At 48.0% G+C, this 129,689-nt stretch overlaps 1 protein-coding gene across 6 annotated transcripts; it reads left to right on the plus strand.

Annotated features, from left to right (window-relative positions):
• The first annotated feature begins 32,331 nt into the window (after window positions 1–32,331).
• Window positions 32,332–106,492, plus strand: smpd4 (sphingomyelin phosphodiesterase 4). 6 transcript variants are annotated; one of them, XM_085962074.1, is made up of 19 exons: window positions 32,332–32,495; window positions 35,404–35,490; window positions 35,953–36,095; window positions 40,248–40,323; window positions 44,324–44,432; window positions 48,898–48,950; window positions 52,737–52,909; window positions 53,551–53,683; window positions 75,964–76,035; window positions 79,878–79,889; window positions 86,305–86,456; window positions 90,262–90,352; window positions 91,745–91,845; window positions 93,254–93,417; window positions 94,492–94,697; window positions 96,960–97,196; window positions 100,347–100,478; window positions 103,932–104,060; window positions 104,906–106,492. In XM_085962074.1, the coding sequence occupies exons 1-19, from the start codon at window positions 32,457–32,459 to the stop codon at window positions 105,236–105,238; spliced, it is 2,442 nt and encodes an 813-aa protein (XP_085818200.1). In that variant the 5' UTR covers window positions 32,332–32,456; the 3' UTR covers window positions 105,239–106,492. The 6 variants fall into 6 exon arrangements, with proteins under 6 accessions (XP_085818200.1, XP_085818198.1, XP_085818199.1 ...); XM_085962072.1 differs by lacking the exon at window positions 79,878–79,889 and adding an exon at window positions 82,184–82,276; XM_085962073.1 differs by lacking the exon at window positions 79,878–79,889 and adding an exon at window positions 82,184–82,276 and having other exon boundaries at window positions 52,758–52,909.
• Window positions 106,493–129,689: the final 23,197 nt, after the last annotated feature.

The raw sequence follows: 129,689 nt of genomic DNA on the forward strand, positions 1-129,689 counted from the left end.
GTTATAATCTGACCACTTTCCAGGGATGGTACCAGCCTAATTACAATCGCACCAGACCACCCCCGTTCTTGGTTCTCACTAACACCTCGGGAGCTGGAAGACCACGGGGGGGGGCGATATGTTTAAGTAGAAATGAAACAGGAGGACAAGCAGTGGGACATAGTAATTGTACCCTGTCTTTTAGTGTTACGAAGATTAATAGGACACAGAACTGGGGGCAGGGTTTCTTTGAACTAACAAATGTTCTAAACAAAACAAGTGGAAAGGATATGGAAGGGATCAGATGGAGAGTCCGTGAGTCAGTAGTTCAAAATCTCACCTCCTATAATGGTACTTACTTTATCTGTGGTCACAAAGCATACCCATGGTTGCCACCGACCTGGATCGAGTCTTGCTACCTAGGCTACGTAGTCCCCTATACTAGGTTTGTGGTCCAGCTCTCACAAGTACAGGGAAATCATGTACACAAAAGAGACCCGACTGCGTCTCAACGATTCTTTGGTGTCCTGCTAGCCCCGTTGGGGGGTAGGACTGACCATGGGCGAGATGAGAAAGGCTGGAGAAGGTATTAAAAACCACAGCCAATGATACGGCCGAGGCTATCAGTGACATTAGTGCAGAAATGGTGGCACTCCGTACAGTGGCCTTACAGAACAGAATGGCCTTAGATTATTTATTAGCCAAAGAAGGGGGCACGTGTGCGCTAATAGGGACTGAATGTTGCACATATATCCCAGACAAATCGGAGAAAATTAAGAACTTGGCCGAACACATCAGAAAGGAAGTGGAGAAACTCAAACAACCACTTACCTCGACCCTGTGGAATTGGGCGACTGGTTGGTTGGGATCGCTTGGGACCTCACTGGTACAGGGACTGATATTGTTCTTTGTAATAGTAATTGTGATATATTGTATGTTTTTATTGTTGAAATGTTGCTGTGCCCAGATGGCCAAACATGTTGCTCCTGCAGCCCCAGTTGTAAAAGTTTATCAAGGACGAACTGACTTGTTCATCTAAAAGATTCCGAATACAACCAGAAAAGAACGATCGATAAAAGCAATGGGATACAAGGACTAATCATATCAGAATGGTTCCCCGGACCAATTGGGTTTGGCCAGGGACCAACAGGAGGGACTGTAAGAAGTGACATTATAAATAAGGGACATGAACCAAGACAAAATGGCTCCGCCGATCTGAGTGCGACAAGTAATGTCACGTGCAGAACAACAGGAAGTCCACCAAGGAAGACAAAACAAACTCAGCTTAAGACAAAACAAACTCAGCTTAAGGCACAAACTATAATTAAGTTGGTATTGAAAGTGTATAATTGGACAAGGGAATTGTTGCTAAGGGAACGTGATTGGGTGAAGACATTGGTGTGTAATATTTTGCTTATCTGGCTCATAAAATGTATAAAAGGAGTTTCGCTACCACTGTGACGGCGAGAAGAGGGTTACTAGACTGCGGAGTCTTTAACCTCTTCTCCCGAAGCGCTTCGTATAATAAACTGTGTGTTTTTAACCTTATACAGAAGAGAGTGAATTCATTTACACTTACAGTGGTGCTGTTGTTGTTTGGCGAACTGACCTCTACCTGGCGGAAGCTGAACGCTAACTCTTCGACACCTCCTCCTACCTCCGCCTGGACCATGAGCCCACTACTGAACATCAAGCCACCGTTTCCAAGACTGTCACTGACCTCATCTCCTCTGGAGTTCATCCCCCCGCGGCCACCAACCTCATAGTTCCCCAACCCCGCACAGCCCGCTTCTACCTCCTTCCCAAAATCCACAAATAGGACTGCCCTGGTAGACCCATTGTTTCAGCCTGTTCTTGCCCCACGGAACTTCTCTCTTCCTATCTCAACTCTATTTTTTTCTCCCCTTGTCCCGTCTCTTCCCACCTACATCCGCGACTCTTCCGACGCCCTCCGCCACTTTAACAGTTTCCTGGCCCCAACCGTCTCCTTTTCGCTATGGACGTACAATCGCTCTACACCTCCATCCCCGAGAAATGAGACGGGAACCCGCTGAGTCAGAGAGAGAGTCAGAGAGACAGAGAGAGAGAGAGAGAGCCCAAAAAATTTGAGAAAGAGGGAAGGGAACCCGGTGAGAGAGAGAGAGAGAGAGAGAGAAACTTTTAAGAGCAGCTGTATCTAAGATGAACCCCTGAAAAACTCTCAATTTTTGGACCTAAAAGTGGGATAAGGTGGAACACGACACTCAAAAAAAAAAAAAAAAGAGGAATACATCAAAAAAAAGGTTATCTAGCTACGACAAAAACAAACGACTGCAATGACACAGAGCAGGGAAGTGATATATCCTGAGCATTGCAAAAGTGCAAAGGCAAAGGATAAACACAAGGATAAGACACTACAAAATAACCCAGAGGTCCTCTACGTTGACTATGTCAAACAGAAAGGGACTAGGAAGAAGAACAACCTCATATTCTACACTGACTCCGTTCCCTCATGGAAGGATACTTTATACAAAAACTACGCACACGTCTTCAGTGAAGGTATTGGCAAGGGAGGCAGACTGAAAATATGTAAAGATGGAAATCTAGATAAAGATGACCCCCTGCTAACTATAAGCTACTATAACAACAAAGGAAAGATCATGATACAGGGGAATGTAGAAAATTTGGGCTCCTTTGAAAAGGAATTCCCCCGGTTGAAAGCTAAGGCAGGCGCAAAGAGGACCTATGGAAATGAGAGCCCAACAGAGGGTGAAGAGAGCCAAGCAGAGGAAGAAGAGAGTCCAGCAGAGACACACACCTCCCTGGCCATCTCTACCCTGGCCATCTCTACCCCTCCCACACCTCTCAGCGCAAACCAACTGCTGAAGGGGAGTCTGTCCATGTTAGAACTCGATTTCAATGAATACAGGGAAACACAGGCCAAGAAATTGAAGGAGGAGCTCAAACAGCTGAAAACGGAAAACGAGTCCACCATCCACGAGTTGAGAGAGATCGTGGAGGGGCAAAGAAATGAGATCAAAGAACTCCGTACTCAGCTAAACAAAATGAAGGAGGCCGTAGAAAGGCAGAAAAATGAACTCAGCAGGCAACACAAACCCCTTAAGGTCCAACAACCGGCTGACACAAAAACAACACACGCAGGGACACAGAACCCGTTGGATGTCCCCCCACACGAGGATGCCACACCCTCTTTGCCTTGCGACCAGAACAGGAACACACTGCAGGTCCCAAACCCCCCTCCTGTCACACAGCCTACCCCAGCAACTCAGTCAACAACCAGCCCTCAGTTGAGTCCTGCCCAGGCTACTGCTACCCAGTCTGAAAAGCCAGCCCCTCAGGCGGTCCTGCTGACCGACTCCAACGGGAAGTTTTTGGACCCCCAGAGGATGTTCCCAGGTCAGCAAGTCCTGAAAAAACGGTGCAGCACCACAGGCCAGGCAAGGAAGATCCTGAACAAAGAAACCCTTGGAAGCCCAAAATGGCTTGTGATCCACACAGGCACAAACGACCTGCACACCCTACATGAAGGCACTGCTAGAGCAGTGAGCAGGATGGCGGAGAAGGCCAGCAAGGAATTCCCCGATGCGCGGATTGTGATCTCCACTCTACTGCCCAGAGAGGACACCCTAGCCTATGTAATCCACAACACCAACAGGGAGATCGACATGGGATGTGCTGCCCTCCCCAACGTCCACCTGGCCCACCACCCAAACATCAACACATGGGACCTCTATGACGGATTACATCTACTCAAACAGCGGGTGTGGATCTTCGCAAAAACCCTCAAACACTGCCAAAGGACGCACCCCTCCCACCCCCTCTACCATTGGGAGCCCTAACCCAAACAGGACCACCACTGTCCCCCACCCCCCTATACAAAACCAGCAACAGAACCGTGCTATTGTACCTGACCCCAGGCCCCCCTTTAGACCACAGGCGACTGTAAACCAAGAACTGAGAAAGATCATGACGATGATAAGCACCCTGATGGAAAACAGGATAGGAATGTACTAAATTATTATTATTGTTATATTACTATTATTAGGTAGCAGTATGTGCATGCCTTATGGAATTTATACTAAATCGTCATTTAGCATTGTACATCTATAGAAACTAGTGTTTTCACACCCGTCCCACAAAATAGGTCCATTTTGCTTTGTTTTTTTGAACTATATAGATGCGTTCTTTCCACATAAGCTGCTGGAATATCCAGGGTCTCCGCTCCTCAACTTTTGGGCTGAAGAGTACAGACCCTGAATTCCTAAAATCTATAAAAGACATTGATATAATTGTGTTAACAGAAACATGGTGTCAAAAGGACGTGCCCACCCACTGTCCTCCAATGTACCATGAAATCATTGTGCCCTCAGTAAAGAACACTAAGATACGCAAGGGCAGAACCTCCGGGGGAATCTTGGTGTGGTATAAAGGAGAATTGGACAAACACATCTCACCGGTAAAACAGGGGAAATCACATGTATGGCTAAAATTAGATTAAAATATAGGAATAGCTAAAAAAGATGTCTACTTATGTGCGATCTACATACCTCCAATAGAATCACCATATTTTGAAGAGGAGTTATTTGAAACTCTCCACATGGAAATCAGCCATTTCCAGGCCCAAGGAAAGGTGCTACTATGTGGGGACCTAAATGCAAGGACCGGATGTGAACCTGACTTCATAGACCCACAGGGCAACAACCATGTGTTTGGCCAGACCCCTTTATATGTCACACCAGCCATCACAAATCGGAACAACCTTGACTGTGAAATAAATAAAAGCGGCAGGGAGGTAGTGCAACTCTGCCGAGCCTTAGGCCTGTACATAGTTAACGGTAGGTTCAGAGGGGACTCCTTAGGGAGACTCACATATTCCTCAACTCTTGGGTCTAGTGTGGTGGATTATACAATCACTGACATGGACCCCTGCGATATCAATGCATTCACTGTCAGGCAGCAATCCCCCCTCTCAGACCATAACCAAATAAATGTGTACCTTAAACTTTCTGCCCAAACTACAGACACAAAAAAGGAACCCAGTAAGCTCCATAAACTAAACCAGACATACAGATGGGCCCCAGACAGTGGAGATAAATTCATCACAGCACTAAATTCACCTGATCTCACAAGTAAAATATCAAACTTTAAAGAAAATCTATATGAGATCACCAGAGATGGTGTAAACATGGCCATAGATGATATTAATATGATCTTCCATGAGGAAGCTGTAAAAGCCGACCTTGTGAAACAGAAGAGGAAACGTTACAAAAGACAAAAAAATGAGAAATGGTTTGATCACTAATGCAAAAATGCCAGAAAAGACCCGAGAAAAATATCAAACCAAAAGCATCGCCAACCAAACAACCCAGACCTGCGTATTAGATACAATGAGACCCTCAAAAGATATAAACACACCATTAGGAACAAAACACAAAATTATACCCACAAAAGGCTTGAAGAAATTGAAAACACCATTAATCAAAATCAATTCTGGGATATGTGGAATAACCTGAGTACAACACAATTACAAGCATTACCAATCCAAGATGGTGACATCTGGAGAACACATTTTGAAAACCTCTACAGACATCCCAGTAAACGAAACAAACTCAAGTCAACATCATGTCACAGAAAAACTCCACACATTAGAAGCAACAATTAAAGACAACCAAAACCCTCTGGACTCCCCAATCACTTGGAAAGAACTGGCCACAAAAACAAAATCTCTCCACCTAAAGAAAGCCTGTGGTCCAGACAACATCAAAAATGAAATGCTCAAGTTCAGCACTATGGAGATGCAGGGTGCTGTACTCAAGTTATTCAACATCATATTATGTTCAGGCTGTTTTCCCGATATCTGGTGCCAAGGACTCATCTCTCCCATATATAAAAGTGGAAACAAATCAGACCCAAATAACTACCGTGGCATCTGTGTCAACAGTTGTCTAGGGAAGTTATTCTGCAGTATTCTAAATAGTAGATTACTGGATTTTCTTAACAAACATAATATCCTTAGAAAAAATCAAATAGGCTTTCTTCCAAAACACCGCACCACCGACCACATCTATACCCGTCACACTCTCATTGAAAAACATATACACCAAACAAAAAATGGGAAAATATTTGCTTGTTTCATTGACTTCAAGAAAGCTTTTGACTCTATTTGGCACGAAGGGCTCTATTACAAACTTCTTCAGTGTGGAATAGGGGGCAAAGTCTATGACCTTATTAAATCGATGTATCTGAAAAATAAATGCGGTGTCAAAATTGGAGACAAACGCACCGGTTTCTTCACCCAGAGAAGAGGCGTCCGGCAGGGTTGCAATTTGAGTCCGACCCTGTTCAACATATACATAAATGAGTTAGCAGACATGCTGGAGCAAAGCGAGTCACCGGGTCTCTGTCTCCTGGATGGGGAAGTGAAATCCCTGTTCTATGCGGACGACCTGGTTCTGCTGTCTCCCACAGAACAGGGATTACAGCAACATTTAGACCTACTCGACAAATACTGCCAAAATTGGGCCCTGACAGTAAATCTAAAGAAAACCAACATCATGATTTTTCAAAAAAGGCCCAGATGTCAGGAAAACAAATACCAGTTTACTCTCAGTGATACCATCATAGGACACACTATGAGCTACACTTACCTTGGTCTAACCATTACAGCATCAGGGAGCTTCAGCATAGCAGTGAATGTACTAAAAGAAAAAGCCCGAAGAGCCCTATATGCAATAAAAAGAAAACTCTACAACATCCAAATTCCAATCAAAATCTGGCTCAAAATATGATAGTATAATCCTGCCCATTGCGCTGTATGGTAGTGAAGTATGGGGCCCACTCAATCACCATAGCTACACTAAATGGGAAAAACACACAATAGAAGCCCTACATGCAGAATTTTGCCGAAGCATTCTTCGCACCCAAAGGAAAACACCAACAAATGCATGTAGAGCCGAACTAGGCAGATACCCACTGATAATAAACATCCAAAAACGAGCACTAAACTTTCTAAATCACCTCAAATCTAGTTCCCCAGACACCCTTCATTTTAAAGCCCTCCAGAGCCAAGAGCTGAACCCAGAAATGAGTCCCCCGAGTCAGTTGTTACTGAAACTAAGTACTCCTACCCAGCCGGACCCTGACCAGTCCCAGACCAACACTGCTCTCCAAACACCAATCCGAGTGAACCAAATCATTAAACAATGCAAAGAAACCTACCTGGAACATTGGAACAAAATAACCAAAAGCCAAAGCAGATTAGAATGCTACCGGGCCCTAAAAAGAGAATATAAACTGGCAGACTATCTCTCGACCATCAGAGACACAAAACAGAGACAGACCCTCGCCAGATACAGACTAAGCGACCACCAACTGGCAACTGAAAAAGGAAGATACAAGAAATCCTGGCAACCTAAAGAAAATAGAATATGTGATCACTGTCTGGCCGGCGAGGTTGAGACAGAGGTGCACTTCCTCCTAAAATGCGAAAAATTCAACAAAACAAGAAACATATATTTTGACAAGCTCAGCCTTACAACCCCAGATTTCAAAGAATTGGATGACCTGTCAAAATTAAGAATAGTCCTGGGGGAAGGAGACAGACCATATCTTGGTGCCCAATATGTAACAACATGTCACAACCTGTGGAACAGTGAGTGACTAACGAGCACACCCATAGCATATATACTCTAAAAATGTTTAAATCAATACCGAATGTACCCAACGACTGTTTAAATTAATACTGAATGTACCCAACAAGGGTCAACGACTGTTTAAATTAATACTGTCTGTACCCAATGAAGATCAAAATTGTTTGACACCTACAGAATGTTGGAAACCTGTACTTTTTCTTATGTAAGCTTTGGCAATATGGTTCCCTGTAAACTTTCATGCCAATAAAGCATTTGAATTTGAATTTGATTTGGTGCTCCGCTTCTTCCTTGAACAGAGGCCCAACCAGCCCCCATCCACCACCACCCTCCTCCGCCTGGCTGAACTTGTTCTCACATTGAACAACTTCTCCTCTGACTCCACTCACTTCCTCCAAATCAAAGGTGTTGCTATGGGAACCCGCATGGGTCCTAGCTATGCCTGTCTTTTTGTGGGATATGTGGAACACTCTTTGTTCCAGTCCTACTCAGGTCCCCTCCCTCACCTCTTTTTCCGGTACATTGATGACTGTATCGGTGCCGTTTCCTGCGCTCGCCCTGAACTAGATAATTTCATTCACTTTGCATCCAATTTCCACCCTTCCCTCACCTTCACATGGTCCATCTCCGACTCTTCCCTTCCCTTCCTCGATTTCTCCGTCTCCATCTCTGGGGATAGGTTATTGACAAACAGTCAGGTAAATGCAGCAGTGTTACCAACCGTCGTACCATTCAAAAGGCGCTTCAACTTCAAGAAGGCCGATTGGAACGGTTTTACACGAGCACTTGACCGCAAGGTTAAACGCATTAAACTACTACCCGAGCACTACAACCTCTTTGCAAAAGCTGTCCAAAAAACAGCTAGAAGGAAGATCCCCCAAGGTTGCAGAGTACACTACATCCCTGGTCTCACCAAGGAGAATGCTGAACTCTACTGGGAGTATGTCTCAATGTTTGAATCTGACCCCTTCTCAGAGGAAACAATATCTACCGGTGAGAGGGTGATGTTAAGTATCTCTCAAGAACGTCAAAACACCTGGAACACCTTGATAGAGGCAACAGATCCGACAAAAAACAGCAAGAAGGCATGGTCTCTCATACGCAAACTTGGAGGTGATCCCAAGAAAGCTGCCCAACATCCAAATGTGTCTGCTAACCAAGTTGCACACCAGTTGCTCCAAAATGGAAAAATCAACAAGAAACAACCAAGAGCACAACTAGATAGGAAGAAGTACAGCGATGATCCTGGCTTCACTAGACCATTCACCATGGAAGAGCTGGAAAATGGTATATCTAGTCTAAAACACGGGAAAACAATTGGTCTTGACAACATAGCAACGGAGCAGATAAAGCATTTTGAACAGAAAGCAAAGAAATGGCTCCTACAATTGTTCAACCACTGTCTGGCAACACACAAGCTACCTGATATCTGGCAGAAGGCACATGTAATAGCACTATTAAAGCCTGGAAAAGATCCCTCAGATCCTAAGAGTTTTCGGCCAATTTCACTGCTTTGCCACACCTATAAGCTGTTTGAACGCCTGATACTCAATAGGATAGCACCAACTGTAGATGAGAAGATCATTCCAGAGCAAGCAGGTTTCCGCCCCGGCAAATCAACAAGAAGCCAACTGCTCAACCTCACACAACACATCGAAGATGGTTTTGAGCAAGGGATGGTAACAGGTGCTGTTTTTGTAGACCTGTCAGCAGCATACGATACAGTGAACCATAGACGTCTCCTCTGCAAGATTCTAGAGATGACAAAAGAGATTCACTTAACAGAGCTGTTCAAAAGCATGCTTCAGAATCGCCGGTTCGATGTTGAACTAGATGGGAAGCGCAGCAGGTGGCGTATTCAGAAGAATGGTCTTCCTCAGGGAAGCGTGCTTGCACCGCTGCTGTACAACATCGACATGAATGACCGTTTTATATATGCTGATGACTTATGTGTCACTGCCCAAAGCACTGATTATAACACTGTGGAGAAAACGCTTTCTGAGGCCTTGGAGGGACTAAAATCCTACTATGAAGAAAACCACCTTCGCGTAAACCCATCAAAGACGCAAGTTTGTGCATTCCACCTCAGAAACCATGAAGCCAAACGCCAGCTGAAAGTAACCTGGTGTGGAGCAACACTGACGCATTGCGAGCACCCTATCTACTTAGGAGTCACCCTTGACCGATGCCTCACCTTCAAGAACCACATCGAGAAGACAAAGGCAAAAGTGAGCGTATGAAACAACATCCTGAATAAGCTCACTAACACAAGATGCGGAACAAGCCCGAAAACATTGCGAACCAGTGCACTTGCTCTTTGCTATTCCACTGCCGAATACGCCTGCCCTGCATGTCTACTCATGCCAAGAAGATGGATGCCGTTCTGAATGCAAGCTGCCGATTTATCACAGGTTGCTTAAAACCAACAAACACCAACAGCCTATATATCCTGGCGGGTATCGCTCCCCCTGATATAAGAAGAACGGTAGCCAGCAAGAAAGAACGACTCCGTCTGTGGTGAAACAAGTCATAAGTATATACCTTATTCTACCTGTGTATAGTTTCCTATTGTAATCTATTGTAACCCTGCGGCTTTCTTGGTTGGCCAGGAATGCTGATGTGCTGTATACCACTCTGCTGTGCCATTGATTGTCCTGATACTGTTACTTCGCCCCTGGCTCCGCCTCCTGGCAGTTCTGAGAAGCTGGTCTGTGAGCTAACATGTGTGTTCTGTTCTGTCCAGTTCTAAGCTAATAAAAGCCAACTGTTTGAGTTATAACTACCAGTCTCTGTAGTTATTTAAGGTATATCACCGTCAAACATCAGATGAGAGACACCCTCTGTATTGTCATAAACACCTACACCCAGCCACCGAAAGTCAAGAAAGAGCTTCATGAACAGTGTTATTCCATTACAATCAACCTCATCTGAAGCCCGCATCGTCTTGTGGAAAGACCGGCTCGCCAGTCTTGAACAACCCCCAGCGATGGAAATTTTACTTGATGAAAGCCTTCCCCCAGGAGCTAATTGCAACTGGGCAACCTGGAAGTGCCTTAACAGACTTAGGACAGGTGTAGGTTGCTCAAAGGTGTCACTAAGCAAATGGGGATATTCAACCAGCCCGACAACTTGTGAATGTGGAACTGAGGCACAGACTATGCAACATCTCCTGCAATGCCCATCGTTAGAGGAACCCTGCACTGTTGCAGATCTTGCCAAATTCAACAACAAGGCGCAAAAATGTGTCCAGTTCTGGCTGGGCGACGTATGGACTGTCCGTGGACACGATAAGACGACTACAAGCCCACTGACTCCCACAGCTAGCTGGACTACACTTCCTCCCACCCCACCTCCTGTAAGGACTCTATTCCATTCTCCCAGTTTCTCCGTCTCCGCCGCATCTGCTCTGACGATGCCACCTTCCATACAAGTGCTTCCAACATGTCTTCCTTTTTCCTCAACCGAGGATTCCCCTCTACAGTGGTTGACACGGCCCTTAACCGTGTCAGTTCTATCTCCCGCACTTCTGCCCTCACCCCTGCCCCTCCCTCCTGGAAACACGATAGAGTTCCCCTTGTCCTCACCTTTCACCCCACCAGCCTCCACATTCAACGGATCATCCTCCACCATTTCCGCCACATCCAGCGTGATCCCACCACCAAACGCATCTTCCCCTCACCTCCCCTTTCAGCATTCCATAGGGACCGCCTCCTCCGCAACACCCTAGTCCACTCCTCTATCGCACCCAACACCCGTTCCCTTTCGCCCGGCACCTTCCCGTGCAAGCGCAGGAGATGCAACACATGCCCCGATACCTCCCCACTTCCTACTTCCCACTGTCCAGGGCCCCAAACACCCCTTCCAGGTGAAACAGCGATTTACTTGTACTTCTTGCAATTTAGTATGCTGTATTCGCTGCTCACTCTACATTGGGGAGACCAAATGCAGATTGGGTGACCGCTTTGCGGAACACCTCCGTTCAGTCCGTAAGGGGGACCCCGAGCTTCCGGTCGCCTGTCACTTTAATTCACCACTCCACTCCCACTCAGACCTCACCGTCCTTGGCCTCTTGCATTGTTCCACGGAAGCTCAGCGTAAGCTCGAGGAACAGCACCTCATCTTTCGATTAGGCACTTTACAGCCTTTGGACTCAACACAGAGTTCAACAATTTCCGATCATAACCCCGGCCCCTATCATATATATATTTTTTATCCACACTTTTGTTCTGTTCTTCTCTCCCACAGGGCAGCTGTCTTCCATTCTGCCAGCGCAATTTACACTTCATCTCGAGCCATCCCTTGTTTCTTAACCTATCCCATTACCATCTCCGCTCACCTTGAATATCTGTTAATGTCTCTCAATGTCTCTTAACCTCTCCTGCCTTCTATCCTATCACAGACCTTCCCTTTTGTTCGTTCATCCCCTCCCCCCTTTCCCAGCCACTACGTTTGCTTAAAAATCTGTTCCATTTCCTGCTTTTTTCCACTTCTGACGAAAGGTCATCGACCTGAAACGTTAACTCTGTTTCTCTCTTCACAGATGCTGCCTGACCTGCTGAGTTTCTCCAGCATTTTCTGTTTTTATTTCCTTCTTGGCTCCCATGTTAGCTGACATTGTTAATGGTGCTCTCTCGGTATTGTCCCACTTTCGTTCAAATCTGCCGTTATTACCCCTTCCTCAAAAAAACTCTCGACCCCTCCGTCCTTGTAAACTATTGCCCCATCTCCAACCTCCCTTTCCTCTCCAAAGTTCTTGGATGCCTTCCAAATCTGTGCTCATCTTTCGCAGAACTCCTCGTTTGATTCCGTCCAATCAGGCTTTGTGCCTGCCACAGTATAGAAACTGCTCTTACCAAGGTCACAAATGTCATCCTAGTTGACTGCGACAAAGGTAATCTTGTCCTTCTGGACCTGGCTGCAGCCTTTGACATGGTTGACCACAAACTTCTGCTCCAACGCCTCTCCACCGTTGTTCAGCTGGATGGGACTGCACTCGCCTGGTTCCATTCCTATCTTTCCAGCCGTAACCATAGAATCACCTGCAATGGCTTTGCTTCCCAATTCCACACTGTCACCCAAGGATCTATCCTTGGCCCCCTCCTATTTCTCATCTACATGCTGCCCCTCGGTGACATCATTTGGCAATACAACGTGAGTTTTCACATGTACGCTGATGATACCCAGCTCCACTTCTCCCGAACCTTCCACCGTCTTTATACTATCAGACTGCTTCTCCGACATCCAGCACTGGATGAGTAGAAATTTCCTCCAATTAAATGTCGAGAAGACCGAAGCCATTGCCTTCGGTTCGCGCCACAAACTCCATTCCCTTTCACTGATTCAAACTCTCCACCAGACAACTGTCTAAGGCTGACCAAGTCTGTTCACAAACTTGTTGTCATATTTGATCACGGTGCCTGGGACTACTTTTATACTCCTCCCCTTCGGGGAATTCCATTGACGTCACAGTTCCAAGAAGGCTCCTCCCCCTTTTCCTGGAATTGCTCCTCCCCTTTCCTGGAAGGCTCCGCCACCGGATATGCCGTCACTCGGACGGCGAAATTTAAATATCTATACAATTGTCAAATTGCGAGCGCGGTAGCGCGAGCAATTTTCCCCGCGCTTGTGCGCCCCCTGCCGGTGGTGCACAGGTGGGCGGCTTAGTATTACCCGCCCACTTCGGCACCAGGCACCATTTGTCTAAAATGGCTGCTCGGCGAGAGAACCCACATAAGAGGTGGTGTTTTACACTGAATAACTATACTGATGAGGAGTATGCGGCCGCTAAAGGCCTGATGGACGAGTCTCCTACCATCTATGGAATTGTTGGGAAAGAGGTTGGGGAAAATGGGACCCCACACCTACAGGGATTCGTGAATCTAAGGAAGAAGGTGCGACTTACTTTTGTGAAAGGATTCCTTGCACGGGCCCATTTTGAGCATGCCAGAGGTACTGATGAAGAGGATAAGGTTTACTGTTCTAAAGGTGGAGATTTTTTTGAGATTGGAGCTGTGCAAGGCCAAGGAAAGCGCACTGACCTGGAAGAGGTTGTAACATCCTTGAAGGAAACTCGTGGGAATTTGAAGAGGTGCGCTGAGGACTACCCCTTGATGTATATCAAATACTACCGTGGTCTGACTGCCTGGGTTCAGATGGCTGGACTGATTCCTCCCAGAGACTTTAAGACTGATGTTCATGTCCTTTTTGGTGATTCTGGTGTGGGCAAGTCCAGACTTGCCTCTTCCCTGTATGATGATGTTTATTATAAGCCCCGTGGCCCTTGGTGGTGTGGTGTATGTAACCTGTTCCACCTTCAGAGAACTACTTTAAGAGATGTACTACTTTCTCTTGGCTGCTGTATACTGTAATACCGGTGGTGACCACACCGGTATATAAGTGTTGTGTAAGGATTTGCTGGGCAGTTCAGCCCAGACCTCCGAATAGTAAAGACCTGTTAAAAGTTATTCTTGTTATCTGTGTCCAGTGATTGATCCTAAACATAACTGGGACACACAGACTCAACAGGTGGGATGGCTACTCTGGCCAGTACTGTGTGATACTTGATGACTTCTATGGATGGCTGCCCTATGATGACCTCTTGAGGCTCACTGACCGCTACCCTATGAGCTTCCTACCTCATATCCGTTCTATCACTAAGATTGCACATTTCCACCTTCGTAATATCGCCTGTCTCCACCCTTACCTCAACTTATCTGCTGCTGAATCCCTCATCCATGCTTTGATCACCTCTATACTTGACTATTCCAATGCACTCTTGGCCAGCCTCCTTAGTTCTACCCTCCGTTAAACTTGAGTGCGGACCTGAGACAGCGGCATAAAGGGAGCACCAGAGAAGGCCCAGGACACAGCGCGGACCCGAGCGGGAGCGGAGGCAGCGGCATAAAGGGAGCATCGGAGAAGGCCCAGGACACAGCGCAGACCTGAGCGGGAGCGGAGGCAGCGGCATAAAGGGAGCATCGGAGAAGGCCCAGGACACAGCGCGGACCCGAGCGGGAGCGGAGGCAGCGGCATAAAGGGAGCATCGGAGAAGGCCCAGGACACAGCGCGGACCTGAGCGGGAGCGGAGGCAGCAGCATAAAGGGAACATCGGAGAAGGCCCAGGACACAGCGCAGACCTGAGCGGGAGCGGAGGCAGTGGCATAAAGGGAGCATCGGAGAAGGCCCAGGACACAGCGCGGACCTGAGTGGGAACGGAGGCGGCTTAAAAGCACCGGATAAGGCCCAGAACACAGCGCTAACCTGATTAAAACCAAAACTTAAAAGTACAAATAATTGTTTGAAGGAGGCGGAGTATCAATCAAGTGGGAGGCCCAGAGAGAGTGCAGACCAGAGCAGTGGCAGAGTACCTCCAGCAAAAACAAATACTGCAAAACAGCTGAAGTGATGTCACAACCAGAGAAGGAGCTGATTGGTGAGTAGCTGGTAAGTGGCGGGAGTAACTATGACACTCTTCAGTGATTCTTCACTTGAGTGATAAGTCAATCTGTCTGGTTACATGTAGCTGTGACCGTCTTACGTATTCTGATCGTTCACAGTGAGTCGTACCTCCCCGCTGGTTCCCGCCGGTAACAACGTTTGTCGTTGGCCAAATCGACTTTCAAAGAATACAAGTGGGAGGGTGATCTGTGGAGATCACGGCCTCTGCAGGCTGGGGCAGTTAAACAAAGAAAATGTCGGGTATCCTGAGAAAGCCTACCCTATCCGGATGGGACGTTGCCCGGATAAACAAAGTCCCCGCAAAGTGTAAATGCTGCACATTTGTTGGGAACCTGCCTGTGGAACCCAAACGTACGTCCTCCTCAACTCAAACCTTAGAGGCGGATTTGAGAATATCAAGTTTAGAACATCTGCCCGATTGGCACCCAGTTCGGGTAGTTAGATCTAGGAGAACGGGATGGCCATTTGGGGAGGATGAAACGGAGGTTAGCGTAGAGGGCTTAAATTTTATAGAAGGCCCAGCTGCAAACGTCACCCTCCCAACGCAAATATTTTATAATGCTAGCCTTAAAAAGATCTCGGGAATGGTAATGGAGACGGTTACAGACAGTGCACCAATAGATCAAATAGCTGTAGGTAAGGCTACCTATATTGAAGGCATTCGTACAGAACCTAGCCAAGATAGAAATCATAAGACGGAAATAATTATACATTATCCAATCGACGATTTATTCTGCTGTCGATGTAACGAAATATTTTACACAGTTGGATGGGTGACCACCAGACAGAAGAGGAGGACCAGGCAGGTAGTGCAGGAGTCCCCTGACTGCATCTTGCTCTCCAACCAGTATTTGGTTCTGAGTACTGGTGAGGGTGATGGTTCCTCTGGGGAGTATAGCCAGAGCTGAGTCTGCAGCACCACGGGTGGCTCAGCTGTACAGTGGGGAGGGGGGGGGGGGCGGAAGGAGGAAAAAGAGTGGGAAAGCAATAGTGGTAGGGGGATTCGATAGTTAGGAGTTAGGGGAGCAGACAGGCGTTTCTGCGGCCGCAGAGGTGACTCCAGGATGGTATGTTGCCTCCCTGGTACCAGGGTCAAGGATGTCACCGAGCGGCTGCCGAACATTGAGGCAGGAGTGTGAACAGCCAGAGGTCGTGGTCCATATCGGGACCAACAACATAGGTAGAAAGAGGGATGATGTCCTCCAGGCAGATTTCAGGGAGCTCAAAGAGATTAAAAAGCAGGACCTCAAAAGGTAGTAATTTCCAGTAGTGAGTATAAAAATAGGAGGATAATGCAGATGAATGTGTAGCTGGAGAGATGGTGCAGGAGGGAGGGCTTTAGATTCCTGGGGCATTGGGACCGGTTCTGGGGGAGGTGGGACCTGCACAGGCCAGACGGTTTGCACCTCAACAGAGCCGGAGCAAATATCCTCGCGGGGAGTTGAAACTAATTTGGCAGGGGAATGCGCACCAGGGCGGCGGCGGTGACAGTACAAAAAGTGAGCCCCAGGACCAGGTAGGCCTCAGAGCGGCTGAGCAGACCTGTGAGGATCGGGAGCGGCGGCAGTACAAAAAGTGAGCCCCAGGACCAGGTAGGCCTCACAGCGGCTGAGCAGACCTGTGAGGAGCAGGACAGGCGGCAGTACAAAAAGCGAGCCCAGGACCAGGTAGGCCTCAGAGCGGCTGAGCAGACCTGTGAGGAGCAGGACAGGCGGCAGTACAAAAAGCGAGCCCAGGACCAGGTAGGCCTCAGAGCGGCTGAGCAGACCTGTGAGGAGCAGGACAGGCGGCAGTACAAAAAGTGAGCCCCAGGACCAGGTAGGCCTCAGAGCGGCTGAGCAGACCTGTGAGGAGCAGGACAGGCGGCAGTACAAAAAGTGAGCCCCAGGACCAGGTAGGCCTCAGAGCGGCTGAGCAGACCTGTGAGGACAGGCGGCAGTACAAAAAGCGAGCCCAGGACCAGGTAGGCCTCAGAGCGGCTGAGCAGACCTGTGAGGAGCAGGACAGGCGGCAGTACAAAAAGCGAGCCCCGGGACCAGGTAGGCTTACCAATCCGAGAGCGAAGTACAAAGTAATCGAAGTGTGATGTCACCAGAAAGCAGGTAAGTGATTTGTTGGTGAGTATTTCTCTTTCTCCTTTTTTCCAAACTTAAATTCTGTGGTTTATAGTTTCTGGGGTCTCTGGTGTAACGGGGACTGCTGGGAAACAAGGGCCCGTGAGTATATCATTAAATTGTAGATTGGTGGTATTGATTTGATTTAATTTAATTTGAATTAAATAAAGGGTAAGTCATGTCAGGACAGCCTGGCGTCGTAGTATGCTCCTCCTGTACTATGTGGGAAATCAGGGACACTTCCGGTGTCCCTGTCGACCATGTGTGCGGGAAGTGTATGCAGCTGCAGCTACTGACAGACCGCATTGCGGCGCTGGAGCTGCGAATGGATACATACTGGAGCATTCGCAATGCTGAGGACGTCCTGGATAGCACGTTTAGGGAGGTGGTCACACCACAAGTAAAGGTTCCACAGACAGGAAGGGAATGGGTGACCGCCAGGCACAGTAGTAGGCGCAGGCAGGTAGTGCAGGGGTCCCCTGTGGACATCCCCCTCTCAAACAGATATACCGCTTTGGATATTGTTGGGGCGGATGGCTTACCAGAAGGCAGCAGCAGCCAACTTCCTGGCACCAGGGGTGGTTCTGCTGCACAGGAAGGGAGGAAAAAGAGGGGTAGAGCTATAGTAACAGGGGATTCTATTGTAAAGGGAATAGATAGGCGTTTCTGCAGCCGCAAACGTGACTCCAGGATGGTATGTTGCCTCCCTGGTGCAAGGGTCAAGGATGTCTCAGAGCGGCTGCAGAACATTTTGGAAGGGGAGGGTGAACAGCCAGTTGTTGTGGTGCATATCGGTACCAATGATATCGGTAAAAAACAGGATGAGGTCCTAAAAGCTGAATATAGGTAGTTAGGAGGTAAATTAAAAAATAGGGCCTCAAAGGTAGTCATAGAGTCAGAGTCATAGAGTTTTTACAGCACAGAAAGAGGCCCTTCGGCCGATCGTGTCTGCGCCGCCCATCCATCCCTGTCCAGTCTAATCCCATTTTCCAGCATTTGGTCCATAGCCTTGTATGCAATGGCATTTCAAGTGCTCATCCAAATGCTTCTTGAATGTTGTGAGGGTTCCTGCCTCTACCACCCTTTAAGGCATTGAGTTCCACATTCCAACCACCCTCTGGGTGAAAAAGTTCCTCCTCAAATCCCCTCTAAATCTCCTGCCCCTTACCCTGAATCTATGCCCCCTTGTTATTGACCCCCCTACTAAGGGGAAAAGTTCCTCTTTGTCTACCCTATCTATGCCCCTCATCATTTTGTACACCTCAATCAGGTCCCCCCTCAGCCTTCTTTGCTCCAAGGAAAACAACCCCAGCCTGTTTAGTCTTTCTTCATAGCTGAGGCGCTCCATCCCAGGTAACATCCTGGTGAATCTTCTCTGCACCCTCTCCAAAGCAATCACATCCTTCCTATAGTGAGGCGACCAGAACTGCACACAGTACTCCAGCTGTGGCCTCACCAGCGTTTTGTACAGCTCCATCATAACCTCCCTGCTCTTATATTCTATGCCTCGGCTAATGAAGGCAAGTATCCCATATGCCTTTTTAACCACCTTATCTACCTGTTCCGCTGCCTTCAGGGATCTATGTACATGTACACCAAGGTCCCTCTGACCCTCTGTACTTCCGAGGGTCCTACCACTCATTGTGTATTCCCTTGCCTTATTTCTCAGGATTTCTACCAGTACCAGAGTAGAAATAGAAGGATATTTCAGATGAATACGTGGCTAGAGGAATGGTGCAAGGGGGAGGGATTCAAATTCCTGGGACATTGGAACCGGTTCTGGGGGAGGTGGGACCAGTACAAACCGGACGGTCTGCACCTGGGCAGGACCGGGACCGATGTCCTAGGGGGAGTGTTTGCTAGTGCTCTGGGGGAGGGTTTAAACTAAAATGGCAGGGGGTTGGGAACCTGAGCAGGGAGACAGAGGAAATGGAAACAAGGATGGAAGCAAAAGACAGGAAGGAGAAAAACAAAGGTGGCAGTCAGAGAAATCAAGGGTTTAAATCAAACACGGCCACAGTAAATAATAATTCTAAAAGGTCTAAGAGCGTAAAAAAAACAAGCCTGAAGGCTTTGTGTCTTAATGCGAGGAGCATTCGCAATAAGGTGGATGAATTAGCTGCGCAACTAGAGGTAAACGAATATGATATGATTGGAATTACGGAAACATGGCTTCAGGGTGACCAAAGCTGGGAACTCAACATCCAGGCGTATACAATATTCAAGAAAGATAGGCAAAAAGGAAAAGGAGGTGGGGTAGCATTGCTGGTTAAAGAGGGGATTAACACATTTGTAAGGAAGGATATGAGCTCTGATGCTGTGAAATCCGTATGGGTAGAACTGAGAAATACCATGGGGCAGAAAACATTAGTGGGAGTGGTATATAGACCCCCAAACAGTAATGCGGAGGTTGGGGATGGCATTAAACGGGAAATTAGAGGAGCGTGCAATAAGGTCACAGCAGTTATCATGGGTGACTTTAATCTACATATAGATTGGGCTAACTAAATTAGTAACAATACTGTGCAGGAGGAATTCCTGGAATGTATACAGGATGGTTTCCTGGACCAATATGTCATCTTAGACTGGGAATTATGTAAAGAGAAAGGATTAATTAGCAATCTTGTTGTGAGAGGCCCCTTGGGTCGGAGCGATCATAATATGATAGAATTCTTCATTAAGATGGAGAGTGAGGAAATTGACTCAGAGACTCGGGTCCTGAATTTAAATAAAGGAAACTACGATGGTTTGAGGCGCGAGTTGGGTAGGACTGATTGGGGAATGTCAATCAGAGGGTTGACGGTGGATAGGCAATGGCAAACATTCAAAGATCGCATGGATGAACTACAGAATTTGTTCATCCCAGTTTGGCATCAAAATAAAACAAAAAAGGTGACTCAACCGTGGCTACCAAGGGAAATTAGGGACAGCATAAGCTCCAAGGTGGAGACATATAAATTGGCCAAAAAAAACAGTAAACCTGAAGATTGGGAGTTTAGGATTCAGCAAAGGAGGACAAAGGGATTAATTAAGAGGGGGAAAATAGAGGATGAGAGTAAGCTTGCAGGAAACATAAAAACTGACTTGTAAAAGCTTTTATAGATATTGTGAAGCGAAAAAGATTGGTGAAGTCAAGCATAGGTCCCTTGCAGACAGAATCAGGGGAATTTATAATGGGGAACAAAGAAAAGGCAGACCAATTAAATACATACTTTGGTTCTGTCTTCACAAAGGAGGACACAAATAACCTCCCCGAGATGTCGGGGAACATAGGGTCTAATGAGGGAGGAACTGAAAGAAATCAGTATTTGTAAGGAAATGGTGTTAGGGAAATTGACGGGATTGAAGGCCGATAAATCCCCAGGGCCTGATAATCTACATCCTAGGGTACTTAAGGAAGTGGCCCTAGAAATAGTAGATGCATTGCTGGTCATCTTCCAGAATTCAAGGCTCTGGAACAGTACCCATGGATTGGAGGGTAGCTAATGTTACCCCACTATTCAAAAAAGGTGGTAGAAAGAAAACGGGGAATTATAGACCGGTAAGCCTGAAATCAGTAGTGGGTAAAATGCTAGAGTCCTTTATAAAGTATGTAATAGCAGAGCACTTGGAAAACAGTGACAGGATCGGACAAAGTCAACATGGATTTACAAAAGGTAAATCGTGCTTGACCAATCTACTGGAATTTTTTGAGGATGTAGCTGGTAAAATAGATAAGGGAGAACCAGTGGATGTGGTGTATTTGGATTTTCAGAAGGCTTTCGATAAGGTCCCGCATAAGAGATTAGCGTGTAAAGTTAAGGCACATGGGATTGGGGGCAAGGTATTAACTTGGATAGAGAACTGGTTGGCAGACAGAAAGCAAAGAGTTGGAATAAACGGGTCTTTCTCCGAGTGGCAGGCAGTGACTAGTGGGGTACCACAGGGATCGGTCCTCGGACCCCAGCTATTCACAATATATATTAATGATCTAGATGAGGGAACTAGATGTAATATCTCCAAATTTGCAGACGACACAAAGCTGGGTGGGCGTGTGTGCTGTGAGGAGGATGCCGAGAAACTCCAGTATGATTTGGACAGGTTGGGTGATTGGGCAGAAGCATAGCAGATGCAATATAATGTGGATAAATGCGACACTTTGGTGTCAAAAACAGGAAGGCAGATTATTATCTGAATGGCAATAGATTGGGAGAAGGGGAAGTGCAACGAGACCTGGGTGTCCTTATGCACCAGTCACTGAAGGTAAGCATGCAAGTGCAGCAGGCGGTTAAGAAGGCAAATGGTATGTTGGCCTTCGTAGCGAGAGGGTTCGAGTACAGGAACATGGATGTTTTGCTGCAGTTGCACAGGGCCTTGGTGAGACCACATCTTGAGTATTGTGTGCAGTTTTGGTCACCTTATCAAAGGAAGGATGTTCTTGCCATGGAGGGAGTGCGGCGAAGATTCACCAGGCCGATACCTGGGATGGCAGGAATGACGTATGAGAGATTGGGCTTATACTCACTGGAGTTTAGAAGAATGAGAGGGGATCTCATTGAAACGTATAAAATTCTGACAGGACTGGCCAGACTAGATGCAGTAAGGATGTTCACCATGGTCCGGGCATCCAGAACCAGGGGTCACAGTCTAAGGATAAGGGGTATGCCATTTAGGACAGAAATGAGGAGGAATTTCTTCACCCAGAGAGTGGTGAACCTATGGAATTCTCTACCGCAGAAGGCAGTAGAGGCCAATTCATTAAATATATTCATTCAAGAAGGAGTTGGATATATTTCTTAAAGGCTAAAGGGATCAAGGGGTATGGGGAGAAAGCAGGGACCGGGTACTGAATTTGGATGATCAGCCATGATCACACTGAATGGCGGAGCAGGCTCGAGGGGCCGAATGGCCTACTCCTGCTCCTATCTTCTATGTTTCTATGGCTGGCGATTTCACCAAAGCCAATCTGAAGAAAGTACTGCCTAAGTACTATCAGCATATTATCTGCCCAACGCGAGCCAAGAACACACTGGATCACGTTTACACTCCGTTCCGGGATGGATACAAGGCTCTCCCGCACCCTCCCCTCGGCAAATCAGATCACGACTCCATCCTGCTGCTACCCACCTATAGGCAGAAACTGAAACAGGAAAAGCCTGTGATGAGATCTCTACAATGCTGGTCGGATCAATCAGACGCTGTTACAAGTCTGTTTTGATTCCACTGACTGGGATATGTTCCAGAATGCCTCGGACAATGACATCAACACATATACAGATTCAGTCATTAGTTTCATAAACAAGTGCATAGACGACGTTGTTCCGAGAATTGTTGTACGAACATTTCCCAACCAGAAACCATGGGTAAATGGCGATATCCGAGCTATGCTAAAAGCACGGTCCATCGCATTCAACTCTGGGGACATGGATGAGGACAAGAAATCAAGGTACGACCTCAGAAAAACCATCAAAAATGCAAAAAGACAATACACGGACAAAGTGGAGTCACACTATCATAGCTCAGATTCGCAAAGGATGTGGAGTGGACTACAATCTATTACGGACTGCAAAGGGAAACCCAGCTGTGTCATGCCCAGCAATGCCCCTCTCCCGGACGAGCTCAACACTTTTTACGCCCGGTTTGAGGCCAACAACAACTGGCCTGTTACAAGGGCGCCCGCGGCTCAGGACGACTGGGTCTTCTCAATCTCCGTGGCTGACGTGAGCAAGACTTTTAAGAGAGTGAACACCCACAAAGCACCCGGTCCAGATGGAATCCCTGGGCGTGTCCTTAGAGCATGCGCTGACCAGCTGGCAGCCGTGTTTACGGATATATTCAACCGTTCATTGTACCAGTCTGTAGTCCCCACCCGCTTCAAGATGACGTCGGTTATTCCAGTCCCCAAAAAAACAAAAGTAACCCGTTGTGGTAAACCACTGTCGTTCACTGTGTTCACTATTGTTGTTGTTGTCGTTCACTCTTGTTTCACTGTTATGCCTGATTATGCCTCAGCTGACTCCGCCCTTGGTTACCGGGTATAAGGACGGCCGCATGGCAGCTCCTGGCATTCGGTCGTCCACTAGAGGCATAGTCCTGATCTGTCTGAAGTGCAATTCAGTAGTTAATAAAAGCCTGTCGTTCTGAACTCTGCTCAGCCTTTTATTAGAATTGATAGCGCATCAATTTTATTAACTACTGAGAAAAAAAAAAAAATAATAATAATAACGATGCTGCAGATACTTAAGATCAAGTGCCTGGAACTCGACCCGCAAGAACCGGACTCGACTGCTAAGTTCTCGCACTGGCTGAACTGTTTTGAGTCCTTTCTGGCTGCATCCGGCGAGACCGTCGCCACCGACGACGCCAAGCTCAGGGTGCTGAATTCTAAAGTAAACCACCGAGCTTTTGCCCTTATCCGGGACGCTACGAGCTACCAGGGGGCTATCGACATTTTGAAGGAGCAATACGCACGCCCGGTCAACTATGTTTACGCAAGACATCTCCTGGGGTCTCGCAAACAACAGCCCGGGGAACCCACAGAAGCATACATACGGGAGCTGAAGGAACTCGGTCGAGCCTGCGAATGCAAGCAAGTATCAGCCACGGAACATACGGAGGAGCTCATCCGGGACGCCCTCGTTGCGGGCCTCAGGTCCACTCACACACGGCAGCGACTGCTGGAAAGTAGCGAGCTCGACCTGAAGGCGGCGATTTCACTCACCCTTTCGTTGGACGTAGCCCATCGGAACATGGAGGCCTACTCCCCGGACCGCGCGGCCGCCTCATGGATGTCGCAGCCGCCGCCATCTTGGGACGCGGCGCCGCCACGGGCCCCGGCCTCAACTGCTGCAGCGATGTCCCGCCCGAGCCAGAAATGTTATTTCTGTGGCCAAACCAAACACCCCAGGGCGCGCTGCCCGGCGAAAAACGCGGTCTGCTCTGCCTGCGGTAAGAAGGGACACTACGCTGGCGTCTGCAGAAGTCAGAAGACCCCTACCTCCAGCAGCGCCGCGTGCGATTCGTGGGAGCGGCCATCTTGCCTTCCTCCAGCCTCGTGGGGATCGGGATCGTCATGGGTGCTGCCATTTTGTCCTTCTTCTCCGACGCCGCCATTTTGCCAACGGGCCCCCGACTCACCCACCGCCTCACCGGGGTACTACAGCGACGCTCCCGACTCCACAGCGGCCTCCATTACGCTGGATCAATCCAGACCCCATCAGCTAGCCAGGTCCACGATGAACATCCAGGTAAATGGCCGCGCCACAACTTGCCTTTTTGATTCCGGGAGCACGGAGAGCTTCATACACCCTGATACGGTACGGCATTATTCCCTCTCGGTCCGGCCAACGCGCCATCGGATCTCCATGGCCTCAAAATCTCACTCAGCAGACGTCGGCGGCTACTGCGTAGTGACCCTCTCGGTGAAGGGCTCCATTTATAAAAATGTAAAGCTATTCGTCCTGCCACATCTCTGCGCTGCCGTTCTGCTGGGGTTGGACTTTCATTGTCACTTTAAGAGTGTCACCTTGACATACGGTGGACCTCTTCCCCCGCTCACTGTCTGCAACCAGCAGTTTTTAAATTGCCCGCCGCGCCCCACCTGTAGTCTCTCCACCCTCAAAATCACACCCCCCCCCCCCCTGTTCGCCAACCTCACCCGCGACTGCAAGCCTATCGCCACAAAGAGCAGGCGATACAGCACCGGGGACAGATCCTTTATAAGATCTGAGGTGACGCGGCTCCTGAAGGAGGGGATTATTGAGGGTAGTACCAGCCCCTGGCGAGCTCAGGTGGCAGTTGTTAAGACCGGCAACAAGCAGCGCCTGGTCATCGACTACAGCCAGACTATCAACAAGTACACCCAGTTGGACGCATACCCCCTCCCCCGCATAGCCGACATGGTTAATAAGATAGCGCAATACCGCGTTTTCTCGACCATTGACCTCAAGGCAGCATACCACCAAATCCCTATCCGCCCTGAGGACCGCCAGTACACAGCTTTCGAGGCAAACGGCTGTCTTTTTCACTTCCTCAGGGTTCCTTTCGGCGTCACTAACGGTGTCTCCGTCTTCCAGAGGGAGATGGACCGGATGGTCGACGAGAATGCGTTACAGGCCACGTTTCCCTACCTGGACAACGTGACCATCTGCGGCCTTGACCTGCAGGACCATGACGCCAATCTTGATAAGTTCCTTCGCACGGCCCAACTCCTAAATCTCACGTACAACAAGGAAAAGTGCATATTCCGCACAGCCCGCCTCGCTATCCTTGGTTGCGTGGTGGAACACGGAGTCATCGGTCCTGACCCTGACCGGATGCACCCATTGATGGAACTTCCCCTGTCCCACTGTCTCAAGGCCCTCAAAAGGTGCCTGGGCTTCTTTTCCTATTACGCCCAGTGGGTCCCTCATTATGCGGACAAAGCCCATCCACTTATCAAGTCCACTTCCTTCCCCCTGACGGCGGAGGCCCGCTTAGCCTTTCACCGTATAAAAGATGACATTGCCAAGGCCACCATGCACTCGGTAGACGAGTCCATCCCCTTCCAGGTGGAGAGCGATGTATCCGACTTTGCCCTGGCCGCTACCCTTAACCAGGTGGGAAGACCCGTGGCTTTTTTTTCACGAACCCTCCAGGGCTCCGAACTCAGACACTCCTCTGTGGAAAAAGAGGCCCAGGCCATTGTGGAGGCGGTGCGCCACTGGCGGCACTACCTGGCCGGAAAACGATTTACCCTGCTTACTGACCAACGTTCAGTCGCTTTCATGTTCAACAACAAGCAGAGGGGCAAAATCAAAAATGACAAGATTTTGAGATGGAGAATTGAACTTTCCACCTACAATTACGACATCTTGTACCGGCCCGGGAAACTCAACGAACCCTCAGATGCTCTATCGTGAGGCACATGCGCCACCGCGCAGATCGATAGACTACGGGGCCTCCACAACGACCTCTGCCACCCGGGGGTCACCAGGTTCTTCCATTTCATTAAGGGCCGCAACCTGCCTTACTCCATCGAGGAGGTCAGGACCATGACCAGGAGCTGCCCAGTCTGTGCAGAGTGCAAGCCGCGCTTCTATATGCCTGACAGAGCAAACCTGATCAAGGCCACCCGCCCTTTTGAGCGCCTGAGTATCGACTTTAAAGGGCCCCTCCCCTCCTCTGACCGTAATGTGTACTTCCTCAACATAGTTGATGAGTACTCCCGTTTCCCTTTCGCCATCCCCTGCCCGGACACGACCACCGCCAAGGTCATTAAATGCCTGCACAACCTCTTTGCTCTGTTCGGTTTTCCCAGCTATATTCATAGCGACCGGGGCTCGTCCTTCATGAGCGACGAACTCCGTCAGTACCTGCTCATGAGAGGTATTGCCTCAAGCCGGACCACCAGCTACAACCCCCGGGGGAACGGACAGGTTGAAAGAGAGAACGCGACGATCTAGAAGGCGGCCCTCCTAGCCTTAAAATCTAGGGGCCTTCCGACCTCCCGTTGGCAGGATGTCCTACCTGATGCGCTCCACTCCATCCGGTCACTGCTGTGTACTGCCACCAACGCCACCCCCCATGAGCGAATGTTCGTCTTTCCCCGGAGGTCCACATCCGGTACCTCACTACCCACTGGCTGACGTCCCCAGGGCCCGTCCTGCTGAGGAAGCATGTAAGGTCCCACAAAACGGCTCCCCTGGTAGAGAAGGTTCACCTCCTCCATGCCAACCCCCAGTACGCCTACGTGGCATACTCGGACGGGCAGGAGGATACAGTCTCCATTAGAGATCTGGCACCCTCGGGGTCCACTGACCCGTCACCATTGCCTTCCACCACGACCCCCTTCGACACGGCCCAAAATTCAGTAGACCCAACTCTCACCCCGTCCATTCCACCCCAGTAGACGGCATGCCGCGACCCCAGGACCAGCCGGAGTCCACTCGCCCACCCAACACCAAAGGGGACGATACGCCGGTGCTCGACCCCGCTCAAGACGCGTCGTTGGAAGCTGTACCATCGCAACCGTCGCCACGAAGATCTCGACGGCAGACGAGGCCGCCCGACACTCGCCTACTCGAACTTTTGATACACTTCACCCCGCCGGACTTAATTTTAAACGAGGGGTGAATGTGGTAAACCACTGTCGTTCACTGTGTTCACTATTGTTGTTGTTGTTGTTGTCGTTCACTCTTGTTTCACTGTTATGCCTGACTATGCCTCAGCTGACTCCGCCCTTGGCTACCGGGTATAAGGATGGCCGCATGGCAGCTCCTGGCATTCGGTCGTCCACTAGAGGCATAGTCCTGATCTGTCTGAAGTGCAATTCAGTAGTTAATAAAAGCCTGTCGTTCTGAACTCTGCTCAGCCTTTTATTAGAATTGATAGCACATCACCCGTTTAAACGACTACCGCCCCATGGCACTCACTTCTGTCATCATGAAGTGCTTTGAGAGGCTGGTCAAAACCCACATGAACTCCTTACTACCTGACACACTGGGCCCACTCCAATTTGCCTACCGCCCAAACAGATCTAGGGATGATGCCATCGCCACTATACTGCACACTGCCTCATCACACCTGGATAAGAGGAACACCAATGTGAGAATGTTGTTCATTGATTATAGTTCAGCATTCAATACCATGATCCCCTCCAAGCTTGTCAACAAGCTCAGTGAGCTAGGACTTAACACCTCCCTATGCAACTGGATCCTGGACTTCCTGACGGGCAGACCCCAGGTGGTGAAAATAGGCAGTAACACCTTCTCCACACTGATCCTGAACACGGGAGCTCCCCAGGGTTGTGTGCTCAGCCCCCTTCTGTACTCCGTTTACTCACGATTGCGTGGCCACGCACAACTCCAACATCAAGTTTGCTGATGACACTGCCGTTGTAGGCCTGATCACAGATGGCGACGAGACAGGCTACAGGGAGGAGGTAAGAGTCCTAGCAGAATGGAGCAAGTACAACAACCGCTCCCTCAACATCAGCAAAACAACGAAAATGATCATGGACTACAGGAAGCGGCAGGGGGAGGGACGCACCCCAATCTACATTGAAGGGGCTGAGGTGGAGAGGGTTAGCAGCTTCAAATTCCTGGGTGTATTCATTACAGAGGACTTAACGTGGTCCCATCACATCGACGTCGTAACCAAGAAGGCATGCCAACGCCTGTTCTTCCTCAGGAGACTGAAGAAATTTGGAATGGCCCCCCAGATTCTCACCAACTTCTCACCATCGAGAGTATCCTGTCCAGCTGCATCACTACCTGGTATGGCAACTTTACCGCCACAGACCGCAAGGCTCTACAGATGGTGGTGAAAGCTGCACAACACACTATAGGAATTAAACTACCTGCTGTGCAGGATATCTACCCCGAGGTGTGCCGGGGGAAGGCCCGGAGAATCATCAAAGACGCGAGCCACCCCAGCCACAACTACTTCGCCCTGCTCCCGTCCGGTAAGAGATACCGAAGCATACGGTCTCGTACCAGCAGTTTTCGAAACAGCTTCTACCCCCAGGCCATAAGACTCAAATGAATAATTTATTATTTATTACTGTTGTTTTATTTATTACTGTATTTCTATTCGTATTTTTATCATTGCTATGCCATATTTATACCAACATTGGGAAGACTCGTAAAAATCAACATTTCATTGTACAGTACACACGTCTGCTGCATATATATGACAAATAAAACTGAATTGAATTGAACTGAATTGACTGCTCATGCAATATGTGCCATGGCCAATCAGGGTTACCTTGGGAAGAAACTGAGCTGGAAATGAAAGTTTTTTTCCTGAATTTCAAGGAATTGTAAATCTCCCCAAACCTCAGGCACTGCTGCCATTGTGTCTTGTTAACACTATCAGGGAGGAAACTGAGTTGGTGCAGTACTGAGTTGGTGCTGTACTGACCTCATTGCTAAGCCCAAGCCCGACTATCCACCCAGCAATAGTGAGACTGTGGGAAGGGGAGCTCCCACTGTTAACTATTTATTAGAGAATTCATTTGACTCTTTGGCCCAATGTGAATGGGAAGAGAAACTATTACTGCTTTTGTCCACAACACTGCAAACAATGGAGAACGAGGAATAAACATTTTAGCTCAATGATGAAATGAGTAAATAAATCCACAACTACTGGTAACCCCACAAGAGAAGGTGTTTCTGTTTAAGTATCTTGGTATGGTGCTACATTAGGGTTGCAACTAAAATATAACGAAGAGGCTTCAGGAAATGATACCGAGTGTATGACATATTGAGCTCGGAGAAAGAGCGTAGCTGATGGTATTTCTGGGCCAAGACTAAGTTTGATGACATCCTCAGGAGCCCAGAAGAGAAAGAATCAGCTCGGAGTGCAGTGAAACAGTTACCATTTCAGGAAAGGAGAAACTCCAGTCAGTGGGAATGAGACAAGAGATGCAACCGACTCGAGGAATTTCGCGATCATGGCGGGCTGACCTGCGCGCGTGCACGGCGGGCTGACCTGCGCGCGTGCACCTGCTTAAGGGCCGGACACAACCGCGATGAAACTACAAAGAAAAGCGGTAATACAATTGAGAATTTGTATCTGATACACAAGAAACAAACGATTCAAAACGAGGAACGCGAGCGGCTTTTTAGTAAATTTCAAAAACTTGCTAAAAATAAAATCACATCCGTAGTGGAATTTCCAAAAGATTTTCAAGCTCCCTGAGGATTGCATTAAGACATGGATGGAAATTCTACTGCTATTTTCAACCAGCAAACTGAATCCAACACAGGTCCTAATCCTCCTCTTGTTCACGGAAGCAAATTGCTCGTTGTCACGAAATGGCATTTTGTGATCATTATTCATGAGATGAACAGAAACCCTGTTGTGAGCCGGTGAACCGTGCAGGATCCACTGCTGTGTGATTCGGAGTAAAATCCTGCAGTGCGCACAGAGATAACACTGATAGGAGAGATCCTACCCCTCAGTCCATGGAATCCCATGATGATGATGCTTTCTTTTTATTTACTAAACACATTGTCGATCAAGCAAAGTACCCTGGAATTAATGAACTGTACACACCAATGAATGAGCAGAAACCGCAAGAGCCAAAAATCTACAGTTACTTCAGCACCTTCCCGCCGTAACTTTGCGATATCCTGGCCTGGCACGGTAGTTTCCAGGATTGTCCATTGGTGGAAGAACTTCCACCTCCATCCCACCCGAACAATGCCATCAGTGTAAGAGCGAGCAGGGCTGAGGGCGGGGACTGGGAAGATCGCCAGGTTAACTGGAGAAGAGAACAATGCTAGAATTGGGGTAAAGGAGGAAAGAAAGGTTTGCATTTATATAGCGCCTTTCACAACCACCAGACATCCGAAAGCGCTTTATAGCCAATGAAGTACTTTTTGAAGTGTAGTCATTGTTGTAACGTAGGAAATGTGGCAGCCAATTTTGCACACAGCAAGGTCCCACAAACAGCAATGTGATAATGACCAGATCGCCTGTTTTTGTTATGTTGATTGAGGGATAAATATTGGCCAGGACACTGGGAATTTCCCTGCTCCTGTTCGAAATAGTGCCATGGGATCTTTTACGCCCACCTGAGAGAGCAGATGGGATCTCGGTTTAACGTCTCATCCAAAAGGCGGCACCTCCAACAGTGCAGCACTGGAGTGTCGGTCTAGATTTTTGTGCTCAAGTCTCTGGAGTGAGACTTAGAACCCACAACCTTCTGATTCAGAGGCGAGGGTGCTACCAACTGAGCCACTGGTTGACACACACATGGGTAGGAAGGGAAAGGGAAGGTTAAGAAGGTGAGAATAAAGAACAGGGGAGAAGTTGTAAAGAGTGTTTTTTGGTAGCGGGGGTGGGGGGAGGAGGAGCAGGGAGAAGTTCAGAGCAGCACTCTGGGCTGGGAAAGATTGCCAACATGAACTGGGGTGGGACAAGACTGCCCTTCGACTGAGGAAAGATAAATTCCAGCTTGGATGGGATGGGAGTGGGTGGGTGAAGAGTGCCAGGTTTAAAGTTGGGGGGGGAAGGGTGAGGGAAAAGATTGTCAGCTTGAACTAGGAGGGTTAGAGAAGAAAGTCACTTTGAGAGGATGAGTTGTAATGTCGATGAATTGGGTCTGTGGAGCGTAGAGTGCCTTTGTGAACTGGGCTGGTGAGGGATTAGATGTGGGAGATGAACTACTGAGGTAACTCTTGGGTGATGGTGCGGTTGGTCAGTTAAAAATCCAAATAAGACTTTGTTTTTCTTCTTCAAATTAAAAAAAAATCTATTAATTGCCAAGTATAAAATGCTTAAACATTAACAAAGATTCTTAATTTTAATTGGGAAGCACCAATTTTGTACCTTCAACATTGGTATTTCCCCTTCAGGCTTCTTGTTGTTTATACCCGCTACTGAAGGTACAAGGCCCGGGTAACTACAGGCTATCACAGGGCTGGGCAGCTCTGACAGCCCGATACCGATCATGGGTAAAGTCACCTCACTCCCACTTCATCGATTGGACCCAATTTATACCCCAAACATCAGCCTGGCAGCTCACACCCGGCCCTCCCTCCCGCCCTAACATCAGCCTGGCAGCTCACACCCGGCGCTCCCTCCCGCCGCCACTCGCCCTTTCCTCACACGGTCTGTCCCCAAGCGCGGGCTTCGCCGGTTGCTGCCGCCACACTCTGCTCTGCTCCGTCCCTGTAGTTCCCTCACCCCCGGCCTGAGAAGCCCTTCACAAGGGGCCGAATGCTGGGATTTCGCCATTGGTCAAACTGCCCAGGCTAGCGGGTTGGGTTGTTTCAAACTCATCTGCTCAACAGAAATAACAGACCGGGGAGACACCACAGGAAGCAGAGCTCGAGCCTCGACACCCGCCGCCATCTCGCTCCCACTCTCCCAACGCGCGCTCGCTTTCTCCAATCACCAGCTCTCTATCAAAGCCTCTCCCTCTGTCCTCCAATCACCAGCTCTGGCTCAACCCCAGTCTCCCTCATTCCCATGTTCGAGCTCGCTCATCCAATCGTCATCTCGCTATCAAAAGCTCTCCTCCAATCATCAGCTCTGTCTCAAACCCTATCCTCTCCCTCGGTCATCCAATCATCAGCTCGTTATCAAACCCTCTCCCTCTCTCCTCCAATCCGGACCCTCAGTTTCTCCCCCACGTGATGTTGATGGTGTGGTGGGCTGACGAGAGGGGGCGGGTTGAAGCCGGAGCGGGACTCGGGTTCTGTCAGGCGCGGAGCCGGCACCGTGCGAGGCGGCGCTGGAGAAGCTGTATGACCGCTTGCTGCACCGGGGCAGGGCCTGTGGAAGCACCATGGCGGCCCTGCCCCTACAGCAGCCGAGCTACCTGCTGGTGAGTGCGCAGGGCCCGGCTTCTCGCCGCTTACCGCGTTCCTTCAGTAACCGCGGCTTAGGCCCGCTCGGCTCTCGCCGCAGAGACTGAGGCCCTTCAACCGCCCGAGCTCCCCTGTCCCTTGCAGTTGGGCTGTGCCCCAGCGCTTCGTTTACCGGGGCCGGCCCGGAGGGGCTGAATGGCTGCCTCCTTTTCCTATGGATTGGTGTTACCGAGAGCTCAGCCCGACTGAACGGAATCATTTGCACTGCTAGAATCACCTTTAGTGTGAAAATACTCTCTGCTGCCTTACTCTCATCACTCGAAAGCAACACTGACTTGATTCCTTCTGTTGAGTAGAAAAGAGGAAGCCTTGCATTAATCTCTCCTGCCTTCCCCCCCCATCACAGAGCTTCACTTTTGTGCTTTTCTTTCCTCCCCATCCCCCCTCTCCATGCCTCCGCACTTACTTAAAATCTGTTACATCTCCAACTTTTTCCAGTTTTGACGAAAGGTCGTCGACCTGAAACGTTAGCTCTGCTTAAGAAGATAAGAAATAGGATCAGGAGTAGGCCATTTGGCCCTTTGAGCCTGCTCCACCATTCAATAATAAATATCTAGCACAACTCCACTTTCCTGCACTATCCCCCTATCCCTTGATTCCCTTAATATTCAAAAATCTATCGATCTTTGACTTGAATATACTCAACGACTGAGCCGCCACAGCCCTCGGGTAGAGAATTCCAAAGATTCGCCACCCTCTGAGTGAAGAAATTTCTCCTCGTCTCAAGTTTTAAATGGCTGACCCCTTTCTCTCTACAGATGCTACCTGACCTGCTGTGTAGTTCCAGCATCTTGTGTTTCTATAGTGCCTTTCTCAACTTCAGGACATCCAAAAGTGCTTTAAGTACTTTTTGAAGTGTAGTCACTGTTGTAATGTAGGAAATGTGGCAGCCAAAGCAAGGTCCCACATACAGCAATGTGTTACTGACCAGATAATCACTTTTTTTTTAGTGATGTTGATTGAGGATTAAATATTGGCCTGGACACCAGGGCAAACTCAGCTGCTCTTCGAATACTATCATCTTTTGCATCCACTTGAGAGTGCAGATGGGGGGCCTCTGTTTAATGTCCCATCCAAAAGACGACGCCTCCAACCGTGCAGCACTCCCTCAGAACTGCACTGGAGTATCAGTGGCGATTTTGTGTTCAAGTCCCTGGAGAGAGACTTGAACACACAACCGACTGACTTGGAGGCGAAAGTGCTATCGCTGAGCTATGGCTGACACCTAGAGTACAAAAGCAAGGAAGCTATTCTAAACCTTTATAAATCATTGGTTAGGCCTCAGCTGAAGTAGTGTGTCCAATTCTGGGTATCACATTTTACGACGGATGGTAAGGGTTTGGAGAGGGTGCAGAGGAACTTACCAGAATGGTACCAGGGATGTGGAGAGAAGCTGGGATTGTTCTGCTTAGAGCAGAGAAGGTTATGGGGAGATTTAATGGAGATGCTCAAAATTATGAGGGGTTCTAAGAGTAAATAAGAGAAACTGTTTCCACTGGCAGGTGGGTCAGTAACCAGAGGGGACCACTTTGATAGAAAAAACAGAGGCAGAGTATTTCCTAAATGGTGAAAGATTGGGGAATGCAGATGCTCAAAGGGACCTGGCTGTCCTTGTACATGAGTCACTGAAAGTAAATGTGCAGGTGCAGCAAGCCATTAGGAAGGCAAATGGTATACTGGCCTTCATTACAAGAGGATTTGAGTACAGGAGTAAAGATGTCTTACTCCAATTATATAGGGCCTTGGTGAGACCACACCTGGAGTACTGTGTATAATTTTGGTCTCCCTACCTGAGGAAGGATATACTTGCCATAGAGGGAGTGCAATGAAGGTTCACGAGATTGATTCCTGGGATGGCGGGACTGTCGTATGAGAAGAGATTGAGTAAACTAGGCCTGTATTCTCTTGAATTCAGAAGAATGAGCGGGGATCTCATTGAAGCATACAAAATTATTACAGGGCTTGATAGGGTGGATGCTGGGAGAATGTTTCCCTTGGCTGGGGAGTCTAGAACCAGGGGCCACAGCCTCAGGATAAAAGGTAGGCCATTCAGGACTGAGATGAGAAGAAATTTCTTCACACAGAGGGTGGTGAATCTTTGGAATTCTCTACCCCAGAGGGCTGTGGAGGCTCAGTCATTGGGTATATTCAAAACAGAAGTCGCTAGATTTCTGATGAGTAAGGGCATCAAGGGATATGCCGATAGGGCTGATGAATGGAATTGAGACATAAGATCAGCCAGGATCTCATTGAATGGCAGAGCAGGCTCAAAGGGCCGAATGGCCTACTCCTCCTATTTCTTATGTTATGGGACAGATTTAATCTAATTTGTCAAAGAACCAGAGGACATATGAGGATTTTTTTTTTAATGCAGTGAGTTAAGCAGATTCAATAATAACTTTCAGTAGGATATTGGATATACGTGAAGGCAAAATTTGCAGGCTATGGGGAAAGAACAGGGGAGTAGGACACGGAGGACCGAATGACCGCCTGTGCTGTATGATTCTGAGTTTTGTGTGTTAAGTGGACACAACACCCAACCTCTGCTTTTTGACAGTTTTGGATCCTGAGACCCTCTTTTAAATCTCTTGCTTCTTTCTCTGGCTTTAACAGATTTTTAACTGTTCAAATCTCTGATTTTTCCACGCTTGTGCTCGAAGCATTTAGGTATATAACTTTCCGGAATTAATTTCTCTTCTCTCTCTGGTTCCTTTGAAACATCTCGCTGCTGCATTGCTCACTCACCGAGCTTTTCTTCCTCCAGTTTCTGGTGGCAGTCAGGGTTCAGGTCCCCTTCTCTGGTTCAAAAACACATGCTCTTTTTCACTAAGTGAAGGAATAAAAAAAAGTATTCTCTTTTGACAGGCTCTTCTTAAAGCAGATGGCGTGAACAAGCCTCTATTTCAGAGATGCCATGACTTATCCAAGGTGATTGAAGACTACTCTCCCAAGGTACAAAGTGGCTGTGTTTACCTCGTCTCTCTTTAGCCTGCAGAAATTGCCCGATTTTCACCCTTTCCTGGAAGAGCCAACTCTTAATGGGCTATTCTTCCACGAGTGTCCAAGTAGTCGTTCTTCGTGTGACTTTGATGGCAGGCCTATTCAATCATTGGGGGGGTGGGCACAGTCTGGCCTGATCCTCACTCCCTCCCAGGCCATAAGCACACACTTTTCAGTGTGCCTGATTTCTCTTGCCTGGGAGTGCATAGTCCTGTTGTAGTGTCCTCACTGCTGCCCTGACTGAGAGCTCATGGCACGGATGGAGCGTGACACGGTACCACATCACTGGATGGATGCATTTCCCCCTCGGGGCAGTCTTTTTATTTTAAAGTATGTCTTCATCCTTTTTAGCAGCATTTAGTTGTTAGACTGCTTTGTGAGCCTGCTTTATATTTCATATCTTGGTGTTTCCAGGAGCTCCATTTAATTTTCCCCTGGCTGATGGAGAGCGTGTTTGGCACGCACGATGGGACTGTTACCGGTTGGAACATGCGCTATTTGCAGGGCCGAATGAATCCGACTGATTACACCGCTGTGGTTGAGTTCTTGGATCCCAGGTATGGCAATAATGGCTTTCTTTTCAACTGGGAAGGATAGAGTAGGAAAGAGCTGGGAGCTTAAACTAAAGTAGTAAGACCTACTTTGTTGCATGCTACATATTTCTGTCGTCTTGATTTAGTATGGCCTGATGCCTGCTTCACCAGGAGATCAAAGCAGTAATGCACCACACAGGCTAGGGAACTCTGCAGAGTTTGTGCTCGACTCTCACCTCTGACCTGCCACCCCATCCCTGCTTCCCCCATGTCCCTTTAGCCCAGACTGATGAAATGGAAGTCTTCTAAATGGCTGTAAGGATTCTATGTTTAAAAAAATAATGTGGCTGGCCTCGGCTCCTGGGGGCTACATGTCTGCAGTGTTGAAGTACCTAGAAAATTGCCATTCTCACTCAGAAGCACCATAGGATGGCTAGTGTGGCAAATGGAAAGATAATCTGTCGGGTTGTTCGTCTGAGGGTGGGCCTGAGGCAGAGTGGGGAGACCTTCACTCTATCTAACACGGCTGTACATGACCTGGGAGTGCTTGCTGGTGATGCTAGGTGGAAAGTGTCTTTCATATATCCCGGGTTAACGTCCCTTGCTTTGCTGATGACAACGCACCAATAACAATAGAGAGGCTTGCATTTATATAGCGTGTTTCACAACCCCAAAGTGCTTCACAGCCATTGAAGTACTTTTGAAGTGTAGTCACTGTTGTAATGTAGGAAACATTTATAGCTGAAGATCATCATTGTATTAATTAGCTTCATGTTCCCTCACAGGGCTGTGTATGTAAAGCCTGGAGGCAGTGCTTTACCTTTTATTCATTGGGGAATAATGAGATTGACCATTATTTTCTCTTCCTACCCACTCCAGCCATCTAAACCTCTCCACCTCCAAACTCTCCTTCCCCCCCCCCCCCCCCCCCAAACGACCCATTGTCCTTTTGGTGGCTTTAAGGCTGCTTCTTGTGCTGGTGAGTTCCACGTGGTGCTTGCTGGGGTTGAATCCTCCGGTAGCCTGTGCGTCTCCTTGTTAAATATTGCTGCTGCTGTCCTCCCATTCATGGCAATGTCCTGCTGCTGCTGAGATGGACCTTTCCCAGTCTTGTGATGTGGAACCAGAGCACTCAATAATGGGAATTGCCTGATTGCAAATTGAGGGGGATTTTGGGACAGACCCATCTGTAGTGAAGAAACAATATTTAGTATGAAGGAACGTGAGCCACTGGGATGGGGTTCAAGGACTTTTTAGGCAACAATGAAGAGGCAACCTGTAAATTTTCTGCAAGGGGTATAATGAAATACTTGGGTAGAAACATAGATCAGCAAAACACGACAGCAATTGGCAAACTCTCCCAAATTAAACAACCTCCAAATTCAGGAGATGTGAGGGGGTTAACAGCGAGGAGGCATGAGATAGGGGACAGGGGCTATGGGATTGTGGGTACAAGAATGGTGAACAGAGGGTATGGGATGGGGGACCGAGGATATGGGATAAGTGAATATGGGGCAGGGCTATGGGGAAAGAGCAGGCGAGTGGGAATAATTAGATAGCTCTTTCAATGAACCGACAGGCATGCTGGGCCGAAAGCGCACAGAAGGCGGCCAATCATTTTATGATTGGGACAGGGAGGTATGGGATGGGGTATAGGATAGCGTAGAGAGGGTATGGAATAGAGCACAGAAGGTGTGGGTGAAGGGATAATTACTAGTCCTAGCCCTTTTCGGGCTACCCCAGATCAGCTGTATTCCCCAGACGTTCACCTTCAACTAAAGTTAAAGATCGCCAAATTCTATAAGACGCTTAATTGGGTTTAAAGGTTCAGACTCTCTCTCCCTAAAGGAAAGGAACGACGTGAAGATGTTACCATCCTCCGGATAGCACTTTTAATAAGTTTAACTGGACTGTAACCTTCCGGATATTATGAGGGTCCGGAATACCCCCCAGAATTCTGCAACTCCTCACAAAAGAGTGTACAGAAATTGAGTTCGCGAGATTGATACAGAAATACTACTTGAGACAATTCTAAAAATATATAGATTTATTTAAGAGCCGACATGCAGTTAACAGCTTGAGTCAATCGCAGCATTAACAGTTCAAAAACAAATAGCTTACATTTCTTATCCTCAGAGATTGTTATTCTCAAATCTTAACTTCGTACATTTTTACATTTCTTACTATTCTAATCCAGGATATCCACCAAAATCAAATACCCTGATTACCCGAGACTCGAGTTGCAGGCTTAGAGTGGTTCTGAAGCCAAGAATCGCTTGCCCCTTCCCAGCGACTTTTGACTGTCTATCTGAAAAAGCTCTTTTTATACCTTTTTTAGTAGTAAATCCTTTGAAGTTTTCTGCTGATGTAAGCTAATTATCTCTAGTCATCTCTCTGTTGAATTTTTTTCTATTCTTACTGCCAATTCAACTGTTAGCTTGCAGACTTCTGTCTGTTGTTTAGGTGTTTCAAAACTTATAAAAAACAATATGACTAGTATATGTTTGATGTCATTCTTATCGAAGGTCTTCCATTCAATTCTTAATATTGGCTTAACTGGCTATTAGCAGACGTTGTGACTCCTATGTGTTCCAAGTTCAATACAAAAACCATGTGATTGATTGGTGCATCTATTGAAATCATATCTTCAAGTGTTCTGTTGGTATCATATTTACAACATGTAAATTAAAAACACTTCAACCGAGTATTTACTTGTTTTCTAGCTATCTCAATGGTTGTATTAAGAATTATGTCTCCTGTCTTTCAAGTTTAACATAAAAACTATTTGACCAGCAGGTGCTTCTTTTACTTGATGTCATCTTTTCAAAGGCACATGCCTCTCTTAATGTTTCTGTTCAATGTGTTAGTTTATAACACGTGGGTCATTTCATTGTGTTTCTCCCAAACTCCAGACCTTCTGGAAGCGTCAAACTGCTATTTCAATAGGGCCATTGTTTTAGTATTTTTAACCAATTCCCATTTCAAAGCTTGTTTGGTGTTTTACAACTTTTGTGTTATAAACCATCCCAGTTCAGAAGCTTGTATTGACACAGCTTGTGTTGCCAAGGCTTTCCAGACTTTTAAACCCAGTATATCATGTATTAATAAAATCAGAATTCTGTTCATATGATGGTGTATTTTTCTGAAATATGGCTTATTCCTTCACAAGGGAGGTATAGGATGGGGTATAGGATAGCGTAGAGAGGGTATGGAATAGAGCACAGAAGGTGTGGGGAAATAGAGCATGGGATGGGGTCAAGGGGGCATTGGGTAGGGAACAGAGGGTATGGGGTAAGAGTAGGGAAGTGGGAATAGCTGGATAGCTTTCAAAGAGGCGGCACAGGCACGTTGGGCAGAAGCTCCTGTGAAAATGTTTTTTCACTCATTTATAATTTTTAAATACTTTAAAAAAAAAAAAATAACTTTTTGTTTAAAATATTTAATTGAATGTAATTTTAACTCCTTTTAAAAACGTGATGGTTTTTTAGAAATTTATTTAATGTTTTAGTGTCTTTTTTCAATGATCCCCATTCATACTTTTGACAGGTCTGTCTGTCAAAATTATGAAGGGGGATTCCCTTCTCCCATTGGCTCGCCTGGCCCACATGGTCCCAGGGACGCTTGCGAACTGCCTGCGCCCCTGGGACACCTGGGCCCTGTGCATTTTTCGACTGTGGAGAGGCCCAGGATCGGAAGTGTCCGGACCTCTGGAGCCCTCAGGTAAGGTTGTAGATTTATTTCCGATAGGAGGCCTCTGCTCGCAGGAAGCCTCCTATCAGAAATTACGGGCCATTGTCTTTGGGAGAACTTGGTATCATGGATTTGAATTTTTTGTTTGTGACCTGAACCCGATTAAATATTTGGCTGCTGCTGTGCTACCGAGTCCTGGCTAATATTTATCGCTCAACAAACATCACTATAAAAGATTTTGTGGTCATTTATTTCATTGCTATTTGTGGGGCCTTGCTATACACAAATTGGCTGCTACGTTTTCCACATTGCAACAATGACAACACTTCAAAAGTATTTAATTGGCTGTAAAGTGCTTTGAGATGTCCTGAGATTGTGAAAGACGATATAGAAATGCAAGTTGTTTTTTTTTTTTTTTTTACTGTCCACTACCTCAGTGCCTTTTTGACATGTTAATGAAAATTCCCTTTTTCTTGTGTTTGACAGTGGCCCAATGATGAAGTTGGTTTATAAACTCCAGGCTGACGATTATAAGTATGAATTCCCGGTCTCGTATCTTCCTGTAAGTATGGAGGACTACACTGAATGAATGTGCTGATTTGTACTGTGTTCAGTGGCAGATTGCTAACACTTGCTCAGTGGTATGCTGAATTATGACTTTTAAAATGATTTTGTAGTCACCATGAGGGGGAAGAGGATCGGTTTTACAGAATAAGAATGTGAAGTTGGTGTCATACTGAGCCATGAAGACCGTCGGTCCCAGGTTCCATCGATGGTCTGCTGAGGCAACTGATCTTAGCTGTGCCAGTAAGAAGGATACCCTGTGTTAGGCAGGGGAAAAGCAGCTAGGTTCCTGATCGCTGACTCCTGTTGGAAAGTATGCTTGTGTGGACAACACACGAAGGCATCCTTCATCACCATCGGGTCAAAATCCAGGAACTCCCTACCCAACGCCATCATGGGAGCCCCGTCACCACAAGGACTGCAGTTTTCCAAGAAGGCGGCTCACTACCACCACCTTAAGAGCAACAAATGCCAGCCTTGCCAACGATGCCCACATCGTGAGAATGAATTTTTTTAATGGATTGTATTTTTTAATGGCAATGTATTCCAGATTGGACTAGACAGTGCTGCCCACCACCATTGAATAGCCTATAACAATCATATATTTGAAATGATGGGCAGGAAAAGACCAGCTGGTCCATCAAGCCTGTCCCACACTCATGCTGGCTGGAGCATCATAGCTAAACACTTCTTCCCTCCGCAGCCATGTAGTCGTCTGGGAGAGGCAAAAAAATTCCAACCCCCTCAGGTGATCGGCACCAGTCCAGGAGATCACGCGGGCCATGTGTTATCTATAACGACACTGCCCTTCTATATGATACAATCTCTGCCCCAGTGTAGAGCCGGTCCAGCTCCCTCTTGAAGGCAGAGAGTCAGCACCCACCACACCAGCTGGCCATGTATTCCAGAGCCTCACTACTCTCTCTGGGAAACAAAGAAATACCCAACATCCAGCCTATTCCTCCTCTTGCACAGTTTAAACTCATGTTCCCTGGTCCTCCCCAATCTGTTAAACTGGAATAATCTATCAATAGGGATGCTATCCCTTCATTATTTTACAGACCTCTATCAGGTCACCTCTCAGTCTATGCTGCTCTAAAGTAAATCGACCAAAGTCCTTGAGCCTCTCTGAGTAGCTGAGGTTCTTTAAGCTAGGAATCATTCTCTTCGCTCTCCTCTGAACATTTTCCAAGGCCACTATCGCCCACCATGTGGGGGGACCAAAACTGGGCGCAGTACTCGAGAATCGGCCTGACCAGCGACCTGTCTAATGACCAAATAGTGTCCTTTGATTTATACTGTGTGGTTCTATTAATACAATCTTGTTAGCTTTAACTACAGTTTCTCTATATTGGTCATGACCTTCAATACTCTGTACAATAACACCAAGATCTTTTCTCTCTCTCAACCTTTCCGTATTATTCCCTGCAAATGATGTGTGTACTCTGTTGGCCCAACCAACATGCATGATACTACATTTATCGAAATGAAATGCCATTTGCCAATGTCTAGCCCACTCCCCAAGCACATCTAAATCTTTTTGGTTTTGATTGCACTCCTCTACCGTCTTAATGCTTGCACACTTACCATACTCTCAACACCGCAGTCCAGGTTATTAATAGACAGTGAAGGGTAGCGGGCCTAGGACCGATCCCTGGTGGACGCCACTAATAACATGTCTCTGGGCTGATCCACATCCGTCAACTACAACTTTTTGGCTGCGTGATTGAAGCCAATTCCTAATCCAGCGTTTCAGATTCCTACTGATACCCCAAGATTCCATCTTGTGAAGGAACCTAGTGTGAGCAACCTTATCAAAGGCTTTCTGAAAGTCCAGGTAGACAATGTCTCCTGGATTTCCTTCATCCACTACCCTAGCGACTTCCTCAAAAAAATTCAATCAAGTTTGTTAAGCATGACCTATTTTTTGGGAAGCTGTGTTGTGAATGTCTAATGTCCCTTCCCTTTTCCGGTGATTATAAAGGGCATCTCTTGTGATCCCTTCTAGCATATTCCCAATAATGGATGTCAGGCTGATGGGCCTGTAGTTCCCTGACTCTGATTAATCCTTTTTTTTGAAAATAGGAACTACATGAGCTAGCTTCCAGTCTAAGGGAACTATCACTGACTCTATTGAAGATACAGGCAAGGGGCGCTCAGACACCTGTCCATCTCCTTAATCACCCTTTATGGATATTATCTGGACATGGCGCTCTATCAATTTTGAGTTTCCCTAATCCACTCAAAATGACATCATCTATTTCATTATTAATGCTACTCAATACAGAGCACCCCTCATCTGGAACTTGAGCATCATTTAAAGGAGTATAGACTAATGCAAAATAGTCATTCAACAGCTCTGTCATAGCCTGAGGATCAGTTTGAATCTGTCTGCTAATATCCTTCAGTGGCCCTATACGATCCTTAATGGTCTTTTGACTCCTGACATAACTGAAAAAGCTTTTGCTATTACTGCCACAATTACGCATCATCTTTGTTTCCAGAGGGCTAATCTTCCTTATGTACATATGTGTACATTGATTCATGTGTGTAGGTATACATACATACGTGTGTGTATATTTATGTATCTTTTTAAAAATATTTCAGATTCAGATTAGATTGATTTGCCATATGTAACAAGTACAATGGAATGCTTGTCCCCCGTGGGGACGCGTCAGCTATACATACAGCGCCGCGTTCAGAGTCAATACAATTTTTTTTTACAATACAAATCGCTTTATTGGCATGATAAGGTACATCTTATGTTGCCAAAGCATCAAAATACATTTATGGTTGAACACATAAACGCGGTTCCATTCATACAGTGTATAAACAGGTATATCCCTGAGTTTATAAATATATTTTCGCCTTGTTTATATATATTCATTTCTTAGTTTACTGGTTGTCCCTCTGTTCATGGCAAGCTGTAACATAGTGTGCCGCCAGTGTTACACAGCTTCTCTCCTCCCCCAGTAGGAATGGGAGTTTTTGGTTGTCAGTCAGATTTCTGAATTCAGGGCATATTTGTGAGAATTTTTGATAGAAATTCTCTGATGCCCTGATATTTTCCACAGGCTGTGAGGAAGTGCATCTCTGTCTCAACTACTCCCTGACTGCAGTGAGAGCATATCCTGTCTTCTCTTGGCAGCCTGGTCTGCCTGTGTCTGCCTTTTTCGATCGCTAGGCTATGTTCGCTAAGTCTGTACCTTGTCAAGGTTCTTCTCAGTTTGTTATCCTTTACCATGGTCAGGTAATCAGCTATGTTGTATTGTCTGTTTAGGGCCAAGTAGCAATGGCTTCCCGTGCCAGTGGGAGCACGATGTCCCTCAGCCGCTCCGTCCTCCTCTTCACCGCGGCCTCCTCCTCACTGTTGCCGGCTCCACGTGTGGTGGCCTGCTTCTCCCGCTCTGGCCACCATGCCCGGCTCCCCCCCTCCCATCCGGACTGCGAGATACCCGAAATGGAGCTGCCGGCCGACGTGCTGCAGCGTGTCGTGAGTCTGCTGCTGCTGCTCGTTGCGCTGCGCTCCTCTGCCCGAATCGCCGAACACATCGTCGGGATGTGAATGTTCCAATGCGGCCTCCTCTTCACCGTCGCCGGCTCCACGGCCCGGGGCCCACTTCTCTCTCTTCACGGGTCGGCCTCTGGCCGCCATGCTCGGCTCCCCTCCTCCCAGTCGGGATTCCTTCCCGCCGAGGAGCTGCCGGCCGATGTGCTCCAGCGGGTCAGCTTGGCTGCTGCTGCTGCTCGCTGCGCTGCCTCTGCCCGACTCGCCGAGCACCTCGCTCCAGTTGCGGGAGCGAGCGGCGAGAGCTGGTCGCCCGAAACAGGGAGAGCGATCTCAGCACCGGACCGTCACAGCCGCCATCTTGTAAAGCTAAGGTAACTGTTGCAAAAGTTTGTGTAATGGATAAACATGTAATTTTGTAGAGTCTTGACACTCGCTTCACTGAGAATCTCAACGTTTACTAATTATGGTCTGTTGTTTTTATATTCAGGGCCCTGTGAAGGCTTCAATCCAAGAAGGCGTCCTACCAGATTTCCCACTGTATCATAACAAGCTTCAGTTTCCTCTCTCGGGACTGACCAGTCTCAGTCTCTCACTCAGTATCCTCTCTCTAGGTTGTATATGGGGCACTAGCCTCTGCCTTAACAGCATTAAGTTGATGCCAGTTATTCCTCCTTTTGCAGTTTGTGTTACAGGTTGTTGTTTCCCTCTATACGTTCCACAAAAGGTATTTTGGGATAGTGTGAATTACTGGCTTCAGGGCACTTTAAGTGGTCTGTGTGCTGGTTTAGTTATTAGCTGAGGAAATTTTTCATGACTGTTTGTGGTTTTTTTTTAATGCTTCTTAAAAATTATTTGAACCCTAGTCATACTGGCTGTATTTGTGTGATTGATAACTCACTGCCATATCTCCCAGCTCTGTGTATTCACTGATAACTCACTGCTGTATCTCCCAGCTCTGTGTATTCACTGATAACTCACTGCTGTATCTCCCAGCTCTGTGTATTCACTGATAACTCACTGCTGTATCTCCCAGCTCTCTGTATTCACTGATAACTCACTGCTGTATCTCCCAGCTCTGTGTATTCACTGATAATTCACTGCTGTATCTCCCAGCTCTGTGTATTCACTGATAACTCACTGCCGTATCTCCCCGCTCTGTGTATTCACTGATAACTCACTGCCGTATCTCCCCGCTCTGTGTATTCACTGATAACTCACTGCTGTATCTCCCAGCTCTGTGTATTCACTGATAACTCACTGCTGTATCTCCCAGCTCTGAGTATTCACTGATAACTCACTGCCGTATCTCCCAGCTCTGTGTTCACTGATAACTCACTGCTGTATCTCCCAGCTCTGTGTGTTCACTGATAACTCACTGCCGTATCTCCCAGCTCTGTGTATTCACTGATAACTCACTGCCGTATCTCCCAGCTCTGTGTATTCACTGATAACTCACTGCCGTATCTCCCAGCTTTGTGTATTCACTGATAACTCACTGCCATATCTCCCAGCTCTGTAGTCACTGATAACTCACTGCCGTATCTCCCAGCTTTGTGTATTCACTGATAACTCACTGCCATATCTCCCAGCTCTGTGTATTCACTGATAACTCACTGCTGTATCTCCCAGCTCTCTGTATTCGCTGATAACTCACTGCCGTATCTCCCAGCTCTGTGTTCACTGATAACTCACTGCTGTATCTCCCAGCTCTGTGTATTCACTGATAACTCACTGCTGTATCTCCCAGCTCTCTGTATTCGCTGATAACTCACTGCCGTATCTCCCAGCTCTGAGTATTCACTGATAACTCACTGCCGTATCTCCCAGCTCTGTGTTCACTGATAACTCACTGCTGTATCTCCCAGCTCTGTGTATTCACTGATAACTCACTGCTGTATCTCCCAGCTCTGAGTATTCACTGATAACTCACTGCTGTATCTCCCAGCTCTGTGTGTTCACTGATAACTCACTGCCGTATCTCCCAGCTCTGTGTATTCACTGATAACTCACTGCTGTATCTCCCAGCTCTGTGTATTCACTGATAACTCACTGCTGTATCTCCCAGCTCTGTGTATTCACTGATAACTCACTGCTGTATCTCCCAGCTCTGAGTATTCACTGATAACTCACTGCCGTATCTCCCAGCTCTGTGTATTCACTGATAACTCACTGCTGTATCTCCCAGCTCTGTGTATTCACTGATAACTCACTGCCGTATCTCCCAACTGTGTTCACTGATAACTCACTGCCGTATCTCCCCGCTCTGTGTATTCACTGATAACTCACTGCCGTATCTCCCCGCTCTGTGTATTCACTGATAACTCACTGCTGTATCTCCCAGCTCTCTGTATTCACTGATAACTCACTGCTGTATCTCCCAGCTCCGAGTATTCACTGATAACTCACTGCCGTATCTCCCCGCTCTGTGTATTCACTGATAACTCACTGCTGTATCTCCCAGCTCTCTGTATTCACTGATAACTCACTGCTGTATCTCCCAGCTCTGTGTACTCACTGCCGTATCTCCCAACTGTGTTCACTGATAACTCACTGCCGTATCTCCCAGCTCTGTGTATTCACTGATAACTCACTGCCGTATCTCCCCGCTCTGTGTATTCACTGATAACTCACTGCCGTATCTCCCCGCTCTGTGTATTCACTGATAACTCACTGCCGTATCTCCCAGCTCTGTGTATTCACTGATAACTCACTGCCGTATCTCCCCGCTCTGTGTATTCACTGATAACTCACTGCCGTATCTCCCAGCTCTGTGTATTCACTGATAACTCACTGCCGTATCTCCCAGCTCTGTGTATTCACTGATAACTCACTGCCATATCTCCCAGCTTTGTGTATTCACTGATAACTCACTGCCGTATCTCCCCGCTCTCTGTATTCGCTGATAACTCACTGCCGTATCTCCCAGCTCTGTAGTCACTGATAACTCTCTGCCGTATCTCCCAGCTCTGTAGTCACTGATAACTCACTGCCGTATCTCCCAGCTCTGTGCGTTCACTGATAACTGTGCGTTCACTGATAACTCACTGCCGTATCTCCCCGCTCTCTGTATTCACTGATAACTCACTGCCATATCTCCCAGCTCTGTAGTCACTGATAACTCACTGCCGTATCTCCCAGCTCTGTAGTCACTGATAACTCACTGCCGTATCTCCCAGCTCTGTGCGTTCACTGATAACTGTGCGTTCACTGATAACTCACTGCCGTATTTCCCAGCTCTGTGTATTCACTGATAACTCACTGCCGTATCTCCCAGCTCTGTGTTCACTGATAACTCACTGCCGTATCTCCCAGCTCTGTCTATTCACTGATAACTCACTGCCGTATCTCCCAGCTCTGTAGTCACTGATAATTCACTGCCGTATCTCCCAGCTCTGTGTTCACTGATAACTCACTGCCGTATTTCCCAGCTCTGTGTATTCACTGATAACTCACTGCCGTATCTCCCAGCTCTGTGCGTTCACTGATAACTATGCGTTCACTGATAACTCACTGCCGTATTTCCCAGCTCTGTGTATTCACTGATAACTCACTGCCGTATCTCCCAGCTCTGAGTGTTCACTGATAACTCACTGCCGTATCTCCCAGCTCTGTAGTCACTGATAATTCACTGCCGTATCTCCCAGCTCTGTGTATTCACTGATAACTCACTGCCGTATCTCCCAGCTGAGTGACAGTGGATCCATCTTGGGCTGTCATTAGCAGTAACAGATGTACATCATTAAAATCCTTCACTGTGAGTAATTTCCGATGCCAGGTTGGCTGTTTGGGTGAAGGCAATGTAACAGCAGTGTGTCACTGAGCTGCACAAGTCAGCGAGCCCGACTTTGAACCCTGGCCTGTGCGGAGTTCCGTGACCTGAGCTGGGGTAACTGTAAGGGTGCTAATTGCTATCAATAGTCTGAAGTTATTGAGAGCAAAAACCTGCCAGAATTCTTGCTCATTACTGTCCAGTGACCCCCTACTTGAAAGTGCTACAGCGTATTTTGGTGTCGTGGTTACGATACTGGACTAGAAACCCAAGAGGTCATGAGTTCAAATCCTACCGTGGCAATTGATGAAATCTGGTAACTTTGTCGGCAGGCACAGTAATCATGAAAACTGCCAGATTGTTGCTAAAAAACCCAATAGGCTAACCCATGCCCTTTAAGAACCAGACACCCCGACTGGGTCTGATCTACACATGACTCCAGTCCCACACTCTGGTAGTTGAGTCTCGAGGCCCTCTGCATCGGCTTCTCCTTAACCTTCTCTGCTGTAAGGAGAACCCCTGCTTCTCTGGTCTCTCCCTCATCCCCGGTACTATTCCAGTAATTCTCTTCCGCATCCTCTGAGGCCTTGACAACCATCTGAAGTGCGGTGCCCAGAATTGGACACAGTACACCAGCTGAGGCCTAACCAGTGTTTTATAAAGGTTTAGCGTAACTTCCTTGCTTTTGTACTCTGCCACCTATTTATAAAGCCAAGGATCCCGTATGCTTTTCTAACAGCTTTATCAACTTGTCCTGCCACCTTTAATTTGTGTATGTGGACCACTGCGACCGCTGGGCTCACGTGAAGAATGGTCACTCGGGAGTGCAGCTGGCGTCTGTGGAACCAAGCTCCAATAAGGAGGCCGGGCCCGCTGGGCAGGATTATCCAACTCTGTTTGACTGACCTGTTAACATCGTTTTTACATTTAACAGTTCATTGGCATGGCCTGACCTGACCCCTCCTAACGCAACTGAAGCATCCAGTTGCACTGGTGAACAATACGTTCCCTCTTACTAAACAGAATAATTTCTTTTAAAATAAAAATTCTGCTTCTGGAGAACCCGGAGTCAGCATTCCAGTTATATAATTAAAGCACTGTGCCCATGTACAGACAGTGCCCCTCATTGTGGGAAGCACTTTGAACTGTTTCAATCTGATAAAGTGCTATATAAATGCAAGTGTTTGGTGTAGCTCTTTTAACAGTCAAGGCATAAAGTAGCAGTGGGGAAGCTGTGACAGGGCTTTTGTTTTTATGTAAACTTGTTTGCAATCCTTAACCTGAGTGACTAGATCCCTTTGAATACTATCTCTTCAATTTTGCTATGCACCTCACCGCACCACGGGTAAGTTGGTATTGCTGGATGTGAGGCAGCCCTGGTTAAAGGACATAAATAATCCTGCTGCCTGGACCTTCCACCCCCAGCAGGTTTGGCATGTCCTCTGTCGGGGTTGTCTAAGCTATGACGCATTGGCCACATGTGGCCTGAAATCTGTCTCATGAAGACAAGGCAACTCCATTCTAATAGTGCTTTATTACATAGAATTTTACAGCATGGAAACAGACTTTCAGCCCAACAGGTCTGTGCCGGTGTTTATGCTCCCCACGATCCTAACTTGCACCTAGTCCCCTTCACCATGTGCTCACTGACTACCATTGGCTCCCGGTCCGGCAATGCCTTGATTTAAAAATTTTCAGCCTTGTTTTCAAATCTCTCCATGGCCTCACCCCTCCCTATCTCTCTAACCTCCTACAATCAGAAGTGAAATTTCTAAATTTGCGGACAAGACCAAATTAGAGGATGTAGTTAATACGAAAGATTATGACAAAATAGAAGACGTTACTAAACTTACAAAATGGGTGTTTAAATGGCAAATGAATTTCAATTTAGATAAGTGTGAGGTGGTATATTTTAGTAGGAAGAATAAGGAGGCCACATACTGCTTGGAAATAGGTGTTTAAATGGGGTAGAGGGGCAAAGGGATCTAGAGGTACAGATACATAAATCACTACAAGTAGCGACGCAGATTAATAAGGCACTGGGGTTCATTTCTAGAGGGATCGAATTGAAAAGCAGGGAAGTCATGTTAAACTTGTATAGAACCTTGGTTCGACCACACTTGGAGCACTGTGAACAGTTCTGGTCTCCATATTACAGAAAGGGTTTAGAGGCAGTGGAGAGGGTGCAAAAAGGATTTACAAGGATGATACTCGAACTGAGAGGTTATAACTATCAGGAAAGACTGAACAGGCTGAGGCTCTTTTCACTAGAAAAGGGAAGGCCGAGAGGTGACCAGATTGAGGTCTTTTAAAATGGTGAAAGGGTTTGATAGGATAGACATGGAGAAGATGTTTCCACTTGTAGGGGATTCAAAAACTAGGGGCCATAAATATAAGATAGTCACGAATAAATCCAAGAGGGAATTCAGGAGAAACTTTACCCAGAGAGTGGTAAGAATGTGCAACGCGCTACCACAAGGAGTATTTGAGGCAAATAGCATTGATGCATTTAAGGGGAAGCTAGATAAGCACATGAGGGAGAAAAGGATAGAAGGGTATGGTGATAGGGTGCGATGAAGCAGGGTGGGAGGAGGCGCGTGTGGAGCATAAAAGCTGGCATGGACCAGTTGGGCCGAATGGCCTGTTTCTGTGCTATAAACTCTATCGAAAGTCATCTCTCGGTCTTTTTTCTAGAGAAGAGCCCAGCCTGCCTTTCCTGAGTTGTACCCCCTCAGTTCTGTAAATCTTTTTTTGTACTTGCTCCAGTGCTTCTATATCCTTTTAGTAATATGGAGGCCAGAACTGCGCAGAAGTGTGGGCTAACCAAGGTTCTATATAAGTTTAACATTACTTCTCTGCTTTTCAATTCTATTCCTCGAGAAGTGCACCCCAGTGCTTTGTTTGCACTTTTTACGGCTTTTTTAACCTGCGCTGCTACTTTTCATTTGTGAATCTGTACCCCGAGATCCCTTTGTACCCCATTTAGACTCTAATTTTCCAAGGAGTAGGTGGCCTCCTTATTCCTCCTACCAAAATGCACCACCTCACCATTACATTGAAATTCATTTGCCCATTCTATAAGTTTATTAATGTCGTCTTGTATTTTGTCGCAGTCTTCGTCAGTATTAACTGTACCTCCCCAATTTGGTGTTCGCTGCAAATTTTGATATTTTATTTCCAGTTCCTAAGCCCAAATCATTTATGTAAATTGCAAACAGTGGTCCCAGCACGGATCCCTGTGGAACACCACTTCCCACCTTCCACCAGTCTGAGTAACAACCTTTAACCCTATCTCTCTTATTTAGTGCTGTTGCCTCTTTTCCATGCCTAGTGGCACTTGAGACAGCCCATTTCTTCCACTGCTGGATGTAAAGATAGTGTGTTGCTTTTGTAACAAAGTTCCTTTTTATGTGGACGTTGGCCTGACTCGCAACTCGCTATTTGGAGAACTGGATGTGAGTATCCTGCTGGGTGTCAACCCAGTATTCGGAGGCTGGAGCTCCGCTCTCCTGCTCACTGTCTGGAGTGGGGCTCAAACCCATAACCTTCTGACTCGGAGGAGGGAATACTACCACTGAGCCAAACCTCACTCCTGCTGTTACCTCATTGAATTAATGAATTAAATTAAATCCCAAGTTGGAACACCAAGGTCCGTTGGTGTCTACAGCTTGAGATATGTGCAAATTAATGGGAACACTCAAACTTTATTTGTGCCCCTCTGCCCCTCTCTCGAAGCTTCCTGTTACCAACAAAGATAGCCCGAATGCTCCTATCCTATTTTACTTTATGGTTTGACACCAGTCTTGCACTAGTTACTCTTCTCTCTCTCTCCGTCTCCATTTTACTTTAACATGAGTGACTAAGTTGAATGTATTTAGCAGACTTGAAAACAGCCACAGCATCTCCTAATGTCCCAAAAACAATGTACAAAGCAGTATTTTGACCGAATCTATCTTATTTTATATTTTTCCTCCCCTCTGGGGGAAAAATGCTCATCCTTCTTCATTATCCTACTGCACCAGAGTACCATTTTTTCTGTTTCCCGCACCAGCTGTCCTGTATAAATCAGCTGAAAGACTGAAGCCATTGTCATTGGTCCCTGCCACAAACACCGTTCCCTGGCCACCGGCTCCATCCCCCTCACTGGCCACTGTCTGAGGCTGAACCAGACCCAGACTGTTCACAACCTTACCGTCCTGTTTGACCCTGAGCTGAGCTTCTGACTCCATATCCTCTCCATCACCAAGACCGCTTACTTCCACCTCTAACATTGCCCGTCTCCACTCCTGACTCAGCTCATCTGTTGCTGAAACCCTCATCCATGCCCTTGTTACCTCTATACTCGACTATTCCAATGTGCTCCTGGCTGGCCTCTCACATTGCACCCTCTATAAACTTGAGCTAATCTAAATCTCTGCTGCCTGTGTCCTAACTCTCACCAAGTCCCGTTCACCCATCACCCCTGTGCTCACTGATCTACATTGGCTCTCGGTCCGGCAACGCCTTGATTTTAAAATTTTATCCTTGTTTTCAAATCCCTCCAAGGCCTCGCCCCTCCCTATCTCTGTCACCTCCTCCAGCCCCACAACCCTCCGAGATCGCTGCGCTCCTCCAATTCTGGCCTCCTGCACATCCCCGATTTTCTTCCCTCAACCATGGGCGGCCGTGCTTTCAGCTGCCTGGGCCCTAAACTCTGGAATTCCCTCCCTAAACCCCTCTGTCTCTCTCTACTCTTCTAAGACGCTCCTTAAAACCTACCTCTTCATCTGTCCTAATATCTCCTTGTGTGGTTTGGTTACAGATTTTGTTTGATAATCGCTCCTGTGAAGTGCCTTGGGATGTTTTACTACATTAAAGATGCTGTATAAATGCAAGTTGTTGAAAGCACTGTTTGTCTTTAGTTGCACTCATTTCTTTGATAGTAATGGGTATTTGGTAGTGAGGGGTGCTAATGTAGACCACAAGAATGATGTTTCATTGGTTTTGCTGCCTTTACCTAGGGTGAGGAACATGTGCTTCATAGAACTGTTGTTCAGGAGATTACAGGCTGGGTAGAACCTGTGATAGAATGCTTCACACAGGCTGCAAGGGGACTAGGCTCCTGCGTTACATTCCCTGCGGCTCTCAATAGTGCTCTCAACTCTTGTTACAGAATTGCCCGCCGGGGCAGCTCTTCAGCACCTCGGACAGTGCCTATTTCGTGGTGGTGGACAGGTACCTGAAATACTTCCTTCCGATAGAGGGGAACGTGCCACCGTCGCCCTTCTTGAATGCGTGTGGCGCTGTCTCTCCACCAACACCAAGGTATGTTTGCTCAAGTCTCTCTGACCTGTAATTGCATTGGGTGTTCTAGGGCAGGCATGCTGGGACTGCAGGTCCATTGATTTGTTGTCTCTAACGCAGGGCTGTGCTTTGTCACGGGGTCACTTGTACACGGTGCAAAGTATTTCTGTTGCTGGTAGCACCCCTGTTTTAAAACTGGTAGTTTCAAAAATAATGCTCGCCACTTTTTTATTATTCAGTTTCTGCCTGTCACTCAGTGTAGGTTCACTTCGGTCCATTGGGAGGGTGATACTTTATATACCCGCTGAGTGATGTTATCGAGGAGAACTTGGTTGGAGTGGTTGCTGAGAAGTTAACTGGATTAGCATCAGTAAAGATACAGCCTGTCAGACAGTGCGCTGGGGGGAGGGTTTACTGAGTAACCGTGAGAGAGAGCTGGATTAACATTTGTAAACGTCGTCAGTAACACGAGAGGAGAGGTTACAGAGTGAAGGAGCTGGAATAACCTCAGTCGAGCTAGTCAATAACGACGAGGTTACTTTCCACGTTTATTTTCCATATGCTGCATGCTCCTGGAATTTTCTGTTTTTATTCTCTCAATACAGAAAGCGTTTGTGTATAACTCACTGTCCAATTCTACTTGCATTTTTGGCTCCCGACAGAGCTCAGAGTGTGCCATTCACCTCCTACGGTGGGCCCCACACTAGCCTACTGAAGCGCCATATATCCCATCAGCCCTCAGTGAACACAGACCCGGCAGCACAGGAAATCTGGCGATCAGAAACACTGCTTCAGGTACAAGTGAATTCCGAGTTCTATGTTGCTATTGATGGAATAGTTTGTTTTTCTGTGTGTTTCTGTCCTAGTCAGAGTAATACAACACCTTGTATTTATATAACACCTTTAATGTAAAATGTCTCATGGTGCTTCGCAGGAGCATTCTCCAACAAAATTTGACACTGGGCCACCTGAGAGATTAGGGCAGATGGAGGTAGGTTTTTAAGGAGCATCTTGAAGGAGGAAAGAGGGGTGGAGAGGTTTATGGAGGGAATTCCAGAGCTTGGCGCCTTGGCAGCTGAAGGCACGGCCACCGATGGTGGAGAGATTAAAATCGTGGATGCTCGAGGCCAGAATTAGAGGAGCGCAGGTGTCTCGGAGGGTTGTGGGACTGGAGGAGATTGCAGGTGGGGAGGGGCGAGGCCATGGAGAGATTTGAAAGCAAGAATGAGAATTTTAAAATCACTGTTGCTAAACCGGCAGTGAGCACAGGGTTGATGGGTGAACGGGACTTGGCGCAAGTCAAGACACGGACAGCAGAGTTTTGGATGACTTCAGGTTTACGGAGGGTAGAACGTGGGAGGCCGGCCAGGAGTGCATTGGAATAGTCAAGTCTAGAGGTAACAAAGGCATGGATGAGGGTTTCAGCAGCAGATGAGCTGAGGCAAGGGCGGAGTCGGGTGATGTTCCGGAGGTGGAAATAGGTGGTCGTAGTGATGGCGCAGATATGTGGTCGGAAGTTCATCTCGGGGTCAAATATGACACCAAGGTTGCGAGCAGTCTGGTTCAGCCTAAGACAGATGCCAGGGAGAGGGATGGAGTCTGTGGCTAGGGAACGGAGTTGTGGTGGGGCCTGAAGACAATGGCTTTAGTCTTCCCAATATTTAGTTGGAGAAAATTTCTGCTCATCCAGTACTGGTTGTCTGACAAGCAGTCTGACAATTTAGAGACCATGGAGGAGTCGAGAGAAATGGTGGTGAGGTAGGGCCGGGTGTCGTCAGCGTACATGTGGAAACTGACGCTGTGTTTTCGGATGATGTCGCCGAGGGGCAGCAGGTAGATGAGAAATAGGAGGGGGCCAAGGATAGATCCTTGGGGGACACGAGAGGTAACGGAGCAGGAAGAGAAGCCATTGCAGGTCATTCTCTGGCTACGATTAGATAGATAAGAATTGAACCAGACGAGTGAAGTCCCACCCAGCAGGACGACGGTGTTGAGGCGTTGGAGGAGGCTGGTGTGGTCAACCGTGTCAAAGGCTGCAGACATTTCAAGAATGTCGGAGTGACAGTTTACCTTTGTCACAGTTATTACTGCTGCGGCAGGGAACAGTTTTCATTTTATTGCAAATCAGCTATAGGGTTTGGTATTATTTGACCCAAAGCTGAGCTTCTGACCCCAGACCCCCTCTATCTCAAAGCCTGCCTACTTCCAACGTCATAGCATCTCTCTGAAACCTTTGTCACTTTGTGGCTCGACTATTCCAATGCTCTCCTGGCTGGCCTTCCATCCTCCATAAACTTGAGCTCGTCCAAAACTCTGCTGCCTGTATCCTAACTCGCACCAAGTCCTGTTCACTCGTCAACCCTCTGCTCGCTAGCCTACATTGGCTCCCGGTCCAGCAATGCCTCAAATTTAAAATTCTAATCTTGGTGTTTAACTCTCTTGATGGCCTTGCCCCCCAAACCCTCCATTCCTCTAAGCCTGGCCTTTTGTGCACTGCCCTCACCTCCCCACCATTGGCAGCTGTGCTTTCAGCTGTCCAGGCCCCAAACTGGAACTCCCTCCCTAAACCTCTCCAGCTCCCCCTCTTCCTTTAAGATCCTCCTCAAAACCCACCTCTTTGGCCAAGCTTTTGTCACCCCTCCTATTACCTGCTTTGTCTCAGTATCCATTTTAGTCTGATCATCCTTCTGTGAGGTGCCTTGGGATGTCTTTCTATGTTGAAGGCATTATATAAATGCAAGATGTTGATTAGTTGAAAGTAAATTTTTCTCTCTCCTTGGCCTCAATCATTGAAGAGCGCCCTCTGTGCCAGAGTGACATTATTCCCTTTCCCCATCACCCATTCTGAAGCCTCTCCTGAGTTTGGTAAATTAGTGCAGCATTAGGAGCCATCCTGTGCTGTGCAGCCGCTAGGTGCCCACTGTCAGCTGGATTGAGACTGGCCAAAGTCATTTCACACTGACCTCTTTCAGCCAGTCCGCAGAGGAACCTTTCATCCTGACGTACTGGGGTGGATTTGAACCCAGGTCCAAGTGTTGGTGGAAAATGCTTCTTTTCACAGAATCATAGAATGATACAGCTCAGAAGGGGGCCATTCGGCCCATCATGCTTGTGCTGGCTCTTTGAAAGACCTATCTAATTAGTCCCACTCCTTTTCAAGTATTTATCTAATTCCCTTTTGAAAGTTATTATTGAATCTGCTTCCACTGTCCTTTCGGGCAGTGCACTCCAGATCAGCATGCAGACAAATTAGGGAAATGAGTAAAAAATATAAAATAATAATCATGAGGGATTTCAACTACCCCGATATTAATTGGACTGAAGAGGTAGGTAAAGGGGATAAGGGAATGGAGTTCCTACAATGTATACAAGACTCCTTTCTAACCCAATATGTAAAAAGCCCAACAAGAGGATTCGCTATTGGAACTAGTAATGGGGAATGAACCAGAGCAGGTAAGAGAAGTAAAAGTAGGGGAGCATCTAGGCAATAGTGACCACAATATAATATGCTCTAAGATAGCAATTGAGAAGGACACAGGTATGACAAAGACCAGGGTAATAGATTGGAGAAAACCTGATTTTGAGGGGCTGAGAATAGAACTTGGGGAAAATAAAATGGACAACAATATTGGCAAACAATGACGTTGAACAACAATGGGAAACATTTAAAACGATGTTCAACAGAATCCAGGAAAATTATATTCCGCTAATAAACAAGAACAAGCTAAACTAATGAGACACCATGGATGAATAAAGCCGTAAGGGAAAAATTGAGGGTAAGGAAAGAGGCATAAATTAAGTACATAGACAGCAGGGGATGATGAGGCAAAATATGAAGAGATTAGGAGAGAAGTAAAAAAAAAAAAAAAACAATTAGGAAGGCAAAGAGGAACTACAAAATTAAATTATCAAGGAACATAAAACAAAATAGTAAAATATTTTACAGGCACATAAATAAAAAAAAGGAAGGTTGAGATGGGAATAGGGCCATTAATGGATGGAGAGGATAATACCACAGGCAGCGATGAGAGATGGCAGAAATATTAAATAATGACTGCTTCAGTATTTACCAGGGAGATAGGACAGGTGGAGATGACATCAGATGATGAGATTAGTAATAGTTAACTGCATTTAAAATAAAACGAGGAGCTATACTAAATAAACTAATTAAACTCGGAGGATAAAACCCCTGGTCCGGACGGATTACATCCGTGCATTTTAGGAGAATCTAGGGAAGAGATAGCACAGGCATTACTATACATATTTAGTAATTCGTTAGAAAAAGGTGTAGTGCCAGAGGACTGGCGGATAGCTAACAATACCTATATTTAAGAAGGGAAATAGAACATGTCCAGGGAACTATAGGCCAGTCAGCTTAACACCGGTGGTAGGAAAAATAATGGAATCCTTACTAAAGGAGAAAATAGAAGAACATCTAGAAACGAAAAATATAATAAATAGTCAGCATGGATTTCAAAAGGGAAAGTCTTGCTTGACCAACCTCATTGAATTTTTTGAAGAGGTAACAGAGGGAGTAGACAAGGGTACTGCAGTAGATGTAATTTATCTAAATTTTCAAAAGGCCTTCGATAAGGTACCACATAATAGACTAATGAATAAGGGATAAGTAGCAGAATGGATAGCTAGCTGGCAGAGTGTAGGGATAAAGGGTAGATATTTAGAGTGGCTGAAGGTAGGAAGTGGTGTTCCACAAGGATCAGTGCTGGGACACTGTTCACAATTTATCTTAACGATTTAGACCTTGGAATCAAAAACACAATTTCTATATTTGGAGGTGATAGCCAATACTGAGGAGGACTGCAACAAATTACAAGACGGCATTAATAAACTTGCAGAATGGGCATATAATTGGCAAATGAAGTTAAGAGGTGTGAGGTATTGCAGTTTACTAAGAAAAATAGGGAGGTCACATATTACTTGGAAAATAAGAATCTAAATGGGGTCGAGGAACAAAGGGATCTAGGAGTACAAATCACAAAGTATCGACACAGGTTAACAAGGCCATAAAAAAGCAAACCAAGCACTAGGGTTTATTTCTAGAGGGATAGAGTTGAAAAGTAGGGAAGTTATGCTAAACCTGTATTGAACCTTGGTTAGACCACACTTGGAGTACTGTGTACAGTTCTGGTCGCCATATTATAAAAAGGATATCGAGGCACTGGAGAGGGTGCAGAGAAAATTTACAAAGATGATACCAGAAATGCGAGGTTACACCTATCAGGAAAGGATGGACAGGCTGGGTCTCTTTTCTCTCAAAAAGAGAAGGCTGAGGGGTGACCTAATAGAGGTCTTTAAAATTGAGAGGTTTTGATAGAGTAGATACAGAGAGAGTGTTTCCATTTGTGGGGAAGAGCATAACTAGAGGCCATCAATATAAGATAGTCACCAAAAAATCCAATAGGGAATTCAGAAGAAACATCTTTACCCAGAGAGTGGTGAGAATGTGGAACTCGCTACCACAGGGAGTGGTTGAAGCGAATAGTGTAGATGCATTTTAGGAGAGGCTAGACAAACATATGAGGGAGAAGGGATAGAGGGTTATGCTGATAGTTAGATGAGGGAAGATGGGAGGAGGCTCGAGTAGAGCATAAACACCGGCATAGAGTGGTTGGGCTGAATGGCCTGTTTCTGTGCTGTATATCCTCTCTAATCCTATGTAATCATCATTTGTTGCGTACAAATTTTTTGCTTCGCGTCACCTCAAGTTCTTTTGCCAATCACCTTAAATTTCTGTCTTCTGGTTACTGACCGTCCTGCCATTGGAAACACTATCCTTATTTTCTCTCTCAAGACTCTTCATGATTTTGATTACCTCTATCAAATCGTCCCTTAACTTTCTCTGCTCTAAGGAGAACAACCCAAGTTTATCCAGTCTTGCCACATAACTGAAGTCTTTCATCCCTGGTAAAACTCTCTCCCAACTCTCTTACAACTGCACTTATGAAATCCCAACTAACCAGCCTTTGGCCCTCCATTCACCACGGCATTTCTGCAGCTCCCGATCTGCTCAACCACACCCTCACCACCACCTTTGATGCCCTAGTCCCCATTAAAACAGTTACACTCTTTCACCCTGGTTGTTCCCCCTGGTCCAGCCCTCGTCTTCGTTCCCTTAAGTCCAAGGGATGCAGACTTGAACAGATATGGCAGACAACTAGTTTAGCCATTCACCGCCAGATCTGGCTGGACAACAAAGCGTTATCGGTCCTGCTCTCGTCTGCCAAAATTGCTCACTATTCCAGGATCATTCTGGAATGCAAAGATTAACCGTGGCTTCTATTCTCCACTGCTAACCGTCTTCTTAAACCTTTCTCCCCTGTCTCCTCCACCCTCGCCTCCGACAACAAGCGTGAGGAGCTCATGTACTTCTTTGTCTCTAAGATTGAGACCATCCGTTCAGCTGCCTCTGCCACTTCCTTTCCTTCCCCTAGCCCACCGGGTCAAACTTCCTCTCAGGTTCCCCCCTGCCCTAGCCCTGAACTCTCTCATTTCTCCAGTTTCTCTCCGATCTCCCCTCATGACCTCTCTGCGCTCATCTTGTCCATGAGACCCACTCCCTCGACCCTATTCCCACCAAACTGCTGACCACCCAACTTCCTTTTCTGGCTCCCGTGTTAGCTGACATTGTTAACTGTTCTCTCTCCTCGGGTACTGTCCCCCTCTCCCTTAAATCTGCCGTTATTACCCCTCTCAAAAAAAAACAACCGTTGACCCCTCCGTCCTTGCAAACTACTGCCCCATCTCCAACCTCCCTTTCCTCCCCAAAGTCCTTGAATGTGTTGTCGCCTCCCAAATCCGTGCCCATCTTTCCCGCAACTGCAGTTTGAATCCCTCCAATCAGGTTTCCGCCCTTGCCACAGTACCAAAACGGCTCTCAAAGTCACAAATGACATCCTTTGTGACTGTGACAAAGGTAAACTATCCCTCCTCGTCCTTCTTGACTTGTCTGCAGCCTTTGACACGGTTGACCACTCCATCCTTCTCCAACGCCTCTCCACCATCGTCCAGCTGGGAGGGACTGCACTCGCCTGGTTCCATTCTTATCTATCTAATCATAGCCAGAGAATCACCTGCCATTGCTTGTCTTCCCACTCCCGCATCGTTACCTCTGGTGACCCCCCCAAGGATCTATCCTTGGCTTCCTCCTATTTCTCATCTACATGCTGCCCCTTGGCGACATCATCCGAAAATACAGCATCAGTTTCCACATGTACGCTGATAACACCCAGCTCTACCTCACCAACACTTCTCTCGACCCTGCCACGGGCTCTAAATTGTCAGACTGCTTGTCCGACATCCAGTTCTGGATGAGCATAAATTTTCTCATTTAAATATTGGGAAGACCGAAGCCATTGTTTTCGGTCCCTGCCACAAACTCCGTTCCCTAGCCACTGACTCCATCCCTCTCCCTAACATCTGTCTGAGGCTGAACCACACTGTTCGCAACCTTGGTGTCATATTTGACCCTGAAATGAGCTTTCGACTGCATCCATGGCAAAACTAAGACTGCCTACATCCATCTTCGTAACATCGCCCGTCTCTGCCCTGCCTCAGCTCCTCCGCTGCTGAAACCCTCATCCATGCCTTTGTTACCTCTAGACTGGACTATTCCAACGCACTCCTGGCTGGCCCCTCACATTCTACCCTATGTAAACTTGGCTTCCCGTGCCCTAACTCGCACCATTCACCCATCTCCCCTGTGCTCACTGACCTACATTGGCTCCTAGTTAGGCAACGCCTTGCTTTCAAAATTCTCACCTTGTTTTCATAACCCTCCATGGCCTTGCCCCTCCCTATCTCTAATCTCCTTCAGCCCCACAACTCCCACCCCCCCCCAAATATCTGGGCTCCTCTACTTCTGCCCTCTTGAGCATCCCTGATTATAATCGCTCCACCATTGATGGCCGTGCCTTCTGTTGCCTAGGCCCTAAGCTCTGGAATTCCCTGCCTAAACCCCTCTGTCTCTCTACCTCTCCTCCCTCCTTTAAGACGCTCCTTAAAACCTACCTCTTGACCAAGCTTTTGGTCACCTGCCCTAATTTCTCCTTATGTGGCTTGGTGTCAAATTTTTTCCATCTGATAATCCTCCTATGAAGCGCCTTGGGACATTTTACTGCATTAAAGGTGCTATATAAATACAAGTTGTTGTACCATTCTAGTAAAGCTCCTCTGCTCCTTCTGAGGCCTTGACATCCTTCTTAAAGTGTGATGCCCAGAATTGAACACACTATTCCAGCTGGGGCCTAACCAGTGTTTTATAAAGGTTTCGCATAACTTCCTTGCTTTTGTACTCTGCCTCTATAAAGTCAAGGATCCTGTGGCTTTTTAATAGCCCTCTCAACTTGTCTAACTACCTTCAAAGATTTGTGTACATACAACCCCAGGTCTCTCTGTTCCTGCACCCCCTTGAAAATTGTACCATTTAGTTCAAATTGCCCCTCCTCATTCTTCCTACCAAAATGTATCACTTCACACTTCTCCGCATTAAATTTCATCTGTCATGCGTCTGCCCGTTTCACCAGTCTGTATGTCCTCCTGAAGCCTGTTGATATCCTCCTCATTGTTTACTACATTTCCGAGTTTTGTCTCATCCACACACTTTGAAATGATTGATGCCTTGTATACACAAGTCCAGGTCATTAATAAATATTAAAAAGACCATTGCAAAAGCAACAAAGTTATGCTGAACTTATTTAAAACACTAGTTCGGCCCCAGCTGGAGTATTGTGTCCAATTCTGGACACTGCACTTTAGGAAAGGACGTGAAGGCTTTGGAGAGGGTGCAGAAGAGATTTACCAGAATGGTTCCAGGGATGAGGGATTACAGTTATGTGGATAGACTGGAGAAGCTGGGGTTGTTCTCCTTGGAGCAGAGAAGTCCAAGAGGAGATTTGATAGAGGTGTTTAAAATCATGAAGGAGTTAGTTAGATAGAGTAAATAGCAAAACTGTTTCCAGTGGCTGCAAGGTCAATAACGAGAGAGCACAGATTTAAGGTGATTGACAAAAGAACCAGAAGTGACGGGAGGAAAAACTTTTTAACGCAGCAAGTGGTTCGGATTTGGAGTGCACTGGCTGATGGGGTGGTGGATAGAGTCAATAGTAGCTTAAAAAGGGAATTGGATCAATACTTGAAAGAGAAACAAATTGCAGGGATTTGGGGAAAGAGCAGTGGACTGGGACTAACTGGATTGCTCTTCGGAAGAACCAGTGCCGACTCAATGGGCGAAATGCCCGCCTGTGCTGGACTATTCTATAGTACCGACCCCTGGGGACACCCCACTGGATACCTTCCTCCAGTCTGGAAAACAACCGTTCATCACTACTCTCTGCTTTCTGCCCCTTAGCCAATTCCGTGTCCACGCAGCCACTGCTTTCATCCCATGGGCTTCAATTTTGTTGACAAATCTATTACTTGGTACTTGAAGCACCTTTTGGAAGCCCATATACACATCAACCACACTACCCTCATCCACCCAATCTGTTACTTCATCAAAGAACTCAAGTTAGTTAAATGCAAAATAACAACAGATAATGCTGGAAAAACTCAGCAGGTCAGGCAACATCCGTGGAGAGAAATTTGAGTTGACGTTTCGGGTCGAACCCTTTTATTGCCTTTAACAAACCTGTGTTGGCTTTCATTTATTAACCCATATATTTCCCCACCTCTGACATTCGGCTGGCTGGCCTGTCATTGCTGGGTTTATCCGTCTTCCCTTTATTAAACAGGGGTGTAGCATTTGCAATCCTCCAGTCCCCTGGCATTGCTGCCATATCTAAGGAGGATTGGAAGATTGTGACCAGAGCCTCTGCAATTTTCCAGCTTTGCTTCCCTCAGTAACCTAGGATACATCCCATCCCATCTGGACCGGGTGACTTTTCTACTTTGAGTGCTGCCAAACTTTTAGGTGCCTCTATTTTGATCCTATCCAATTTCTCTACCACCTCCTCCTTTACTGTGACGTTGGCAGCATCCTCTTCAGTGAAGACAGATGCAGAGTACTCCTTTAGTACCTCCGCCTCCACAACATCACCTTTTTGGTCCCTAATCGGTCCCACCTTTTCCCTTGATTACCCTTTTACTATTTGTGTTTATATAAGACTTTTGGGTTCCCTTTTATGTTACCTGCTAATCTATTGCCATGCACTCCCTTTGCCCCTCTTGCTTCATAGAAGATAGGATAGGAGCAGGAGTAGGCCATTCGGCCCCTCAAGCCTGTTCCGCCATTCAATGAGATCATGGCTGATCATCCAAATTCAGTACCCTGTCCCTGCCTTCTCCCCATATCCCTTGATCCCTTTAGCTTAAGAAATATATCTAACTCCTTCTTGAATATATTTAATGAATTGGCCTCAACTGCCTTCTGTGGTAGAGAATTCCACAGGTTCACCACTCTGGGTGAAGAAATTCCTCCTCATCAGTCCTAAATGGCCTATCCCTTATCCTTAGACTGTGACCCCTGGTTCTGGACTCCCCGGCCATCAGGAACATCCTTCCTGCATCTAGTCTGTCTAGTCCTGTTAGAATTTTATAAGTTTCAATGAGATCCCCTCTCATTCTTCTGAACTCTAGTGAATATAAGCCTAATCGACCCAATCTCTCTTCATACGTCATTCCTGCCACCCCAGGTATCAGTCTGGTGAATCTTCGCTGCACTCCCTCCATGGCAAGAACATCTTTCCTCAGATAAGGTGACCAAAACTGCACACACTACTCGAGGTGTGGTCTCATCATGGCCCTGCACAACTGCAGCAAGACATCCTTGCTCCTGTACTCGAATCCTCGCTATGAAGGCCAACATACCATTGCCTTCTTAACCACCTGCTGCACCTGCATGCTTACCTTCAGCGACTGGTGCACAAGGACACCCAGGTCTCGTTGCACTTCTCCTTTTCCCAATCTATTGCCGTTCAAATAATCTGCCTTCCTGTTTTTGCCACCAAAGTGGCTAACCTCGCATTTATCCACATTATACTGCATCTGCCCAATCACCCAACCTGTTCAAATCATACTGGAGTTTCTCTGCATCCTCCTCACAGCACACAGGCCCACCCAGCTTTGTGTCGTCTGCAAACTTGGAGATTTTACATCTAGTTCCCTCGTCTAGATCATCAATATATATAGTTAATAACTGGGGTCCTAGCACCAATCCCCCTGCCACTTGGAAAAAGACCCGTTTATTCCAACTCTTTGCTTCCTGCCTGTCTGCCAACCAGTTCTCTATCCAAGTCAATACCTTACCCCCAATCCCATGTGCTTTAACTTTGCATGCTAATCTCTTATGCGGGACCTTATCGAAAGCCTTCTGAAAGTCCAAATACACCACATCCACTGGTTCTCCCTTATCTATTCTACCAGTTACATCCTAAAAAAATTCCAGTAGATTAGTCAAGCATTTGTAAATCCATGTTGACTTTGTCTGATCCTGTCACTGTTTTCCAAGTGCTCTGCTATTACATCTTTTATAATGGACTCTAGCATTTTACCCACTACCGATGTCAGGCTTAGCGGTCTATAATTCCCCGTTTTCTCTCTACCACCTTTTTTAAATAGTGGGGTTATATTAGCTACCCTCCAATCCATGGGAACTGTTCCAGAGTCTATAGAATTTTGGAAGATGACCAGCAATGCATCTACTATTTCTAGGGCCACTTCCTTAAGTACCCTAGGATGTAGATTATCAGGCCCTGGGGATTTATTGGCCTTCAATCCCATCAGCTTCCCTAACATCATTTCCCTACAAATACTGATTTCATTCAATTCCTCCCTCTCATTAGACCCTATGTTCCCCGACATCTCTGGGAGTTTATTTGTGTCCTCCTTTGTGAAGACAGAACCAAAGTATGTATTTAATTGGTCTGCCATTTCTTTGTTCCCCATTATAAATTCCCCTGATTCTGACTGCAAGGGATCTACGCTTAACTTCACCAATCTTTTTCTCTTCACCTATCTATAGAAGTTTTTGAGTTCTCTGCAAGCTTACTCTCATACTCTATTTTCCCCTTAATTAATCCCTTTGTCCTCCTTTGCTGAATCCTAAACTGCTCCCAATCCTCAGGTTTGCTGCTTTTTTGGGCCAATTTATATGTCCTCTCCTTGGATCTTATGCTATCATTAATTTCCCTTGTTAGCCACGGTTGAGTCACATTTTTTGTTTTATTTTTATGCCAGACAGGGATGAACAAATTCTGTAGTTCATCCATGCGATCTTTGAATGTTTGCCATTGCCTATCCACTGTCAACCCTTAAGTAATGCTCCCCAATCCATCCTAGCCAACTCGCGCCTCATACCATCGTAGTTTCCTTTATTTAAATTCAGGACCCTAGTCTCGAGTCCTTTTTAAGTTCTCCCCTGTACTTTTTGTATTCAGCTTGGTTTTCTACTGAATTATGAATGACATTTATCTTATTGTTTCATTTTAATCTCTCTATCTTTAGTCATCCAGGGAGCTCCAGCTTTGGATGCTCTTTCTTTCCTGCTTGTGAGAATGTCTAATCTGTACCCGAGCTATCTCCTCTTTGAAGGCCTCCCATTGCTCATTTGCTGTTTTACCCGCCAATCTTTGGTTCCAGTACACCTGGGCCAGATCCCTTTGTCCAATTGTCCAGATCTCATCTCTGACCAGGACAAGTGAGTTTGTAACGATGGTGCTGACTGGAGTAATTTTGTGGTTGGACTCGCTCAATTTCATCTGGGATCCTTGCCCTATTTTTTATTATTTTTACTGTGTATTACGATGAATTTCAGCAATCTGAAAGTGAGTGGCCAAGAGAATTACAAATGACTTGGGCACCCCTGGGTAAATGCATGGTGTGATGCTGAGCTATATAGAGCAGGAAGATCCTTGTTCTTATCCATCAACTCTAGGAAAGATATGTGTGCGTGTAAATGTTGGGTGTGAACAGGATCAGGCTCCGCCAAGTATTGGTGGAACTGTACCCTAATGAGAGTAATTACCTTCAGGAGAGTAATGGACAGAAATTATTGGACATTTATGGGCGATGGAGTTGGTCACCAAGCTGGCTGTGCCATGCACCCTTACAGAGCCAACCAGTAATTGCTGCCCCATGACTCTCATTCTCGAATATGCTGGAAAAGTAGGACCAGAGGCTGTCACATTTAAACTGGTGAAAAGTCCATTTAAATCTGATATATTAGGAAGTGAAAAATGTTTAGAATAACCTGCCAGATGGGTTAGTCAAGGCAAATGCACTTGGATGGGAGAGTGGGGGGCTGGACTACACTGGGTGTTCGGGTACTGGAGGGATGGACTACACTGGGTGAGTTAGGATACAGGAGGGATGGGCTTCAACCAGTATCGACCAGTTAGCCTAACATCTGTTGTTGGGAAAATGCTGGAGTCCATCATTAAGGAAGTGATAGCAGAACATTTAGAAAATCATAATATAGTCAAGCAGAATCAGCATGGTTATATGAAAGGGAAATCATGTTTGACAAATTTGCTGGAGTTCTTTAAGGATGTAACGAGCAGGGTGGATAAAGGGGAGCCAGTAGATGTAGTGTATTTGGATTTCCAGAGGGCATTCAATAAGGTGCCACATAAAAGGTTACTGCACGAGATAAGAGCTCACGGGGTTGGGGGTAATATATTAGCATGGATAGAGGATTGGCTAACTAACAGAAAACAGAGTGTCGGGATAAATGGGTCATTTTCAGGTTGGCAAACTGTAACTAGTGGGGTGCCACAGGGATCAGTACTAGGGCCTCAACTATTTACAATCTATATTAATGACTTGGATGAAGGGACCGAGTGTACTGTAGCCAAATTTGCTGTTGATACAAAGATAGGTGGGAAAGCAAATTGTGTGGAGGACGCAAAGAATCTCCAAAGGGATACAGATAGGCTAAGTGAGTGGGCAAAAACCTGGCAGATGGCGTTTAATGTGGGAAAATGCGAATTATCCACTTTGGTAGGAAAAATAAAAAAGCAAATTATTATTTAAATAGGGAGAGATTACAAAATGCTGAAGTACAGAGGGATCTGGGGGTCCTTGTACATGAATCACAAAAAGTTAGTATGCAAGTACAGCAAGTAATTAGGAAGGCAAATCGAATGTTGGCCTTTATTGGAAAGGGAATGGAGTATAAAAGTAGGGAAGTCCTGTTACAACTGTACAGGGCATTGGTGAGACCACACCTGGAGTACTGCGTACAGTTTTGGTCTCCTTTATTTAATGAAGGATATACAGGAAGCTTTGGTTTATCCGGAGGTTGTATGTCCGGAATACTTGATCTAACGGCAAAAATCAGGAGCCGTTTTCTGTAAGTTTTTTTAGATCTCGTTCTTTTTTTTTTCCCCCCCCAGTCAGCCACTGCAAGGTCTGTAGCTATAGCAACAGCTTCAGCTACAGACGCTGCAGCCGACTCTTTAGAAGCTGTTGCTAAGCAACAATGTTTGTTGTCAGATACGGAGATTAAAACCTCCGTATGCTTCAACATTAACTTTGTATGTCCGGCAGTTTTGATAGATTGGCAACAGCTCGGTCCCGTCGGTGCCGGATATCACAAAGTTTCCTGTACTTGCATTGGAGGCAGTTCAGAGAAGGTTCATGAGGTTGATTCCGGAGATGAGGGGGTTGTCTTATGAAGAAAAGGTTGAGCAGGTTGGGCCTATACTCATTGGAGTTTAGAAGAATGAGGGGATCTTATTGAAACGTATAAGATTCTGAAGGGGCTTGACAGGGTAGATGCAGAGAGGATGTTTCCTCTCGGGGGGGGGGGGGGGGGGCATCTAGAACTAGGGGGCATAATTTCAGAATAAGGGGAAACCTTTTTAAGTCAGAAATGAGGAGGAATTTCTTTTGAGGGTCGTGAATGTTTGGACTTCTCTTCCCCAGAGAGCTGTGGAGGCTGGGTCATTGAATATATTTACGGTGGAGATAGACAGATTTTTGAACGGTAAGGGAGTCGAGGGTTATGGGGAGCGGGCAGGGAAGTGGAGTTGAGGCCAAGATCAGATCAGCCATGATCTTATTGAATGGCGGAGCAGGCTCGAGGGGCCAAATGACCTACTCCTGCTCCTATGTCTTATGTTCAATGGGCGAGTTAGGGTACTGAAGGGATGGACTTCAATGGGTGAGTTAGGATACTGAAGGGATGGACTTCAATGGGCGAGTTAGGGTACTGGAGGGATGGACTTCAATGGGTGAGTTAGGATACTGAAGGGATGGACTTCAATGGGTGAGTTAGGATACTGGAGGGATGGACTTCAATGGGTGAGTTAGGGTACTGGAGGGATGGACTTCAATGGGCGAGTTAGGGTACTGGAGGGATGGACTTCAATGGGTGAGTTAGGGTACTGGAGGGATGGACTTCAGTGGGTGAGTTAGGGTACTGGAGGGATGGACTTCAATGGGCGAGTTAGGGTACTGGAGGGATGGACTTCAATGGGCGAGTTAGGGTACTGGAGGGATGGACTTCAATGGGTGAGTTAGGGTACTGGAGGGATGGACTTCAATGGGTGAGTTAGGGTACTGGAGGGATGGACTTCAATGGGTGAGTTAGGGTACTGGAGGGATGGACTTCAGTGGGTGAGTTAGGGTACTGGAGGGATGGACTTCAATGGGCGAGTTAGGGTACTGGAGGGATGGACTTCAGTGGGTCAGTTAGGGTACTGGAGGGATGGACTTCAATGGGCGAGTTTGGATACTGGAGGGATGGACTTCAATGGGCGAGTTAGGATACTGGAGGGATGGACTTCAATGGGCGAGTTTGGATACTGGAGGGATGGACTTCAATGGGCGAGTTAGGATACTGGAGGGATGGACTTCAATGGGCGAGTTAGGGTACTGGAGGGATGGACTTCAATGGGTGAGTTAGGATACTGAAGGGATGGACTTCAATGGGCGAGTTAGTGTACTGGAGGGATGGACTTCAATGGGCGAGTTAGGGTACTGGAGGGATGGACTTCAATGGGCGAGTTAGGGTACTGGAGGGATGGACTTCAGTGGGTCAGTTAGGATACTGGAGGGATGGACTTCAATGGGTCAGTTAGGATACTGGAGGGATGGACTTCAGTGGGTCAGTTAGGATACTGGAGGGATGGACTTCAGTGGGTGAGTTAGGATACTGGAGGGATGGACTTCAGTGGGTCAGTTAGGATACTGGAGGGATGGACTTCAATGGGTCAGTTAGGATACTGGAGGGATGGACTTCAATGGGTCAGTTAGGATACTGGAGGGATGGACTTCAATGGGTCAGTTAGGATACTGGAGGGATGGACTTCAATGGGTCAGTTAGGATACTGGAGGGATGGACTTCAATGGGTCAGTTAGGATACTGGAGGGATGGACTTCAGTGGGTGAGTTAGGATACTGGAGGGATGGACTTCAGTGGGTCAGTTAGGATACTGGAGGGATGGACTTCAGTGGGTGAGTTAGGATACTGGAGGGATGGACTTCAGTGGGTCAGTTAGGATACTGGAGGGATGGACTTCAATGGGTCAGTTAGGATACTGGAGGGATGGACTTCAATGGGTCAGTTAGGATACTGGAGGGATGGACTTCAATGGGTCAGTTAGGATACTGGAGGGATGGACTTCAGTGGGTGAGTTAGGGTACTGGAGGGATGGACTTCAGTGGGTGAGTTAGGGTACTGGAGGGATGGACTTCAATGGGTCAGTTAGGATACTGGAGGGATGGACTTCAGTGGGTCAGTTAGGATACTGGAGGGATGGACTTCAGTGGGTGAGTTAGGGTACTGGAGGGATGGACTTCAGTGGGTCAGTTAGGATACTGGAGGGATGGACTTCAGTGGGTGAGTTAGGATACTGGAGGGATGGACTTCAATGGGTGAGTTAGGGTACTGGAGGGATGGACTTCAATGGGTGAGTTAGGGTACTGGAGGGATGGACTTCAATGGGTGAGTTAGGGTACTGGAGGGATGGACTTCAATGGGTCAGTTAGGATACTGGAGGGATGGACTTCAATGGGTGAGTTAGGATACTGGAGGGATGGACTTCAATGGGTGAGTTAGGATACTGGAGGGATGGACTTCAATGGGTGAGTTAGGATACTGGAGGGATGGACTTCAATGGGTGAGTTAGGGTACTGGAGGGATGGACTTCAATGGGTGAGTTAGGGTACTGGAGGGATGGACTTCAATGGGTCAGTTAGGATACTGGAGGGATGGACTTCAATGGGCGAGTTAGGATACTGGAGGGATGGACTTCAATGGGTGAGTTAGGGTACTGGAGGGATGGACTTCAATGGGTCAGTTAGGGTACTGGAGGGATGGACTTCAATGGGTCAGTTAGGATACTGGAGGGATGGACTTCAATGGGCGAGTTAGGATACTGGAGGGATGGACATCAATGGGAGAGTTAGGGTACTGGAGGGATGGACTTCAATGGGTGAGTTAGGGTACTGGCGGGATGGACTTCAATGGGTGAGTTAGGGTACTGGAGGGATGGACTTCAATGGGAGAGTCGGGGTACTGGAGGGATGGAATTCAATGGGCGAGTTAGGGTACTGGAGGGATGGACTTCAATGGGTCAGTTAGGATACTGGAGGGATGGACTTCAATGGGAGAGTTAGGGTACTGGAGGGATGGACTTCAATGGGTGAGTTAGGGTACTGGCGGGATGGACTTCAATGGGAGAGTCGGGGTACTGGAGGGATGGACTTCAATGGGCGAGTTAGGATACTGGAGGGATGGACTTCAATGTGTGAGTTAGGGTACTGGCGGGATGGACTTCAATGGGTCAGTTAGGGTACTGGAGGGATGGACTTCAATGGGCGAGTTAGGGTACTGGAGGGATGGACTTCAGTGGGAGAGTCGGGGTACTGGAGGGATGGACTTCAATGGGTCAGTTTGGATACTGGCGGGATGGACTTCAATGGGTCAGTTAGGGTACTGGAGGGATGGACTTCAATGGGCGAGTTAGGGTACTGGAGGGATGGACTTCAGTGGGAGAGTCGGGGTACTGGAGGGATGGACTTCAATGGGTCAGTTAGGGTACTGGAGGGATGGACTTCAATGGGCGAGTTAGGGTACTGGAGGGATGGACTTCAGTGGGAGAGTCGGGGTACTGGAGGGATGGACTTCAATGGGTCAGTTAGGATACTGGAGGGATGGACTTCAATGGGCGAGTTAGGGTACTGGAGGGATGGACTTCAATGGGTGAGTTAGGGTACTGGAGGGATGGACTTCAGTGGGTGAGTTAGGGTACTGGAGGGATGGACTTCAATGGGCGAGTTAGGGTACTGGAGGGATGGACTTCAGTGGGTCAGTTAGGGTACTGGAGGGATGGACTTCAATGGGCGAGTTTGGATACTGGAGGGATGGACTTCAATGGGCGAGTTAGGATACTGGAGGGATGGACTTCAATGGGCGAGTTTGGATACTGGAGGGATGGACTTCAATGGGCGAGTTAGGATACTGGAGGGATGGACTTCAATGGGCGAGTTAGGGTACTGGAGGGATGGACTTCAATGGGTGAGTTAGGATACTGGAGGGATGGACTTCAATGGGCGAGTTAGTGTACTGGAGGGATGGACTTCAATGGGCGAGTTAGGGTACTGGAGGGATGGACTTCAATGGGTCAGTTAGGATACTGGAGGGATGGACTTCAGTGGGTCAGTTAGGATACTGGAGGGATGGACTTCAGTGGGTGAGTTAGGATACTGGAGGGATGGACTTCAATGGGTGAGTTAGGGTACTGGAGGGATGGACTTCAATGGGTGAGTTAGGGTACTGGAGGGATGGACTTCAATGGGTGAGTTAGGGTACTGGAGGGATGGACTTCAATGGGTCAGTTAGGATACTGGAGGGATGGACTTCAATGGGTGAGTTAGGATACTGGAGGGATGGACTTCAATGGGTGAGTTAGGATACTGGAGGGATGGACTTCAATGGGTGAGTTAGGATACTGGAGGGATGGACTTCAATGGGTGAGTTAGGGTACTGGAGGGATGGACTTCAATGGGTGAGTTAGGGTACTGGAGGGATGGACTTCAATGGGTCAGTTAGGATACTGGAGGGATGGACTTCAATGGGCGAGTTAGGATACTGGAGGGATGGACTTCAATGGGTGAGTTAGGGTACTGGAGGGATGGACTTCAATGGGTGAGTTAGGGTACTGGAGGGATGGACTTCAGTGGGTGAGTTAGGGTACTGGAGGGATGGACTTCAATGGGCGAGTTAGGGTACTGGAGGGATGGACTTCAATGGGTCAGTTAGGATACTGGAGGGATGGACTTCAGTGGGTGAGTTAGGATACTGGAGGGATGGACTTCAGTGGGTCAGTTAGGATACTGGAGGGATGGACTTCAGTGGGTGAGTTAGGGTACTGGAGGGATGGACTTCAGTGGGTGAGTTAGGGTACTGGAGGGATGGACTTCAATGGGTCAGTTAGGATACTGGAGGGATGGACTTCAGTGGGTCAGTTAGGATGCTGGAGGGATGGACTTCAGTGGGTCAGTTAGGATACTGGAGGGATGGACTTCAGTGGGTGAGTTAGGATACTGGAGGGATGGACTTCAATGGGTGAGTTAGGGTACTGGAGGGATGGACTTCAATGGGTGAGTTAGGGTACTGGAGGGATGGACTTCAATGGGTGAGTTAGGGTACTGGAGGGATGGACTTCAATGGGTCAGTTAGGATACTGGAGGGATGGACTTCAATGGGTGAGTTAGGATACTGGAGGGATGGACTTCAATGGGTGAGTTAGGATACTGGAGGGATGGACTTCAATGGGTGAGTTAGGATACTGGAGGGATGGACTTCAATGGGTGAGTTAGGGTACTGGAGGGATGGACTTCAATGGGTGAGTTAGGGTACTGGAGGGATGGACTTCAATGGGTCAGTTAGGATACTGGAGGGATGGACTTCAATGGGCGAGTTAGGATACTGGAGGGATGGACTTCAATGGGTGAGTTAGGGTACTGGAGGGATGGACTTCAATGGGTGAGTTAGGGTACTGGAGGGATGGACTTCAATGGGTCAGTTAGGATACTGGAGGGATGGACTTCAATGGGCGAGTTAGGATACTGGAGGGATGGACTTCAATGGGAGAGTTAGGGTACTGGAGGGATGGACTTCAATGGGTGAGTTAGGGTACTGGCGGGATGGACTTCAATGGGTGAGTTAGGGTACTGGAGGGATGGACTTCAATGGGAGAGTCGGGGTACTGGAGGGATGGAATTCAATGGGCGAGTTAGGGTACTGGAGGGATGGACTTCAATGGGTCAGTTAGGATACTGGAGGGATGGACTTCAATGGGAGAGTTAGGGTACTGGAGGGATGGACTTCAATGGGTGAGTTAGGGTACTGGCGGGATGGACTTCAATGGGAGAGTCGGGGTACTGGAGGGATGGACTTCAATGGGCGAGTTAGGATACTGGAGGGATGGACTTCAATGGGTCAGTTAGGGTACTGGAGGGATGGACTTCAATGGGCGAGTTAGGGTACTGGAGGGATGGACTTCAGTGGGAGAGTCGGGGTACTGGAGGGATGGACTTCAATGGGTCAGTTTGGATACTGGCGGGATGGACTTCAATGGGTCAGTTAGGGTACTGGAGGGATGGACTTCAATGGGCGAGTTAGGGTACTGGAGGGATGGACTTCAGTGGGAGAGTCGGGGTACTGGAGGGATGGACTTCAATGGGTCAGTTAGGGTACTGGAGGGATGGACTTCAATGGGCGAGTTAGGGTACTGGAGGGATGGACTTCAGTGGGAGAGTCGGGGTACTGGAGGGATGGACTTCAATGGGTCAGTTAGGATACTGGAGGGATGGACTTCAATGGGCGAGTTAGGGTACTGGAGGGATGGACTTCAATGGGTGAGTTAGGGTACTGGAGGGATGGACTTCAGTGGGTGAGTTAGGGTACTGGAGGGATGGACTTCAATGGGCGAGTTAGGGTACTGGAGGGATGGACTTCAGTGGGTCAGTTAGGGTACTGGAGGGATGGACTTCAATGGGCGAGTTTGGATACTGGAGGGATGGACTTCAATGGGCGAGTTAGGATACTGGAGGGATGGACTTCAATGGGCGAGTTTGGATACTGGAGGGATGGACTTCAATGGGCGAGTTAGGGTACTGGAGGGATGGACTTCAATGGGCGAGTTAGGATACTGGAGGGATGGACTTCAGTGGGTCAGTTAGGATACTGGAGGGATGGACTTCAGTGGGTGAGTTAGGATACTGGAGGGATGGACTTCAGTGGGTCAGTTAGGATACTGGAGGGATGGACTTCAGTGGGTGAGTTAGGGTACTGGAGGGATGGACTTCAGTGGGTGAGTTAGGGTACTGGAGGGATGGACTTCAGTGGGTCAGTTAGGATACTGGAGGGATGGACTTCAGTGGGTGAGTTAGGGTACTGGAGGGATGGACTTCAGTGGGTCAGTTAGGATACTGGAGGGATGGACTTCAGTGGGTGAGTTAGGATACTGGAGGGATGGACTTCAATGGGTGAGTTAGGGTACTGGAGGGATGGACTTCAATGGGTGAGTTAGGGTACTGGAGGGATGGACTTCAATGGGTGAGTTAGGGTACTGGAGGGATGGACTTCAATGGGTCAGTTAGGATACTGGAGGGATGGACTTCAATGGGTGAGTTAGGATACTGGAGGGATGGACTTCAATGGGTGAGTTAGGATACTGGAGGGATGGACTTCAATGGGTGAGTTAGGATACTGGAGGGATGGACTTCAATGGGTGAGTTAGGGTACTGGAGGGATGGACTTCAATGGGTGAGTTAGGGTACTGGAGGGATGGACTTCAATGGGTCAGTTAGGATACTGGAGGGATGGACTTCAATGGGCGAGTTAGGATACTGGAGGGATGGACTTCAATGGGTGAGTTAGGGTACTGGAGGGATGGACTTCAATGGGTGAGTTAGGGTACTGGAGGGATGGACTTCAATGGGTCAGTTAGGATACTGGAGGGATGGACTTCAATGGGCGAGTTAGGATACTGGAGGGATGGACTTCAATGGGAGAGTTAGGGTACTGGAGGGATGGACTTCAATGGGTGAGTTAGGGTACTGGCGGGATGGACTTCAATGGGTGAGTTAGGGTACTGGAGGGATGGACTTCAATGGGAGAGTCGGGGTACTGGAGGGATGGAATTCAATGGGCGAGTTAGGGTACTGGAGGGATGGACTTCAATGGGTCAGTTAGGATACTGGAGGGATGGACTTCAATGGGAGAGTTAGGGTACTGGAGGGATGGACTTCAATGGGTGAGTTAGGGTACTGGCGGGATGGACTTCAATGGGAGAGTCGGGGTACTGGAGGGATGGACTTCAATGGGTGAGTTAGGATACTGGAGGGATGGACTTCAATGGGTGAGTTAGGGTACTGGCGGGATGGACTTCAATGGGTCAGTTAGGGTACTGGAGGGATGGACTTCAATGGGCGAGTTAGGGTACTGGAGGGATGGACTTCAGTGGGTCAGTTAGGGTACTGGAGGGATGGACTTCAATGGGAGAGTTAGGGTACTGGAGGGATGGACTTCAGTGGGAGAGTCGGGGTACTGGCGGGATGGACTTCAGTGGGAGAGTCGGGGTACTGGCGGGATGGACTTCAATGGGTCAGTTAGGGTACTGGAGGGATGGACTTCAATGGGCGAGTTAGGGTACTGGAGGGATGGACTTCAGTGGGAGAGTCGGGGTACTGGAGGGATGGACTTCAATGGGTCAGTTTGGATACTGGCGGGATGGACTTCAATGGGTCAGTTAGGGTACTGGAGGGATGGACTTCAATGGGCGAGTTAGGGTACTGGAGGGATGGACTTCAATGGGTCAGTTAGGGTACTGGAGGGATGGACTTCAATGGGCGAGTTAGGGTACTGGAGGGATGGACTTCAGTGGGAGAGTCGGGGTACTGGAGGGATGGACTTCAATGGGTCAGTTAGGGTACTGGAGGGATGGACTTCAATGGGTCAGTTAGGGTACTGGAGGGATGGACTTCAATGGGCGAGTTAGGGTACTGGAGGGATGGACTTCAATGGGAAAGTTGGTATGGGGGGGTTGGTGGTCCAAATGACTTGTTTTGTTTTTGACTTTCCTTTTATGATCATTGTTTGTTGACAGATCTTTATTGAAATGTGGCTTCACCATTATTCACTGGAATTATATCAAAAAATGCAGTCTCCCCATGTCAAGGTATGTGTGTTCAATTATTTGGTTCTCTTTGCTTTTTCGATGAGCAATGAATTGGCTAACTGCTTTACCACTTGTCTCTGGTGCACTCTGCAGGCTTCAATGGACTACAGTTGTACTGTTAAAACCAGTTTACTAACCTGGATTTAACCTGCAAACACCTGATTTTTAAAAATCTGCTTCTGCTGCTCTGTTGAAACAGATTGTGTTTCGGGCTCTAAAGGTGTGCACCATTTATGATGACTGACCATTGGGAGAATGGGAGAGTAGACAAGGTTTCATGTTGATTTGCTGTAGCATTTAAATTTGCCAGCATGAGGCCCACTGCCACATGTAGATTCATTCAGCCAAGCAGTTGCAGCACCACTTTGTGCCACTAAATGTCAAGAGCACCCTTGAGTACAGTGCAAACCTTGATGGCGATCTCACCCAATCCAAAGAGATGGTTTTAACCGTAGAGATGGTACAATGACTCTGCAAGTCTTGGGCTCAAGGGTGGAATGTCAGAGTGGCAGGATGTTGGAGTCCTGGCTGTGAGCTCCCCCAATTTGTGCTGAGTGAGGAGTTGCTGAGCAGGGGACAAGAACTCCTTGCCGTCACCTTGACCACTGTCGTTCAGTCTGGCGTCATAGTGTGGGGTTGACTGAGGCGTGGCAGCATACTCCCCTGGACAGGGTGTGAGTTGGACATTGAGAGGACCCGGTAGGCATAAAGGGAAGGCAGCGATATTTGCATCCTTTGACTGCCCGTGCTCTTTTGCCAGCTCTCTGCTTGGCAGCCTCGTGAAGCAGGGCACAGAAAGTCCTTGTATTAAGTAGGTTCAGCCACACCTGGAATAGGTTCATTGGTGGCCGAGTGACGTTACTGGGTCCTGATGTACTTCCACTTGGGAAGGTAGGCTGTGGCTTTAATCTAGATCAAATTGTTGAGTGGCTTCTACAGAGATTGGGGCGGGAAATGGGAGCTGAATTTCCCTGGACAGTACTCACAGCTACTAGCTGACAGAGCTGCATTAGCAGAGTCTTGTCCCAGGATATCTGTTTCACCCTTTCGCCTGTGTGTCTATTTTTTTAATTGTTTGTTCCAGTTCAGCTGCAGGAAACTATTCATCCGAGGATGACAATTCTTCCTCAAGTGTGAACCCATTCAGTCCCAGTCTGGCTCATAACTTGAGCATCAACTTCATTTCGAATAGAGTTTGTGTCCCTTTTCAGGAGAGCAAATGCCAGAAATATAGAAGATAGGAGCAGGAGTAGGCCATTCGGCCCCTCGAGCCTGCTCCGCCATTCAATGCGATCATGGCTGATCATCCAAATTCAGTACCCTGTCCCTGCTTTCTCCCCATACCCCTTGATCCCTTTAGCCTTAAGAAATATATCCAACTCCTTCTTGAATATATTTACTAAATTGGCCTCTACTGCCTTCTGTGGTAGAGAATTCCACAGGTTCACCACTCTCTGGGTGAAGAAATTCCTCCTCATTGCTGTCCTAAATGGCCTACCCCTTATCCTTAGACTGTGACCCCTGGTTCTGGACTCCCCGACCATCGGGAACATCCTCCCTGCATTTAGTCTGTCCAGTCCTGTCAGAATTTTAAGTTTCAATGAGATCCCCCCTCAATCTTCTAAACTCCAGCGAGTATAAGCCCAATCGACCCAATCTCTCCTCATACGTCATTCCTGCCATCCCAGGTATCAGCCTGGTGAATCTTCGCTGCACTCCTTCCATGGCAAGAACATCCTTCTTCCGATAAGGCGACCAAAACTGCACACAATACTCAAGGTGTGGTCTCACCAAGGCCCTGTACAACTGCAGCAAGACATCCTTGCTCCTGTACTCAAACCCTCTCGCTACGAAGGCCAACATACCATTTGCCACCTTAACCGCCTGCTGCACCTGCATGCTTACCTTCAGCGACTGGTGCACAAGGACACCCAGGTCTCGTTGCACTTCCCCTTTTCCCAATCTATTGCCGTTCAGATAATGTCTTCCTGTTTTTGCCACCAAAGTGGATAACCTCACATTTATCCACATTATACTGCATCTGCCATGCATCTGCCCAATCACCCAACCTGTCCAAATCATCCTGGAGTTTCTCGGCATCCTCCTCACAGCACACACGCCCACCCAGCTTTGTGTCGTCTGCAAATTTGGAGATATTACATCTTGTTCCCTCGTCTAGATCATTAATATATATTGTGAATAGCTGGGGTCCAAGGACCGATCCCTGCGGTACCCCACGATTCAAAATAAGCCACTCGACAGAAGTGAGCAGGAGCTGAGTTTGTTATTTTGAGTTGTGTAACCAGTTTGCTAACCTGCATTATGTTGGCAGAGCCTACCACTGATCCCTAGCATCGTTCTGGGGAGACCAGGGCGGGGTGATGCAAGTTAGACACTCTCCTTTCACCTCAGGCCCTGGATTTCCATCCAGCACAGATTGACTGAGGGTTTTACTTGTCTCAGTTCAAATATCAGTATGCATGGTCTCTCAGCACAAAACTGCCTGCAATTTGGCAACCTCGGAGGCTAAAAGTATGGGGTAGTGTATGTCCCTTTAAGAGGAACTATGTTTTTGAAGCCCCTGTATACTGTAGTACCAGTAGTGACCACTCGGGTATATAAGCCTGTGTAGCGTCTTGTGTTGTTAGTTCACCTCCAGACTTCGTTCAGTAAACACTTGTTAAATCAACTCCTGCATTCCGTGTCTCCATTAACACACGGATCTAACATATGGGGGAAATGTCAGCCTTGTGTTTTAGGGCTCACTCCCTTGAAGTTCGGGTAACGGCACAGACTCGAGGGAGCCTTGCCTTGCATCTCACCCCTGCTGTACCTAATGTGGAAGTACTTTATGCTGGCAATGAGTGACTCCCGAGTGGAGAAAGTGTTTGATTCCTGTAAAAGTTTGAATATGAAAAACTCATTTATACAAAATATTGGGACAGTGTTGCATGTGGGGCAGGTTCCATGTGGGAAGTGAGACGTGCGTTTTGTGGATCCTGATGTACTTCTAAAGTCGCTGTTTCATCAGCAGTAGACTCAAGTGGCTCATTTTCAAATCAGCTCATGCAACCTGATGAAGGACTTTTAGCAATTAGTAACGCAGTTTCCTATATCGGGTTTAGGTGACTACCAGACCACTAGTCCCTTGTACTGGTGACACACATCAGTGTTGCTGTTAATACAGCCTGTGCCTGTTTGTGGCCTCATTCCCAGACACCTTGGCAGCCATCCTGCTTCCTGTGTCTCTGGGAGCCAATGACGGCCAGCCTAGCTGTGAATTGTTGACTGAACTGGGATTCAGTGCTGGTTTTCTCAATTTTCTGCTCTTCGTCAGGCAGTTATTGCGGCTTCCAAGCAGCACGTGCAAGAGCCCCCTTAAAGTAGAACTATTGGCCTTGTACAGTGCCTGGCCTCCACTTGGTGACTGCTCACGGCGTTATGATTTAAAATCAGGAGCTCGCTGTGTGGGGGAATATCAGGCACAGTCCAGCGCCCCATTGCTCCTTGATGCAGCCTGTGCACCATTCTCACAGCTGTCCTTAAGCAGAGACATTGGTTGGGATTATAGCCCTCAGTTTGTGGACCAGAGCTCCCAATAACACGCTTGTGCTGTCCCATGACTCCCAGTGTAGCAGTGGTATTGGGTGGAGTTTCTGAATCTGAGGTGAGCGGGTAGTTCGGCCACACTTTAGAGCTCTGCTTCAGCTTTGCATGTCATGTTGGTGCTTTGGGTGCATGTGTGTTACGCCTCTACATTATTTTTATTTTTTCTTCCTCCTCATCACCTTCATCGTCTCCGCTCTGACTCTGACTGTCTTGTGCAATCGTGGCATTGCAAGCCAGGGCCGCAGGTATTCACTTTATTGGACCAACTAACCAGCGTTAAACCTTTTGAGGACGAGGGTCCCACCCCAGTGTCGAGCAGAAGCCAATTATTGTTTAATTTTAATGTTGCCATTGTTTTATGAAGGTGGCGAGGGTTGGTCTCTGCCTCACTTCCAAATTGTACTTGTTATTTTAAACTCTCAACAACCTCCTGACCGGGTTGCGATGGCAACTTGCCGGTTCTGCATTAAGCAGCATCCAGCTGGTCCGCTGCTGAGCACTAATTACTGGGCACTAAAATGTTCAAATGTTTAATTTTGCACATATGGGGCAAAATTGACATGTGCATTTCAAAAGCTGAGCATCCTTCAGAACTCAAAAGGGTTAACGTAATATCACCCACTGCAGTGTTGTGACTAGGTTTATTGAACAGTGTTAAAGACATGTACACTGTAAGGAGAGCTATACTTCCCATCCAAACCATGCACCATGGGGGGGGGGGGGGAAAACTGCACCAGTATCTCATTCGTTGATGAACCGCTCAGAATGTTCCCCTTAAACACAATCCACCTTTGGAAAGACAGAATGTATAATTATCCTGCTGGATGTTTTCAGTTCAACTGGAAATTTCACACAGCCACTGCTACACTGCCCTGAAGTCCCAGTGACAACACTGCTGCTTGCTCGTCTGATTACTCCTGGGCAGCCTCTGGGATTTGGGTAATGGTACATCGACTAACTATATATTTAAGAACTGATGGTAAATTGATCACGTTCTTGCAGTGTACTGTCTCATTGTGTTAAATATTTGTAGCCAGAAATGGTTTAACCCCTTAACTGCCATCAATTGTTCACTCAGTGCCATCAGACAGTTCCCAAAAGCATCTGTCCCAGCTTCTGAATATGGAAAGCTGGAGACTCTTCAGAGTAAGTCTTTAGAATGTTTCTCTTTGGACTCCTCAAGGTGAGGGATACTCGTGCTCGGAAATGGAATCCTTTGTCAGTGTCCAGCACTCCCAGGGCAGGTACAGCAAGAGTTAGAGTAAATCTCCTGCTACACTGTCCCATCAATATGCCTTTGTGTAAACCTCAAGGGTGCTCCCCACTGCACCAGTGTGGCAATTTTTCCAATTCTCTCAGTAGCCATCCTGTGGTCTCTGAGTGACATTTCAAAACTGTCCCTAATTTGGCAGTGGATCGAGACTGACCAAACTCATTTCATATAGGACCCCTTACAGCCAACAAATGGGGGAGAATTTTATCCCATCTCTCTGGGCTGATTTTGAACCCAGGTCAGAGGTGACAAGCCCATGTCGAGCCCAAAGCAGCAGTACCCAGAATGTATTTTCAATTTAAAATAAAACAATCCTGGAGTGTCGCAGGATTGTACTTATTTTTAATTTATCACTGAAAGATGTTCCTTGCCAAAAATATGAAGTGTACTTGTTCAGGATGTTTAATAAACAGTTTTGTAGCCATGCCTGAGCTACATGGTTCATTTACAAATGGCAGTGTCTTGCTGTGCACACATGTCCTGGTTCGTGGGCATCCCACGGGCCCCACTGACGAGCCTCCGATCAAATTGAAACTGCTGCCTGCAGTCATAAAATGTTTAACGTTCGTGTCTGTACAGTCTGAATCTAATCATTTGCTGGGGCAGTGTAGAGGAAGCTTTACTGTGTATCTAACCTGTGCTGTACCTGCCCCTGGGAGTGTTTGATATGTAGAGGGAGCTTTGTTGGGAGAGCTTGATGCTGACACTGGGTGCCTGAACTAGTAGTGTTGTTCCCCAGCACTGAAACCCCCTCGCCTTGATTCCAGTTCATGTAGAAGAAGCAGTCAGCTTCGGAGCAGGAATTATTTTTATCAAATCTCCATTTTGGGTCAAAATGAAGCTGAGGATCTTCGACTCACTTTTAAGCCTGTGTCAATGCAGTGATTTGCAGTAGTGTTGTGTATGGTAACCAGACCCATCCCAATCTGCTACCAGTGGCCTTCAATCAGCTGGCTCCTGATGCCATGCACAATTTCTCCAAACTATTCCACGGTGTGTGATCCAGTGGCTGTCAAGATATATAAATCATTCATATTTTTAATCTGGTGAGAATGGTGCTTTTGTGACACGACTTCACCAAACTGCCTTTTTAGAAGCTGGTGTTTGGCAGTGCAGGGGTTAAATCTGTACACTTCTGTGTATATTGAATGTGGCTACTGATGAATGTTTACAAGTGAATTTGCTGTGTTTGTAATATTCTCTTTCTCTCTGGGTTAATGCTTTCCCCCTGTGTGTTGTGTCTTGTTCTCGGATGCTAACCCTCAGTTGGAGGTGCTACAGTACCGCCTAGGTATCTGCAGTACTCAGTACAGCACTGCATCGCCACTGCCTGGCCACGGCACCTTCCACACCTACCAAGTACCTTTTTATTTTCATTTTTGGTCTCGCTTTACTCTTGTAAGCCACATGGTAAAACTCGGAATGTGTGGTAACTGGATAATGTCAATCAGCGACTGTTCTGGGACCAGTGATTTAAATTTTCTGCGTGATTTAGGAAAACGAGTTGCCCTGTGACGAGACTGTTAACTGAAGGTGCGCACACACTTGTGAAGCGGGTACTGTGAATACAAGTCAAAAGGGTTGACTATGTGGGCCTTGTATATCTGGGAAACGAGGACAGTTAACCAGGCTACCATTTTGGTTCAGTCTGTGTGTCACCATAAAATGGCAGAATTTGGTCACAGCGCAGAACTGAAGATTGAAGACCAGTGCAACAAAAAACTATGTTGGAAAAGCACCTGCTGTGTATCACTCTTTAATAATTAATCCCATTTTTTGGCCATGCTCACTCCTCAGGTCTCTAGGAATTACCCCCATTGATAAAGCTGCTTCCCAGTAGGTCGGTTTCCTCATTGGTGCCCAACCATTCCCCTCAACAGCCATTGACTCGCGATGGGCAGCAGAGTGGGGGCGGGCAGGAGGCGGAGCTCGGAGTGGGGGCGGGCGGGAGGCGGAGCTCGGCGTGGGGGCGGGCGGGAGGCGGAGCTCGAGTGGGGGCGGGCGGGAGGCGGAGCTCGGAGTGGGGGCGGGCGGGGGGCGGAGCTCGGAGTGGGGTCGGGCGGGAGGCGGAGCTCGGAGTGGGGGCGGGCGGGAGGCGGAGCTCGGAGTGGGCGGGAGGTGGAGCTCGGAGCGGGGGCGGGTGGACGGAGTTCGGGGCGGGAGGTGGATCTCGGAGCGGGGGCGGGCAAATGCGGAGGGGGCGGAGCTCGGAATAGGGGCTTGCGGTGAGGGTAGGTGGCAGGATAGTGGCTGGGGGCAGAGCGTTGGGAGGGGGCTCGGCTGGGGCCGAGACGTGGGGGGAATCGACCTGAAGAAAAATTGAAATATAGATTGGAATCGTTGACAAAAAGTGGCTAGGGTTGAATGATGATTGGAGGAGGTCGTTGTTATGAAGGAGGAGCAGTATGGGAGGGACGATTTGGGTGGTGAAAGGTGCTCTAGAAAGGCCAGTTCTTTCTTGGGCCATACTAGAGTATTGTGTGCAGTTCTGGAACCCACACTACAGAAAGGATGTAGCTGAATAGAGCTGCGAAATGAAGAAGAGTCTGCAGAACAAACCCTAAATAGAGACTCCCATTCTGGGACTCCTGGAGAGAATCCTGAGGAGAGTATGATCAAGGGGCACAAGGGGATGTGAATTTAACCTGAAGTTAGATTCAGGTTGCAATCGAGAAACACTATTGAGAGGGGTGGTTGCTTTGGAATAGTTGACGGAGGGAGGCTGTAGGGGATTGTAGCTTAATCGGGACAGCAGGCAAGTCTCATCCAGCCTTGAGATTTTCTTTGCTTCTATCTATTCGGCAGGATTAATGACTGCTTTTTACCAGCATTCTGTTTAGGTAACATTATTTTATTCCAGTTTTATTTGCACATTGCCTTTTAATTTTCCATTTACCATGTGGCTCTGTTTGTGGTGTGTTAGAACTCTGCTGTTTAAAGATATGGATGTTTCAACCCAGCATTTTTCTTGGAGGGCGTTGGTCACGGGCTGTTTATCGGAAAAGGAATATCTTGAAAATTTAAATGGGGAAATCCTGCATTTTTAATATTGCTCGCGTCCATTCCCTCCCTGCTCCTGTTGGGAGATGTCAGTGTACAGCCTGCATCGTACACACCGACACTGCATCTTCCTGAGCTTGGGACGGGAAGGATGCCAAAGGCTGCCTTTTGTAGGCAGAATTGTTAATGCCATAAGTGCGCTGATCTAGAGGAAGCTCTAAATATATCACTGCTTTTGTACATTAAAGATCATGAGTTCTGTTCAACAGGAATGGTATTCAGTGGGGATCTAACGTTCTATTAGCACGTTGTGCAGATGTGACCTTGTTCTTCGTCTATCCAAGGCAAATCCTGGGCTCTACATGTTTTCACGTCAGTTCAATGTCTCGTGGGTATTATTTTTGGGGTGGGTGATTTGATATCGCGTGGGAATATTTGTTGTGATGGTTTCACAAGAATTTCTTGCTTGTGGTAAGATTGAAATGGTGGCATCACAGAAAGGGGTTGTCACTGCCCCTGCCCCAAGTAACACTTGGAACAGCAGTAGTCGCTGTGGGTCATCCTATTTGGGGCTGTACAGCTGGCCTGGATGCAAGTCTGGTTTCTCCCACAACACAGCTTGACATGTAACCTTGTTATTTGTTTCTGGAGGCATAACCTGAGGCTTGAGCTGAGCGTCCTGGGTTCTGGTGTGGGGGTGGTAATGGAGAAACCTCAAGTGTTGAATCCGAGTGGTGTGTAGGGGGTGAATTCCCTGTCCATGCTGGTGCTGAGAGTAGTTACTGAGCAGACCCACACACCATAGCATAGCGAGCTCCAGCCTTATCTCTTAGTGGTTGGCTAGAGAAAGCGGGGAGGGGAGGCAAGGCAGCTTGCCCTGAAATAACTGGAGTCCAACGTAAGGTGAGCCGTGGTCAGGTGACGGTGTGACATTTTCATGGTGTGATCCCGAGTCACTTGGCATTCTCTTGATGTATTGAGAATGTGGCTAATTCTGTATCCTTCTGTAGTGTTATCTCTAGTACCATTATCACTGCATCCCCTCTTCACCATCTAGCTGATGGTGCAGGCAGCCCACTGTCAGTACTCGGCCAGGGCAGCCCTGTGGCTTCCCAGATGTATTTCTCAGTCAGTCAACACTCTGCCACTGAATGGATTTTGTTTTTTGCAGTTAAGATTCGCACTAACCCCTGTCACCAATCCCCCGGCCTCCAACTGCAGATGATTGTAACTCGTGTGGGCTCAAACCTATTTACCTGTGCATTTTACCATTTTGATTTTAACTGGACTTACTAGTCAGGTTAAAAAGTAGGGTCGGGTGTTTTCCAGTATTGCTCTACATCAAGTTGTGCACATTTGGTGCATTGCACAGACTTGGTCGATTGTTCGCTGGATCCTTTTGAGAGACTTGTCAAGTGTCACCATAAAAGCTGAAGGTGTCATTTGGAGAGTGTATTTAGAGCACACTCCAGGATATCTCGGCTTAACGTTTTCAGTTATTTCAACCCAACATGCTGGAGCTGGGGTTATAAAGTGATGCGCCTTAAAGGCCTTGCTCTCTTCTCCTCTTCCCCTCCCCCCCAGGATTTCCTTTCCTTTTGTCCTCTGTTCCCCTGAAAGCACTGGCTCTTGGGGGGCAGGGTTCCAGGGGGACACCCTCTAGTACCTTGCCCAATTGGTCACTCTTCCTATCGGTGTCTACACGGTGAGTGTTGGCCATTCAGCTGTGGGGGAAATCGCAGCCGAGCCCAGTCCTGTTCTCACTTGAAATCTGCGTGTGCGCACAATCTGAACAGGAGTCGCTGCATCACAATCAGAAGCAGGAATCTGGGATAATCTTTCTCTTTCTCCCCCCGCCCCCCCCCCCCCCCCCCCCCCCCATTTCTAGTATCCCTATTGCCACCTTGGTTGAAATCCAAGAACTCCGCAGAGGCCAGGAAGGGATTCTGGGCTGTGTGGCCCAGTTACACACTAGGGGCGCGGCATTATTTTAAACAAGAGCCCCCTCACATTTGGATGGGGTGGTGCTTGAACAGGGCATGCTGCAGACTGGTAGGACCCAAGTTTTGACCCATTTCCCATACAGCAAGTTCTCAGGATACTGAGCAGAGACGAGGAGGAAGGAAAGTCAGTGGCCCTGGAGATGTTCTTGTGAGGTGGTGCAAGGGGAATATAAATTAATTGTGCCTTTGGTACACTTCAGTTTAATTCTGTAACCTCTACCAGTGCCAGTGTGCAGAGTAAGTGAGACCAGTCAGTAATTGTGTCGTATGCAGGTAGTTCACTCAGTCCAGTGGGTCCCTGAATTAAGTTACTGCCTCAGCAATGAATTAGGTTTCTGCGTGCTTTCCGTATTTTCTGACATTCTGCTGTTCTGTATTTGAAAGGAACCCTTCACTCCAACGGAGGAGCATGTGCTAATGGTGAGGCTGCTGGTCAAGCACCTCCACTGGTTCTCTAATAGCATAAAACAGGAGCAAGCCTTACCCTCGCCTTCAACCCATTCTCACACTGGCAGCCCACTGGAGGAATTCAAGAGGTTAGCCTTTTTTTGTGAAATTTGTGTTCATTAAGGTGAGTGGTTTCAGTGGAGCACTTGCCATTTCAGGCAGCCAGTGTCAGCGACAAACACTCTCAGATCAGGTACCGCACGGGTTAGATACAGAGTAAAGCTCCCTGTACACTATCCCATCAAACACTCCCAGGGCAGGTACAGCATGGGTTAGATAGAGTAAAGCTCCCTCTACACTGTCCCATCAAACACTCCCAGGGCAGGTATAGCACGGGTTAGATACAGAGTAAAGCTCCCTCTACACTGTCCCATCAAACACTCCCAGGGCAGGTACAGCACGGGTTAGATGCAGAGTAACGCTCCCTTTACACTGTCCCATCAAACACTCCCAGGGCAGGTACAGCACGGGTTAGATACAGAGTAAAGCTCCCTCTACACTGTCCCATCAAACACTCCCAGGGCAGGTACAGCACGGGTTAGATACAGAGTAAAGCTCCCTCTACACTGTCCCCAGCAAACACTCCCAGGGCAGGTACAGCACGGGTTAGATACAGAGTAAAGCTCCCTCAACTGTTTCATCAAACAACAAAAACTTATATTTATATTGCACTTTTAACATTAAAACTTTCCCATGGTGCTTCCTAATACTCGAGTCCAGTACAGCAGAGTTTAAATAGAGTAAAGTTCCCTTTACACTGCCACTGAGTGAGATTTCCAATTTAGTGCTAATTAATTCTGAATTTGGGGCAGGTTTATGTTGAGATTGAGACCTCCCCAACTCACTTCCCTTGCACTGGATTTGAAAGGGCTGAGTTCACTCCCCTGCCTCCCTCCACCCTGCTGTCCCCAGAGTTTTGCTTTTTATAATGTTCTCTCCTCTCCCCCTCTGCAACTCTTCCAAAGTTTAGTTTCCTAGCTCCCATCTCGATGTTCTCCTGTTTCAGTGTGGATCTTCGCACCCGGGTTACACATCTAGCATTCCTTGACTCGGGTGGTAGCACTCTTGCTCCCAAGTCGAGCCCCATTCCAGGACTTCACCTAATTTGAGCTGAGACTCGGGTACAGTGCTAAGGCAATGCTGCACGGTCTTTTGGCTGACATTAAACGGAAGCCCAATTCAGGTGGACATAAGATCCCTTGACACTGTTTGAAGAGCAGGGAGTTCTTCCGGTGTTGTGGACCAACATTCCTCCCTCAACTAGCATCAACAAAGCGATTACCTGGTCATTTATCTCTCTGCTGTTTGTGGGGCCTTGGCTGTCACGTTTCCCTACAGTGTGAAGTACTTTGAGATGCCCTGAGGATGTGCAAAGTTGCTGTATAAATGCCATGCACTGGGCAGAATATTTTAAATATGATACTAGCAGAGCTTCACCCTGCTGTTTTCCACAGCCACATTAAGGGATCTGGCTGCATGAGGTGGTTTATGTCTAGTCTGCCATTCTTCCCAATGTGCTGATGTTGCAGTAATGACACCACAGGTACCCTGTCCCATCTGTCAGAGTAGCTGTTGGGAGAGTGATGCATCCTCAGCTCAACTGGTTGCCAACTCCTAGTCCATTTCCTACCAGTCCTCCTTCCCAACAGTGCTGACTGCCCCCTTGGGTATGTTTTCATGGGCTGTTCAGCCACAGGGGGTCTCAGCTGGCATCCATACATGCTCACTTTCTGTCGAGTGTCACTGATTAGCAATCGTTAGCTGATCTTTTCTCTTCCCTCACCTCAAGGACACAGTGGCAACTTGTAGCACCTCTGTCCCCCTGCCTTCGAACAGATGGCGGGATAGGGATCAGCTCGAGGAGGATTATGAAAACAGGGTAGGGAAATTAAACTAATAGAGGGAGCATAGCTGGGTTACAGTGAGGAGGAATAAGAAGGGCCAGAAAGTTGAAGCAAGACATTAGTGCAGGAGGATACTGAGGAAAACTCCGCAACAAGGGAACAAAGAAACGGTACTGAGGTTCTAATTGGAGCAAGTGATAAGCAAGTGCCATTTCACAACACGTGCCATCAATTCCTACACTTACTATGTATAGTGTGATTTGCTGCCTGAATCCCAACATTTTGCATAAAAAATCCTGCGACGGTATAAGTGCCAGTTTCTGAGCAACAACGAATCACTTGCGCATCTCACGTACACAAATGGGTTAGAACAGGAAAATAGTGGCGTCGTCCCTTTTCAGTGTGGAGAACTAATTAAAAGCTAGTAGAATTCTGGAATATATCAGCAAGACAATCACCAGTTAATGCTGGGGCACTTGGTGAGACTACACATGGAGCGGTGTGTTCACAAAAACATACATAAATCACGAGGGGCAGAGGAGAGCAATAAGACTGATCCAAGTGTAAAGGAGATACGCTATGAGGAAAAACTGGGGAAGTTCAACAGTTGCGAAAGGAGAGATTTCATTCGCGGTATATATAAAATAATAAATGGGGCGTAACAGTAAATCCAGAATATTTCTTGAAATTAAGTCAGCAATGTCAAACCAGCGGACATAAATTTAAATTCATGAAAAGTAAACTTAAAACTAATTTTTGAGAGAATGACTTGCCCAATCTGCCAGGCCGGGTAATTAGAGAAGAACACCAGGGGTGTCGAAAATTTAGCTTTGAGCTATGTGAAAGTTAGGGTACTGGAGGGTTGGACTTCAATGGGAGAGTTAGGGTACTGGAGGGATTGGCTTCAATGGGAGAGTTAGGGTACTGGAGGGATTGGCTTCAATGGGAGAGTTAGGGTACTGGAGGGATGGGCTTCAATGGGAGAGTTCGGGACCCGGGTTCGAATCCGGCCTCGGGCGACTGTCTGTGTGGCGTTTGCACATTCTCCCCGTGTTTGCGTGGGTTTCCTCCGGGTGCTCCGGTTTCCTCCCACAGTCCAAAGATGTGCGGGTTAGGTTGATTGGCTATGATAAATTGACCCTTAGTGTTAGGGGGATTAAATACGTGGGGTTACGGGGATAGGGTGGGATATGTGTTGGTGTAGGGGTTACGGGGATCGGGTGGAATATGTGTCGGTGCAGGCTCGATGGGCCGAAATGGCCTCTATCTGCACTGTGGGGTTTCTGTGATTCTGAGTTAGGGTACTAGAGGGATGGACTTTAATGGGAGAGTTGGGGTACTCGTGATGTGCTTTGATAGTCAATTTAGGGTATTAGAGGAATGGCCTTTGGGAGAATTGAGTTTGTCAAAGGGATGAGTTTCATAGAAGAAATGGCTTTCTCATACTTGACTTTTGATAGTTTTTAATTCCAGTGTGCCATTGGTAAGTCTGGCATTTATTGCCCATTCCTAGTTGCCCTGAGAAGTTAGTAATGGGCCGCCACCTTGAATCGCTAGTCTGTGTGGTGGAGGTACTTTTCTTTGTGTGTTGTGGGGTGGCTTGCTGGGCCGCTTCAGTGGGCTGTTGAGAATCAGCCGTGTTGGTGTGGGACTGGAGTCGCAGATAGGCCAGACCAGGTAAGGACGGCAGGTTTCCTTCCCTAAAGGGCATTAGTGAACCAGTTGGGTTTTTACGACAATCTGAGAGCTTCACGGTCACATACTGATATGCTCTTAAGTATTACAGTTAAAGAAGACATTTTTAACGATCATTTGAATATAGTTTTATCAATAATTGTAATAAATTTAGTGGGGAAGGTGTTTTCCTGCTTCATGTAGCGTGTTTCACCCTCTGGGTTGGAGGAGGTTACATTGCAGCATCACAGGTTGAAGTGCAACAGGTGATGCTGTAATTGGAGACCGAGATCCTGAATTAGGGTTCGGGTTATTCCATTTCATGGGGATGTCTGTACTGCAGAGCTGTAAGTAATTTGTTCTGATTTTCTTGCAGGGCTGTGATTTCGTGCTTCTTTCAACAAAAGCTCTACGTGTTCCTGCAGCAATGCTTCGGTCACTGGCCCCTGGATGCCTCCTTTCGAGCTGTACGTTCCCGCCGAGGACTGCTTGGTTTAATTATGATCACCTTCTATGTACCTAATAATAGAACAACATTTATACAAAAGGACCTAGTTTATGATGTGCTCCTGCTAATAGCACAGTAACTGGCACTGGATTTAATAGCAGGTTGTTTCCCAGAGTTACACCGTCACCATATTCTGATGCTGGGAAGTGAATTTCACACTGGTACAATTTGCAGGCATTTACTGAAATGAATGAAGAACAGGAGATTGACTGAATTTTGCAGTATATTTAAAATGTTCATCCTCATCTTTAAATCCCTTCTCGCCTCTGAAGCCTCTCCAGCCTTGCAGCCTCCCTGAACTCTCCACTCCTTTGGTCTCATGTACAGCCCCCCGCCCTCCTTAAACTCCTCCACCTCTCCACCTTCAAGACCCTCCTTAAAACCCACATCTTTGACCAAGCTTTTGCTCACTCCCAATATCTCTTCCTTTGGCTCCACATCCATTTCTGTCTGCTTGCCCCTTTGTGAATCGCTATTTTGTTCTATGTGAAAGGCACTGTATAAATGTAAGTTGTTGCATGTACTAAAACTCACCTGTACGTGCCATTGCAAGGAGTAACTGAGCATTGCCTAAGATTCTGATTTCAACTTCTCTGGTGAAGTTGAATGCTGTTGAGCTGTGACATGAGTAAACATGGGTCAGTGACCGTATCAGGCCAGCACCATCAGTGCTGGCTGGTGCTCCGGAGGCCCGAGTGGTCCGAGATTCTGTTTGGTATCAGCCAGGAGGGCAGGGTGACCAGTGGTGAAGTGATGGAGTGGCCCGTATGCAAGACCAGCACGTGCGTTCCCTTTTGTAAAGCAAGTGGGGTCGATCTTGATATTGTGCGATAGTGTAAAGCGGGTGACAGAGTCAGCAGCCCGTTTTACATCTCCCGATTTTTTATTTCCATTGAAGTCAACTCGCTATCACTAGTTTTACATTGTCGCACAAAGTCGAGAGCTACCCCAGTGTCTGCAGTTTGAGAGCTGTGGGTGTTTCAGACCACCCTTAAAACACCTGTGAATTGTCACTTAGCAACCACAGTGTTACCCCTGGGTACGTTTAGAGTACTGCTACCAACATACTATAGGGTAATCCCTTACTGTTGTGCCTGTATACTTCTGGTGTGATGCTGTTAATTCACCACCTCCAACTGATCTCGCTGCCACCATCAGCACATCACCATGGTATCATTCTGATGAATCTGCGCTGTACAACTCAAATCTTCAGACACAATCCAAGTTTGAAAGGACAGAATTTATAATTGTACTGCCAGGTGTTTTTACTCACAGATGGCCACTTGGGCAGGAGGTTCAGTTTTTAATCTGCGTGCACGTCCCCTTGTTAATAGTTAATTTTTTTCTGCAGGTTTTAGAAACTTGGCTCAGCTATCTGCAGCCATGGAGGTATGCAACAGAGAAACCGCTCAGCATGATCGAACCTGTGGATCGCAGTGTACCAGACAGATGGTAAATCACATGGAGGATTTAGATCTAGGGGAGTGTGAATGTACGGTTATACCGCGAATGAAGATACCATTCTAACTTGGCTTGAGTCATCTTCACTTTAATCTATGCCCTCCAGTTTTGTGCTCACAGCTGAGCTTAATAGCCTGCTTATATTTGTTATCCGTACTTCTCACCATTTGAAAGACCTGGACCATGTTCCCCTCTTGCTGCTTTCTCCAGTTAAAAACAGTTCACCTCAGCTACACTCTCCCCATTGCTTAGAGCAATAAGCCGTCATTTTTAAGGTATCGTGCCCAGCACTGCACACAATATTCCAATTAGCCTTTAACCTATTGGGAACGAGGATGAAGGTACATTGGAGTTCTGTACAGTGGAAGTGAATAGGAAGTGGTTTGGTGAATAGGGTTCTATACAAGAGATATGGGAACGATAGGTAAATGTGAGTAAAACTATTTGCTCGCTTGGATGGTAAATGCTAACATGAACTGGTTGGGCTGAATGGCCTGTTTTCCTGTTGTAACTTCTATGTATTTCAAGGGAGTGAATGGGAAGCGGCTTGGTCCAGTTAAATTCTATAAATGGGAATGGGTTGGAGAAATTGGAACTATCTTTAATGGGAGTCAATGGGAAGGGGTTTGGTTCTTTGGCATTCTGTGCTTAGATGAGTTACATTTTATCTGGAGGGAGTTTCTATGATCAGCCTTATTTTTGTATTTTAAATGTCTGAGTACTTGTTTGACTGGTTGAGGCTGACTGAGATTAGCATGGTTTATTCTAAAGCACTCAATCTGCGGCGGATATCTCGTCTAATTCCTCACCACGGTCGGGCTCGGTAATTCCTCAAACTCTTTCCTCCCTTTGTTTTTCTCTCTCCACACCAAATAAATAAAATCCGAGTAACATTGCAAAATTGTTGTTAAGGTGGGATCTAATGGAGGTTTTCAAAATTATGAAAGGTTTCTAGAGGTTAAATGGTGAAAGATTGTTCCTGGTGGTTGGTGAAAGAGGAACAAGGAGGCACAGACTTGGGATTATCACTAGAAGGGCAAAGGGGACGTTGGAAGAAATGCTTTATTTGAATATGGGGCCAGTGAGGACAAGACTAGTGGCATTTAAAAAGGATTTGGATCCGTATTAACAAAGGAAGGATGGAAGGAAATGGGATAAAAGTCGATCGCTCCAGTTGTAGAACTAGCAGTGGCGCAGGCACGGTGGGCCGAATGGTGATTGAGTCCTGTGTGTTTTGTTGAAACTCACAGCTAATCTTTGTGAACACATTGAGTTCGAGCCATTGGAGAATGTCTTCATTTTTCAGCAGTCCGTCCTCTTGAAATGCCGAACTGAAACGGACGCTATTCGGTGCTTACACCTGTATATCCTGCTCCTAACCCTTCCTTCTGTCTCACAGGGCACCCTTTGTGCAGGAAAACCTGCTGATGTTCACAAAACTCTTCCAAGGCTTTTTGAATCGAGCTTTGCGCACTGATCTCGTCAGCCCCAAGAATGCACTGATGGTATACCGAGTGGCCAAGGTGTATAGTCAGCCCAACCTCGCTGACATGATCAAGGAAGGTAAGGGTGATTGTGGTACGATAGCAGTGTGAAGCCCTTGCAATCCCCAACTTGTTTACCACCCCGACAGCCCCTTCAGATCGGCCTGCATCCCTACCCCTTCACCTGGGTGGATCTGCTGCCCTAGATCCATAACTAGAGTGGCCTGGGGCGAGGCTCCTTAGAGCCTCAATGGATAAATGCCCAGCCCAGTGTGGGACCGGTACCAACCAGGAGGGTCTCTGATATGGTCCTGAGTTAGCGCAGCTCCTGATCACTGACCCTTTCTGGACATTGTGTGTGGCCATCCAGTGAGGCTACAACTGATTCTTGCTCTAATTGCCTCTCCTCATCCCCACCCCAACCTAAAAGCCAAATATCCTGCCAGCACTCAAAACTTCCACATGAAGAGCGCTGCTAGGCTGAGGTACAGCCAGTGCCTGTGGAATCTGTACCCCCAGGACTGGCCAGTGTCTTCAGGAGAGGAGGAAATGTGGGATTGATCAAGTGGAAAACTGGCTCAGGTTCATAGACAGTCCACTTAATATGGGGAGATTGTACGTCCGTCCATCTGTGGCACTGTGACGTTGAACCCCGCCCGTGGAAAAAACAAAGAACTTGCATTTCTATAGCGCCTTTCGCAACCCCAGTGCTTCACAGCCAGTGAAGTACTTTTGAAGTGTAGTCACTGTTGTAATGTAGGAAACGCGGCAGCCAATTTATGCTCAACAAGGTCCCAGAAACAGCATTTAAATAAATGACCAGATCATCTGTCTGTGATGTTGGTTGATGGAATAAATATTGGCCTGGACACCAGGGCGAACTCCCCTGCTCCTCTTCAAAATAGTGCCGTGACATCTCTTAACGTCCACCTCAGAGTTCAAACGGGGCCTCGGTTTAGCGATAGTGAAACACTCCCTCAATTACTGCACTGGAGTGTCAGCCTTAGATTGTGCTCAAGCCTCTGGAGTGGGACTTGGAGCGAGAGTGCTACCACCGAGCCACGGCTGACTCATTCCCACCAGGGATTTCCAGTTAACAGGGCTGACTATCTGCTTCTGTGTAAACCCCTAATTGTGCCTTGTTTTAAAATAGCTGAGCGCCAGTTTATGGAACCCGATCCCATGCACCATCCGAGACAGCATCGTGTGTACGCGTCTCCGGGCTTCGGCAGCAGTTTCTTGTCATCGTGGCATTCCCCAATGGCAGATACAACCTTCAGAGTCAAGAGTCACGTGTACAACCTGGAGGGGCAGGATTGTGTGTACAAGCAGATGTTTGGGCCAGACGTCAGGAACCTGGTGAGTACACGGGGCTGAAAGTTCACCCTTTGTCGATGTGCACTTGTGTTTGGGGTGAAATGTTATGACAGTACAGCTCGGGAGAAGGGGCTGTGGGCATAATAGAGCCGAGGGTGAAATGGGAACAGCCATGTCATTTTCTGTTCCATCTCCTTGAAGGCACTGGGGCAGGGGTCCCGCGGGCACTGGCTCTCGCTGGGGCACGGGCCCCGCGGGTGGTAACTTGCTGGTGTCCAGGCTCTCACTGGGGTGCTGGAACTTTAAGAAATGGGCACTGTTATGGTGATTTCCACCCCCATTCTCCATACCCTTCATTTACTTTATCTTGTCTGCAGTATTGACTGCTTTCTACCTTTAGCAGAGAGCGTCTGCTGTTCAGCTTCTGTTCCAAAATCAGCAGGGTTTGGTGGGGGTGATGAGCATTTCTGTAAAGCACTTTCTTTTAAAGGTTTTTTTAAAATTTCCTGTCAGTTTTTTTTCGGTTTAAATGTTCCCTTTGCTCTGCTGATGGTCACCGCAGCCTTGTGCTGACCCATCCAGGCTGAGTACTGTATTGTATGATACTCCATGGTGGCAAATGGACAGGCTGTGCGGGGCTACATCACCAGTGTTTCTATGGACGACCTCTTATTGTCTGCTAGGATTTACTGCTGTGGGAGCCACTGTTGCTTTCTGCTGCCCCCAGCCCGTGACCTTTTGCAGCAATGTCTTTATTATTAATGATATGGAAATTGCACTTCAGATGGGCCCCAACTTATCTTCCTTCATTGAGATTTTTAAATGTTATTTAAACATTTCAGCTCCCCATGCTTTCCCAGAGCTGGAGCTTGGTTATGTGGAGCCTGTTCTCCAGTCTCTCGTGGTCTAACCAGCCACCAACAGGCAGGCAAGCATCAGGATGATTTTGGCTCCAGGGTTTCTTCTCCGTGAGGGACTGCCTTAATCTCCATACTGCACCTTTCTCCAGCGCCAACAGGAAACCAGGAACTGGGTTCAAGCACATTCTGGCCCAGCACGTTGGTTCACTAACACTGCAGTCCTGGGCTGGGCCCAGCACGTTGGGTCACTAACACTGCAGTCCTGGGCTGGGCTCAGTGAGTTAGTTCACTGACACTGCAGTCCTGGGCTGGCAGTGAGTTAGTTCACTGACACTGCAGTCCTGGGCTGGCAGTGAGTTAGTTCACTGACACTGCAGTCCTGGGCTGGCAGTGAGTTAGTTCACTAACACTGCAGTCTTGGGCTGGGCTCAGTGAGTTAGTTCACTAACACTGCAGTCCTGGGCTGGGCTCAGTGAGTTAGTTCACTAACACTGCAGTCTTGGGCTGGGCTCAGTGAGTTAGTTCACTAACACTGCAGTCCTGGGCTGGCCCAGTGAGTTAGTTCACTAACACTGCAGTCCTGGGCTGGGCTCAGTGAGTTAGTTCACTAACACTGCAGTCCTGGGCTGGCTCAGTGAGTTAGTTCACTGGCACTGCAGTCCTGGGCTGGCTCAGTGAGTTAGTTCACTGACACTGCAGTCCTGGGCTGGCTCAGTGAGTTAGTTCACTAACACTGCAGTCCTGGGCTGGCCCAGTGAGTTAGTTCACTAACACTGCAGTCCTGGGCTGGCTCAGTGAGTTAGTTCACTAACACTGCAGTCCTGGGCTGGGCTGCTCTTCAGAACCATTGCTTTCTGGTTGGTCCAACAACCACCTGTATATAGCTCTTTTAACATAGTAAAACATCCCAAGGTGCTTCACAGGAGCGTTATCAAACAAAATTTGACACGGAGCCACATGAGCTATTAGGACAGTGACCAAAACCATGGTCAGAGGGGTAGGTTTTAAGGAGCATCTTAAAGGAGGAGAGAGAGGTGCAAAAGGCCAGAATTGGAGGAGCACAGATCTTGAAGGGTTGTAGGGCTGGAGGCAGTTAGAGATGGGGAGGGATGGGACCATGGAGGGATTTTCCTACATTACAACAGTGACTAGATTTCATAAAGTACTTCATTGGCTGTAAAGTGCTTTGGGACGCCTGGTGGTCATTACAGGTACTGGAATAAATGCAAGTCTTTCTTGAAAACAAGGATGAGAATTTTAAAATCAAGGCATTGCAGGGCTGGGAGCCCATGTAGGTTAGCGAGCACAGGGGTGATGGGTGAACGGGACTTGTGTGAGTTAGGATTCGGGCAGCCGAGTTTTGGATGAGCTCAAGTTTCTGGCCTAGTTAAATGGTGCGGTGTGAGTGGAGAAGTAATGTCTAAACCACTGGCTCCTTCTGCAGGTACTGAAACTGGCCCAGTTAATAGCACAGGCCAAGCAGACTGCTAAATCCATCTCTGATCACACAGCCGAGCAGTCCACAGGCCACTCACTAATGTCCTTATTGGGCCTGTCTACCTACGATTTCAACACCTCTGCTTATGGAGGCAATGACTTGGACGACTTGGGACCTGATGAGATACGGAAAACCGATGAGTATTTGGAAAGATCACTGGAATACTTGTGTCAGGTGTTCAAGGTAAGCTGGAGTGTTCTGTGTATAAATTTATTTGAGCTAGGCTGTGCTCAGAACACTGACCGGCTGTCGGTGGGTTTGGTTCCTCTCCTGCGTGCTCTGCTGATGTCATTGCGTTGCTAAGGGAGACCTCGGAGTGTTATGTTCCCCAGGTGGAGAGGGAATCATTGCTGGGCTGTTGTGACTCGGCAACATTGCTAACGGCCTGGGGAGACACTGGAGAGGAAATAAAGGGATTCAGACTAACTCTGTTTTAATATATCGGGGTCAATTTTTTTTTTAACAGGCTCCAGGCTTGCACCACTCATCGTCAGGGGATGGAGTGGCAAGGGGGGAGGGCTGGTGAAGGCAGCCTAGGAGGAGACACCTCCCCCTCGGTCACCCGATTGAAGATTCTAGCAGTGTGCTGCTCACAAATACACTGATCTGGGTGAACTGTTGTGTTTCGGGCTACTTCCCCATACCCTTTACTTGTGCTCCAACGCAAAGCCTCTCCCCTTCTGGGATAGTGGACTCGAGGTGAACAGTAAATCCTTTTTACTGTTTAGGCATTGGAAACCATATAGGATCTCTGTACCCTCGTGGTCTGTCTCTAAACACAACACTGACAAACCACATGAATCCGGTGTCATCTTGAATTGAATTTAATACATTATCAAGAAGCAAATCAGATTACAATACTTCCCTTAACTTACAGTATGTCTTAAAACAATAAAAGCTCTTGAAGTCTTATCTGGTCTCTTCAGTAAGTTTGGACATAAGCAAGTGATGAAAAGCTTTTGTGGAATTGATCTTGTGGATCGGCCTCCCAGCTCAGTGCATAGCAAAGTGGAGAGAACCTTGATGACCAGCCTGATTTCTCCTCTTCCTTTTTGAAGTCAGGCTGGTACAAAAGACAATTTTTTTAATATAAAAAGGCACTTTCACAGTTGATCAAAAGTGTAAATTAAAGTAACTTTCCAAACCCTGTAGGAAATAGATTAGGGGTGTCAAACTCAGTTTAAAGATCCAACACCCTGGTGGGTGTGGGCCACATTCAGCAGAGGTTATTTGGACACAGTGGGGTAGAAATTGGTCTACATTTCGCCTGATTTTTGGATGTAAAACGCACAAAATGTGAATCAATTTCTGGGCGTGAGGTCCTGCACCTAACCCACACTGGCGGCTACCAGATTGGTGCTCACTGTTAGCATTGGATCAATTTGACTGTGTAAAGAATGGTCCTGCTCATGTTTCAGGACCCTGCTATAAAATGTGTGAAAAACTAGGTGGAAAATTCCCCGCACAAGCTCAAACTAGTTTTTCCAGTTCTATAGCGGCCTAAACAGTGGCCCTTAAAGAAATGATAGGGGGATAACAACAGAAAATGCTGGAAAAACTCAGCAGGCCAGGCAACATCCGTGGAGAGAAATTAGAGTCGACGTTTCTGGTCGAAACCCTTTTTCAAAACTGGAAATGAAATGAAATAGATCGAAAGGCGGGGCTGGGAGAGAACAAAAGAAGTAAAGAGACGTTAAGAGGTATTCAAAACTAGACGAGATGGTAATAGGACAGTGGAGACAAAAGACGGCTCGGGTTAGGTGTGAAGTGTACTGGCAGAATGGGAGACAGCTGCCATGTGGGAGAGAGGAAAAAAAGGAAAGGGGGGGGGGGGGGAGGGAGGGAAAAACCAAAACAAAGGGGTGGGGAAAAAAATAATTAAAAATGTAATGGGGCCGAGGTTATGATCTGAAATTGTTGAACTTGATATTGAGTCCGGAAGGCTGCAAAGTGCCGAATCCAGAACACTTCGCACCTAATCTGAGCTGTCTTTTGTCTCCACTTGTCCTATCACCATCTCGTCTGGTTTTGAATACCTCTTAATGTCTCTTTACTTCTTTTGTTGTCTCCCAGCCCTGCCTTCGATCTATTTCATTTCCTTTCCAGTTTTGAAAAAGGGTTTGACCCGAAACGTCGACTCTAATTTCTCTCCACGGATGTTGCCTGGCCTGCTGAGTTTTTCCAGCATTTTCTGTTATTTCGGATTTCCAGCATCTGCAGCATTTTGCTATGATAAGGGGATGTTTGGTTTACTACTTTCTACTGTGGACCCTTCTGCATCTCACGCCTCCATGTATTGGAGCCTGCAATGGAAAATCAGGGCGTGCAGCTCCCCATGCAGGAAGAATCCTCGTCTCCATCCCCTTGTTGCACATTTGCCTATGAGTGGAAATAATCTTTCACTATAAGGTAACGGTAAGGTTCTGAGGTTTCACTCACCCCTTTTCTGGCTGCTCCTCTCTGCACTGCTCCCACGCACCCTGCTGCTGCTACTCCCAGCTCTGCAGGAAGTTCTGGGGACCACGACCACTCCATTCTCCAGTCCTCTCTTTTGCCACCCCGCCCCAGTCCCTCTGAGCCCTGATGCCCACTCCCAATTCTCCCTTTCCCTGGCCTCCCCCCCTCCCCCCCCCCAAAAAAAATTCCCTGGTCTCCTTCCCGCCCCGATCCAATCTCCTGCTCCATAGTCTATTCACCCTTCCAGCTCAGCCCTGCACCTCACCTTGCTTTTCCAGTCATCCAGGGCCAGTTCTCTGTGCCATCTTAGGGGGGTGTGGGAGGTCTGCTGCAGCAAGAAATTCTAAAAGGCGCAGTCTTCCCTGGGCTGTTGGAAGCAGCGCCCGGAGACTTGACACCATGCCACGGCCTGTATGTTCGACGCTCCTGTAATCGACTATTGACAGCTGATGATTAAGCTTTTAAACAGTAATGTTGCCTGGATTATCTGGCTGTTCTCGCTCCCTTATCCAATTAATTAGCAGTTCAGTCTCTGCTATCTGCCATCAACAGGGCAACAAACTTTCCAGTTCACATAGCTAGCCCACAGATCCCCGCAAACCCAACTAGAGTTCTTAGAAAAGAAACCCCAAGTTATCCAATTTGAATAGTGACAGAGCAGGGAAGCTAGTTAACTCCAGTTCATTTCCCCGGTACACAAACGCACACAGTCCTCCCAAAAGCGGTCACCGAAAACACTTCAAGTTTGGTATGTTGCTGGGAATCTCCAGATTCCCAACAAAAAAACAAGACAGGAGAGCCACACCACTGAACTCCCAATAACTGAGCGACTTGGTAAAACCTCAGGTGATGAAACTGATACCTGTCCCTCCACAGCTCAGCACCCTACACCTGTCGCCCCTGGCAACGAACGTGGGAGCAGCCAGTGATGAGACTGGGAGGAACCAACTGCCTGACTGCATTCAGGGAGAGAACGGGCCGACCCTGACCCAACTGGGCAGGTACCAGGTATGTGCCGTCTCTGTCCCTCACTGATTTCAGCAGTCAGCTCGGAATTTGGGACTTCAGCATTTCTGTGGGGAGGGGGTTTCTATCTCTCTGGGTCCAGTTTGCTGACAGTCAGGCATGGCACGAGTCCTTCATGTTGTTCGGTGTGCAGCATATAGTTAGTGGCTTCTGAGCACTAAACCAGTGCAGGGTCTCAAGGGTGAGGTTTAATTTAAGGGCTCTGTTCCTCCTACTTTGCTGATTTCCGTGTTGTCTTTGGGAGGATGGGAATGGCACTCCAGACTTCCTATAATCAGTCATTTATAGAGTGCAACAGGACTCCAAGTCACCCAGCTCCTCCTGGGTAACTGGCACTGGGAGTAGAGAGAAGACTGTAAAAGGCCTTAAGATGTGACCAGTTGGAGCGCTCTCAACAGCTCAGCAAATTTGTCCAATGAATAATTGAGCTGCTCAAACCAGGAAAGTCCCTGGCTTGATCCTGGCCTGTGATGAGCTGTCTGATCGTGGCTAGGGCAGCAGAGTGTGTGTGACAGTTGATCTCTGTGCTCGTGAGGGTAAAAATCAGCCAGGACGCCTGCTGGAAAATCCGGGCGTGCCCGTTGGGTGAGGACAGGATTCGGCTCAGTTTTGAATTGCTTGCTGGAGTTCACTGGGTTCACGTGATTAATCACCACATGGGTGGTGACCAGCATCTGTGAAACAGCATCCCAACACCAACGGGAGGGGGAAAACCGCAAGAAATACAGGTGGGTTCTAATCGAGGAAGCTGGGCTACGGGTTCCACGGGCGCTGACTCTGAGGTACAGGTTCCACGGACACTGACTCTCACTGATACGGGTTCCACGGACACTGACTCTCACTGATACGGGTTCCACGGACACTGACTCTCACTGATGGGGGTTCCACGGACACTGACTCTCACTGATACGGGTTCCACAGACACTGACTCTCACTGATACGGGTTCCACGGACACTGACTCTCACTGATACGGGTTCCACGGACACTGACTCTCACTGATACGGGTTCCACAGACACTGACTCTCTGATACGGGTTCCACGGACACTGACTCTCACTGATACGGGTTCCACGGACACTGACTCTCACTGATACGGGTTCCACAGACACTGACTCTCTGATACGGGTTCCACGGACACTGACTCTCACTGATACGGGTTCCACGGACACTGACTCTCACTGATACGGGTTCCACGGACACTGACTCTCACTGATGGGGGTTCCACGGACACTGACTCTCACTGATGGGGTTCCACGGACACTGACTCTCACTGATGGGGTTCCATGGACACTGACTCTCACTGATACGGGTTCCACGGACACTGACTCTCACTGATACGGGTTCCACGGACACTGACTCTCTGATGGGGGTTCCACGGACACTGACTCTCACTGCTACGGGTTCCACGGACACTGACTCTCACTGATACGGGTTCCATGGACGCTGACTCTAACTGATGGGGGTTCCACGGACACTGACTCTAACTGATGGGGGTTCCACGGACACTGACTCTCTCTGATGGGGGTTCCACGGACACTGACTCTCACTGATGGGGGTTCCATGGACACTGACTCTCACTGATGGGGGTTCCACGGGCACTGACTCTCACTGATTGGGGGTTCCACGGACACTGACTCTCTCTGATACAGGTTCCACGGACACTGACTCTCTGATACGGGTTCCACGGACACTGACTCTCACTGATACGGGTTCCACGGACACTGACTCTCACTGATGGGGGTTCCACGGACACTGACTCTCTCTGATACAGGTTCCACGGACACTGACTCTCTGATACAGGTTCCACGGACACTGACTCTCTGATACGGGTTCCACGGACACTGACTCTCACTGATACGGGTTCCACGGACACTGACTCTCACTGATACGGGTTCCACGGACACTGACTCTCTGATACAGGTTCCACGGACACTGACTCTCTGATACGGGTTCCACGGACACTGACTCTCAATGATGGGGGTTCCACGGACACTGACTCTCACTGATGGGGGTTCCACGGACACTGACTCTCTCTGATACGGGTTCCACGGACACTGACTCTCACTGATGGGGGTTCCACGGACACTGACTCTCACTGATGGGGGTTCCACGGACACTGACTCTCACTGATGGGGGTTCCACGGACACTGACTCTCACTGATGGGGGTTCCACGGACACTGACCCTCACTGATGGGGGTTCCACAGACACTGACTCTCTGATGGGGGTTCCACGGACACTGACTCTCACTGATGGGGGTTCCACGGACACTGACTCTCACTGATACGGGTTCCACGGACACTGACTCTCACTGATACGGGTTCCACAGACACTGACTCTCACTGATGGGGTTCCACGGACACTGACTCTCACTGATGGGGGTTCCACGGACACTGACTCTCACTGATACAGGTTCCACGGACACTGACTCTCACTGATGGGGGTTCCACGGACACTGACTCTCACTGATGGGGGTTCCACGGACACTGACTCTCACTGATGGGGGTTCCACGGACACTGACTCTCTGATACGGGTTCCACGGGCACTGACTTGCACTGGGATACAGATTCCACAGACACTGACTCTCGCCGTTATACGGGTTCCACAGGCACTGACTCTCTGGGATGAGGGTTGCACGTGCACTAACTGAAGTATGGGTTCCATTGACACTGACTCTCGCTGGACTATGGGTTCCATGTGTGCAGACTTGCTGGAGTACAGTTCGATGGTGCTTGTTGCTCTCCAGCTCCTAACTGGAGGGAGAGAGATGGGAGCCTGAATAATCTGCTTTGTCTACCATTCTATGTGGATCTAGTGGGATAGTCGACCTTGTGTCCCATTGTAAGTGAATGTACTGGGATAGTCTGCCCTGTGTCCCATTGTACGTGAATGTACTGGGATAGTCTGCCCTGTGTCCCATTGTAAGTGAATGTACTGGGATAGTCTGCCCTGTGTCCCATTGTACGTGAATGTACTGGGATAGTCTGCCCTGTGTCCCATTGTACATGAATGTACTGGGATAGTCTGCCCTGTGTCCCATCGTACGTGGATGTACTGGGATAGTCTGCCCTGTGTCCCATTGTACGTGAATGTACTGGGATAGTCTGCCCTGTGTCCCATCGTACGTGAATGTACTGGGATAGTCTGCCCTGTGTCCCATTGTAAGTGAATGTACTGGGATAGTCTGCCTTGTGTCCCATTGTAAGTGAATGTACTGGGATAGTCTGCCTTGTGTCCCATCGTACGTGAATGTGCTGGGATAGTCTGCCTTGTGTCCCATTGTACGTGGATGTACTGGGATAGTCTGCCCTGTGTCCCATTGTACGTGAATGTACTGGGATAGTCTGCCTTGTGTCCCATTGTACGTGAATGTACTGGGATAGTCAGCCCTGTGTCTCATTGTATGTGAATGTATTGAGCTGTGATTATTTGCAGGTTATAAATGGACTCCGAAGGTTTGACATCGAGTATCATGGGGACCCTGAACTGCAGCCAATTCGCAGCTTCGAGAGCAGCCTGTTAGTGCGCCTGCTGTTCCAGATATCATCTGCCCTCAACCTGCGGGTGAGTCACTGATTCTAAGCAGTCACTGCCACCATCCGTTAGCACCAGTCCTTTACCCTTCTGTCCAAAGCTGACTGCGCCTAAGCAGAATCTTTCCTGTTCCGCATGTCCTTGGATCTATTGGGATGTTTTTTTCAGTTGATGCTGTATGTTCTGACAGAAACTTTCTTGGCACCGAATAGGAAATGCTAGAAATACACAACAGGTCCATCACCACCTTAAAGGAGGAAAGACGGGTTAATATTTGGGATAGGTGTCCTTCATGGGGGCCCAACTTGAAACATTAAAACTGTCTTTTCTCCTTTTAAATGCTGATGGACTTATTGTGAATTTCCACCAGTCACTGTTTTCCTTTGATCTTTAATTCTTTAGCGATGTGTCTCCTGTCTCACTTCACTCGTACCCCGCTGTTGGAGCTGATCCTTTCCTTCTGCATCAGCAGTGGTTCAGTGGGCAGCACTCTCGCCTGAGTCCGAAGGTTGTGGGTTCAAGTCCCACTCCAGAGACTTGAGCACAAAATCCAGGCTGACACTCCAGTGCAGTGCTGAGGGAGTGCGGCACTGTCAGAGGTGCCGTCTTTTGAATGAGACGTTTAACCGAGGCCCTGTCTGCCCCCTCCGGTGGATGTAAAAATGGCATTATTTTGAAGAACAGGGGAGTGTCCTGGCCAATATTTGTCTGGTCATTATCACATTGCTGTTTGTGGGATCTTGCTGTGGGCAGGTTGGCTGCTGTGTTTCCTACATTACAACATTGCTTTACAAATACTTCATTGGCTGTAAAGCATTTTGGGAGGTGGTGAAAGGTGCACGATAAATGCCAGTCTTTGTTTTTGTGCCCTGCAGTTTGCTGCTGAAATGGAGACCATGTGTCAGCGGGAGGGTATGATGGGAAAATTGGCTCGCTATTCCCTGACCTGCCCGGAGCTGAGTCGGAAGATCAAGTCCAGTCCTGTGATGTGCCGTAGTTTCCATCCTCACCAGCCCCACCATCCGCGGCTCAGCCTACGTTTCCTGGCCAGTTACCGCACGCTCTTCTCTCTCTTCCTCTGTATGGTTATTGGTGCCACACTGAACCTGAATCCCTTGACTTCTTTCCTCCTGATCCTGGCCTTGTGGTTTCTCTACGGGATGACACGGGCTCTCTGTATGGACCGAACAAAGCCTCACCAGGCTTGAAAAGAAAAGAAAAATCCAGCTCTTTCTATTTTTCTATTTTCCTCAGAAAATGATTTTTTTTAAGTTATAAAAAAGGTTAATTTTGGATCGATGGCAATGGCTGAGTTTTTTAAATGATTTTTGAGGCTATTGACTGTTACTGTTGGAGCTGTAAATGTGGAGAGAAGGATTTATTTTTACAGATGGCACTGTTCCTTTCTATTGACAGTAGAAGTGTTACGACATCCTGATTTTACTATTCAATGTGATATAATAGTGGTGAAGTTTTGTCAGAAGGAAACTTCAGTTGAGAACATGTTCTGGGTTTGGTGCGTTTGATTAAGGAGCCTGCACTGGGATTTTATTCACGGCCCCAGGAGTGTGCTTCTCGCCGCAAGTCTGCTTCATGGCCCAGCTCCACTGAGGAACGGATTGCAGTTTGTTCTGTGCTGCTTTTGGAAACTTACTCTCTAACAAAATGGATTGTCTTGCACCCATCGGCATCAGCAGGGAGCTGAGCTGATGTGTTGCGGATTGAGCACAGCCCAATGAGGGACCAGGTCCCATGAAGGGGTCGCCCAAACCGCGTACATATGGCCCCAGACCAAGTGGTGGTGATCACTTCAAACTAGGGGGACATTGGCATTACAAGGGCTGCAGTTTTATCACATTTAATTTGCTCCTCAGTATGAATTCTGGTATTTTGTAAAAATGACAGCTCATGGGCCTCGTCTCTCTCAGCGCAGACGAGGCTCGTTGGCTCAAAGATTTGGGGTGGGGAGGGTGGAGTTGGGAGGAAATGAAATCTGAGAATGAGGAATGCTGAAACAGTGCTCTATACACTAGTGACATCTTGTGGGACATTGTCAATCCAGAGTGCTCTCACTAATCAAATACCCGAGTGACATCTCGTGGGATGCTTCCCAGCTTAAAAATACTAATTCCAGAAATGTCCGAGAGGTGTACTGATTCACTCTCCGAAAAGCCAGAGGGAGAAATGAAATGTTTCAGTAAAGGGAATGTACTGATTGGCACACCCATCCCCTCCCCAGACCGCTCCATGTCCTCACTGCCTTTGAGTCCCCTTGTTCTGCGTTTAATGCTTTTCTGCATCTTTAGCATCGCGATTGTCGAAATTCAGCCGAACTGGTTTGGGGCTGAGCTGTTGGAAACTGCTGGTAATTCTCTGTGTAAAATGGTGCAGTCTCAGTCACATTAATGGAAAATCCATGCTGTATTTTTAAAATGAACCTGATAAAGCTTTAATTTAGTGTTTGCTGTAGTTCATATATGTACCTGTGATCTCAGTCATCGGTTCTCATTACCAGCCAATATTTGGAGTGAGCCCCAAGTTCTGAGTCCATTTCATATTAACACAAGAATTTAATATTGTAAATCATTTAGGCATTGCAACACATTGTCAAAGTGCTTCACATATGAGGTTACTGTGAAGTGCGATTTGCCCACTGCAATGAGCTGAATGGTCAGCTGAGGTGTTCTCTGGTGCTGGTCAGTGAGAGGTGAATTTTGGTCAAGCCACTGCAAGAGCTGCTTTACTGTTGACAAGGCCACGGCCTGCTTAACATCCCAGCTGACGTATGGAGTCTCTGACAAGCTAGTGCTCCCTCAGTGGAGTGTAAAGGATGTGCACAAACCATGGATCCACAGGAGCCACTCGCTCAATAAACATAAGAAATAGGAGTAGGCCATTTGGCCCTTTGAGCCTGCTCCGCCATTCAATAATATCAGGGCTGATCTTTTACCTCAACTCCACCTCCTCGCACTATCCCCGTATCCCTTGATTCACAAAAATGTATCGATCCCTGTCTTGAATATACTCAACGACAGCCTCCACGGCTCTCTGGGGTAGAGAATTCCAAAGATTCACCACCCTTTGAGAGAAGATATTTCTCCTCATCTCAGTCCTAAACGGCTGACCCCTTATTCTGAGTGTGACCCCGTGTTTTAGATTCCCCAGCCAAGGCAAACATTTTCCCAGCATTAACCCTGTCAAGCCCCTTAAAAATGTTATGTTTCAATTAGATCACCTCTCATTCTTGGAAACTCTAAGGAATATAGGCCTGGCCTCCTCAATCTCTCTTCATAGGGCAATCCCCTCATTCCAGGAACCAGTCTAGTATGTCTTTCCAGAGAGAAGGAGACCAGAACTGTACACAGTACTCCAGGTGTGGCCTCAACAATTCCCTGTATAATTGTAGTAAGACCTCTTTACTCTTGTACTCTAATCTCATTGTAACAAAAGCTAATATTATTTGCTTTCTTAGACCAACTGTGCACTGCTAAACAGCCACAGGGTTCTACCAGTACAATAGTACCCACTAACTACATGTACATGACATCCCATAATACTCAATGCAACTAATACGATATCCACTCTCATACTCACTGAAACGACAAACACAGTGCAGACTGATACCAACTAACAGTACTTCCCTGTACACACTAATACTGAGTGTAACGACAAGTTTGATGCATAGCCCACAGTGTGATCTGGACATAAAAGTAAGACTGTCTTTTAGGCAAAGCGGAGCCAAAGTTCAATCCTTTAAGTGCGGGGACATTCAAGGGAGCTACTCGGCCCTGGAGGAATCAAGTCGTCAAATTAAAAAGTCACATTTGGCCTGCTATGTTTCGTTTGGTACAAGCATCAAGCCTGTGCCTGCAATGGCACTTGATGGGGGTAGGGGAGCACTGTGGCTGTTGGGCACTTAATAAATCAGACAGGCAGAGCTTCTATCTCCCAACCCCATCAACCAACACCAAAAGGGAACAACACACCTGGAGCTGACTCCAGCAGACTAATAAAAATGCAGCAAAACTACAAAGAATAATTATAATCAACACTGATGATACATGAACTCAGCCAATGTGTTCTGGTAATCACCCACCGACATAATAGGAGACGTGTTCCTGTAATCACCCCCGACATAATGGGAGACGTGTTCCTGTAATCACCCACCGACATGATGGGAGACGTGTTCCTGTAATCACCCTGACATAATGGGGGACGTGTTCCTGTAATCACCCCGACATAATGGGGGCCGTGTTCCTGTAATCACCCCGACATAATGGGAGACGTGTTCCTGTAATCACCCCGACATAATGGGAGACGTGTTCCTGTAATCACCCCGACATAATGGGAGACGTGTTCCTGTAATCACCCCCCCGATATAATGGGAGACGTGTTCCTGTAATCACCCCGACATAATGGGGGACGTGTTCCTGTAATCACCCCGACATAATGGGAGACGTGTTCCTGTAATCAACCCCCCGATATAATGGGAGACGTGTTCCTGTAATCACCCCGACATAATGGGAGACGTGTTCCTGTAATCACCCCCCGACATAATGGGAGACGTGTTCCTGTAATCACCCCGCCATAATGGGAGACGTGTTCCTGTAATCAACCCCCCGACATAATGGGAGACGTGTTCCTGTAATCACCCCCCGACATAATGGGAGACGTGTTCCTGTAATCACCCCCCGACATAATGGGAGACGTGTTCCTGTAATCACCCCGCCATAATGGGAGACGTGTTTCTGTAATCACCCCCCGACATAATGGGAGACGTGTTCCTGTAATCACCCCCCGACATAATGGGGGACGTGTTCCTGTAATCACCCCGACATAATGGGAGACGTGTTCCTGTAATCACCCCCCGACATAATGGGGGATGTGTTCCTGTAATCACCCCGACAGAATGGGAGACGTGTTCCTGTAATCACCCCGACAGAATGGGAGACGTGTTCCTGTAATCACCCCGACATAATGGGGGACGTGTTCCTGTAATCACCCCGACAGAATGGGAGACGTGTTCCTGTAATCGCCCCGACATAATGGGAGAGGTGTTCCTGTAATCACCCCGACATAATGGGGGGATGTGTTCCTGTAATCACCCCGACATAATGGGAGACGTGTTCCTGTAATCACCCCGACATAATGGGAGACGTGTTCCTGTAATCACCCCCCGACATAATGGGAGACGTGTTCCTGTAATCACCCCGACATAATGGGAGACGTGTTCCTGTAATCACCCCGACATAATGGGAGAGGTGTTCCTGTAATCACCCCCCGACATAATGGGGGACGTGTTCCTATAATCACCCTGACATAATGGGAGACGTGTTCCTGTAATCACCCCGACATAATGGGAGACGTGTTCCTGTAATCACCCCCCGACATAATGGGGGACGTGTTCCTATAATCACCCTGACATAATGGGAGACGTGTTCCTGTAATCACCCCGACATAATGGGAGACGTGTTCCTGTAATCACCCCCCGACATAATGGGGGACGTGTTCCTGTAATCACCCCGACATAATGGGAGACGTGTTCCTGTAATCACCCCCCGACATAATGGGGGGATGTGTTCCTATAATCACCCTGACATAATGGGAGACGTGTTCCTGTAATCACCCCGACATAATGGGAGACGTGTTCCTGTAATCACCCCGACATAATGGGAGACGTGTTCCTGTAATCACCCCGACATAATGGGGGACGTGTTCCTGTAATCACCCCGACATAATGGGAGACGTGTTCCTGTAATCACCCCGACATAATGGGGGGATGTGTTCCTGTAATCACCCCGACATAATGGGAGACGTGTTCCTGTAATCACCCCGACATAATGGGGGACGTGTTCCTGTAATCACCCCCCGACATAATGGGGGGATGTGTTCCTGTAATCACCCCCCGACATAATGGGAGACGTGTTCCTGTAATCACCCCCCGACATAATGGGGGGATGTGTTCCTGTAATCACCCCGACATAATGGGGGACGTGTTCCTGTAATCACCCCCCGACATAATGGGGGGATGTGTTCCTGTAATCACCCCGACATAATGGGAGACGTGTTCCTGTAATCACCCCGACATAATGGGAGACGTGTTCCTGTAATCACCCCGACATAATGGGGGACGTGTTCCTGTAATCACCCCGACATAATGGGAGACGTGTTCCTGTAATCACCCCGACATAATGGGGGGATGTGTTCCTGTAATCACCCCGACATAATGGGAGACGTGTTCCTGTAATCACCACCCGACATAATGGGAGACGTGTTCCTGTAATCACCCCGACATAATGGGAGACGTGTTCCTGTAATCACCCCGACATAATGGGGGGATGTGTTCCTGTAATCACCCCGACATAATGGGGGGATGTGTTCCTGTAATCACCCCGACATAATGGGAGACGTGTTCCTGTAATCACCCCGACATAATGGGAGACGTGTTCCTGTAATCACCCCGACATAATGGGGGGATGTGTTCCTGTAATCACCCCGACATAATGGGAGACGTGTTCCTGTAATCACCCCGACATAATGGGAGACGTGTTCCTGTAATCACCCCGACATAATGGGGGACGTGTTCCTGTAATCACCCCCCCGACATAATGGGAGAGGTGTTCCTGTAATCACCCCCCGACATAATGGGGGATGTGTTCCTGTAATCACCCCGACATAATGGGAGACGTGTTCCTGTAATCACCCTGACATAATGGGAGACGTGTTCCTGTAATCACCCCGACATAATGGGGGGATGTGTTCCTGTAATCACCCCGACATAATGGGAGACGTGTTCCTGTAATCACCCCGACATAATGGGAGACGTGTTCCTGTAATCACCCCGACATAATGGGGGGATGTGTTCCTGTAATCGCCCCGACATAATGGGAGACGTGTTCCTGTAATCACCCCGACATAATGGGAGACGTGTTCCTGTAATCATCCCGACATAATGGGAGAGGTGTTCCTGTAATCACCCCGACATAATGGGAGACGTGTTCCTGTAATCACCCCGACATAATGGGAGACGTGTTCCTGTAATCACCCCCCGACATAATGGGAGACGTGTTCCTGTAATCACCCCGACATAATGGGAGACGTGTTCCTGTAATCATCCCGACATAATGGGAGAGGTGTTCCTGTAATCACCCCGACATAATGGGAGAGGTGTTCCTGTAATCACCCCGACATAATGGGAGACGTGTTCCTGTAATCACCCCAACATAATGGGGGACGTGTTCCTGTAATCACCCCGACATAATGGGAGACGTGTTCCTGTAATCACCCCGACATAATGGGAGACGTGTTCCTGTAATCACCCCGACATAATGGGAGACGTGTTCCTGTAATCACCCCGACATAATGGGAGACGTGTTCCTGTAATCACACCGACATAATGGGAGACGTGTTCCTGTAATCACCCCGACATAATGGGAGACGTGTTCCTGTAATCACCCCGACATAATGGGAGACGTGTTCCTGTAATCACCCCCCGACATAATGGGGGACGTGTTCCTGTAATCACCCCGACATAATGGGAGACGTGTTCCTGTAATCACCCCGACATAATGGGAGACGTGTTCCTGTAATCACCCCGACATAATGGGGGACGTCTTCCTGTAATCACCCCGACATAATGGGGGGATGTGTTCCTGTAATCACCCCCCGACATAATGGGGGACGTGTTCCTGTAATCACCCCCCCGACATAATGGGAGACGTGTTCCTGTAATCACCCCCCCGACATAATGGGAGACGTGTTCCTGTAATCACCCCGACATAATGGGAGACGTGTTCCTGTAATCACCCCCCCGACATAATGGGAGACGTGTTCCTGTAATCACCCCCCGACATAATGGGGGACGTGTTCCTGTAATCACCCCCCGACATAATGGGGGACGTGTTCCTGTAATCACCCCCCGACATAATGGGGGACGTGTTCCTGTAATCACCCCCCCGACATAATGGGAGACGTGTTCCTGTAATCACCCCCCGACATAATGGGGGACGTGTTCCTGTAATCACCCCCCGACATAATGGGGGACGTGTTCCTGTAATCACCCCCCGACATAATGGGAGACGTGTTCCTGTAATCACCCCCCGACATAATGGGGGACGTGTTCCTGTAATCACCCCCCCGACATAATGGGAGACGTGTTCCTGTAATCACCCCCCCGACATAATGGGAGACGTGTTCCTGTAATCACCCCCCCGACATAATGGGAGACGTGTTCCTGTAATCACCCCCCGACATAATGGGAGACGTGTTCCTGTAATCACCCCGACATAATGGGGGACGTGTTCCTGCAATCACCCCCCGACATAATGGGAGACGTGTTCCTGTAATCACCCCAACATAATGGGAGACGTGTTCCTGTAATCACCCCGACATAATGGGAGACGTGTTCCTGTAATCACCCCGACATAATGGGAGACGTGTTCCTGTAATCACCCCCCGACATAATGGGAGACGTGTTCCTGTAATCACCCCGACATAATGGGAGACGTGTTCCTGTAATCACCCCCCGACATAATGGGAGACGTGTTCCTGTAATCACCCCGACATAATGGGAGACGTGTTCCTGTAATCACCCCGACATAATGGGAGACGTGTTCCTGTAATCACCCCCCGACATAATGGGGGACGTGTTCCTGTAATCACCCCGACATAATGGGGGACGTGTTCCTGTAATCACCCCGACATAATGGGGGACGTGTTCCTGTAATCACCCCCCGACATAATGGGAGACGTGTTCCTGTAATCACCCTGACATAATGGGAGACGTGTTCCTGTAATCACCCCGACATAATGGGGGACGTCTTCCTGTAATCACCCTGACATAATGGGAGACGTGTTCCTGTAATCACCCCGACATAATGGGAGACGTGTTCCTGTAATCACCCCGACATAATGGGGGACGTGTTCCTGTAATCACCCTGACATAATGGGGGACGTGTTCCTGTAATCACCCCCCGACATAATGGGAGACGTGTTCCTGTAATCACCCCGACATAATGGGAGACGTGTTCCTGTAATCACCCCCCGACATAATGGGGGACGTGTTCCTGTAATCACCCCCCGACATAATGGGAGACGTGTTCCTGTAATCACCCTGACATAATGGGAGACGTGTTCCTGTAATCACCCCACGACATAATGGGAGACGTGTTCCTGTAATCACCCCGACATAATGGGGGACGTCTTCCTGTAATCACCCCGACATAATGGGAGACGTGTTCCTGTAATCACCCCGACATAATGGGGGGATGTGTTCCTGTAATCACCCCGACATAATGGGAGACGTGTTCCTGTAATCACCCCCCGACATAATGGGAGACGTGTTCCTGTAATCACCCCGACATAATGGGAGACGTGTTCCTGTAATCACCCCCCGACATAATGGGGGATTTGTTCCTGTAATCACCCCGACATAATGGGGGATGTGTTCCTGTAATCACCCCGACATAATGGGAGACGTGTTCCTGTAATCACCCCCCGACATAATGGAAGACGTGTTCCTGTAATCACCCCCCGACATAATGGGACACGTGTTCCTGTAATCACCCCCCGACATAATGGGAGACGTGTTCCTGTAATCACCCCGACATAATGGGAGACGTGTTCCTGTAATCACCCCGACATAATGGGAGACGTGTTCCTGTAATCACCCCGACATAATGGGAGACGTGTTCCTGTAATCACCCCGACATAATGGGAGACGTGTTCCTGTAATCACCCCCCGACATAATGGAAGACGTGTTCCTGTAATCACCCCGACATAATGGGGGATGTGTTCCTGTAATCACCCCGACATAATGGGAGACGTGTTCCTGTAATCACCCCGACATAATGGGAGACGTGTTCCTGTAATCACCCCGACATAATGGGAGACGTGTTCCTGTAATCACCCTGACATAATGGGGGGATGTGTTCCTGTAATCACCCTGACATAATGGGAGACGTGTTCCTGTAATCACCCCCCGACATAATGGGAGACGTGTTCCTGTAATCACCCCCCGACATAATGGGGGATTTGTTCCTGTAATCACCCCGACATAATGGGGGGATGTGTTCCTGTAATCACCCTGACATAATGGGAGACGTGTTCCTGTAATCACCACCCGACATAATGGGAGACGTGTTCCTGTAATCACCCCGACATAATGGGGGATGTGTTCCTGTAATCACCCTGACATAATGGGAGACGTGTTCCTGTAATCACCACCCGACATAATGGGAGACGTGTTCCTGTAATCACCCCCCGACATAATGGGAGACGTGTTCCTGTAATCACCCTGACATAATGGGAGACGTGTTCCTGTAATCACCCCGACATAATGGGGGGATGTGTTCCTGTAATCACCCTGACATAATGGGAGACGTGTTCCTGTAATCACCACCTGACATAATGGGAGACGTGTTCCTGTAATCACCCTGACATAATGGGAGACGTGTTCCTGTAATCACCCCGACATAATGGGAGACGTGTTCCTGTAATCACCCTGACATAATGGGAGACGTGTTCCTGTAATCACCACCTGACATAATGGGAGACGTGTTCCTGTAATCACCCCCCGACATAATGGGAGACGTGTTCCTGTAATCACCCTGACATAATGGGACACGTGTTCCTGTAATCACCCTGACATAATGGGAGACGTGTTCCTGTAATCACCCTGACATAATGGGAGACGTGTTCCTGTAATCACCCTGACATAATGGGAGACGTGTTCCTGTAATCACCCTGACATAATGGGAGACGTGTTCCTGTAATCACCCCAACATAATGGGAGACGTGTTCCTGTAATCACCCTGACATAATGGGAGACGTGTTCCTGTAATCACCCTGACATAATGGGAGACGTGTTCCTGTAATCACCCTGACATAATGGGAGACGTGTTCCTGTAATCACCCCGACATAATGGGGGGATGTGTTCCTGTAATCACCCCGACATAATGGGAGACGTGTTCCTGTAATCACCCCGACATAATGGGAGACGTGTTCCTGTAATCACCACCCGACATAATGGGAGACGTGTTCCTGTAATCACCTCCCGACATAATGGGGGACGTGTTCCTGTAATCACCCTGACATAATGGGAGACGTGTTCCTGTAATCACCCCGACATAATGGGGGGATGTGTTCCTGTAATCACCCCGACATAATGGGAGACGTGTTCCTGTAATCACCCCGACATAATGGGAGACGTGTTCCTGTAATCACCCCCCGACATAATGGGAGACGTGTTCCTGTAATCACCCCGACATAATGGGGGGATGTGTTCCTGTAATCACCCCGACATAATGGGAGACGTGTTCCTGTAATCACCCCGACATAATGGGAGACGTGTTCCTGTAATCACCCCCCGACATAATGGGAGATGTGTTCCTGTAATCACCCCGACATAATGGGGGGATGTGTTCCTGTAATCACCCCGACATAATGGGAGACGTGTTCCTGTAATCACCCCCCGACATAATGGGAGACGTGTTCCTGTAATCACCCCGACATAATGGGAGACGTGTTCCTGTAATCACCCCGACATGATGGGAGACGTGTTCCTGTAATCACCCCGACATAATGGGGGACGTGTTCCTGTAATCACCCCGACATAATGGGAGACGTGTTCCTGTAATCACCCCGACATAATGGGAGACGTGTTCCTGTAATCACCCCGACATAATGGGAGACGTGTTCCTGTAATCACCCCGACATAATGGGAGACGTGTTCCTGTAATCACCCCCCGACATAATGGGGGATGTGTTCCTGTAATCACCCCGACATAATGGGGGACGTGTTCCTGTAATCACCCCGACATAATGGGAGACGTGTTCCTGTAATCACCCTGACATAATGGGGGGATGTGTTCCTGTAATCACCCTGACATAATGGGAGACGTGTTCCTGTAATCACCCCGACATAATGGGGGACGTGTTCCTGTAATCACCCCGACATAATGGGAGACGTGTTCCTGTAATCACCCTGACATAATGGGGGGATGTGTTCCTGTAATCACCCTGACATAATGGGAGACGTGTTCCTGTAATCACCCCCCGACATAATGGGAGACGTGTTCCTGTAATCACCCTGACATAATGGGAGACGTGTTCCTGTAATCACCCCGACATAATGGGGGATGTGTTCCTGTAATCACCCCGACATAATGGGAGACGTGTTCCTGTAATCACCCCGACATAATGGGAGACGTGTTCCTGTAATCACCCTGACATAATGGGGGGATGTGTTCCTGTAATCACCCTGACATAATGGGAGACGTGTTCCTGTAATCACCCCCCGACATAATGGGGGGATGTGTTCCTGTAATCACCCCCCGACATAATGGGAGACGTGTTCCTGTAATCACCCCCCGACATAATGGGAGACGTGTTCCTGTAATCACCCCGACATAATGGGGGGATGTGTTCCTGTAATCACCCCGACATAATGGGAGACGTGTTCCTGTAATCACCCCGACATAATGGGGGACGTGTTCCTGTAATCACCCTGACATAATGGGAGACGTGTTCCTGTAATCACCCCGACATAATGGGAGACGTGTTCCTGTAATCACCCCGACATAATGGGGGGATGTGTTCCTGTAATCACCCCAACATAATGGGGGACGTGTTCCTGTAATCACCCCGACATAATGGGAGACGTGTTCCTGTAATCACCCCGACATAATGGGAGACGTGTTCCTGTAATCACCCCGACATAATGGGAGACGTGTTCCTGTAATCACCCCCCGACATAATGGGAGACGTGTTCCTGTAATTACCCTGACATAATGGGGGACGTGTTCCTGTAATCACCCCCCCGACATAATGGGAGACGTGTTCCTGTAATCACCCCCCCGACATAATGGGAGACGTGTTCCTGTAATCACCCCAACATAATGGGAGACGTGTTCCTGTAATCACCCCGACATAATGGGAGACGTGTTCCTGTAATCACCCCCCGACATAATGGGAGACGTGTTCCTGTAATCACCCCGACATAATGGGAGATGTGTTCCTGTAATCACCCCGACATAATGGGAGACGTGTTCCTGTAATCACCCCGACATAATGGGAGACGTGTTCCTGTAATCACCCCGACATAATCGGGGACGTGTTCCTGTAATCACCCCGACATAATGGGGGACGTGTTCCTGTAATCACCCCCCGACATAATGGGAGACGTGTTCCTGTAATCACCCCCCGACATAATGGGAGACGTGTTCCTGTAATCACCCCCCGACATAATGGGAGACGTGTTCCTGTAATCACCCTGACATAATGGGAGACGTGTTCCTGTAATCACCCCGACATAATGGGAGACGTGTTCCTGTAATCACCCCGACATAATGGGAGACGTGTTCCTGTAATCACCCCCCGACATAATGGGAGACGTGTTCCTGTAATCACCCCGACATAATGGGAGACGTGTTCCTGTAATCACCCCGACATAATGGGGGACGTGTTCCTGTAATCACACCGACATAATGGGAGACGTGTTCCTGTAATCACCCTGACATAATGGGAGACGTGTTCCTGTAATCACCCTGACATAATGGGAGACGTGTTCCTGTAATCACCCCGACATAATGGGGGGATGTGTTCCTGTAATCACCCCGACATAATGGGAGACGTGTTCCTGTAATCACCCCGACATAATGGGAGACGTGTTCCTGTAATCACCACCCGACATAATGGGAGACGTGTTCCTGTAATCACCTCCCGACATAATGGGGGGATGTGTTCCTGGAATCACCCCGACATAATGGGGGGATGTGTTCCTGTAATCACCCCGACATAATGGGGGACGTGTTCCTGTAATCACCCCGACATAATGGGAGACGTGTTCCTGTAATCACCCTGACATAATGGGAGGCGTGTTTCTGTAATCACCCTGACATAATGGGAGGCGTGTTTCTGTAATCACCCGACGTAATGGGAGACGTGTTCCTGTAATCACCCCGACATAATGGGAGGCGTGTTCCTGTAATCACCCCCCGACATAATGGGAGACGTGTTCCTGTAATCACCCCGACATAATGGGAGACGTGTTCCTGTAATCACCCGACGTAATGGGAGGCGTGTTTCTGTAATCACCCGACGTAATGGGGGACGTGTTTCTGTAATCACCCCCCGACATAATGGGAGACGTGTTTCTGTAATCACCCCGACATAATGGGAGACGTGTTTCTGTAATCACCCCGACATAATGGGAGACGTGTTCCTGTAATCACCCGACGTAATGGGAGACGTGTTCCTGTAATCACCCGACGTAATGGGAGACGTGTTCCTGTAATCACCCCCTGACATAATGGGAGACGTGTTCCTGTAATCACCCCGACATAATGGGAGATGTGTTCCTGTAATCACCCCGACATAATGGGAGACGTGTTCCTGTAATCACCCCGACATAATGGGAGACGTGTTCCTGTAATCACCCCCTGACATAATGGGAGACGTGTTCCTGTAATCACCCCCCGACATAATGGGAGACGTGTTCCTGTAATCACCCCGACATAATGGGAGACGTGTTCCTGTAATCACCCCGACATAATGGGAGACGTGTTCCTGTAATCACCCCGACATAATGGGAGACGTGTTCCTGTAATCACCCCGACATAATGGGGGACGTGTTCCTGTAATCACCCCGACATAATGGGAGACGTGTTCCTGTAATCACCCCGACATAATGGGAGACGTGTTCCTGTAATCACCCTGACATAATGGGAGACGTGTTCCTGTAATCACCCCGACATAATGGGAGACGTGTTCCTGTAATCACCCTGACATAATGGGAGACGTGTTCCTGTAATCACCCCGACATAATGGGAGACGTGTTCCTGTAATCACCCCCCCGACATAATGGGGGACGTGTTCCTGTAATCACCCCGACATAATGGGGGGATGTGTTCCTGTAATCACCCCGACATAATGGGAGACGTGTTCCTGTAATCACCACCCGACATAATGGGGGATGTGTTCCTGTAATCACCCCGACATAATGGGGGGATGTGTTCCTGTAATCACCCTGACATAATGGGAGACGTGTTCCTGTAATCACCCTGACATAATGGGGGGATGTGTTCCTGTAATCACCCTGACATAATGGGAGACGTGTTCCTGTAATCACCCCGACATAATGGGGGGATGTGTTCCTGTAATCACCCTGACATAATGGGAGACGTGTTCCTGTAATCACCCCCCGACATAATGGGAGACGTGTTCCTGTAATCACCCTGACATAATGGGAGACGTGTTCCTGTAATCACCCTGACATAATGGGAGACGTGTTCCTGTAATCACCCCGACATAATGGGAGACGTGTTCCTGTAATCACCCCCCCGACATAATGGGGGACGTGTTCCTGTAATCACCCCGACATAATGGGGGGATGTGTTCCTGTAATCACCCCGACATAATGGGAGACGTGTTCCTGTAATCACCACCCGACATAATGGGGGACGTGTTCCTGTAATCACCCCGACATAATGGGGGGATGTGTTCCTGTAATCACCCCGACATAATGGGAGACGTGTTCCTGTAATCACCCCCCGACATAATGGGAGACGTGTTCCTGTAATCACCCCGACATAATGGGGGACGTGTTCCTGTAATCACCCCGACATAATGGGGGGATGTGTTCCTGTAATCACCCCGACATAATGGGAGACGTGTTCCTGTAATCACCCCCCGACATAATGGGAGACGTGTTCCTGTAATCACCCCGACATAATGGGAGACGTGTTCCTGTAATCACCCCGACATAATGGGAGATGTGTTCCTGTAATCACCCCGACATAATGGGAGACGTGTTCCTGTAATCACCCTGACATAATGGGAGACGTGTTCCTGTAATCACCCCGACATAATGGGAGACGTGTTCCTGTAATCACCCCGACATAATGGGAGACGTGTTCCTGTAATCACCCCGACATAATGGGAGACGTGTTCCTGTAATCACCACCCGACATAATGGGAGACGTGTTCCTGTAATCACCCTGACATAATGGGAGACGTGTTCCTGTAATCACCCCGACATAATGGGAGATGTGTTCCTGTAATCACCCCGACATAATGGGAGACGTGTTCCTGTAATCACCCTGACATAATGGGAGACGTGTTCCTGTAATCACCCCGACATAATGGGAGATGTGTTCCTGTAATCACCCCCCGACATAATGGGAGACGTGTTCCTGTAATCACCCCGACATAATGGGACACGTGTTTCTGTAATCACCCCGACATAATGGGAGACGTGTTCCTGTAATCACCCCGACATAATGGGAGACGTGTTCCTGTAATCACCCCCCGACATAATGGGAGACGTGTTCCTGTAATCACCCCCCGACATAATGGGAGACGTGTTCCTGTAATCACCCCCCGACATAATGGGAGACGTGTTCCTGTAATCACCCCGACATAATGGGACACGTGTTTCTGTAATCACCCCGACATAATGGGAGACGTGTTCCTGTAATCACCCCGACATAATGGGAGACGTGTTCCTGTAATCACCCCCCGACATAATGGGAGACGTGTTCCTGTAATCACCCCCCGACATAATGGGACACGTGTTCCTGTAATCACCCCCCGACATAATGGGGGGACGTGTTCCTGTAATCACCCCGACATAATGGGAGACGTGTTCCTGTAATCACCCCGACATAATGGGAGATGTGTTCCTGTAATCACCCTGACATAATGGGAGACGTGTTCCTGTAATCACCCCCCCGACATAATGGGAGATGTGTTCCTGTAATCACCCCGACATAATGGGAGATGTGTTCCTGTAATCACCCCGACATAATGGGAGATGTGTTCCTGTAATCACCCCGACATAATGGGAGATGTGTTCCTGTAATCACCCTGACATAATGGGAGACGTGTTCCTGTAATCACCCCCCGACATAATGGGGGGACGTGTTCCTGTAATCACCCCGACATAATGGGAGATGTGTTCCTGTAATCACCCTGACATAATGGGAGACGTGTTCCTGTAATCACCCCCCCGACATAATGGGAGATGTGTTCCTGTAATCACCCCGACATAATGGGAGACATGTTCCTGTAATCACCCTGACATAATGGGAGACGTGTTCCTGTAATCACCCCCCCGACATAATGGGAGATGTGTTCCTGTAATCACCCCCCCGACATAATGGGAGATGTGTTCCTGTAATCACCCCCCGACATAATGGGAGACGTGTTCCTGCAATCACCCCCCCCCCCGCCATAATGGGAGACATGTTCCTGTAATCACCACCCGACATAATGGGAGACGTGTTCCTGTAATCACCCCCCCCCCCCCAGCCATAATGGGAGACGTGTTCCTGTAATCACCCCCCGACATACTGGGAGACATGTTCCTGTAATCACCCTGACATAATGGGAGACGTGTTCCTGTAATCACACCGACATAATGGGGGACGTGTTCCTGTAATCACCCCGACATAATGGGAGACGTGTTCCTGTAATCACACCGACATAATGGGGGACGTGTTCCTGTAATCACCCCGACATAATGGGAGACGTGTTCCTGTAATCACCCGACATAATGGGAGACGTGTTCCTGTAATCACACCGACATAATGGGAGACATGTTCCTGTAATCACCCCGACATAATGGGAGACGTGTTCCTGTAATCACACCGACATAATGGGGGACGTGTTCCTGTAATCACCCCGACATAATGGGAGACGTGTTCCTGTAATCACCCGACATAATGGGGGGGATGTGTTCCTGTAATCATTCCGGCATAATGGGGGACGTGTTCCTGTAATCACCCCCCGACATACTGGGAGACATGTTCCTGTAATCACCCTGACATAATGGGAGACGTGTTCCTGTAATCACCCCGACATAATGGGAGACGTGTTCCTGTAATCACCCCGACATAATGGGAGGCGTGTTCCTGTAATCACCCCCCGACATAATGGGAGACGTGTTCCTGTAATCACACCGACATAATGGGGGACGTGTTCCTGTAATCACCCCGACATAATGGGAGACGTGTTCCTGTAATCACCCTGACATAATGGGAGATGTGTTCCTGTAATCATTCCGGCATAATGGGGGACGTGTTCCTGTAATCACCCCCCGACATAATGGGGGACGTGTTCCTGTAATCACCCCGACATAATGGGAGACGTGTTCCTGTAATCACCCCCCGACATAATGGGAGACGTGTTCCTGTAATCACCCCCCGACATAATGGGGGACGTGTTCCTGTAATCACCCCGACATAATGGGAGACGTGTTCCTGTAATCACCCCCCGACATAATGGGAGACGTGTTCCTGTAATCACCCCCCGACATAATGGGGGACGTGTTCCTGTAATCACCCCGACATAATGGGGGACGTGTTCCTGTAATCACCCCGACATAATGGGAGACGTGTTCCTGTAATCACCCTGACATAATGGGAGATGTGTTCCTGTAATCATTCCGGCATAATGGGGGACGTGTTCCTGTAATCACCCCCCGACATAATGGGGGACGTGTTCCTGTAATCACCCCGACATAATGGGAGACGTGTTCCTGTAATCACCCCCCGACATAATGGGAGACGTGTTCCTGTAATCACCCCCCGACATAATGGGGGACGTGTTCCTGTAATCACCCCGACATAATGGGAGACGTGTTCCTGTAATCACCCCGACATAATGGAAGACGTGTTCCTATAATCATCCCCCCGCCATAACGGGAGACGTGTTCCTGTAATCACCCCGACATAATGGGAGACGTGTTCCTGTAATCACCCCCCGACATAATGGGAGACGTGTTCCTGTAATCACCCCGACATAATGGGAGACGTGTTCCTGTAATCACCCCGACATAATGGAAGACGTGTTCCTATAATCATCCCCCCGCCATAACGGGAGACGTGTTCCTGTAATCACCCCGACATAATGGGAGACGTGTTCCTGTAATCACCCCCCGACATAATGGGGGGATGTGTTCCTGTAATCACCCCGACATAATGGGAGACGTGTTCCTGTAATCACCCCGACATAATGGGAGATCTGTTCCTGTAATCACCCTGACATAATGGGAGACGTGTTCCTGTAATCACCCCGACATAATGGGAGACGTGTTCCTGTAATCACCCCGACATAATGGGAGACGTGTTCCTGTAATCACCCCCCGACATAATGGGAGACGTGTTCCTGTAATCACCCCCCGACATAATGGGACACGTGTTCCTGTAATCACCCCCCGACATAATGGGAGACGTGTTCCTGTAATCACCACCCGACATAATGGGGGGACGTGTTCCTGTAATCACCCTGACATAATGGGAGACGTGTTCCTGTAATCACCCCGACATAATGGGAGACGTGTTCCTGTAATCACCCCCCCGACATAATGGGAGATGTGTTCCTGTAATCACCCCCCGACATAATGGGAGACGTGTTCCTGTAATCACCCCCCCGACATAATGGGAGACGTGTTCCTGTAATCACCCTGACATAATGGGAGACGTGTTCCTGTAATCACCCCCCCGACATAATGGGAGATGTGTTCCTGTAATCACCCCCCCGACATAATGGGAGATGTGTTCCTGTAATCACCCCCCGACATAATGGGAGACGTGTTCCTGTAATCACCCCCCCCCCCGCCATAATGGGAGACATGTTCCTGTAATCACCACCCGACATAATGGGAGACGTGTTTCTGTAATCACCCCCCGACATAATGGGAGACGTGTTCCTGTAATCACCCCCCCCCCCGCCATAATGGGAGACATGTTCCTGTAATCACCACCCGACATAATGGGAGACGTGTTCCTGTAATCACCCCCCCCCCCCGCCATAATGGGAGACGTGTTCCTGTAATCACCCCGACATAATGGGAGACGTGTTCCTGTAATCACCACCCGACAATGGGAGACATGTTCCTGTAATCACCACCCGACATAATGGGAGACGTGTTCCTGTAATCACCCCGACATAATGGGAGACGTGTTCCTGTAATCACCCCGACATAATGGGAGACGTGTTCCTGTAATCACCCCGACATAATGGGGGACGTGTTCCTGTAATCACACCGACATAATGGGAGACGTGTTCCTGTAATCACCCCCCGACATAATGGGAGACGTGTTCCTGTAATCACCCCGACATAATGGGGGACGTGTTCCTGTAATCACCCCGACATAATGGGAGACGTGTTCCTGTAATCACCCCGACATAATGGGGGGATGTGTTCCTGTAATCACCCCGACATAATGGGAGACGTGTTCCTGTAATCACCCCCCGACATAATGGGAGACGTGTTCCTGTAATCACCCCGACATAATGGGAGACGTGTTCCTGTAATCACCCCGACATAATGGGAGACGTGTTCCTGTAATCACCCCCCGACATAATGGGGGATGTGTTCCTGTAATCACCCCGACATAATGGGAGACGTGTTCCTGTAATCACCCCGACATAATGGGAGACGTGTTCCTGTAATCACCCCGACATAATGGGAGACGTGTTCCTGTAATCACCCCCCGACATAATGGGGGATGTGTTCCTGTAATCACCCCGACATAATGGGAGACGTGTTCCTGTAATCACCCCGACATAATGGGGGACGTGTTCCTGTAATCACACCGACATAATGGGAGACGTGTTCCTGTAATCACCCCGACATAATGGGGGACGTGTTCCTGTAATCACCCCGACATAATGGGAGACGTGTTCCTGTAATCACCCCGACATAATGGGGGGATGTGTTCCTGTAATCACCCCGACATAATGGGAGACGTGTTCCTGTAATCACCCCCCGACATAATGGGAGACGTGTTCCTGTAATCACCCCGACATAATGGGAGACGTGTTCCTGTAATCACCCCGACATAATGGGAGACGTGTTCCTGTAATCACCCCCCGACATAATGGGGGATGTGTTCCTGTAATCACCCCGACATAATGGGAGACGTGTTCCTGTAATCACCCCAACATAATGGGAGACGTGTTCCTGTAATCACCCTGACATAATGGGGGGATGTGTTCCTGTAATCACCCTGACATAATGGGAGACGTGTTCCTGTAATCACCCCCCGACATAATGGGGGGATGTGTTCCTGTAATCACCCCCCGACATAATGGGAGACGTGTTCCTGTAATCACCCCGACATAATGGGAGACGTGTTCCTGTAATCACCCCCCGACATAATGGGGGATGTGTTCCTGTAATCACCCCCCGACATAATGGGAGACGTGTTCCTGTAATCACCCCGACATAATGGGAGACGTGTTCCTGTAATCACCCCGACATAATGGGGGGATGTGTTCCTGTAATCACCCCGACATAATGGGAGACGTGTTCCTGTAATCACCCCCCGACATAATGGGAGAGGTGTTCCTGTAATCACCCCGACATAATGGGAGACGTGTTCCTGTAATCACCCCGACATAATGGGAGACGTGTTCCTGTAATCACCCCGACATAATGGGAGACGTGTTCCTGTAATCACCACCCGACATAATGGGAGACGTGTTCCTGTAATCACCCCGACATAATGGGGGACGTGTTCCTGTAATCACCCTGACATAATGGGAGACGTGTTCCTGTAATCACCCCGACATAATGGGAGACGTGTTCCTGTAATCACCCCGACATAATGGGGGGATGTGTTCCTGTAATCACCCCAACATAATGGGGGACGTGTTCCTGTAATCACCCCGACATAATGGGAGACGTGTTCCTGTAATCACCCCGACATAATGGGAGACGTGTTCCTGTAATCACCCCGACATAATGGGAGACGTGTTCCTGTAATCACCCCGACATAATGGGAGACGTGTTCCTGTAATCACCCCGACATAATGGGAGACGTGTTCCTGTAATCACCCCGACATAATGGGGGACGTGTTCCTGTAATCACCCCGACATAATGGGAGACGTGTTCCTGTAATCACCCCGACATAATGGGAGACGTGTTCCTGTAATCACCCCCCGACATAATGGGAGACGTTTTCCTGTAATTACCCTGACATAATGGGGGACGTGTTCCTGTAATCACCCCCCCGACATAATGGGAGACGTGTTCCTGTAATCACCCCCCCGACATAATGGGAGACGTGTTCCTGTAATCACCCCAACATAATGGGAGACGTGTTCCTGTAATCACCCCGACATAATGGGAGACGTGTTCCTGTAATCACCCCGACATAATGGGAGACGTGTTCCTGTAATCACCCCGACATAATGGGGGACGTGTTCCTGTAATCACCCTGACATAATGGGAGACGTGTTCCTGTAATCACCCCGACATAATGGGAGACGTGTTCCTGTAATCACCCCGACATAATGGGAGACGTGTTCCTGTAATCACCCCCCGACATAATGGGAGACGTGTTCCTGTAATCACCCCGACATAATGGGAGACGTGTTCCTGTAATCACCCCGACATAATGGGGGACGTGTTCCTGTAATCACCCCGACATAATGGTGGACGTGTTCCTGTAATCACCCCCCGACATAATGGGAGACGTGTTCCTGTAATCACCCCCCGACATAATGGGAGACGTGTTCCTGTAATCACCCCCCGACATAATGGGAGACGTGTTCCTGTAATCACCCCCCGACATAATGGGAGACGTGTTCCTGTAATCACCCTGACATAATGGGAGACGTGTTCCTGTAATCACCCCGACATAATGGAAGACGTGTTCCTGTAATCACCCCGACATAATGGGAGACGTGTTCCTGTAATCACCCCCCGACATAATGGGGGACGTGTTCCTGTAATCACCCCGACATAATGGGAGACGTGTTCCTGTAATCACCCCGACATAATGGGGGACGTGTTCCTGTAATCACACCGACATAATGGGAGACGTGTTCCTGTAATCACCCTGACATAATGGGAGACGTGTTCCTGTAATCACCCCGACATAATGGGGGACGTGTTCCTGTAATCACCCTGACATAATGGGAGACGTGTTCCTGTAATCACCCCCCGACATAATGGGAGATGTGTTCCTGTAATCACCCCCCGACATAATGGGGGGATGTGTTCCTGTAATCACCCCCCGACATAATGGGAGACGTGTTCCTGTAATCACCCTGACATAATGGGAGATGTGTTCCTGTAATCACCCTGACATAATGGGGGATGTGTTCCTGTAATCACCCCGACATAATGGGGGACGTGTTCCTGTAATCACCCTGACATAATGGGAGACGTGTTCCTGTAATCACCCCGACATAATGGGAGACGTGTTCCTGTAATCACCCCGACATAATGGGAGACGTGTTCCTGTAATCACCCCGACATAATGGGGGACGTGTTCCTGTAATCACCCTGACATAATGGGAGACGTGTTCCTGTAATCACCCCGACATAATGGGAGACGTGTTCCTGTAATCACCCTGACATAATGGGAGACGTGTTCCTGTAATCACCCCCCGACATAATGGGAGACGTGTTCCTGTAATCACCCCGACATAATGGGGGACGTGTTCCTGTAATCACCCCGACATAATGGGAGACGTGTTCCTGTAATCACCCCGACATAATGGGGGGACGTGTTCCTGTAATCACCCCGACATAATGGGAGACGTGTTCCTGTAATCACCCCCCGACATAATGGGAGACGTGTTCCTGTAATCACCCCGACATAATGGGAGACGTGTTCCTGTAATCACCCCGACATAATGGGAGACGTGTTCCTGTAATCACCCCCCGACATAATGGGGGATGTGTTCCTGTAATCACCCCCCCGACATAATGGGAGACGTGTTCCTGTAATCACCCCGACATAATGGGAGACGTGTTCCTGTAATCACCCCGACATAATGGGGGGATGTGTTCCTGTAATCACCCTGACATAATGGGAGACGTGTTCCTGTAATCACCCCGACATCATGGGAGACGTGTTCCTGTAATCACCCCGACATAATGGGGGGATGTGTTCCTGTAATCACCCCGACATAATGGGAGACGTGTTCCTGTAATCACCCCCCGACATAATGGGAGACGTGTTCCTGTAATCACCCTGACATAATGGGAGACGTGTTCCTGTAATCACCCTGACATAATGGGAGACGTGTTCCTGTAATCACCCCGACATAATGGGGGGATGTGTTCCTGTAATCACCCCGACATAATGGGAGACGTGTTCCTGTAATCACCCCGACATAATGGGAGACGTGTTCCTGTAATCACCCCGACATAATGGGAGACGTGTTCCTGTAATCACCACCCGACATAATGGGAGACGTGTTCCTGTAATCACCTCCCGACATAATGGGGGGATGTGTTCCTGTAATCACCCCGACATAATGGGGGGATGTGTTCCTGTAATCACCCCCCGACATAATGGGAGACGTGTTCCTGTAATCACCCCGACATAATGGGAGACGTGTTCCTGTCATCACCCTGACATAATGGGAGACGTGTTCCTGTAATCACCCCGACATCATGGGGGAATGTGTTCCTGTAATCACCCTGACATAATGGGAGACGTGTTCCTGTAATCACCCCCCGACATAATGGGGGGATGTGTTACTGTAATCACCCCCCGACATAATGGGAGACGTGTTCCTGTAATCACCCTGACATAATGGGAGACGTGTTCCTGTAATCCCCCCGACATAATGGGGGGATGTGTTCCTGTAATCACCCCGACATAATGGGAGACGTGTTCCTGTAATCACCACCCGACATAATGGGAGACGTGTTCCTGTAATCACCCTGACATAATGGGAGACGTGTTCCTGTAATCACCCTGACATAATGGGAGACGTGTTCCTGTAATCACCCTGACATAATGGGAGACGTGTTCCTGTAATCACCCCGACATAATGGGGGACGTGTTCCTGTAATCACCCCGACATAATGGGGGGATGTGTTCCTGTAATCACCCCGACATAATGGGAGACGTGTTCCTGTAATCACCCCGACATAATGGGAGATGTGTTCCTGTAATCACCCTGACATAATGGGAGACGTGTTCATGTAATCACCCCGACATAATGGGAGACGTGTTCCTGTAATCACCCCGACATAATGGGAGACGTGTTCCTGTAATCACCCCGACATAATGGGAGACGTGTTCCTGTAATCACCACCCGACATAATGGGAGACGTGTTCCTGTAATCACCCTGACATAATGGGAGACGTGTTCCTGTAATCACCCCGACATAATGGGGGACGTGTTCCTGTAATCACCCCGACATAATGGGGGGATGTGTTCCTGTAATCACCCCGACATAATGGGAGACGTGTTCCTGTAATCACCCCGACATAATGGGAGACGTGTTCCTGTAATCACCCCCCGACATAATGGGAGACGTGTTCCTGTAATCACGCCCCGACATAATGGGACACGTGTTCCTGTAATCACCCCCCCGACATAATGGGACACGTGTTCCTGTAATCACCCCGACATAATGGGAGACGTGTTCCTGTAATCACCCCCCGACATAATGGGGGGACGTGTTCCTGTAATCACCCTGACATAATGGGAGACGTGTTCCTGTAATCACCCCCCCGACATAATGGGAGATGTGTTCCTGTAATCACCCCGACATAATGGGAGACGTGTTCCTGTAATCACCCTGACATAATGGGAGACGTGTTCCTGTAATCACCCCCCCGACATAATGGGAGACGTGTTCCTGTAATCACCACCCGACATAATGGGAGACGTGTTCCTGTA

Source organism: Somniosus microcephalus, chromosome 19, assembly GCF_052327205.1.
Source record: "Somniosus microcephalus isolate GS21.2 chromosome 19, FLI_Smic_1.0, whole genome shotgun sequence".
In the NCBI taxonomy this organism is placed as follows: Eukaryota; Metazoa; Chordata; class Chondrichthyes; order Squaliformes; family Somniosidae; genus Somniosus; species Somniosus microcephalus.

Excerpts from the sequence above, each read along its gene's own strand:
- smpd4 (XM_085962072.1), top strand. The coding sequence starts at position 32,457 with ATGGCGGCCCTGCCCCTACAGCAGCCGAGCTACCTGCTG. Across the intron at positions 32,496-35,403 it reads AGCAGCCGAGCTACCTGCTG|GCTCTTCTTAAAGCAGATGG; the intron begins GTGAGTGCGCAG and ends CTCTTTTGACAG. Across the intron at positions 104,061-104,905 it reads CATCTGCCCTCAACCTGCGG|TTTGCTGCTGAAATGGAGAC; the intron begins GTGAGTCACTGA and ends TGTGCCCTGCAG.